The following is a 143,360-nucleotide window of genomic DNA, read 5'->3' as shown; positions in this document are numbered from 1 at the left end:
CAACAGACTGCTGAGCAGCCATTGCAAATGAGAATCATAAAGAAACTGTCGCAACATGAAAAACCACTCCTGCTACGTGCAAAAGCAGAACTAGAAATTTCGTATGCCCTAAGATTATTTAGCCCGGAGCCTAGGACCCAGGAAGTATTCAACAAATAATAGATACTATTATACTATTATTAATTAGTTGTGCAAACACTTTATAAATTAATTATATATACATATGTAACTCCTGAGCTCAGGCAATCCGCCTGCCTTGGCCTCCCAAAGTGCTACAATTACAGACATGAGCCACCACACCTGGCCTATTTTTAATAAATGTTTAAAATTATATTTTTAACTGGGCAGGGTGCCTCACCCCTGTAATCCCAGCACTTCGGGATACTGAGGTAGGGAGACTACCTGAGCCCAGGACTTCGAGACCATCCTAGGCAACACACCAAAACCCTAAGAAAAATACCAAAAAAAAAAAAAATTAGCTGGGCATGGTGGTGCATGCCTGTAGTCCCAGCTACTCAGGCGACTAAGGTAGGAGGGTCACTTGAGCCCAGGAAGTCAAGGCTGCAGTGAGCTTTGATCATGCCACTGCACCCCCAGCCTGAGTGACAGAGTGAGACCCTATCTCAAATAATAATAATATTTGGGATTTTATTTTAAAATTTAATAATGATGCAAAATCAACAGCCCAATACAAAAATGGAATTAAAAAATGAACAAAGGAGCTCTCAGTGTAAATACAAATGAGTCAAACACATGAAAAAGCATTCAGCCTCCCTCATAATAGGAGAAAGGCAAGTTATAATTAGCCTGACATGTCATTTTATTTGTTTGTTTATTTATTTATTTTCGAGATGGCGTCTCTCTCTGTTGCCCAGGCTGGAGTACAGTGGCACAATCTCAGCTCACTGCAACCTCTGCCTCCCGGGTTCAAGTGATTCTCCTGCCTCAGCCTCCCTAGTAGCTGGGATTACAGGTGCACATCACCATACCCAGCTAATTTTTGTATGCTTTTTTTTTTTTAGATGGAGTCTCACTCTGTCGCCCAAGCTGGAGTGCAGTGGCGCAATCTTGGCTCACTGCAAGCTCCGCCTCCCAGGTTTACGCCATTCTCCTGCTTCAGCCTCCCGAGTAGCTGGGACTACAGGCGCCCACCACCACGCCCGGCTAATTTTTTGTATTTTTAGTAGAGACGGGGTTTCACCATGTTAGCCAGGATGGTCTCGATCTCCTGACCTCATGATCCACCCGCCTCAGCCTCCCAAAGTCCTGGGGTTACAGGCGTGAGCCACCGCGCCCGGCCTGTATTTTTTTTTAGTAGAGACGGGGTTCTCCATGTTGGCCAGGCTGGTCTCGAACTCCTGACCTCAAGTGATCCACCTTCCTCAGCCTCCCAAAGTGCTGGGATTACAGAAGTGAGCCACCGCACCTGACCCTGACATGTCATTTTAAATCTATCAGATTGGCAGGGTCCAAAGCATTTGATAACACTATGTTACAATAGTATAGGTAAACATCTGCTCTCATACCTTGCTTATGAGTCTGTAAAATGGTACTATTTGTGGCTAGCAATTTGTCAATATTTACTAAATTTAAAATAGATCTGTCTCTGTCCCTCTAATTCCACTTCTGAGAAGTTACTGTACGATCTACTGAAATGTATACAAAATAACATAAAAAAGGTTTATCTATGGCAGCATTGATGTAATACTGAATGATTGGAAATGATCTATTATAAATGTCCCCTAATATGGGTTTGTTTCAATAGTTCACACAAAGGAGCATTCCATAGCCTCTAAAAAGGATGGGGACAGGAGCTAAGCGCATTGAAATGAAGACTCTTCAGCGTGGTAGTCTTAAGTGATTAGGAGCAAGGTGTGTAAAGTGTGTTTCCCTTTGCGTGAATAAGAAACAAACAAAAAAGGCTGGTTTAAGGATAGTGGATTATCAGAATTTACTAATATCAGTGTTGCTAAAGTTGGTATACAACTTCCCACTGCTAAATTTGACTGGCAAAAAAAAAAAAAAAAAAAAAAGCATGTTTACTGAGACAGGCAGATCACATGAGGTTGGGAGTTCGAGACCAGCCTGACCAACATGGAGAAACCCCACCTCTACTAAAAATACAAAATTAGTTGGGCATGGTGGCACATGCCTGTCATCCCATCTACTCGGGAGGCTGAGGTGAGAGAATCGCTTGAACCTGGGAAGCGGAGGTTGCAGTGAGCTGAGATTGCGCCATTGCACTCCAGCCTGAGCAACAAGAGCAAAACTCCCCCTCAAAAAAAAAAAAAAAAAAAAAAAAGCACGTTTACTCTCCCTGGCAGGTTGCACAGAAGTCTCTGGTGGTTCTTGGGGCAGAGTCACAAAAGAAAAATGGTAAGGCGGCTTTTTTTTTTTTTTTTTTTTTTTGAGACAGGATCTTGCTCTGTCACTACTACTGGAGTGCAGTGGCACAATTATAACTCACTGTAACCTCAAACTCCTGGGTTCAAGTGATCCTCCTGCCTCAGCCTCCTGGGACTACAGGTATACGCCAGGAAGCCCGCCTCAGGGCTTCTTTTTATATACCTTTTTGTTTTTTGAGAGAGAGAGTCTTGCTCTGTCACCCAGGCTGGAGTGCAGTGGTGGGATCTCGGCTCACTGCAACCTCTGCCTCCCAGGTTCAAGCGATTCTCCTGCTTCAGCCTCCCAGGTAGCTGGGACTGCAGGCGCATGCCACTATGCCCAGCTAATTTTTTTGTGTATTTAGTAGAGACAGGTTTCTCCATGTTGGAGAAACAGGTTTAGTAGAGACAGGTTTCTCCATGTTGGCTAGAAACTCCTGGCCTCGAGTGATCCGCCGGCCTTGGCCTCCCAAACTGCTGGGATTACAGGCATGAGCCACTTCACCCAGCCTTATATACCTTCTTTGTAACTTTCGAATTTTGTAGCTTTTGCATGTTACTAATTCAAAAACTAACTGAATAAAATAATATCTTTTTTAATTTAAAAAGATGCAAAAAGATAATCACTATTATTTTGTTTTATTTATTTATTTATTTTTGAGATGGAGTTTCACTCTTGTTGCCCAGGCTGGAGTGCAATGGTGCAATCTCGGCTCACCGTAGCCTTCGCCTCCCAGTTTCAAGCGGTTCTCCTGCCTCAGCCTCCTGAGTAGCTGGGATTACAGGCATGCGCCACCACACTCGCTAATTTTGTATTTTTAGTAGAGATGGGGTTTCTCCATTTCGGTCAGTCTGGTGTCGAATTCCTGACCTCAGGTGATCCGCCTGCCTGGGCCTCCCAAAGTGTTGGGATTACAGGCATGAGCCATTGCACCCGGCCACTATTATTTTTAAAATTAATAAAATCATGGTCCTTTAAAAGGTTTCTTAATTTCTTGCAGAAATCACCTGGTTCAATGGGATGGCAGCAGGGAGAGTTTGAAATCTCAGTCCTGGTTCTGCCTCTGAATCAGTGGGCAATAGTGACTGCCTTCTGCCTTTTCTTCTTCCTTTCCTCACTTCCTGCCCTTCTTTTTCTTTCTTCCCTACTTTCTTCCTTTCTTTCATAAATTGACAAGTTATATTTTATATATTTATGCAGTACTACATGATGTTATATGTATGCAATGTCAAATGACTGAATCAAGCTGATTAACATATCGATCACCTCAAATACTTATTTTTTTGTGGTAAGAACATTTGAAATATACTCTTGGCAATTTTTTGAATTTTTATTTTTATTTTTATTTTTTTGAGATGGAGTCTCACTCTTGTCACCTAGGCTGGAGTGCATTGGCGCGATCTCGGCTCACTGCAACCTCTGCCTCCCAGTTCATGCCATTCTCCTGCCTCAGCCTTCTGAGTAGCTGGGATTACAGGCGCCTGCCACCATGCATGGCCAATTTTTGTATTTTTAGTAGAGACGGGATTTCACCATGTTGGCCAGGCTGGTCTTGAACTCCCGACTCAGGTGATCCGCCCGCCTCAGCCTCCCAAAGTGCTGGGATTGCAGGCATGAGCCACCACGCCTGTCCTCTTTTAGCAATTTTGAAATGCACAATGTAGTAACTGGTTTATCTTTGACCCTTCGTTTCTTTTTCAGTATAGCAATGGAATTGGATTAGGTAATCCTAAAGTTCCTTTCACTTTTTGAGTTTCTTTGGAAATATTTTAAGTTGTTTACAAAAAAGATACAACTCACAAACATCTGTTAAAGTAAACGTTTTATCACAGCATAACACAGAAAAGCACAGAATTCACAAGTGTTCAACTTGGCGAATCAAGTGAACAGACTCCTATAACTCACATGTGGATCCATCTGACTCTCCAAAAACCCTTCCAGTCACTACCACCCCCAGGGCCGCCATTATCCTGACCCCATAGATTAGATTTGCCAAGGACAATTAAAAACAAATCGTTCCAGCATCCTAAAACAACTACATTCACATTGGCACTTTTCTTTCCAGTCTTTTCAAGATGTAAATATAGGCGCGCGCAGTGGCTCACGCCTGTAAGTCTAGCACTTTGCGAGGCTGAGGCAGGCGGATCGCTTGAGGTCAGGAGTTTGAGATCATCCTGGCCAACATGGTGAAACCCCGTCTCTACTAAAAGTAAAAAATGAGCCAGGTGTGGTGGCGCACTCCTATAATCCCAGCTACTCGGGAGGCTGAGGCAAGATAATTGCTTGAACCTGGGAGGCGGAGGCTGCATCGAGCCGAGATTGTGCCACTGCACTCCAGCCTGGGCAACAGAGTGAGACTCCATTTCAAAAAAAAAAAAAAAAGATGTAAACAGGTGCTGACAGTTGAAACTAGTTGACATGCACTTTTGTTTTCACACACACACACACACACCCCCATCAATTTTTTTACCTTTATGTACCTAATGACAACATAATCATTAATGCTATTCTCCTTTCTGGTGCCTATTATGATATTAAAGGGAAAATGCCATTACAGACATTTCTAGGCAAATCGCACTGGAGCAGTAAACACGTGGATGAACTGCCTGGAATCCACTTTCATCAGATAAGAGAAGAATCTAGCTGCCTCTTGCTGCACCGCAGCTCCCTTTCCCTGCAGCTGTGTTTCCGATTCCTCTTGGCGCTGCTTTCCCGGGCTCTGCCTGGTGGCCAGAGGGCTGCGGGCTGTGGCTGGCCAGGGGGCGGGCCCGGGCACAGAGCATGTGTTTTGAGCATTAGTGGAATCTGTCGGATTAGTGCTTCCTGCTCACGCCGGTTTCACAGTGAGGGCAGAGGCAAGATGGATGCGGGAGGCACAGGCTTCTCCCCGCGGTCCTGTAGTGTGGGCACAGTGGCTTATTTCAGACTTTCTCTGCTGGTTTCCAACTTGGCTTATCCAAGTGTCCATCCCCTGCAAGTCCACACTGCTTCTGCTGTGGAGTCTACAGACCTCTGGTTATTGAGGGAAGCATTTGTACAGCGAGGATTCAAAGCCAGACACAAAGCCACCACTGGCTTGAGTACCATGGGTGGAGTTTATAGGGGAGTGAGTTCTGAGCCCCTGCCTGCTCCCCCAGCCCACCTCCCGTGGCGAGGAGCAGCCGCTGACCATGCTGACCTGTTTAGTGTCACCAGTGATTTATGGCCCAGTGGGGCCCAGCTGTTGGCCGTGGACACAGCAGCTGCTCAAGGTTAAGCAGGCCCTGTGTGAGGGATGCAAGTCACAGGATGGCCCCAGTGCAGTTGTTCCCTCCCGGGGTCAAGGGGGCGATCATATTGCCAGTCTGGGAGCCAACGCAAGCTAAGGAGGGGCTGTCAGTCCCCCTGCAACACACATGCACTTGCCCCCTCCAGCTAAGGCCCAAAGCTCTGCTCTGGGTCTGACTCCACTGCGTGGCCGTTGATGCCAGGCTGAACTGAGAGGTTGTTCAGGAGGCCTTGTGTAGCCCTGCTGGAACATGTGGGTTGTCAGAGCTGCTGTCCTGTTGTCCCATGGCATCACCTGATTGTCACCTAAGAAGGAACGTGCCTTGGAGTAAGGGCTGAGAGAGGAAGGGAACAACCAGCTCTTTATGGAACCCTCACCGTGGACCAGGCCCTGTCCAAATGCTTCCCTTGGGTTTGCACATCTAACCCTTGCAACAAGTCAGTGTTGTAGGGTTACTAATATTTCCCTAAACCTCCTGAAAATGGGAGTTCAGAGAGTGTGAGGAAACTGACCAAGGTCACACAGCTAGGCTAGTGCCTGTCTCTGGGGCCAGAACTTTTTTTTTTTTTCTCTTGGGACGGAGTCTCGCTCTGTTGCCCAGGCTGGAGTGCAGTGGCGCAATCTCGGCTCACTGCAACCTACACCTCCCACGTTCAAGCAATTCCCTGCCTCAGCCTCCCGAGTAGCTGGGATTACAGGCACCTGCCACTAAGCCCGGCTAATTTTTGTTTTTTTTTTTAGTAGACACAGGGTTTCACCATCTTAGCCAGGCTGGTCTTGAACTCCTGACCTCGTGATCCACCTGCCTCAGCCTCCCAAAGTGCTGGGATTACAGGCATGAGCCACCGCACCCAGCCTTTTTTTTTTTTTTTTTTTTTCTTTTTTTTGAGACAGAGTCTTGCTCTGTTGCCCAGGCTGGAGTGCAGGGGCGTGATCTCGGCTCACTGCAAGCTCCGCCTCCCAGGCTCACGACATTCTCCTGCCTCAGCCTCCCAAGTAGCTGGGATTACAGGAGCCCGCCACCACGCCCGGCTAATTTTTTTGTATTTTTAGTAGACATGGGGTTTCACTGTGTTAGCGAGGATGGTCTTGATCTCCTGACCTCATGATCTGCCCGCCTCGGCCTCCCAAAGTGCTGGGATTATAGGCGTGAGCCACCACCCCCGGCCGGCCATTCACTTTTTGCCAGTGGGCCAGGACAGCTTGGGGTGGGCACTGCTTTCTACCTGTACCCTCCTGTCCACTCACTTGCTTTTGACACACTTGAGTCCTCAGCCTTCCTCAAACATGCTCCTCTCTTGGCCTTGGCCAATCCACATTTTCATGGGTTTCTCTTATCCCGTTAGCTGCTTCTACTGAGTCTTCTTTCCTGAATTCCCCCTCCTTTCTCGCCCTCCAACGTGGAAAGGCCTCAAGACTTGATCCTGCCTGCACCCACCTACCTCCCTATGCCTCTCCAGTGAGACCTCACTCAGCCCCACCTGTGGCCAAGTCATTCCCAACTTATTTCTCCTCCATCCTCAGTTGTTAGGGTGACACACCCAACTGTCTGCTCCACTGGACATTTTTTTAGACAACTTTATTGAGATGTAATCACATACAATTTATCCCCTTAGAGTGCACCATTCAGTGGTTTTTAGTATATACACAAAGCTGTGAAACCAATTACCACAGTCAGTTTTAGACCATTTTCTTTCTTTCTTTCTTTCTTTTTTCTGAGATGGAGTCTCGACTTGCTCTGTCACCCATGCTGGAGTGCAATGGCACGATCTCAGCTCACTGCAACCTCTGCCTCCCAGGTTCAAGTGATTCTCCCATCCCTGCCTCCCAAGTAGCTGGGATTACTGGCACCTGCCATTGTGCCTGGATAATTTTTGTGTTTTTGTAGAGATGGAGTTTCACCATGTTGGCCAGGCTGTTCTCGAACTCTGGACCTCAGGTGATCTGCCCGCCTTAGCCTCCCAAAGTGTTGGGATTACAGGTGTGAGCCACCGCGCCCAGCTGGGTTTTTTTTTGTTTGTTTGGTTTGTTTGTTTGTTTTAGATGGAATCTCCTGCCTCAGCCCCCTGAGTAGCTGGTACCACAGGCACTACAACCCAACTAATTTTTGTATTTTTAGTAAAGATGGGGTTTCACCATGTTGGCCAGGGTTGTCTCAAACTCGTGACCTGCCCACCTTGGCTTCCCAAAGTGCTGAGATTACAGGCATGAGCCACTGTGACCGACCTAGCACATTTTCTTTCTTTCTTTCTTTCTTTCTTTGAGATGGAGTCTTGCTTTGTCACCCAGGCTGGAGTGCAGTGTTATCATCACGGCTCACTGCAGCCTCGACCTCCTAGACTCAAGCAATCCTCCCACCTCAACCTCCTAAGTAGCTGGGACCACAGGCACATGCCACCACACCCAGGTAATTTTTTAAATTTTTTTGTAAAGACGAGGTCTCACTAAGTTACCCAGGGTAGTCTCAAACTCCTGGCCTCAAGCTCTTCTTCCACCTCAGCCTCCCCAAGTGTTGTAATTACAGGCATGAGCCACCATGCCTGGCTAGGACATTTTCATTACCCCAGAAACAAACCCCAAATCCATTAACAGTCACTGTCTATTTCCCTCTGACTTCCACAGGCCTTAGCAAGTACTAATCTGCTTTCTGTCTATATGGATTTGCCTATTCTGGACATTTCGTAGAAATGGGATCATACAACACGGACTTTTTATGGCTAGCTTCTTTCACTTAGCATGGTATTTTCAAGGTTCATCCATATTGTAGCATGTATCAGAACTTCACTCCTTTTATTTATTTATTTTTCAATTTTTGTTTTGTTTTGTTTTTTTTGTTTTTGAGATGGAGTTTTGCTCTTGTTGCCCAGGCTGGAGTGCAATGGTGCAATCACGCTCACCACGACCTCCGCCTCCCGGGTTCAAGCAATTCTCCTGCCTCCGTCTCCTAAGTAGCTGAGATTACAGGCATGTGCCACCACGCCTGGCTAATTTTATATTTTTTTTAAACACTTTTTTTTTTTTTTGAGACAGAGTCTCACTCTGTCTCCTGGGTTGGAGTACAGTGGCGCGATCTCAGCTCACTGCAACCTCTGCCTCCCGGGTTCAAGCGATTCTCCTGCCTCAGCCTCCCAAGTAGCTGGGACTAAACATGGGCACCGCCATGCCGGCTAATTTTTGTATTTTTAGTAGAGACAGGGTTTCACCATGTTGTCCAGGCTGGTCTCAAACTCTTGGACTCTTGCCATCCTCCCACTTCAGCCTCCCAAGTAGCTGGGACTACAGGTGTGCACCACCATGTCCAGCTAAATTTTGTATTTTTCGTAGAGACGGGTTTCTGCCATGTTGCCCAGGCTGGTCTCAAACTCCTGAGCTCAAGCAATTCACTCACTTCAGCCTTCCAAACTGCTGGGATTACAGGAATGAGCCACTGCACCTGGCAAGTTTTTATTATTAATTTGATGTCTTTACTTGTTATAGGCCTACTCAGATTTTTGGTATCTTTTTGAGTCAGTTCTGGTAATTTTTTTCCTAGAATTTGTCCATTTCATCTAAGTTATCTAATTTGTTGGACTACAGCTGTTTATAGTATTCCCTTTTAATCTTTTTTTTTTTTTTTTTTTTTTGAAACAGAGTCGCCAGGCTCTTGTGCAGTGGTGTGATCTCGGCTCACTGCAACCTCCACCTTCTAGGTTCAAGTGGTTCTCCTGCCTCAGCCTCCTGAGTAGCTGGAATTATAGGTGCATGCCACCATGCCTGGCTAATTTTTGTATTTTTAGTAGAGACGGGGTTTCACCATGTTGGTCAGGCTGGTCTCAAACTCCTGACCTCGTGATCCACCCACTTTGGCCTCCTAAAGTGCTGGGATTACAGGCATGAGTGACCGCGCCCAGTGTAATCTTTATTTATTTATTTATTTTTTGATACAGGGTCTTACTCTGTTGCCCAGGCTGGAGTGCAGTGCCATCTCAGCTCACTACAGCCTCGACATCCTGGACCCAAGCCATCCTCCTCCCTCTCCGGAGTAGCTGGGACTGCAGGCACATGCCACCACACCCGGCTAATTTCGTTATTTTGCCCAGCCAGTCTCGAACTCCTGGGCTTAAGCAATCCTCCTGCCTCAGCCTCCCAAAGTGCTGAAATTACAGGCCTGAGCCACTGCACCTGGCTTTCTTCCTTTGTTTTTGGTCAGTAACTAAAAGTTTTTCTTTCTTTCTTTCTTTTTTTTTTTCCGAGTCCTAACAGGAAACAAGAGTCCAACTAAAAGTTGAATTGCTTTTGTCAATGTTTTCAACGTGCCACATTTTGGTTTTGCTTATTTCTCTATTTTTATTCTCTAGTTCCTTTATTTCTCCTCTATCTTCATTATTTCCTTCCTTCTTCTTGCTTTGGGTTTAGTTTGCTCTTTTTTTCTTTTTTCCAAGTTTCTTAAAGTGAAAATTTAGGTTATTGATTTGAGAGTATTCTTTTTTTTTTTTAACATAGGCATTTGCAGTTATACATTTCTGCCTTGGCTGGGTGCGGTGGCTCACGTCTATAATCCCTGCACTTTGGGAGGCTGAGACAGGTGGATCACCTGAGGTCAGGAGTTTGAGACCAGCCTGACCAATATGGTGAAACCCCATCTCTACTAAAACTACAAAAATTAGCTAGGCATGGTGGCGGGCGCCTGTAGTCCCAGCTACTTGGGAGCCTGAGACAGGAGACTCTCTTGAACCTGGGAGGCAGAGGTTGCAGGTTGCAGTGAGCCGAGATTGCACTGCTGCACTCCAGCCTGTGCGACCAGCAAGACTCCATCTCAAAATAAATAAATAAAATAAAATATGATGGTGTGCTAAAGATTGACCAGTGGGGGCTCTTTTAGATTGGGGGATGGGAACAAGGCAGGCAATATCTTAGCTGCAATCTGTCAGAAACGGAACACACCAAGGTGAGGGCAGGCCCCATGCAGACGTCCCGCGGTAGAACAGGAGTGGTGTGTTTGACACTCCTCAGGAGGCTAGTGTGGGCAGAGACAGGGACTTGGGGAGAGTGGTATAAGGGCAAGTCAAAGTCTGTCTTTTAAAGGGCTCATAGGATTCTAGACTCTGGCTGTTCCATAATTTTGAAATGTTCTCTTATTGATGGTTGTTTCTTTCCTTTTTTTTTTTCAATTTTTTTTTTTTTTTTTTTTTTTTTTTTGAGATTGAATCCTGCTCTGTCTCCCAGGCTAGAGTGCAGTGGCGCAATCTTGGCTCACTGCAGCCTCCACCTCCTGGGTTCAACCAATTCTCCTGCCTCAGCCACCTGAGTAGCTGAGATTACAGGTGCCCACCATCACACCCAGCTAATTTTTTTCTTTTTATTTTTTTATTTTTAGTAGAGATGGGGTTTTACCACGTTGGCCTGGCTGGTCTCGTACTCGTGACCTCAAGTGATCTGCCCACCTTGGCCTCCCAAAGTGCTGGGATTACAGGTTGAGCCACCACGCCCAGCCTCTAATTTGATATTATTACACACAATGCCATCAGGTGAATCTTTTTGTGTTCATGGGAATCCTTTGTTTAGGATAGATTCCTAGAGGTGAAATTGTTAGGTTGTGTTACTTTTTATTTTATTTTATTTTTTTGAGACAAGGTCTCTCTCTGTCACCCAGGCTGGAGTGCAGTGGTGCAGTCATGGCTCCCTGAGCCCTCGACTTCCTAGGCTCAAGTGATCCTCCTACTTCAGCCTCTTGAATAGCTGGGACTACAGATTTGCCACCATGCCCGGCTAATTTTTGTATTTTTTTTGTAGAGTCGGGGTCTCGCCTTATTGTTCAGGCTGGTCTTGAACTTCTGGGCTCAAGCAATCTGCCTGCCTCAGCCTCCTAAAAGTGCTGGGATTATAGGCGTGCACCACCGTGCCTTTTTAATTGGAAACATGTTACTTTTTAATTGGAAAAAAAATGTTATTAAAAGATAAGTCGGGCGCAGTGGCTCACACCTGTAATCCCAGTACTTTGGAAGGCCATGGCGGGCAGATCACCTGAAGTCGGGAGTTCAAGACCAGCCTGACCAACATGGAGAAATCTCGTCTCTACTAAAAATATAAAATTAGCAGGGTGTGGTGGTGCATGCCTGTAATCCCAGCTACACGGGAGGCTGAGGCAGGAGAATCACTTGAACCTGGGAGGTGGTGGTTGCGTTGAGCCGAGATGGTACCATTGCACTGCAGCCTGGGTAACAAGAGTGAAACTCTGTCTCAAAAAAAAAATCTAGGTTGACCACAGTGGCTCATGTTGTAATTCCAGTGCTTTGGGAGCCCAAGGCTGGTGGATCCCTTGAGCCCAGGAGTTCAAGACCAGCCTGGCAACAAAGTGAGACCCCATGTCTACAAAAAATATATACGTATATATCCAAGTGTGGTGGTGCACACCTGTGGTCCCAGCTCCTCAGAAGTCTGAGGTGGGAGAATTACCTGAGCCTGGGGAGGTCGAGGCTACAGTGAGCCATGATCATGCCACTGTGCTGCAGCCCAGGCAACACTGTGAGACCCTGTCTCACAACAAACAAACCAAAACTAAACAACAGCAACAAAAATCACACACACAGAGACACACACACACTCACACAGTCCTGTTGGTTGTCTTATAATTAACATCCTTTTTCCATTTTATCCATTCTTTTTTTTTTTTTTTTAAGACGGAGTCTTGTGCTCTTGCCCAGGCTGGAGTGCAGTGGCTTGATCTCGGCTCACTGCAACCTCTGCCTCCCGGGTTCAAGCGATTCTCCTGCCTCAGCCTCCCTAGTAGCTGGGATTACAGGTGCCCACCACCACACCTGGCTAACTTCTTGTATTTTTAGTAGAGACAGGGTTTCACTGTGTTGGCGAGGCTGGTCTTGAACTCCTGACCTCATGATCCGCCCGCCTCGGCCTCCCAAAGTGCTGGGATTACAGGCGTGAGCCACAGCGCCTGGCCCATTTTATCCATTCTAATATAACTTTTAGATGGGCACACAGTTACCAAGAATAGGAATAATATTTCCCACCTTCTCTTGCTCTTGATGTAGCCATATGTCTAAGCTCTAGCTGGGGGGGGCTTTATTGACGCTTCAAGGAATAGAAAATAAAAGACTGCTGGTGTTCCCTTTGCCTGCAGCTTCTTCATCTCTTTCCCCAAACTTCTGCCTGGACTGCAGATACTGCCTCGGAGCTTGAGGATAAAGGCTACCCATTAGCAATGGAGGGTGGATCAGGGATTTGGAAGGAGCCTGAGCAGAGAATTGAGTAAAGCACAGCTTTACTGGCCTGCATACATCTGATATTTCCTATTCTATTCTACCCCATTCCAAAAAATGTTGCTTATGACTCACTTGTCTTCACAACACACTGCAGCAGTCCCTACCCCTTATCCAACAGGGATATGTTATTATTATGATTATTATTTTATTTATTTATTTAATTTTTTGAGAGCGAGTCTCGCACTGTCGCCCAGGCTGGAGTGCAGTGGCACGATCTCAGCTCACTGCAACCTCTGCCTCCCGGTTTCAGGCAATTCTCCTGCCTCAGCTTTCTGAGTAGCATGGATTACAGGCGCCCGCTACCACGCCTGGCTAATTTTTTGTATTTTTAGTAGAGATGGGGTTTCACCACCAACGTGGGTATATTCTAAAAGGCCCAATGGATGCCTGAATCCTCAGATAGTACTGAACCCTATATATACTATGTTTTTTCGTATACATACATACCTATGATAAAGTTTAATTTATAAATGTATAAATCAGGCACAGCAAGAGATTAACAAAAATAACAATAAAATAGAACAATTATAACAATATACCACTCTTGTGCTTTGGGACCATTATTAAACCAAATAAGGATAACTGTAACACAGGCACTGCAATCCCAAGACAGTCTGATAACCGAGAAAGCTACTAAGTGACGGCTGGTAGCATCTAGGGCCTGGACACGCTGGACAAAGGGATCATTCTCATCCTGGGCAGGATGGAGTGAGATGGTGTGAGATTTCATCATATTACTCAGAACTGCTCGAAATTTAAAACATGAATTGCTTATTTCTGGAATTTTCCATTTAATATTTTCAGAGGGCGGTTAACGGCAGGTAACCAGAGAAATCAAAATTGCTGATAAGTCGGGGGGATCTAGTGTAGTATAACACTCTGGCTGGGATTAATAACAATTTAAGTCCAATTAATAAACTACAACTTTACTTCTCGGGCTGTTTTCCTCCTCCCTTGTGCTGTTATTGTCACAAATTACATTTTTTTCTTAGATAACATGTCCTTGAAACAAATTACATTTTTATACCCTGTGTGCTCATCAACAGATTTGTAATTCTTGCTTTATGCAGTTGTTTTTTAAATCACACAGGAGAAAAAAGAGAAACAAAACGTATTTATACTTGTCTTTTGTATTTACCTATATAAAAGTAATGTACTCTGCTGGTAATCCCCAGTTACAATTGCCCAAGAGTTCTATAATGCAGAGATTTTCAGGGCTGAAAAAAAAAAGCCATCTGCTTTGGTATTTCAGATCTAAGTACTTATAAGGAGTGGCTTGGGAGCAGTAGCCTTAGCAAGAGATAAGACTTAACTTCCCCCAGGGGCTATGAGCTGAAAGGCAAAACTGGGAGTAAAGATGTTGCCTTCCCAACCCTGTTTCAGAAGGACTGAAGGTGGCTACCACCTTCAAGCTCAGCACAGAGGCTCATTTGTAGAAGACCAAAGAACAGTATTGAGGCTTAAAAGTTGTGTTTAGGCCGGGCGTGGTGGCTCACTCCCAGCACTTTGGGAGGCCGAGGCAGGTGGCTCACCTGAGGTCAGGAGTTCAAGACCAGCCTGGCCAACATGGTGAAACCATGTCTCTACTAAAAATACAAAAATTAGCCGCTGTGGTGTCAGGTGCCTGTAATTTGAGCTACTTGGGAGGCTGAGGCATGAGAATTTCTTGAACCTGAGAGGCAAAGGTTGCAGTGAGCCGAGATCACGCCACTGCACTCCAGCCTGGGGGATAGAAGCAAGACTCTCTCTCCAAAAAAAAAAAAAAAAAGAACTCAAAAACAAAAAAAGGTGTGTCTAGATGAGATCTTTGGCTGTAGTCATTAGCACAGTTCAGCCAATAGTCAGAAACCTGCTAAATGTTTGAAGGAATTATATTACCAAAGAAACCACTAGCTGGCCCACAAAAATTGTAGCTACTCAACCCCTGAAGCTATTCCAGGCTCCAAAACCTGCACTAGCAGGATGCAGGCTCTGAAAACTGGGCAGCTTACAACAGGCCACATCTCTCCAATGCCTACCTCTCCCGAGTCCACGGGGGATAATGCCAAAGGAAGAACCTCCCAGAAGGCAGAGCTAGGGGCTATCAGACAGTTGCACCCAAGAACGAATTCTACTGCCATATAAGAGAATCTAACCTGTTCCTGCCCAGATACCCTTACGACTGCAAGGGACCAGCATCTGCAGCTCATTTCATATCCACTCACTTTCAGAGTGCCCTTTTTTTTTTTTCTTTCCTAAGACGGGGTCTAGCTCTTGTTGCCTCGGCAAGAGTGCAGTAGTACAATCAGGGCTCACTGCAGCCTCAACCTCCTGAGCTCAAGGGATCCTCCCACCTCCACCTCCAAGGAGCTGGGATTACGGGTGTTCATGTGCCACTACACCAGGCTAATTTTTTTATTTTAATTCTGTTTTTTTTTTTTTTTTTTTTTTTTGAGACGGAGTCTCGCTCTGCCACCCAGGCTGGAGTGCAGTGGCCAGATCTCAGCTCACTGCAAGCTCCGCCTCCCGGGTTTATGCCATTCTCCTGCCTCAGCCTCCCAAGTAGCTGGGACTACAGGCACCCGCCACCTCACCCGGCTAATTTTTTGTATTTTTTAGTAGAGATGGGGTTTCACTGTGTTAGCCAGGATGGTCTCGATCTCCTGACCTCGTGATCCGCTCGCCTCGGCCTCCCAAAGTGCTGCGATTACAGGCTTGAGCCACCGCACCTGGCCTTTTTATTTTAATTCTTTTTTTTTTTTTTTTAGAGATGGGGTCTTGCTATGTTGCCCAGGCTGCTCTCAAACTCCTGGGCTCAAACGATTCTCCTGCCCCAGCTTCACAAAGTGCAGGGGTTACAGGCACAAGCCACCACACCCAGGCCAGTGGTCATTTTTATTGTGATTATTTTTTTCCTATTCCATAATTGTATATTGAAAGATAGTTTGTCTTTCAGTTTACAGGTGGTAGCTGTATCCAGACCTAATGAATAGTTATGGACTGTGATCTGAACACACTGGGAGTAAAGATGTTGCCTTTCCAACCCTGCTTTCTCTATTCAGGAGCAGGTGAGTGCTTTACATGTGAAAAGATATATATCTTTCCACATATATATAAAATATATATATACATCTCTATATATTGATATAGATGTGTGTATATATATAGATGATATAATTTATCATTCAACCTATGACACTTTAAAACATCTGTATTGTTATTTTTATCTATTTATTTATTTTGAGACAGGATCGAGCTCTGTCGCCCATTCTGAAGTGCAGTGGCAAGATCTAGGCTCACTGCAACCTCCACCTCCCTGGCTCAAGCGATCCTTCCACTTCAGCCTCCCCAGTAGCTGGGAACACAGGCATGCACCACCATGCCCAGCTAATTTTTTGTTGTTGTTGTTTCTTTTTTGTTTTTGTGTGTTTTTTGTTTGTTTGTTTGTTTTTGAGATGGAATCTTGTTCTGTTGCCCAAGCTGGGGTGCACTGGTGCAATCTCCACTCACTGCAACCTCTGCCTCCCAGGTTCAAGCAATTCTCCTCCCTCAGCCTCCCAAGTAGCTGGGATTACAGGTGCCCGCCACCATGCCTGGCTAATTTTTGTATTTTTAGTAGAAATGGGGTTTTACCACGTTGGCCGGGCTGGTCTCAAGCTCCTTACCTCAGGTGATCTGCCTGCCTCAGCCTCCCAAAGTGCTGGGATTACAGGCATAAGCCACCATGCCCAGCAATTTTTTTTTTTTTTTCTTTTGAGACAGGGTCTCCTGGTGCCTCTTCTCACTCTGTTGCCCAGGCTGGAGTGCAGTGGTGCAGTCATGGTTCACTACAGCTTCAAACTCCTGGGCCAAAGCAATCCCCACACCTCAGAGTCCCAAGTAGCTGAGACTACAGGTGCAAGTCACCATGCCCAGCTAATTTTTGTAGTTTTTGTAGAGACAGGGTTTCGCCATGTTGCCCAGGTTAGCCTTGAACTCCTGAGCTCAAGTGATCCTCCCGCTTTCCGCCTCCCAAAGTGCTGCGATTACAGGTGTGAGCCACCACGCCCAGCCTACATCTACTCTCAGTTCTTTTGGATATATACCGTGGAATTGCTGGATTATAGGGTAATTCTGTGTTTAACTTTTTGAAGAACCACTAAACCTTCTTTCTTTGTTTCTTTCGTTGTTTCTTTCTCTTTCTTTCTTTCTTTCTTTCTTTCTTTCTTTCTTTCTTTCTTTCTTTCTTTCTTTCTCTCCTTCCTTCCTTCCTTCCTTCATTCCTTCCTTCTTTCTTTCTTTCGTTCCTCCCTCCCTCCCTTCCTTCCTTCTTTCTTTCTTTTTTTTTTTTTTTTTTTTTTTTTTTGAGATGGAATCTCGCTCTGTCTCCCAGGCTGAAGTACAGTGGCACAGTCTTGGCTCACTGCAACTTCTGCCTCCCAGGTTCAAGCAATTGTCCTGCCTCAGCCTCCCAAGTAGCTGGGATTACAGGTGCATGCCACCACACCCAGCTAATTTTTATATTTTTAGTAGAGATAGAGTTTCACCATGTTGGTCAGGCGGGTCTCAAACTCCTGACCTCAGGTGATTTGCCTGCCTCCACCTCCCAAAATGCTGAGATTACAGGCATGAGCCACCCCGCCCGGCCCTGCAGAATTTTTTTATCCAGCTTAGACCCCACCGTGAGGCTGATACACAGGTATCCAGCTGCCTGCTGCCCTAGTGCGTGGTCCTTTCCCAGGCCCATCTGTCTTGATGGCTTCATCATCTGTAATTTGCTAGGACTGCTAGAACGTAATACTACAGATAAGTGGCTTAAACAACACAACTCTATTCTCTCACAGTTCTGGAGGTTAGAAGGCCAAGATCAAGGTCTTGGTTTCTCCTGGTGCCTCTCTCCTTGGCTTCAGATGGCTACCTTCCCACTGTGTGCTCGTGTGGCCTTTCTTCTGTATGTGCACATCTCTGGTGTCCCTTCCTCTTCTTGTTAGAATACCAGTTATAGGCTGAGCTCAGTGGCTCACACCTGTCATCCCAGGACTTTGGGAGGCCGAGGCAGGAGGATCACTTGAGCCCAGGAGTTGAAGACCAGCCTGAACAACATAGTGAGACCCCATGTCTATTTCTTTTTTATTTTTTTTAATTAAAAAAAAGAACACTAGTTATAACACTAGTCATACCAGATTAGGACCCCTCTCTAATGATCTCATTTTAATTTAATCAGCTCTTGAAGGCCCTTTTTCTCCAAATATCATTACATTCTGAGGTACTAGGGGTTTGGACTTCAACATACGAATCTGCAGGGGAGCATGATTCAGTCCCATACATCGTCTTTCCCAGAAACTTTTGCCTTCCTTTATTCACTGAGTCATTCAATACACATTTACTAAACATGTAGAAATGGCACTTAATACCGTGTTTGTGGATGAGGCTGTCCAGGGATAGGCTGTGGTCATAAAGGGCTAAGAATAGTGTCCTAGGGAACTCAGCCTCTCTTTCTTTCTTTCTTTCTTTCTTTCTTTCTTTCTTTCTTTCTTTCTTTCTTTCTTTCTTTCTTTCTTTTTTTTGGGGGGGTTGGAGGGGTAGAGGTGGGGTCTTCCTGTGTTGCCCAGGCTGGTCTCCAACTCCTGGGCTCAAGCCATCCTCCTATCTCAGCCTCCCAAAGTATTGGGATTACAGATGTGAACCAATGTGCCCAGGCTGAGCTCAGTATTTATTTTATTTTCTCTTATTTTATTTTATTTATTTATTTTTGAGACAAAAGGTCACTCCTGTCGCTCAGGCTGGAGTGCAATGGTACGATCTCAGCTCATTGCAACCTCCGCCCCTAGGGTTCAAGTGATTCTCCTGCCTCAGCCTCCCGTGTACCTGGGATTATAGGCGCCCATCACCATGGTCGGATAATTTTTGCACTTTTACTAGAGATGGGGTTTTGCCATGTTGGCCAGGCTGGTCTCGAACTCCTGAACTCAGGTGATCCACTCGCCTTGGCCTCCCAAAGTGCTGGAGATTACAGGCATGAGCCACCACGCCTGGCCTATTTTATTTTATTTTTCAGAGACAGGGTCTTGCTATGTTGCCCAGGTTGGTCTTGAACTCCTGAGCTCAAGTGATCCTCCTGCCTTGGCCTCTCAAAATGCTGGGATTACAGGCGTGAGCCACGGAGCCTGGCCCTTAGTGCTGCATTTTATTGGTTTTGTTTCGTTTTGAAATAGGATCTCACTTTGTCGCTCAGGCTGGAATGCAGTGGCTCAATCAAGGCTCACTGCAGCCTCAACTTGCTGGGCTCAAGCAATCCTCCCACCTCAGTTTCCCAAGTAGCAAGGACTACAGGCAAGTACCACCACACCCAGCTAAGTTTTGTATTTTTTAGAAACGGAATTTTGCCATGTTGCCCAGGCTGGTCTCGAGCTCCTGGGCTTAAGTAATTCGACTGCCTTGGATTCCCAAAGTGCTGGGATTACAGACATGAGCCACCAGGCCAGGCCAAGCTCAGCATTTTAAAAGCAGGGGCGGAGAGCCCAGAAAATGAGATTGAAGAGCAGTGAAGCCTTCCCATTGCCAGCACGTGAATACTCCCTTGTTCCCCTCTCTCCCCATCCCTCTGGTGTGACAGCAGTCCCAGCTGATTCGCTTCTGATGTCGCATTCCAGTGGAGCCTTCCTCCACTTGGAGGTCTACTTGGTCTCCACAGAAGATGGGGCAGAGAGGGAGCTCTGGACCTCCTAGGGAGCTGTAAAATCTTTGGCATTTCCTCTTCGGTTCAGTCTCTATCAGCAGTGGCTGGAGGTGTTTTGCTCCTCAGTTACCAAAGGGCAAAGTTACCTCATCGCCATAGAATTCATTTTCTCCCAACCTCACACCGGGTAGTCACATGAAAAATATAATTTCTTCCTATTGATAGGATTTTCCTTTGTTCACTTAGAAATGATAAAGATTCCCTGGCCTTTTTGTTCCAACAATTCATTTGCTTTTCCCCTAAGCATTTTTTCATAAAAATGATTAAATGACGGCCGGGTGCAGTGCCTCGTGCCTGTAATCCCAGCACTTTGGGAGGCCAAGGCAGGTGGATCACCTGAGGTCTGGAGTTCAAGACCAGCGTGGCCAACATGATAAAAACCCCGTCTCTACTAAAAATACAAAAAATTAGCCACGCATGGTGGTGGGTGCCTGTAATCCCAGCTACTTGGGAGGCCGAGGCAGGAGAATCACTTGAACCCAGAAGGCCAAGGTTGCAGTGAGCCAAAATCAAGACACTGCACTCCAGCCTGGGCAACAAGTCAAAAAAAGAAAGATTACATGAAAAAGATTAAATGTAGGCCAGACGCGGTGGCTCACATCTGTAATCCCAGCTTTTTGGGAGGCCAAAGCAGGCAGATCACTTGAGTTCAGGAGCTAGAGACCAGCCTGGCCAGCATGGAGAAACCCCATCTCTACTGAAAATACAAAAATTGGCCCTAGGCGCAGTGGCTCACACCTGTAATCCCAGCACTTTGGGAGGCCAAGGGGGGTGGATCACGAGGTCAGCAGATCGAGACCATCCTAGCTAACACGGTGAAACCCCTGTAGTCTCAGCTTCTCCAGAGGCTGAGGCAGGAGAATGGTGTGAACCCAGGAGGCAGAGCTTGCAGTGAAACCCCGTCTCTACTAAAAATACAATACATTAGCCGGGCATGGTGGCATGCACCTACAGTCTCAGCTACTTGGGAGGCTGAGGCAGGAGAATCCCTTGAATCCGAAGCGGAGGTTGCAGTGAGCCGAGATCGCACCACTGCACTCCAGCCTGGGTGACAGAGCAAGACTCCATCTCAAAAAACAAAAAGCCTGGCGTGGTGGTGGGAGAATCGCTTGAACCCCGGGGCCGGGGGTTGCAGTGAGCCAAGATTGTGCCACTGCACTCCAGCCTGGGTGACTGAGTGAGACTCTTGACTCAAAAAAAAAAAAAAAAAAAAAAAAGAAAAAAGAAAAGAAAAGAAAGAAAAAAGAAAGATTTCCTACTTTTGGAGACTCCTGAATCCCTTGGCCTCTGCAGCGCTTCCCCTCTCCTTCCTCCATGTCCTGCCTTCTGAGTCTTGACACTGTGCTGTTCCACATACCACGGCCAGCTCCTTAGATGATGCGGTTCTCCAAGGTCCAAGACCCAAAATTTTAGCTTTATCAGGTCTCCCTGAGAAAGCTCATTCACCCCTTAGCATCAAGTCTTAATTATATGATGATACTTTCAAAGGCTAATCTCCGTTTGCAACCAATTTATCATGTTTCATATCAGTATTTCTACCTGCTCAGTGAATAATAGGATTATAAAGATTTTGGTTAAAGGATACAAAATTTCAGTTAGACAGGAGCACACAGTACAGGAGATCTATTGTCAAACATGTAACTATAGTTAATGTCAATATATTGTGTACTTGAAAATTGTGAAGAGTAGGTTTAAATGTTCTTATCACAAAAAAAAAGATGTGTGTGAGTTAATGGATATGTTAATTAGCTTGATTTAGCCATTCCACAATGCATGCATATATCAAAACATTGGCCGGGCTCAGTGGCTCATGCTTGTAATCCTAGCATTTTGAGGGGCTGAGGCGGAAGGATCACTTGAGCCCAGGAGTTTGAAATCAGCCTGGGCAACCAAGTAAGACCCTGTCCCTACAAAAAATTTAAAAATTAGCCAAGCGTGGTGGTAGCCACCTGTAGCCCCAAATACTCAGGAGGCTGAGGCGGGAGGATCGCTTAAGCCCAAGAGGTTGAGACTGCAGTGAGCCGTGTTTGTGCCACTGAACAAAAACCTGAGTGACAAAGCAAGGCCCTGTCTCAAAACAAAACAAAACAAAACAAGGTACTGTTATGACAATTTTTTTTATAGCCAAATTGAGCAGTGGGAGGTTGTATACCAAATGTAGTGACACTAATGTTAACAAGCTCTGACAACACACTACCATTGGACTAGTCAAGAAGCCAGATTCGATGTTGGACATCAACAAACATCTATGACAAGGCTCCTTTTCCTGCACCCCTTTTCTTGTTTAATAGTAGTATCTTCTACTTAATCACCTGAGGCAATTCATGTCAGATCCCCTACATCAAATCAGCCACCAAATCTCAAGATTCTAACCTATTTCTCCTCTCTGTCCCCAATGACAGGTTGCCACACACTATCTTACAAGTTCACAATGACCCTCCAACCCTTAACATGTTTGCCTGCCCTACTGACTTTAGCATTGGCCATATAGAGACTGGGCCCAGTGGCTCATGCCTGTAATCCCAGCACTTTGGGAGGCCGAGACGGGCGGATCACCGTCAGGAGGTCAGGAGGTCAGGAAATCGAGACTATCCTGGCTAACACGGTGAAACCCCGCCTCTACTAAAATACAAAAAAAAAAAATTAGCCGGGCGTGGTGGCGGGCGCCTATAGTCCCAGCTACTCAGGTGGCTGAGGCAAGAGAATGGCGTGAACCCAGGAGGCGAAGCTTGCAGTGAGCGGAGATCGCGCCACTGCGCTCCAGCCTGGGCGACAGAGCAAGACTCTGTCTCAAAAAAAAAAAAAAAAAAAGAATTGGCCATATGACATTATGACATGTTTTGAACAAAGGGACATGAGTGGACATGAATTTTGTCCCTTTTTTTTTTTTTTTTGAGACAGAGTCTCTGTCACCCAGGTTGGAGTGCAGTGGTGCAATCTCGGCTCACCGCAAGCTCTGCCTCCCGGGTTCACACCATTCTCCTGCCTCAGCCTCCCAAGTAGTGGGGACTACAGGCGCCCACCACCACGCCCAGTTAATTTTTTGTATTTTTAGTAGAGACGGGGTTTCACTGTGTTAGCCAGGATGGTTTCGATCTCCTGACTTCGTGATCCGCCCACCTCGGCCTCCCAAAGTGCTGGGATTACAGGCGTGAGCCACCATGCCCGGCCTTGTCCTTTTTTTTTTTTTTTTTTAGACAGAGTCTCACTCTGTCACGCAGGCTGGAATGCAGTGGCTCTATCTTGGCTCACTGCAACCTCCACCTCCTGGATTCAAGCAATTCTTGTGCCTCAGCCTCCGGAGTAGCTGGGATTACAGGCGTGCACCACCATGCCTAGCTAATCTTTGTATTTTAGTAGAAATGGAGTTTCTCCATGTTGGCCAGGCTGGTCTTGAACTCCTGACCTCAGATGATTTGTCTGCCTCTGCCTCCCAAAGTGCTGGATTACAGGCGTGAGCCACCATGCCCGGCCTTTTTTTTTTTTTAAAGAAGCGGTGTCACCATGTTGCCCAGGCTGGTCTGGATCTCCTGGGCTCAAGTGATCCTCCCACCTCGGTCTCCCAAAGTGCTGGGATTACAGATGTGAACCACTGCGCCCGGCCTGAACTTTGTCACATTTGAGCAGAGCTTGAAATGCAATTGTGTAGCTTGGCTGGGGTACTTTTGGTTAGTCCTCCTCTGTGAAAGCAATGTGCCCCAGATAGTGGCTATTGTTCAGCATGGTTTCCAGAATAAGAAGGAATAAGAAGATGTGTGCTGATAGGGTACAGTGTAATGAGACACCTTCACTTAATGGCAGGCACCTTCATCCACACCACTCTGTCCGCCTGAGGCTCTCTCCTTTACTTGTCTGTCACTACTTGTCCTTCAAGATTTACCCAGGCCAGGCACAGTGGTTCACGCCTGTAATCCCAGCACTTTGGGAGGCTGAGGCAGGCCTCAGGATCACCTGAGGTCAGGAGTTCGAGACCAGCCTGGTCAACATGGTGAAACCTTGTCTCTACTAAAAAAAATACAAATAAAAAAAAAATTGGCCGGGCACGGTGGCTCATGCCTGTAATCCCAGCACTTTGGGAGGCCGAGGCAAGTGGATCACCTGAGTTCAGAAGTTCCAGACCAGCCTGGCCAATATGGCAAAACCCCCTTTCTACTAAAAATACAAAAAAAAAAAAAAAAATTAGCCGGGCACGGTGGCGCATGCCTGTAATCCCTCCTACTCGGGAGGTTGAGGCAGAAGAATCGCTTGAACCCGGGAGGTGGAGATTGCTGTGAGCCGAGATTGCGCCACTGCACTCCAGCCTGCATGATGGAGAGAGACTCGGTCTCAAAAATAAATAAATAAATAAAAATTAGACAGGCATGGTGGTGCATGCCTGTAATCCCAACTACTTGGGAAGCTGAGGCAGGAGAATCGCTTGAACCTGGCAGGTGGAGGTTGCAGTGAGCAGAGATCGTGCTACTGCACTCTAGCCTGGGTGACAGAGCCAGACTCCGTCTCAAAAAAAATTTTTTTTTAAATAAGATTTACCTCCAGCCACATCTTGTATTAAGGAACCTTCTCCCCAAGTTGGGTTAGATCTCCTCTCCCTGCCCTATGCTCCCACAGCTCCTGGTGCCCTGCTACCCTTCTCTTAGCATAAAGGTCACTAACATCACCATTCCTGGCCCTGAAGTTCCATGAGGACACAAACAGGGTTGGGTTTGTCTCTGTGTTCCCTGGACTTGGTGGTCTCTCATTGCAGCCTTGCCTCCTGGGCTCAAGAGATCCTCCCACCTCAGTCTCTCAAGTAGCTGGGACCACAGGTGCACACCACCATGACCAGCTAATTTTTGTATTTTTGGTATAGATGGGGTTTCGTGGTGTTGCCCAGGCTGGTCTCAAACACATGAGCTCAAGCAATCCATCCACCTTGGCCTCCCAAAGTGCTGGGATTACAGGGACGAGCCACCACGCCTGGCCTCAATGAAGTTTCTTAACCTTCTTCAACTTTTAATCTGTAAATTCTCGTTACGGCAGTACCTACTTCCCTGGTTGCTGAGAAGACTGAGTGACGGAATCACACCAAGTGCTGGACAGGTGCTGCCCATATAGGAAATTCTTTTTTTTTTTTTTTTCCTTTTTTTCTTTTGAGACAGAGTCTCTCTCTGTTACCTAGGCTGGAGTGCCGTGGAGTGATCTCGGTTCACTGCAACCTCTGCCTCCTGGGTTCAAGTGATTCTTGAACCTCAGCCTCCCGAGTAGCTGGGATTACAGGTGCCCGACACCATGCCCGGCTAATTTTTTTGGTATTTTTAGTGTTGATGGGGTTTCACCAGGTTAGACAGGCTGGTCTTGAACTCCTGACCTCAAGAGATCTGCCTGCTTTAGCCTCCTTAATCCAGCCTCCTGTCTTCTCTTGTCCGATGACTACGGAAGCTTTCTAACCCATCTTCTTTTCTTTTCTTCTTTTTTTCTTTTCTTTTTTTTTTGAGATGGAGTCTTGCTCTGTCGCCCAGGCTGGGGTGCAGTGGCTCAATCTTGGCTCACTGCAGCCTCCGCTTCTCGGGTTCAAGTGATTCTCCTGCCTCAGCCTCCCAAGTAGCCGAGATTACAGGCACACGCCACCACGCCCGGCTAATTTTTTTGTATTTTTAGTAGCGATGGGGTTTCGCCTTGTTGGCCAGACTGGTCTCGAACTCCTGACCTCAGGTGATCCGCCCACCTTGGCCTCCCAAAGTGTTGGGATTACAGGCATGAGCCACCGCACCTGGCCTAACCCATCTTCTTGACTCCACTCTTACCCCTTTCAATCCTTTCTCCACATTTCTAGCATGGCTTTTTCTGAAAACCAATTTGACTCATGTCAGCTTCCGGTTGAGCTGAACTTCTTTCAGTTCCTCAAACTGACAGAGCTTTGCCCTCCTCCACAAATGTTGTTTTCTCTGCTGGGGCCTCCTGTCCCTTAAGCCACCTCCATGGACTGGCTCCCTCTTCTTTCTGCCCCCCATGTAAATTTCAGGCTGCCTGCCCACCTCCAAGACTGCTGGGTATCCCTGCTGTGCGTCCCTCTCCTCCGAAGTGCCTTGGTGTTGGTGTGCCCCGTCACAGCGCTCATCACACATCCCTGCAGCGCTGGGTTCAGGGAGTGTCTCCCGGCACCAGACTGGCAGCTCCCTAAGGCAAGGTTTCTGTTTTGTTCACCACTGTACCTCTAGAATTTAGTACAGGCTGACATGTTGAAATCACTCGACTTACTATTTTTTATTTTATTTTATTTTATTTTGAGACGGAGTCTCACGCTGTCGCCCAGAGACAGGGTTTCCTCATGTTGGCCAGGCTGGTCTCGAACTCCTAATCTTAGGTGATCCACCCACCTTGGTCTCCCAAAGTGCTGGGATCACAGGCGTGTGCCACTGTGCCTGGCCATTTGACTTACTTTTCATAGGGAATACATGCATATCATAGAAAATCTGAAAGGTGCAAAGTGATGTACAGTAAAAACAAAAAGATCTCTTTTCACCCTGATTCCCCAATCACCCACTGACTATACCTCTATACCTTTTTTTTTTTTTGAGACGGCGTTTCTCTCTTGTTGCCCAGGCAGAAATGCAATGGAGCGATCTTGGCTCTCTGCAAGCTCCACCTCGCGGGTTCAAGTGATTTTTCTGCCTCAGCCTCCAAAATAGCTGGGATTACAGGCACCTGCCACCACGCCCAGCTAATTTTTTTTGTATTTTTAGTAGAGATGGGTTTCATCAGTTGGCCAGGTTGGTCTCGAACTCCTGACCTCAGGTGATCTGCCCACCTCGGCCTCCCAAAGTCCTGAGATTACAGGCGTGAGCCACCGTGCCTGGCCTTCTCTAAGATATTCTATGTTAAAACAAGCATATATGCATATACAATCTGGAGATTAGAGTATATTTTACATATATTCTACACCTGATTACTTTCTTACTTAATATTGTATCTTGGAAAATATGCCTTTTCAGTGTATATAAAATGGATTTTTAAAACTCAGTAGGCCGGGCGCGGTGGCTCAAGCCTGTAATCCCAGCACTTTGGGAGGCCGAGGCGGGTGGATCACGAAGTCAGGAGATCGAGACCATCCTGGCTAACATGGTGAAACCCCGTCTCTACTAAAAATACAAAAAACTAGCCGGGCGTGGTGGCGGGCGCCTGTAGTCCCAGCTACTCGGAGGCTGAGGCAGGAGAATGGCGTAAACCCGGGAGGCGGAGCTTGCAGTGAGCCGAGATCGGGCCACTGCACTCCAGCCTGGGTGACACAGCGAGACTCCGTCTCAAAAAAAAAAAAAAATAAAAAAAAAAAAAAAAAAAAAAATAAAACTCAGTATACTGTACCTTTGTAAAGATGTATCATAAATTTTTTTTTTTTTTTTTTTTTTTTGCGACGGAGTCTCACTCTGTCGCCGAGGCTGGAGCGCAGTGACCGGATCTCGGCTCACTGCAAGCTCCGCCTCCCAGGTTCACGCCATTCTCCTGCCTCAGCCTCCCGAGTAGCTGGGACTACAGGCGCCCGCCACCTCGCCCGGCTAGTTTTTTTTGTATTTTCTTAGTAGAGATGGGGTTTCACCATGTTAGCCAGGATGGTCTCGATCTCCTGACCTCGTGATCCGCCTGTCTCGGCCTCCCAAAGTGCTGGGATTACAGGCTTGAGCCACCGCGCCCGGCCATATCATAAATTTTTTAATCAGCCTTCATCACTGGGCATTTAAGTTCTTTATTTAAGTTCAAATAAATAATAAATTAAATTAAGTTCTTTTTGTTTTGTTTGAAGTGGGGTCTCACTCTGTCACCCAGACTGGAGTGCAGTGATGCAGTCACAGCTCACTGTAGCTTCAACCTACTGGGCTCAAGCAATCCTCCCTCCTCAGCCTCCTGAGAAGCTGGACTACAGATGCATGCCATCACGCCTGGCTAATTTTTTTTTTTTTGGTAGAGACAAGGTTTCGTCATGTTGTCCAGGCTGGGTTTTTTAGTATTTTGTGTTTGTTTGTTTGCTTGTTTGTTTTTTGAGACAGGGTCTCCTTCTGTCGCCCAGGCTGGAATGCAATGTCATGATGAGGACTCACGCAGCCTCAATCTTCTGGGCTCAATTGATCTTCCTGCCTCAGCCTCCGAGTAGCTGGAACTACGGGCACATGCCACAATGTCTGGCTACTTTCTGTATTTTTTTTTTTTTTTTTTTTTTTTTGTAGAAATGAGCTTTCATCGTGTTGCCTAGGCTGGTCTCCAACTCATGAGCCCAAGGGATCCACCCACCTTGGACTCCCAAAGCGTTGGGATCACAGGTCTGAGCCACCTCGCCTGGTCAAGTTCTTTTCAATATTTTGCTATTATAAGCAATGTTACCCTGAATATCCTTGAACCTGTCATTTCACACATAAGTGAGTATATCCATAGGACAAATTCTGAAAAGTGAAATAGTTGAGGGAAACTGGACACACACTTTTTTTTTGTTTTGAGACAGTCTCGCTCTCTTGGCTCTGTTGCCCAGGCTGGAGGGCAGTGGCACAATCTTGGCTCACTGCAACCTCCGTCTCCCAGGTTCAAGTGGTTCTCATGCCTCAGTCTCACAAGTAGCTGGGATTACAGGCAAGTGCCACTATGCCTGGCTAATTTTTTTTGAGTTTCGCTTTTGTTGCCCAGGCTGGAGTGCAATGGTGCAATCTTGGCTCACCGCAACCTCCGCCTCCCGGGTTCAAGCAATTCTCCTTCCTCAGCCTCCTTAGTAGCTGGGACTATAGGTGCCCACCACTATACCCGGCTAATGTTTGTATTTTTAGTAGAGATAGGGTTTCTCCATGTTAGTCAGGCTGGTCTCGAACTCCCTACCTCAGGTGATCCGCCCACCTCGGCCTCCCAAAGTGCTGGGATTACAGACGTGAGCCACTGCACCCGGCCTAATTTTTGTATTTTTAATAGAGACAGGGTTTCACCATGTTGGCCAAGCTGGTCTTGAATTCCTGGCCTCAAGTGATCCACCTGCCTCAGCCTCCCAAAGTGCTGAGATTATAGGCCCGGCCCACACACTTTTTTTTTTTTTTGGAGACAGAGTCTTGTTCTATCACCCAGGCTAGAGTGCAGTGGCGCAATCTCGACTCAGTGCAACTTCTGCCTCCTGCATTCAAGCGATTCTTCTGTCTTAGCCTCCTGAGTACCTGGGACTACAGGCGCACGCCACCATGCCCGGCTAATTTTTGTATTTTCAGTAGAGATGGGGTTTCACCATATTGGCCAGGTTGGTCTTGAACTCCTGACCTTGTGATCTGCCTGCCTTGGCCTCCCAAAGTGCTGGGATTACAGGCCCAGCCTCACACAATTTTAATATTGTGTTAGATATGCCAGACTGCTTTCCACTGAAGTTCACCAATTTACACTGTGATCCATACATTCTTCACATGACTGTCAACATGGTATTATTTAACCCTTTGGTTTTTGGCCTATCTGATAGTGTCAAAAAGAATATCATTGTGGTTTTGTCATATCTCTTTTTATAGTTGAAGTTGAACATCTTATCATATACTTAAGATCCATTTGCAAACTTAAAGGGCAAATAACAAAGTGGGAGATTACAAATCACATCAATGAGACGAAGATAAACAAGAAATTGAACAAAAACTTGAACTGGAATGTCACAAAAGAAGAAATCCAAATGGGCAATAAAGGAACTACCAATTAAAAATTAGAGTCAGCCAGGCATGGTGGCTCACGCCTGTAATCCCAGCACTTTGGGAGTCCGAGGTGGGCGGATCATCTGAGGTTGGGAGTTCAAGACCAGCCTGGCCAAAGTGGCAAAATCCTGTCTCTAGTAAAAATACAATCAGCCAGTATTGTGGCATACGCCTGTAATCCCAGCTACTCGGGAGGCTGAGGCACCAGAATGACTTGAACCCGGGAGGCAGATGTTGCAGTGAGCCGATATCGTGCCATTACACTCCAGCCTGGGCAAGAGAGTGAGATATGTCTCAAAAAAAAAAAAAAAAAAAAAACAACCCTCAAATCACAATAAAGCGCCATTGCACGCTCATCTGAGTGGTTAAAATTAAGAAGTCCGTGAAAACCAAATATTGCCAGTGAAGTGGAAAAGTGGGAACTCTCACACACTGGGGCAGGAGTAGAAATTGGTAAACTGTATAGACAAATGGTTTAGCATTATCTAGAAAAACTGAAGATATACATACCCTTTATCCCAGCAATTCCACTCCTAGTATACACACTCCTTGATGAAGCCTTCCCTATGCATTCCAGGAGTCTTACAGATTATTGTTCGGAGCAGAAGTGTTTCTAATAGAACAAAAATGGAAAATCTAGCTGGGCTTGGTGGCATGCACCTGTGGTCCCAGCTACTCAGGAAGCTAAGGTGGGAGGACCACTTGAGCCCAGGAGTTTGAGGCTACAGTGAGCTGTGATTTAACCACTGCATTCCAGCCTGAGCAACAAACACAGTGAGACCCTGTCTCTAAAAATAAGAAAGTAGGGCCGGGCGCGGTGGCTCAAGCCTGTAATCCCAGCACTTTGGGAGGCCGAGACGGGTGGATCACGAGGTCGGGAGATCGAGACCATCCTGGCTAACACAGTGAAACCCCGTCTCTACTAAAAAATACAAAAAAACTAGCCGGGCGAGGTGGCAGGCGCCTGTAGTCCCAGCTACTCGGGAGGCTGAGGCAGGAGAATGGCCTGAACCCGGGAGGCGGAGCTTGCAGTGAGCTGAGATCCGGCCACTGCACTCCAGCAAGGGGGACAAAGTGAGACTCCGTCTCAAAAAAAAAAAAAAAAAAAAAAAGAAAGTGGGGGGGACCTCAAATGTTTGTTCATAGTAAAGTGGAAAACTAAATTGTGGTTTATTAATACAGTGGAAATCACACAGCAATAAAACGAACAAATCACAGCTTTACACATCAATGTGGCTGGATTGCCAGAAGGAAAGGGAATAACAGTGATGGAGTCAGTGTAGTGGTGACATCTTCAGAGAAGCAAAGGCTATATGGGAAGGTCACACAGTTGGGAACTGGTCTGCTAAGACTCGCTATATTTTATTTCATGGCCTGGATAATGATTACACAAATGTTGGCTTTATCTTTAAATTGTACTTATTATATTTCACGTATGCCTTGTGTGTATGATTGCCAGCTTTGAATGTATATATATGTTCCTCCAAAAATCATGTTGAAATCTAGTCACCAAGGTGATGATATTAGGAGGTGGGACTCTGAGAGGTGGTCAGGTTGATTAGGTCATGAGGGCAGAGCCTCTGCCTTTTTTTTTTTGTTTGAGGTGTGCAGTTTTATTCAACTTGGTCTCAAGTCAGAGTACAGGTAAGCCCTGGCTGCCTCCACCCACTCCCAGGGAGACCAAAAGCCTTCATACATCTCAAGTTAGGGGACAAAAAAGGTAGGGCATGAACGCTGATCATTCAAAATAAAACAAAATAAAAAATACTAAGGCGAAGATTTAAAAAATTTTGCATTACATAATTTACATGAAAGCAATGCTATCACCTCCTCTGTGTGGACTCAGGAAAGGACTGGGCCATTCTCCTTAGAGAGAAGTGGGGTGGCTTTTAGGAGGACAAGGGGCTTCCTGTAACAATGCATCTCACGATATTTGGAATGACTATTAAAAAAAAGAACAACGTACAATCAAAGTCCTTAGCCACATGGTAGAGCTTTGGGGGATGCTTGCACCAAACGACTGCTGTCACCTTCAGCGTTCCAGTTTTTAAATCCTGAGTCAAGCCCAGAAAAAAGCCCAAAACAAAACAACAACAAAAATAAAACCATGCCAATCTTATTTTGTTTTCTGCGTGTTAGGTTTTGTCAAGAAAGGGTGTAATGCGACTAAGTCACAGTCCACCTAGAAGCATTCGTGGTGGACGATGGAGGGGCCGGACTCGTCGTACCCCTGCTTGCTGATCCACGTCTGCTGGAAGGTAGATAGCGAGGCCAGGATGGAGCTGCTGAGCCACACGGAGTACTTGCACTCGGGAGGAGCAATGATCTTGATCTTCACTGTGCTGAGCGCTAGGGCGGTGATCTTCTTCTGTATCCTGTTGGTGATGCCAGGGTACATGGTGGTGCTGCCAGACAGCACTGTGTTGGTGTACAGATCTTTGCGGATGTCCACATCACACTTCTTTTTTTTTTTTTTTTTTTTTTTTTTTTGAGACAGAGTCTGGCTCTGCCGCCCAGGCTGGAGTGCAGTGGCCGGATCTCAGCTCACTGCAAGCTCCGCCTCCCGGGTTCACGCCATTCTCCTGCCTCAACCTCCCGAGTAGTTGGGACTACAGGCGCCCGCCACCGCGCCCGGCTAGTTTTTTGTATTTTTTAGCAGAGACGGGGTTTCACCGTGTTAGCCAGGATGGTCTCGATCTCCTGACCTCGTGATCCGCCCGTCTCGGCCTCCCAAAGTGCTGGGATTACAGGCTTGAGCCACCGCGCCCGGCCCACATCACACTTCTTGATGGAGTTGAAGGTAGTTTCGTGGATGCCACAGGATTCTATGCCCAGGAAGGAAGGCTGGAAGAGCGCTTTGGGGCAGTGGAACCGCTTGTTGCCAATGGCGATGACCTGGCCATCGGGCAGCTCGTAGCTCTTCTCCAGGGAGGAACTGGAGGCCGCCATGGCCATCTCCTGCTTGAAATCCAGGGCAACGTAGCACAGCTTCCTCTTGATGTCACGCACGATTTCCCGCTCAGCTGTGGTGTGAAGCCGTAGCTGTGCTCAGTGAGGATCTTCACGAGGTAGTCAGTCAGGTCCCGGCCAGCCAGGTCCAGAGGCAGGATGGCATGTGGGAGGGCATACCCCTTGTACATGGGCACAGTGTGGGTGACCCCGCCAGAGTCCATCACAATGCCAGTGGTACGGACAGAGGCGTGCAGGGACGGCACGGCCTGGATGGCCACGTACATGGCTGGGGTGCTGAAGGTCTCAAACATGATCTGGGTCATCTTCTCACAGTTGGCCTTGAGGTTCAGGAGGGCCTCGGTCAGCAGCACAGGGTGCTCCTCGGGAGCCACACGTAGCTCGTTGTAGAAGGTGTAGTGCCAGATCTTCTCCATGTCATCCCAGTTGGTGACGATGCCGTGCTCGATGGGGTACTTCAGGGTGAGGATGCCTCTCTTGCTCTGGGCCTCGTTGCCCACATAGGAGTCCTTCTGACCCATGCCCACCATCATGCCCTGGTGCCTGGTGCACTCCACGATGGAGGCGAAGACGGCCCAGGGGACATCTCGCCTGTGAAGCTGGCCTTGCACATGCCAGAGCCGTTGTCAACAACAAGCTCAGCGATATCATCATCCATGGTGAGCTGGCTGCGGGTGTGGACAAGCAGCGGAGTGGTGACGGAGAGGCTTTGTGCTTGTGGGGCGGACGCAGTCTCCTTCTTTTTTTTTTTTTTTTTTTTGAGACAGAGTTTTACTCTATTGCCCACACTGGAGTGCAGGGGCACGAACATGGCTCCCTGCAGCCTCTACCTCCTGGGTTTAAGTGATCCTCGAGCTCCCTGGGACTACACATACATGCCACCATGCCTAGCCAGCTATGGTGGTTCACGCCTGTAATCCCAGCACTTTCGGAGGCTAAGGCAGGTGGATTTCTTTTAGCTCAGGAGTTCAAGACAAGCCTGGCCAACACGGCAAATCCAAGCACTTTGGGAGGCTGAGGCAGGCAGATAGCTTTGAGCTCAGGAGTTAAGACAAGCCTGGCCAACATGGCAAAACCTCATTTCTCCAAAAAATACAAAAATTAGTTAGGTGTTTGTGGCTCGAGCCTGTAGACACAGTTACATGGGAGGCTGAGGTTGAAGAATTGCTTGAACCCAGGAGGCAGAGGTTGTAGTGAGCTATAACCATGCCACTACACTCAAGCCTGGGTGACAGAGTGAGATCCTGTCTCAAAAAAAAGGAAAAAAAAAAGAGGTGGGGTGGGTAGGGAGTTCTACTTTGTTGCCCAGGCTGCTCTCGAACTCCTGGGCTCAAGCGTCCCAAAGGGCTGGGATTGCAGGCGTAAGCCACTGTGCTCGGGCCTTGTCTTACAATTTCTGTGGGTCAGCAGTCCAGGCATAACTTAGCCAGGTCCTCTGCCCAGGGTCTTCCAGGGCTGCAATCAAGGTATGGACTGGGCTACATTGTCATCTGGAGGCTCCAGTGGGGAAGAATCTGCTTGCAAGCTCGTGCAGATTGTTGGCAGAATTCATTTCCTTGTGGCTATGTGGCTGAGGGCCCTGGCTTTTTATTGTTGGCAGGAGGCCTCTGGCAGATTCTAGAGGCCACCCAGAGTCCCTTGCCAAGTGGGCTTCCGTAACATGTGGGTTATTTCATCAAGCCAGCAAGGAAATCTACTGATTCAATCTGCTAACATAGAGTCTTATATAACATGATATAATCTGGAAGTGACAGCCCACCACCTTTGCCATATTCATTAGAAGTGGGTCATAGGTTCTGCCCACAAGCAAAGTGAGGGGATCATACAAGGATGTGGACACTAGGAGGTGGGAATTATTAGCACTCTCCTGAGGGTTAGTCAGCTACAACTGCTTATTGTTTTGGGAGGTGTTGCCTATTTTTCCCCCCTTTTCTTTTTCTCATCCATTTACAAGACCTCTATAGATTAAATAAACTCACCCTTGGTTTGCCACATAAGGTGCCACTTCAATAATTTTTTTGTTTGTTTTTGAGACAAAGTCTCACTCTGTTGTCCAGTCTGGAGTGCAGTGGTGCAATCATGGCTCACTGCAATCTCAGTCTCCAGGGCTCAAGTAATCCTCCCCCCTCAGCCTCCTGAGTAGCTGGGACTACAAGCACAACCATGCTTGGCTAATTATTTTTATTTTTAGTGGAGATAGGGTCTCACTATGTTGCCCAGGCTGGTCAAACTCCGGGGCTCACGCAATCCTCCTGCCTCAGCCTCCCGAAGTGCTGGCTTTACAGGTGTGAGCCACCGTGCCTGGCCTCAATACATTTCTGATAAATAAATAAATCACTTAATGAATCTCCCTACTGGTTTTTCTACACGTTTGGCAGCAGCAAGAGTGATTTCATCAGCCCTATCAACAGTCTGTTTCTCTTTTTTTTTTTTTTTTTTTTGAGACGGAGTCTCACTCTGTCACCCAGGCTGGAATGCAGTGGCCGGATCTCAGCTCACTGCAAGCTCCGCCTCCCGGGTTTACGCCATTCTCCTGCCTCAGCCTCCCAAGTAGCTGGGACTACAGGCGCCCGCCACCACGCCCGGCTAGTTTTTTGTATTTTTTTAGTAGAGACGGGGTTTCACCGGGTTAGCCGGATGGTCTCGATCTCCTGACCTCGTGATCCGCCCGACTCGGCCTCCCAAAGTGCTGGGATTACAGGCTTGAGCCACCGCGCCCGGCCAAGAGTCTGTTTATCTTACCCAGAAAGCTGAGCTAGGTCAAAGCACAGAATTTAACTGAAGTTCAAGAATTTAAACCGAGGTACTAATTTGGATTTGATTTGAAATTGCATTTATTTTTATTTATGCAAAGATGAATCAAAGTAGTACAAAAGATCAACCTGCAGTGAGACTGCAAGGAGGAAGACCAGGCAGGCATTCCTCTTGTGTCTCATGGAGATGCACCTGAAGCCCTGCGGTCTTGGCAGTCTATATGGAATATGATGTTTGTCAGGTTGGAGGAGCATGGAATGGTGAAGCCTTGCTGTCTTTTTTTTTTTTTTTTCTTTTCTTTTTATGAGACAGAGGTCTCACCATGTCATCTAGGCTATAGTGCAGTGGCACAATCACAGCTCACTGCAGCCTTGAACTCCTGGGCTCTAGTGATCCTCCCTCCTTAGTCTCCCGAGTAGCTGGGACTACAGGTGTGCATGCGCCACCAAGCCTGGCTAATTTTCTATTATTTTGTAGAGATGAAGTCCTGCTGTGTTGCCCAGGCTGGTCTCAAACCACTGGTTCAAATGATCCTCCTACCTTGGCCTCCCAAAGTGCTGGGACTACAGGCAGGAGCCACCATGCTTGGCCAAGGCGTGCTGTCTTGTATGCCTCTAGCAACCTGGATACCCCCATACGTCTTCCGTCACCAGGCAGTGCCATATATTCCCCTCTCTAGTAAAAGCCACATCACCATGCCCATCGTTCGGGTGCTGGGCTTTACAGATTTGCTGTGCCGGCCCTGGCCATGTCCACCTTATTTGTGCCTGGACTGCAGAGCCAAGCAGTTGTCCAATTATTTCACACAGGCTTCTTCCTTTTGCCCAGGAAAACCATTCGGAATCATTCAAAACTCAACTCCTGGCGGGGTATGGTGGCTCACGCCTGTAATCCCAGCACTTTGGGAGGCCGAGGTGGGCGGATCACGAGGTCAGGAGATCGAGACCATCCTGGCTAACATGGTGAAACCCCGTCTCTACTAAAACTACAAAAAATTAGCTGGGCATGGTGGTGGGCGCCTGTAGTCCCAGCTACTCGGGAGGCTGAGGCAGGAGAATGGCGTGAACCTGGGAGGCGGAACTGGCAGTGAGCCGAGATCCAGCCACCACACTCCAGCCTGGGTGACAGAGTAAAACTCTGTCTCAAAAAAAAAAAAAAAAGGCTCAACTCCTGCCAGCTGCGGTGGCTCATGCTTGTAATCCCAGCACTTGGGGAGGCCGAGGTAGGCAGATCACTTGAGATCAGGAGTTCAAGACCAGCCTGGCCAACCTGGTGAAACCCCATCTCTATTTAAAAGTACAAAAATTAGCTGGGCATGGTGGCAGTTACCTATAATCCCAGTTACTCAGGATGCTGAGGCAGGAGAATCGCTTGAACCTGGGAGGCAGAGGTTGCAGTGAGCCAAGGTCAAGCCACTGCACTGTAGCCTGGGCAACAAAGCAAGACTCTGTCTCAAAAACAAAACAAACAAACAAAAAAAAATCAGCTCCTAGGTTGTCTCCTAGATGAACGTCAACATTTCCAGGCTGTGGTAGTTATATCATCACCTTTGTGTGAACCTCTGTGTTAACTTCCACTACAAAGTTCTGTCATTGGGCCAGGTACGGTGGCTCATGCCTGTAATCCCAGCACTTTGGGAGGCCAAGGCAGGCGGATCACGAGGTTAGGAGATCAAAACCATCCTGGCCAACATGGTGAAACCTCGTCTCTATTAAAAACACAAAAATTATCTGGGTGTGGTGGCGCATGCCTGTAATCCCAGCTACTTGGGAGGCTGAGGCAGGAGAATCGCTTGAACCCTGGAGGCAGAGGTTGCAGTGAGCCAGATTGTGCCACTGCACTCCAGCCTGGTGACAGAGCAATACTCCGTCTGAAAAAAAAAAATACTGTCATAGATCTATTGTGTCATTGTGTTTACATTTCTGTTTCACTAGATAGTAAGACCCTCAAGAACATGGACTGAGTCTGGTTTTCCTGTGGACTTGTTTGTCCAGTTGTCCATGCATGATCTCCATGTGGGCATCCCACGGGCACATCACCATGCCCACTGTTGAACTCATCTGAAGCACTCTCTGAATGTCTATACAGCACCCAAGCCTCTATCATTGCATCTCCCACATGAGCTTGCTGTTTCCTATTTATGAGTCTGTCTCTCCTACTAGGTAGTGAGCAACTGAAGACAGAAACCAGGTGAGTTTCATTTATTCTTTTTTTTTTTTTTTGAGATGGAGTCTTGCTCTGTCGCCCAGGCTGGAGTGCAGTGGCGCTATCCTGGCTCACTGCAAGCTCCGCCTCCCGGGTTCATGCCATTCTCCTGCCTCAGCCTCCCAAGTAGCTGGGACTACAAGTGCCTGGTTTTGAGACGGAGTCTCACTCTGTTGCCCAGGCTGGAGCGCAGTGGCGCGATCTCGGCTCACTGCAAGCTCCGCCTCCCAGGTTCATGCCATTCTCCTGCCTCAGCCTCCCGAGTAGCTGGGACTACAGGCGCCCGCCACCACACCTGGCTAAATTTTTTTGTATTTTTATAGAGAGTGGGTTTCACCGTGTTAGCCAGGATGGTCTCGATCTCCTGACCTCGTGATCCGCCCGCCTCGGCCTCCCAAAGTGCTGGAATTACAGGCGTAAGCCACCACGCGCGGCCTGCCTGGCTAATTTTTTGTATTTTTAGTAGAGACGGGGTTTCACCATGTTAGCCAGGATGGTCTCGATCTCCTGACCACGTGATCCACCTGCCTCGACCTTCCAAATGCTGGGATTACAGGCGTGAGCCACCGTGCCCAGCCCATTTATTCTTGTATCCCTGCTGCCTGACACAGTGCTTGCCACATAGGAGTTAATTCATATTCATTTAACTGAATCAGATATTTGTATCTTCAGGGCCAGTTACCTAAGAAATGCTCAGGACCTGTTTGTTACATTCTAGAAAAGATGCTTCTCCCAAAGCCGCCTGCCCACCCTCCTTCTCTGGCAGGCTTGGATTAACACTGAGAGCCAATAGTTTGTCACATAGCAACAATAGTAAAGAAAGAGCTACTGCCGAATAGAGCAGACGCTTGCTTGCTGCAGAGAGCAGAGCAGAGCTATTTTGAGATCCTTTAGGTAAAGTCACAGTCTGATAGGTCCACACATTGTGGCTATAGTTACCACACATGGCATCAGCTTAGGGGGTACAAGGCATCAAAAAAATCTTATTTGCATATCAGTTTCTTTTGCCATCATTTGGAGAATCCTTTTAGAATATAAAGGACCAGGCCGGGCGCGGTGGCTCATGCCTGTAATCCCCGCATTTTGGGAGGCAGAGGCAGGCAGATCACCTGAGGTCGGGAGTTTGAGACCAGCCTGACCAACATGGAGAAACCCCGTCTCTACCAAAAATACAAAAAAATTAGCTGGGCGTCGTGGCACATGCCTGTAATCCCAGCTACTCAGGAGGCTGAGGCAGGAGAATCGCTTGAACCCGGGAGGCAGAGGTTGTGGTGAGCCAAGATCACGTCATCGCACTCCAGCCTGGGCAACAAGAGTGAAACCATGTCTCAAAAAAAAAAAAAAAAAATATATATATATATATATATGACAAAAATTTAGGTATTTTTTCTAGTTGTGAAGTCAATCGGGCTTTTGTTTCCAATACTGTTAACATATTTTTTTTTTTTTTTTTGAGACGGAGTCTCACGCTGTTGCCCAGGCTGGAGTGCAGTGGCGCGATCTCGGCTCACTGCAAGCTCCGCCTCCTGGGTTCACGCCATTCTCCTGCCTCAGCCTCCTGAGTAGCTGGGACTACAGGCGCCCGCCACCGCGCCCGGCTAATTTTTTGTATTTTTAGTAGAGACAGGGTTTCACTGTGGTCTCGATCTCCTGACCTTGTGATCCGCCCGCCTCGGCCTCCCAAAGTGCTGGGATTACAGGCTTGAGCCACCGCGCCCGGCCTAACATATTTTAATATTCCACTGAATTATTGTACAGATGTGCTCATTGATAGATAAGATGACCACATATTCTACGGCCGGGCATGGTGGCTCGCACTTGTAATCCCAGCACTTTGGGAGGCCAAGGCAGGTGGATCACCTGAGGTCAGGAGTTCTCAAGACCAGCCTGGCCAACGTGGCGAAACCCTGTCTCTACTAAAGATACAAAAAATTAGCAGGGCATGGTGGTGCACGCCTGTAGTCCTAGCTGCTCAGGAGGCTGAGGCAGGAGAATCACTTGAACCCTGCAGGCAGAGGTAGCAGTGAACTGAGATCGCGCCACTGCACTCCAGTCTGGGTGACAAAGTGAGACTCTGTCTAAAAAAAAAAAAAAAAAAAAAAAAAAAAAAGACCACATATTCCAAACGAAAAGCAGGACCTAGGTGTCAGCCCAAACTTCCCAGCGTGGTACCCATGGCCCTTTGTGGTCTGGCGGGGCCCACCTTTTCAGTGTCCTCTCCTGCCTGGGCACATGATGCTATACCCATGGTGAGCAGCATTCAGGCGCCAGTGTGACAGGTGCTTATGCTCATGCATTATCCATCCATGTTTGCCTTGCAGGAGCCCCACCACTCTGGCCAGTAACTATTTATCTCTATGAGCTTCTCTCCAAGTAGATGGTGTGCCACCAGGGCAGGAACAGTGTGTACCCCATCTTTGAATTCCTAGTACCCAGCACAGTGCTGGGCACAGAGAAGAGGCTTCATAAGGGTTGGGTTGGGGTATAAAGAGTGCAAGTTCTGGCCAGGCATTGGGGCTCATGCCTGTAATTCCAGCACTTTGGGAGGCTGAGGCAGGAGGATGGCTTGAGGCCAGAAGTTTGAGACCAGCCTGGGTAACACAGCGAGACCCCGTCACTACAAAAAATACAAAAATTTGGCTGGGTGCAGTGGCTCCTGCCTGTAACCCCGGCACTTTGGGAGGCTGAGGTGGGCAGATCGCTTGAGCCCAGGAGCTCAAGACCAGCCTGGGCAACATGGAGCTCTAAAGCAAGTGAAATGTCCTTTATTAATGAGTACAAAGACTTACTCTCCCTCTTGTTTAAAGTCTCTATTAAAAATAGAAAAATAGGCCGGGCGCGGTGGCTCAAGCCTGTAATCCCAGCACTTTGGGAGGCCGAGACGGGCGGATCACGAGGTCAGGAGATCGAGACCATCCTGGCTGACACCGTGAAACCCCGTTTCTACTTTAAAAATACAAAAAACTAGCCAGGCGAGGTGGCGGGCGCCTGTAGTCCCAGCTACTTGGGAGGCTGAGGCAGGAGAATGGCGTGAACCCGGGAGGCGGAGCTTGCAGTGAGCTGAGATCCGGCCACTGCACTCCAGCCTGGGCGGCAGAGCGAGACTCTGTCTCAAAAAAAAAAAAAAAAAAAAAAAAAAAAACAGAAAAATAAGCCGGCATGGTGATGCAGACCTGTAATCCCAGCTACTCGGGAGGCTGAGGTAGGAGGATCAGCTGAGCCCGGGACTTGGAGGTTGCAATGAACCAACATCGTGTCACTGCACTCCAGTCTGGGCCACAGAATGAAATACTGTCTGGAAAAAAAAAACAAAACACCAAAATTAGCTGGGCATGGCACTGCACGCCTACAGTGATGCTGAGTGGGAAGGATCACTTCAGCCCAGGAATTGGAGGCTGCAGTGAGCCATGATTGCACCACTGCACTCTAGTCTGGGCAACAGAGCGAGATCCTGTCTCTATAAAAATAATTTCTTTTTAAAAGAGTGCAAGATCCTTGGTTACCTTTTGTTCCGTTGGTGCATTTCATTCCTGATGGTGGCACAGTCATGCATAATGATATGGAAAGTCACAAGTTCTGTGGCTGTTTTTGTGAGTTTACCAATCTGTTTTTAAATTTTGTGGAAAAGATATTGTGTGCATGTGAGTGTGTGTTTGTGAGCATGTTTATGTATAGAATTTCCCTCTTTCTTTATTCATTCAATAAACACTCATTGGCTATGAATTCTGTCCCAGTTCCTGTCCTAGGTGCTGGGGTCTTGAAGAAGCATAAGACCTGCCTCCTACCCAAAGAAAGTAGTAAGGGTTCTGTAGAAAGAGTCCTGGATATCATGTTGGAAGACCTCCATTCCAACCTTCCTTTTGCTTCAGTTTGGGGTCTCATGAAGGACATTTCATTTCCTTTAGAGCTCACTGCCCAGAGTAAACACTTCCTCTTTTCTGGTGTAATTATAAAGAATCCAATCAAGCTATCTGAGATTCCAGAAGAGAGAGAGGTTGACTGGCACCCTGATGGACAAGTAAGCTAGATCATGTCCTTTTCAGGGCCAGAAAGCCCTTGTTGCTGTAGCAGCATAGATGAGGTTGGGGCAGGTGAGGATCCACTAACTCCGACCAGATTCACAAATCAATATTCATCTGATCAATAAGTTTGGGTTGAGTCCCTCTTCATCAGATCTTAAATTAGGAGCTGGGAGAGAGAGATGGACGACATGGTCACCTTCCCTGCTGTGCAGGAAAGGCTGACAAGGACCCAGGCAACTATAATATGATGTGCAATGTAGGTGATTCAAAAGTACAGGATAGGCTGGGAATGGTGGCTCACACATATAATCCTAGCACTTTGGGAGTCTGAGGCAGGAGGATCGCTTGAGGTCAGGAGTTCAAGACCAGCCTGGACAACATACTGAGAGCTGTCTCTATTAAAATTATAGTAATAGGCCGGGCACGGTGGCTCACGCCTGTAATCCCAGCACTTTGGGAGGCCGAGGTGGGCCGATCACAAGGTCAGGAGATCGAGACCATCCTGACTAACACGGTGAAACCCCATCTCTACTAAAAATACAAAAAATTAGCTGGGCATGGTGGTGGGCGCCTGTAGTCTCAGTTACTCGGGAGGCTGAAGCAGGAGAATGGCGTGAACCCGGGAGGCGGAGCTTGCAGTGAGCCGAGATAGCGCCACTGCACTCCAGCCTGGACAACAGAGGGAGACTCCGTCTCAAAATAAATAAATAAATAAACAAATAAAATAATAACTATAATAATAAAAGAAGGCCAGGCACAGTGGCTCATGCTTGTAATCCCAGCACTCTGGGAGGCTGAGGCGGGAGGATCACCTGAGGTCAGGAGTTCAAAACTAGACTGGCCAACATGGTGAAACTCCATCTCTACTAAAAATACAAAAATTAGCTGGGCATGGTGGCAGGCCCCTGTAATCCTAGCTACTTGGGGGGCTGAGGCAGGAGAATTGCTTGAATCCGGTAGGCAGAGGCTGTAGTGAGCCGAGATTGCACCACTGCACTCCAGCCTCAGTGACAGAGCGAGACTCTGTCTCAAAAAATAAGAATAAAAAAGGCTGGGCACAGTGGCTCACATCCCAGCACTTTGGGAGGCTGATGGGGGGCAGATCACGAGGTCAGGAGATCGAGACCGTCATGGCTAACACGGTAAAACCCCATCTCTACTAAAAATACAAAAAAATTAGCTGGGCGTGGCAGATGCCTGAAGTCCCAGCTACTTCGGAGGCTGAGGCAGAAGAATTGCTTGAACCCAGGAGTCAGAGGTTGCAGTGAGCTGAAATTGCACCACTGCACTCCAGCCTGGGCAACAGAGTGAGACTCCATCTCAAAAAATTAATTAATTAATTAAAAAATAAAAAACTAAATAAAATTAATTTAAAATAAATAAATAATAAAATAAGTACAGGGTATTTGCCAGGGAGGGCACAGGAGGAGTGTGTAACTAGGCTCAGAGGGCTCTGGAGGCGGAGCTTTATAGAAAAAGGAATATGTTAGTTGAGACCTGAAGGGTGATCAGGAATTTGTGGGTAAAGAAAGGACTGCAGTGGTGTTTCAGACAGAAGCAGTATATGTGTCACTCTCCCAACAACAGAGAAAGCATGGCACCAGAAGAATAGAAATAATTCCACTTGGCTGCAGGGACGGAAGTTCAGAGAAATAAGGTAGGTAAGCATGTACGAAACCCTGCAATTGAAACTTTACCCTAACAGCAAAGAGTAACCATTGAAGGTGTTTTTGTTTTTGTTTTTTGAGACGGAGTATCGCTCTGTCACCCAGGCTGGTGTTCAGTGGTGTGATCTCAGCTCACTGCAATCTCCGCCTCCCAGGTTCAAACTATTCTCCTGTCTCAGCCTCCTTAGCGGCTGGCACCATGCCGGCTAAATTTTTTTTTTTTTTTGTATTTTAGTAGAGACAGAGTTTCACCATGTTGCCCAGGCTGGTTTCAAACTCCTGAGCTCAAGCAATCCACCCGCCTTGGCCTCCCAAAGTGCTAGGATTACAGGCATGATCCACTGTGCCTGGCATGAATGTTAGTGTTTTGTTTTGTTTTTTTTTTTTGAGACGGAGTCTCGCTCTGTTGCCCAGGCTGGAGTACAGTGGCCGGATCTCAGCTCACTGCAAGTTCTGCCTCCCAGGTTTATGCCATTCTCCTGCCTCAGCCTCCCGAGTAGCTGGACTACAGGCGCCCGCCACCTCACCCAGCTAGCTTTTTTGTATTTTTTTAGTAGAGATGGGGTTTCACCGTGTTAGCCAGGATGGTCTCGATCTCCTGACCTCGTGATCCGCTCGTCTCGGCCTCCCAAAGTGCTGGGATTACAGGCGTGAGCCACCGCGCCCGGCTGCGTGAATTTTTTTTTAGAAAAAATCCTTTCTGATTTTGACTTCAAACATCACAAAAATTTGTAGTGTACAATGAACACGACTCATAACACTTCTCTCACCCCAGTACTGCTAACAGTTTGGTGCATATTCCATCAGCTTCTAACCCTTTATTTATTTATTTATTGAGACAGAGGCTTGCTTCATCGCCCAGGCTGGAGTGCAGTGGTGTGGTCTCGGCTCACTGCAAGCTCCCGGGTTCACGCCATTCTCCTGCCTCAGCCTCCCGAGTAGCTGGGACTACAGGCACGTGCCACCATGCCTAGATACTTTTTTGTAGTTTTAGTAGAGACGGGGTTTCACGTGTGTTAGCCAGGATGGTCTGGATTTCCTGACCTCGTGATCCTCCTGCCTCAGCCTCCCAAAGTGTTGGGATTACAGGTGTGAGCCACTGTGCCTGGCCCTAACCCTTTATTTATTTTTTATTTTGTTTTGTTTTGTTTTGAGACAGAGTCTTGCTGTGTTGCCCAGGTTGGAGTGCAGTGGTGCAATCTTGGGTCACCACAACCTCTGCCTCCCGGGTTCAAGCGATTCTCCTGCATCGGCCTCCTGAGTAGCTGGGACTACAGGTGCACACCACCATGCCGGGCTAATTTTTGTAATTTTAGTAGAGACAGGGTTTCACTATGTTGGCCAGGCTGGTCTCAAACTCCTGACCTCATGATCCTCCTGCCTCAGCCTCCCAAAGTGCTGGGATTACAGGCATGAGCCACTGTGCCTGGTCTAACTTGTTATTATTAATCATTATATTTGTGAAAATAGAGACATTCTATACCTGCTATTCAACAATATTCTTTATGTCCTTAGTAATACATGGGCATCTTTCTACGGTAGTATATATCTGCCTACTCATTTTCAAATGACTGCATAGTATCCCATCATTGTAAGACTGTTCCATAGTTTTTGTTGTTGTCTAGCTGTGATAAAATCTGTGGTACGTAGGCCATGTGTGGTGGCTCACGACCGTAATCCCAGCACTTTGGCAGGCTAAAGAGGGTGGATCACCTGAGGTCAGGAGTTCGAGACCAGCCTGGCCAACATGGTAAAACCCCATCCCTACAAAAAAAAATACAAAAATTAGCTGGTGTGGTGGTACACACCTGTAGTCCCAGGTACTTGGGAGGCTGAGGCACAAGAATCACTTGAACTCAGGAGGTGGAAGTTGCAGTGAGCAGAGACTGCACCACTGCACTCCAGCCTGGGCAACAGAGTGAGACTCTGTGTCAAAAAGAATATATACATATGTTTTATATATGTATATATATAACATATATATAGAGAAAGAACATAAAATTTATCATTTTTACCATTTAAAAAACGTTAATAAGTTCTCATGAAATACACATACATAAAATTTCTGGTCTTAACCTTTTTTTCCTTTTTTTTGAGACAGGGTCTCTCTGTCACCCATGCTGGAGTATAGTGGAGGCATGATCACGGCTCACTGCAGCCTTGACCTCCCAGGCTCAGGTGATCCTCTCACCTCAGCCTCCTGAGTAGCTGGGACCACAGGTGTGTGTGCCTCATCATGCCTAACTTTTTTTTTAATGTTTGTAGAGACGGGGTGGTGGGGGGTCTCACCATGTTGCTCAGGCTGGTCTCCAACTCCTAGACTCAAAGTATCGATCCTCCAGCCTCAGCCTCCTAAAGTGTTGGGATTATAGCCATGAGCCACCACACCTGCTTCCTCTTAACCATTTTTTAGTGCACAGTTCATTGGCATTAAGTACACTGAAACTGTTGTACAGCCAACACCACCATCCATCTCCAGAACTTGCTCATCTGCTCAAAGGGAAACTTTGTACTTAAGAAATAGATTTCCCCATTCCCTTCTGTCCCCAGCCCCTGGCAACCACTGTTCTACTTTCTATCTCTATGAATGTGGCTACTGGAGATACCTCATATAAGGAGAATCATATCCATTGTTTGTTTGTTTTTTAACCAATCGCCTACATACAGGCTGTTAGTTTGTTTCCCTTTGTTGGGGAAAGTGGAGAGGAGGGACTATTACACTGCTGCAGGGAACATTCTCGCATCTTTGTACACTTGTAGAATGTGTCCTAGATTCTGAGATTTTCAAAGGCTATAAACATTCAGTATGAACCTAAAAGTTTGTACCACGCTCTATTTCCACTAACAGTGTATGAAAGCCCAAATTCTCCACTTCCTTGCCAATACTGGCTAATAAAATATTTTTCTTTTTCTATTTTTCTTTCTTTTTTTTTTTTTTTTGAGACCGAGTCTCACTCTGTTGCCCAGGCTGGAGTGCAGTGGCGCGATCTCGGCTCACTGTAACCTCCACCTCCTGGGTTCAAGCAATTCTTTGCCTCAGCCTCCCGAGTAGCTAGGATTACAGGCGCCCGCCACCAAGCCTGGCTAATTTTTGTATTTTTAGTAGAGACGGGGTTTCACCATCTTGGCCAGGCTTGTCTTGAACTTCTGACCTCAGGTGATCCACCCGCCTTGGCCTCCCACAGTGCTGGGATTATAGGCGTGATCTACTTTTCTTTTTTTTGAAACAGGGTCTCACTCTGTTGCCCAGGCTGGAGTGCAGTGGTACGATCTTAGTTCACTGCAACCTCTACCTCCTGAGTTCAAGCAATTCTTATACCTTAGCCTCCGGAATAACTGGGATTACAGGCATGTGCCACCATGCCTAGCTAACTTTTTTGTATTTTAAGTAGAGATGGATTTTGCTATGTTGGCCAGGCTGGTCTCGAACTCCTGGCCTCTAGTGATCTGCCCGCCTCAGCTTCCAAAATGCTGGGATTACAGGCGTGAGCCACCATACCCAGCCTCAATTCTGCTGTTCTGAAGCCATCTTAAGAGTCACTTTGATTGCCTTTGTGTGATCCTTATTTTCTTGCCATCAGCCACTTCCAACATGGCCAATTTCAGGTTCAGGGTCCTGGGGAAAGGCCAGAGGAGCACATCTCAAGGAGATGCACCAAGCATCAGAGTTCTCCATTTACAGCAGAGCCGGGGGCCATGGCCTCTGATTTCTTTTGGTTGAATTTTCTCATGGGATGTTCCTCAGATTTCCTTCAATCCACTTCTTATATCTAGTCCTAAAGTGTTTTTGGCCAGGTGGGCAAGGTATATTTGAATGCTGCTTTGATTCAACCTGGATCCTCTGTAAAAGTATACAAATCTTTTCCTAAAGTTTACAGAAACTCTTTAAAAAGAAAGAAAGAAAGAAAAAAAAAAAAAAAGCTGGGCGCGGTGGCTCATGCCTGTACTCCCAGCACTTTGGGAGGCCGAGGCGGGCGGATCATGAGGTCAGGAGTTTGGGACCAGCCCAGTCAACACGGTGAAACCCCATCTCTACTAAAGATACAAAAAATTAACTGGGCATGGTGGCGCATGCCTGTAATCCCTGCTATTCGGGAGGCTGAGGCAGGGGAATTGCTTAAACCCTGTAGACGGAGGTTGCAGTGAGCTGAGATCGCGCCATTGCATTCCAGCCTGGGTGACAGGGTGAGACTCTGTCTCAAAAAAAAACAAAGAAAAAAGAAAAGAAAAAAGGCCAGGCTCAGTGGCTCATGTCTGTAATCCCTGCTACTAGGGATACTAGGAAGGCTGAGGCAGGAGAATTGCTTGAACCTGGGAAGCAGAGGCTACAGTAAGCCAAGTTCATGCCACTGCACTCCAGCCTGGGCAACAGAGTGAGACTATGTCTCAAAAGAAGGAAAAAAAGAAACTTAAAAACAAAAAAAAGAAAAAAAAACAGCTGGGGCCAGGCACGGTGGCTCATTCCTGTAACCCAGCACTTTGGGAGGCTGAGGTGGGTGGATCAACTGAGGTGAGGAGTTTGAGACCAGCCTGGCATGGTGAAACCCCATCTCTACTAAAAATGCAAAAAAAATAGCTGGGTCTGTGGTGGTTCATGCTCATAATCCCAGCTACCAGGGAGGCAGAAGAATCACTTGAACCTGGGAGGCAGAGGTTGCAGCTAATGGAGATCATGCCACTGCACTGCAGCCTGGGTGACAGAACAAGGCTCCATCTCAAAACAAACAAACAAACAAACAAAAAACAGGCCAAGTGCGGTGGCTCATGCCTGTAATCCCAGCACTTTGGGAGGCCAAGGCGGGCGGATCACGAGGTCAAGAGATTGAAACCATCCTGGCCAAAATGGTGAAACCCCATCTCTACTAAAAATACAAAAATTAGCTGGGTGTGGTGGTGCGCGCTTATAGTCCCAGCTGCTCGGGAGGCCGAGGTAGGAGAATCGCTTGAACCCGGGAGGGAGGCGGAGGTTGCAGTGAGCCGAGATGGCGCCATTGCACTCTAGCCTGGCAACAGAGCCAGACTCTGTCTCACAAAAAAAAAAAACAAAACAGGGCAAGCAATCTCCCACCAGGAAATGACAGAGCAAGTTTCCAGGTGTCCTTCGCATTTCTCATTTCTTTCCTTTGTTTTTTAAAATATGTATGTATGTATGTATTTATTTTTGAGACGGAGTCTCGCTCTGTCGCCCAGGCTGGAGTACAGTGGCCAGATCTCAGCTCACTGCAAGCTCCGCCTCCCGGGTTTACGCCATTCTCCTGCCTCAGCCTCCCGAGTAGCTGGGAATACAGGCGCCCGCCACCTCGCCTGGCTAGTTTTTTTTTTGTATTTTTTAGTAGAGACGGGGTTTCACTGTGTTAGCCAGGATGGTCTTGATCTCCTGACCTTGTGATCCGCCCGCCTCGGCCTCCCAAAGTGTTGGGATTACAGGCTTGAGCCACTGCGCCCGGCCCTATTTATCTTAAGAGACAGGATCTCTCACTCTATTGCCCAGGCTGTAGTGCAGTGGCATGACTACGCCTCACTGCAGCCTTGACTTCCCAGGCTGAAATGATTCTCCCATTTCAGTATCTGGAGTAGCTGGGACTACAGGTGCTGTGTACGCCACCACGTCTAAGTAATTTTTTTTTTTTTAACTTTTGTAGAGATGGGGAATAAGGGTGTCTCTTTATGTTTCCTAGGCTGGTCTTAAACTCCTGGGCTCAAGCGATCCTCCCATCCCCGTCTCCTAAAGCGCTGGGATTACTGGCATGAGACACTGTGCCCGACCAACATTCTTTGCTTTGTACTCCTTAGTCTGAATATGGGTATAAACTATTAAAAATAACAAAATTATCCCTGAAGGCCAATCTTGATCTTACTCCTACACATTGAATTCATACTGTAACAACTTTAAGATAAAGAGGTTCTGTCCTTTTAAATTTGCCTGCTTTTCTACTGCAGTTTGGGTGATCTAGGCCCGAACATTACAGGACAGAATCCATCCCTGTCAGCAACTTCAATTGCTCCATTAGAATCGTCACTATTAGGTTCTTATTTATTCATCCCAACATTCATTTAAAAAACAAACAGAAACAATATCAAACAAACAAAGAAAATCCAACAATTCGCAAATACCAACTATGGAGCATGAGATATGAAATAAAAGAATTTTTTTTTTTCTTTTATTTCTGGGACAGAGTTTTGCTCTTGTCGCCCAGGCTGGAGTGCAATGGCACAATCTCAGCTCACTGCAACCTCTGCCTCCTGGGTTCAAGCGATTCTCCTGCCTCAGCCTCGCAAGTAGCTAGGATTACAGGCGCGCACCACCACACCCGTCTAATTTTTGCATTTTTAGTAGAAACGGGGTTTCACCATGTTGGCCAGGGTGCTCTCCAACTCCTGACCTCAGGTGATCCACCCGCCTTGGTCTCTCAAAGTGCTGGGATTACAGACGTGAGCCACCGTGCCTGCCCAAGAAAAAGCTTTTAACCAGTATCAGTAGATATTGGTTTGGGGGTTTCTTTGAGGGTCACTTACACCCTTGCCACCTCCTCCAGTACCAATTTAGCCATGGCCAAACACAGGGTAATGTGTAGGAACCTGAAACCACGTCTCCGACCTCAGCTGCAAAACTGTGGAGTCCCACACACTAGGCTTTATATTCCAACATTTCCTCCCACCATTACATTTTTGCTTTTTTCCATCCTTACCCTTACCACATTTTTGTTTTTTTTCCCATAATTACATTAGATAAGCCACTGGCTGGACGTGATCTTTTATTAACTTGGTCTATTGGGAGCGGACAAAAAAAAAAGACAAACCCTAAAACTGTCTTCAGGTCCCAAGCGTGTTTAGAAAAATACTTAAAGGCTCCTGTGGTGAGAGTGCTACCTGGTAGGGGCGTGTGGACACACGTGGAAGGCAAGAAATGAATTTGAGTCTGGTGCCGAAACATCTTCCCACTGCTGTGATTTTTGTTTTCCGGTCAGAGTAATAGTGCTCGTTATAAGATAAATAAATAAAAATAAAAAGGAAAAGGAAAATTCAGAGAATATGAAAACAACTCGTAATCAACGTGCTTTTTGGATGTGAACTGCTCCCTTTGGGAGGGCAATGGAGAAGTGAGGACGCACTGGGTATCTGGCCCGGAACAGCCAGCAGTGGGTACACCCTGCCAGGTGGATTCGACCGGGATTTGAGGGACCCGCCGCCCAAGGGCCGAAGAGCAGGGCCGCCCGACGGGCGCTCCCATTTGGCCACCTGAGTGGCGACTTGGCGCCTTCCTCGGCGCAGCTCCGGGGTTCCGTCGTCCCGGTTCCCACTGGTCCCTTACGCAGACACCAAAGCCAGGCACCTTCCCTCGTAACTATCCACCGACTGAAAATAGATTCTGAGTCCGCCCCCGCCCCTCCCCCCTTAAAATCCTCCCCCCGCTAAAATCCTCCCCTTTAAAGGGAGCCACCGGGTGACGCCGGGGGAGTTTGCGGAAGCGCTAACCGCGTTGGGGCCTAGGGCGGATCCCGTGATTGGAACAGGCCCCGCCCCCGGCTCCACTTCCCCCATTGTGTGAGCGGCTCGGGCCTAGGCCCCGCCTCCCTTCGGAGGCCCGGCCCCTCCCCTTTTTCACCCCCCTCTTGGCTCATTTCCGGCCGCCGTCGCTACCGCTAGCCTGTAAGGAGGATTCGGCAGAGGGAAGAAACAACAGCCGCCATCTTGTTTGTGTGCTAGGCTGGGGGGGAGAGAGGGCGAGAGGGAGCGGGCGAGAGTGGGCAAGCGGGACGCCGGGCTGAGTGCTTACTGCGGGAGCGAGAGAGTGCGGAGGGGAGCCGGGTCGGAGAGAGGCGGCAGGGGCCGAGACAGTGGCAGGGGGCCCGGGGCGCACGGGCTGAGGCGACCCCCAGCCCCCTCCCGTCCGCACACACCCCCACCGCGGCCCCGGAGCCGGGCCGGCGTCGACGCCTAGGGGGGACCATTACATAACCCCGCGCCCCGCGGCGCCTTAGCCCGCCGCCGCGGGCGGCCCCGAGCGGAGCCCCGGGGGGCGGGCGCTCCCAGCACCTGGCCGCCGGCGGTGGGGGCCGTAGCGGCGGCCGTATTTATTTATTTTCCGCGGGAGAGGAAGGCGGAGGGGAGCGCAGCGCGAGGAGGGGCCGCCTGCGCCGCCGCCGCCGGAGCGGGGCCTCCTCGGTGGGCTCGGCTTCGGCGCGGGCGTGCGGGTGGCGCTGCTCGGCCCGGCCCCCTCGGCCCTCTGGTCCGGCCAGCTCCGCTCCCGGCGTCCTTGCCGCGCCTCCGCCGGCCGCCGCGCGATGTGAGGCGGCGGCGCCAGCCTGGCTCTCGGCTCGGGCGAGCTCTCTGCGGCCATTAGGGGCCGGTGCGGCGGCGGCGGCGGCGGCGCGGAGCGCGGCGGCAGGAGGAGGGTTCGGAGGGTGGGGGCGCAGGCCCGGGAGGGGGCACGGGGAGGAGGTGAGTGTCTCTTGTCGCCTCCTCCTCTCCCCCCTTTTCGCCCCCGCCTCCTTGTGGCGATGAGAAGGAGGAGGACAGCGCCGAGGAGGAAGAGGCTGATGGCGGCGGCGGAGCTCCGAGAGACCTCGGCTGGGCAGGGGCCGGCCGTGGCGGGCCGAGGACTGCGCCTCTAGAGCCGCGAGTTCTCGGGAATTCGCCGCAGCGGACGCGCTCGGCGAATTTGTGCTCCTGTGCCCTCCTCCGGGCTTGGGCCCAGGCCCGGCCCCTCGCACTTGCCCTTACCTTTTCTATCGAGTCCGCATCCCTCTCCAGCCACTGAGACCCGGCGAAGAGAATAAGGAACTTCCCCTATCCCCTCGGGTGCCGTCGGAGCCCCCCAGCCCACCCCTGGGTGCGGGGCGGGGACCCTGGGCCGAAGAAGAGATTTCCTGAGGATTCTGGTTTTCCTCGCTTGTATCTCCGAAAGAATTAAAAATGGCCGAGAATGTGGTGGAACCGGGGCCGCCTTCAGCCAAGCGGCCTAAACTCTCATCTCCGGCCCTCTCGGCGTCCGCCAGCGATGGCACAGGTTAGTTTCGGCAGCCCCGGCCTTCCACGTTCCCCTTAATCTTTTCTACTCGGTGCGCCTTTATTCTTCCATTTTTTTTTCTTCCTCTCTCTCTAGTTCCCTGCCCCTTAATTAATTTTAAAGGTATTTGAATGAGCGGGTCGAAGACGTCCAGTAGCCCAACCATTTTCTTTGCCTTCTAATACATTGGTTGCAACACTATGTCATATCGGTGTGTGTTCTGGAATTAGAGCTCGTAAGTGGGTGCTGTATAGAAATGGCCTGTATTGTTGCTCCCGTGCAGTTTGATTTGGGAAATGCCAATGCATTTGTGTGTAAGAACTCCTATGCAATTTAAGTTTCAATTCTTTTGTTCTTGGTAAATGAAGAATTTAGAATCCTTTCTCCTTACTGTACTTACTCTGTTTCCTCTACTTTCCACTCTTTTCAAGATTTTTTCTCCTTTGCAGAATATTTTATGTTGAAGAATAGGGTGTAAGAAAATCTTGATATTGTGTGTGCGAGGTCGAAGATTTCAGATTAGAGGTGAAATTTAACAATTCTTTTATCTCACCTACCATTCTTAGCTTTTTTTTTTTCTTTTTCTTCTTATTTGCTTTAAGAATCAATATGGAGCGCAGTTCATTTCACATCTCCCAGTTCTTTGGTGTGAGACCAAAATGTCTGAAACTCCGGATTTTTAGATTGGGAGAACAGGGGCATGTTCTTTGCAGTTTCAGTCACTTTCTCATTTTAGGGGAAATAAAAAAGATAAACAATTTTGTAGAGTTACGTACCTGGAAATCAAGGTTAAAAGAGTTCCAGTCATCAACTACAAACATGAACTGATTGTACAAAAGTTTAAAATGTGCATTAGATTTTGTGTTTGTGTGTGTCTTTGTCTTTTTACACTTTTAAACATACTTGGAGATCAAGATTTTCGTGTAAAAGCTTTGCGGATTTTTTAGTTCATTCATTTGTGGACTAGCCCCTTTGTCAGGAGAAGTTCAGGGAGACTTCCTCCATCATCCCTTCATTCTTCTCTTACAGTTAGTTTAATGGTGTTATCCTGATGGGTAAGGACCTTTTCTTTGCTGGGATAATGAAGATGAAGAATGGCTGGCCATCTGACAGTCCACAAGATGTTCCCCTTTACTACGGAGCATCTCTTTAACTCCCTGAGAACAGGCTCAACGTCATCCCTCCATCTGCCAGTGAGAGTGCATAATGGAGTTAAATGTACCCTTTGAGTTTGTGGAGAACTTCGAGAGCATGTTTCTAAGTAGGCTTCATTTCAGAGAGTGAAAATGGGAAGACAGAGCTAATGCTTTGAATTCGTTGCTTTTATAAGAAAGATGTGAAGTGAATTTAAGTTAACCTGCAAAAATTGAGCAGTAGGAATCTTGCAGAGTTTCTCTTGTAACATTGATTATGCATGAACTTTGATCTGTACGTGTTCTATGAAGGTACTGTAGTGTCCAGGGAATTTTTTAGCTGGGTTTTTTCCTTCAGAATTCATACACATACACACGTCGTTGTATTCCTTTGCACCTACTAAAGTGCCATTCAGAAGGATTTTTTAGATCATCTTTAGACACTTAATCAATCACCTGTAGATTTTTGTGGTGTTTCTTTAGTATTTGTGTAATGTGGTAGTTTTTGCTTTTTAGTTTTGGTGTAACGTGGTAGGAGATTTTACATTGGAGTTAGCCAGTGACTTGGAACGTAGAGGAAACTTTTTTATGTACTTTGAGGAATCCTGATTTGAGCAGCTTCGTCTTGGAGCTGTATTGTAATACTTCTGTTCAGGTGTGCTACTGCTTTCTCCATGTCAGTCTGTTTTGCTACTTGAAATATCTTCGAATAATTACAAGAGTTCTAAATGTATCAAGTGGGCTTTTACAGTTTAAAAAACCCTCAACATTGAGATTAATTCATTCACTCATAATACTCAGAGTTTATCTTAGTTACTTTTCTAAATTTTGTAATGAGGGTTGACTTCCTCCCTCCTCCCCAAATCAAGATTCTACTCCAGGAATTCTTTGGTGTACAGTTTTTAATTGTAACCAATCTGGGTTTGGGGGAGGGGAGAAATGAGTATAAAGAAATACTGTCCCTCTGTGAACTTAATTCAAGCTGGGTACCATTATACCTTTTTTGTTGTTTGTTTGTTTTAGACAGAGTCTCTCGCTCTGTCACCCAGGCTGGAGTGCAGTGGCGTGATCTCACTACAACCTCTGCCTCCCGGGTTCGAGCAATTCTGTCTCGGCCTCCCTAGTAGCTGGGACTACAGGCGCAGGCCACCACACCTGTCTGATTTTTGTATTTTTAGTTGAGATGGGATTTCACCATATTGGTCAGGCTGGTCTAGAACTCCTGCCCTCGAGTGATCCACCTACCTTGGCCTCCCCGAGTGCTAGGATTACAGGTGTGAGCCACCTGGCCAGGGGTACCATTATATCTTGTTTTTTTTTTTTTTTTTTTTTTGGCATTCTGCAGTTTGTAATATGTTTTCAGGTAACTGTTATTGGAGGCACATCACCTCTTAAAACTTTAAATTTCAAACTTGTAACTTTTGATTTTTGAGTTGTCACTTGGGTGAAAGAAAATTTTTCCTTGATATTACGGTTTTTGTCTAGAACTGGTTGAAATAAGCCCTAAATTCTAGCACGTAGGAACTATTTTTTTTTAAGTGATTTAGGCTTGCAAATCTCGTGATGTAAATATATCCACCAAGAGCGTTCTGATGTCAGCTTTAAAGGAAAGAAAACTGGAATCCAATGGGATGACATGCTAAAGTGTTACAAACCAAATTAGTACTTAAGTTTCAACGTCTGCATTTCTGTTTAATACTCAGATATTCTCCTAAGAAATTTCCAGGTTGATTCAAATAAGTTAAACTCAACTTTTACGTGTTGGGATGGGGAAGAGACTTATTTGTAGTCTTCACACCTTTATGTTCTTGTTTCAGTATTTGCATTTGATCCATTGAAATTTTTATTTCATTTGGTATCGTTAGGGTAAAACATCATTTGAGAAATGACATATTTTTCTACCTCTCCTCCCTCCAAAAAAAGATTATGAAAGCCGCTTGTAAACTTTTTTTTTGTAAAAATGACCGCAAGACTGGAAAAGTTAATGTTAGGCAAATCCTGGAAATATTTTTTGGAGCTGTTTCTGATGATCTGAGTGATGGAAATGATGGGGTCATCTGTTGTCTTCATTATTCAGTGAACATGTTTTGTCACTGCTTCGTAAGCACTTAATGCCATATGTACTTAAAAAGCACCTGGAAAGATAGGATTTTAGGATCTGGCATATAATTAAGTAGGGTAAAGATCCTTCTGGTCTTGGTACAGGTTTGTGACCCTGAGTTTTGGGCTTTTTTTGTTTTTTGGGTTTTTCCCCCATTTCAAAGACACAGGGCAGATAGTATATAAAAGCATACCTGCCTTTTGACCAGTAGATTAATGTACACAGTGGATAAGTGGTAAGGATTTTTAAAATGTCAGCTCTCCTTTTTTTTGAGACAGAGTTTCACTCTTGTTACCCAGGCTGGAGTGCAGTAGCGTGATCTTGGCTCACTGCAACCTCCAAGCGATTCTCTGCTTCAGCTTCCTGAGTAGCTGGGATTACAGGTGTCTACCACCATGCCCAGCTAAGTTTTGTATTTTTTAATAGAGACAGGATTTCACCATTTTGGCCAGGCTGGTCTCGAACTTCTGACCTCAGGTGATCCACCCGCCTTAGCCTCCCAAAGTGCTGGGAATACAGGCGTGAGCCACCACACCCGGCTGTCGGCTCTATGTTGTTAAAATGCCATTGTGTGTTAGTGATTCATCATCCTAACCAAAACATTTTGATCAAGACCATTTATTTTCCAGCTCTGTAACTTGTGATATACTTTGTTTTATTTTATTTTGGCTTGAATGTTTACATTAGAGTTTGCATCTGGAGTCTTGCAGATACAGCTCCTTGATTTAGTGAGGCATTGCTCTCCTCAGATTAAATTGCAAAACATTTTACTAAAATGCCTTAAATTTTTCTGGCAATTATTCTCAAGGCCTTGTAAGTTCATTTGTAGGACTTCAATAAGGTTGTCTCTGGTTGATAATGAGATAAAGTGACTTTTAAGTTGTAACTCTTGTATGCGTTACAGTATTCCAGGAGGAGTTCATCTTCTTTTGCAGAGGTTGGAATTGTATTGGCATGTCCAGTGAATGGATAATAGGGAGGAGGGAGGAAAAGATTTCTGCCTTGGTGGCCTTTTGGTATTATTTTGTGTTTTTCTTTGCTTTTCTATCTCCTTTTTAGTCTATTTAATAAAAAGAAAAAAAATGGCAACAGCTGAAAATTAATGTGAAGTGGTACTTGTAGGGACATTAAGTGGTAAATAGCAAAGAGAAAAAAGAGTAGGAAGAACGTTGCAGATACAAGTGGGAGTGTAAAATACTTTTTCCTGGTATATTTACAAAAACAATTTGAGAGTTATTCTGCCAATTCATATACCCAGCAATTAATGGAAAAGTAAAATATGCTACTTTTGTGTTTGTCCAGATTCTAGGATTTCCTCCTTTGAAGATTTCTAAAGTTGAATTTTTTTAAGTGAGGCAAGCGGTAAAATTAATGGGCAAATGAAACAAATTATACCAAGTCTATTTTTTTTTTTTTTTTTTTTTGAGACAGAATCTCGCTCTGTCACCCAGGCTGGAGTGCAGTAGCGTGATCTTGGCTCACTTCAAGCTCCACCTCCCAGGTTCACACCATTCTCCTGCCTCAGCCTCCCGAGTAGCTGGGACTACAGGCGCCCACCAGCATGCCTGGCTAATTTTTTGTATTTTTAGTAGAGACAGGGTTTCACCATGTTGACCAGGATGGTCTCGATCTCCTGACCTCGTAATCCTCCCGCCGCAGCCTCCCAAAGTGCTGGGATTACAGGCGTGAGCCACCGCGCCCGGCAAAAATTTTTTAACATTGAACTTCGCAGGTGATTTTTTTTTCCACTTAGTAGACAGTAGTTTTGTTCTGAAATTTTAATGGGAAATTTTTTATTACTGCTCACTTTCCCAGAAATGCTTAAGAGGATAAATATTAATTGAGGTGTTAAGCCTCTTCTGAGTAATTTGGATATAATTTGTTTTTAGATACAGATTCTTTTTTATAAATGCCCCAAAGCAATTAGAAGTAATTTTGTTGAGAGAGAGAGAGAGTAAAAGTATTGAAAAGAATAAGAGAGTAGCTAAGAGAATGAGTATTGGAGTCGGACTGCTAGAGTTCATATCCCAGACTTGTATTTATTAACTGTGAACTTTGGGCCCAATACTTAACTTGGCTCAACCTCCTCACATTTATTCCTAACCACAACCCTGTAAGGTGGGTACCCACCTTATAGGAATCCACCTTACTTACCCAGTCTACAGGGTTGTGGTTAAGAATAAATGAGAATTCTCTTTATCAGATGCTTAAGACTATGCTTGCTTCTGTGTAGTATGTGTTCATTGTTAACTGTTTTTAACTTTATTGTTAAATATACCAGAAGGAAAGCAGTGGTAGGTGGTTTGGGGTTGTTTTGTGTTTTTGTTTTGCGATGGAGTCTTGCTCTATTGCCCAAGCTGGAGTACAGTGGCGTGATCTTGGCTTACAGCAACCTCCACCTCCCGGGTTCAAGCGATTCTCCTGCTCACCTCCCGAGTAGCTGGGACTACAGGCATGCACCACCATGCCCGGCTAATTTTTGTATTTTTAGTAGAGACAGGGTTTCACTATGTTGGTCAGGCTGATCTTGAACTCCTGACCTCGTGATCCACCCGCCTCAGCCTCCCAAAATGTTGGGATTACAGGGATGAGCCACCACACCCAGCCTGTTTTTTTTTTTTTTTTTTTTTAAGTGGATATGTAGTAGTCCCCCCTTATCGTTGGGGGATACATTCCAAGGTCTCCAGTGGATACCTGAAACCGTGGATAGTAGTGAACATAATTGTCATCAGAACATGTTTCTGTCCGTGTCTTCCACACACAAATTTAATACCTTTTCTTCTTAACTGATCGCTTGTCATGCACTGTGGCTGTGATGTTTGCAGTTTGAGGTGCAACAGCAAAACTATCGCAAATTTTTTTCCTTCTTCACAATTTCACAGATAGATTTGATCTTTGCAACCTCAGCATACAATTTTTTTTTCGTTCCTTATTAAGCCAGGAACTTTCACCTTTAAGCAGTTTACAGCTTCTCTTTGGCATATCCAAATTGCTGTCATTGCCACTCTTGCACTTAGGGACTATCATTAAGTAAAATAAGGGTTACTTAAAACTCAAGCACTGCCCTACCCCATAGTCAGTCTGACAGTCAGTCTGATAACTGAGATGGCTACTAAGTGACAAATGGCTGGTAGTTTATACAGGTGAATACATTAGACCAAGGGGAGATTCACTACCCGGTCAAGTGAGATTTTGTCAGGCTACTCAGAATGGCATGCAGTTTAAAACATTGTTGTGGCTCTCGCCTGTAATCCTGGCACTTTGGGAGACTTGAGGCAGGAGGATTGCTTGAGGCCAGGCATTCAAGACCAGCCTGGGCAATGCAGTGAGATCCCTCCGAACCCCCGACCGTCTCTAGAAAAAAAAAATTTTTTTAAATCAGCAAGGCGTGATGGGGTGCATCTGTAGTCCTGGCTTCTTGGGAGGCTAAGGTGCAAGGATCACTTGAGCCCAGGAGTTTGAGATTACAGTGAGCTATGATCACACCACTGCACACTCCAGCCTGGGTGACATAGCAGGACTCTGTTTCTAAAACCACAAAAATTAGTGTTTATTTCTGCAGTTTTCTTTGTAATATTTTGGACCACAGGTGTCTGAAATGGTAGAAAGCAAAACAGAAGATAAAGATGAACTACTGTGTAGATAGACTGGATAAAGAGAAAGCCAAGTGCATGATGTTCATAGAGGAGTCTTAGGAGTAAGCCTTATGGCATCTATCCAAAGGTTGTTTTCTAGAAGTATCAGAATATGGGAACAGAGCTTAAAATAGAAAAATACTGTACAGTTAGCCTTCCATATCTGTGGGTTCCGTGTTTGTGGATTCAGCCATGGATTGAAATATTTAGGGGAAAAAAATGCATAGTTGCATCTGTACTAGACATGTACAGGCTTTTTCTTCTTGTCATTTTTCCCTAAACAATACGGCATAACAACTATTTATGTTGCATTTACGCTGCATTAGATATTGTTAATAATATAGAAAGAATTCAGAGTATATAGGTGGATGTGTGTAGGTTATATGCAAATATTACATATCTCCTTTATCTCAGGAACTGGAACATCCTCAGATTTTGGTATCTGCAGTGGAGGGAGTGGATTCTGGAACCAATTAACTAGCAGATACCAAGGGACAACCATATATACACACACACACACACACACACACTCATTAAGATGTCTTGGCCGGGCGCGGTGGCTCAAGCCTGTAATCCCAGCACTTTGGGAGGCCGAGACGGGTGGATCACGAGGTCAGGAGATCGAGACCATCCTGGCTAACACGGTGAAACCCCGTCTCTACTAAAAAATACAAAAAACTAGCCGGGCGAGGTGGCGGGCGCCTGTAGTCCCAGCTACTCCGGAGGCTGAGGCAGGAGAATGGCGTGAACCCGGGAGGCGGAGCTTGCAGTGAGCTGAGATCCGGCCACTGCACTCCAGCCTGGGCGGCAGAGCGAGACTCCGTCTCAAAAAAAAAAAAAAAAAAGATGTCTTGTGTACATAAGTAATTGAAATGAAAATCAGATATTCAAGGCATAATGAGAAAATGGAAAACATTGTTCTTGTTAGAAATGTTCAAGAAAAGAATGGCTTCTTGATAAAGAACTGTGTTAAGCATAATTTTTTCTTTCTTCTTTTTAGACACAGAGTCTCACTTTGTTTCCTAGACAGGAGTACAGTGGTGCAATCTTGGCTGACTGCAGCCTCCATCTCCTGGGTTCAAGCGATTCGCCTGCCTCAACCTCCCAAGTAGCTGGGATTACAGGCACCCACCACCATGCCTGGCTAATGTTTGTATTTTTAGTAGAGACGGGGTTTCATCATGTTGGCCAGGCTAGTCTCGAATTCCTGACTTTAGTCTGCCCACCTCGGCCTCCCAAAGTGCTGGTATTACAGGCGGGAGCCACAGTGCCTGGCCAATTAAGCATTATTTTTTCTGTTTTTCATTTTGTTACCTGGGTCTTTTTTTTTTGAGATGGAGTCTCACTCTGTGGCCCAAGCTAGGGTGCAGTGGCGCGATCTCGGCTCACTGCCAGCTCCGCCTCCCAGGTTCACGCCATTCTCCTGCCTCAGCCTCCTGAGTAGCTGGGACTACAGGTGCCCACCACCATGCCCGGCTAATTTTTTGTATTTTTCATAGAGACGTAGTTTCACCATGTTAGCCAGGATGGTCTCGATCTCCTGACCTTGTGATCCGCCTGCCTCGACCTCCCAAAGTGTTGGGATTACAGGTGTGAGCCACCACGCCTGGCAAAGAATAAATTTTTTTGAGGTAGAGTCTTGCTGTGTTGCCTAGGCTGAAGTTATCCTCCTGCTTCGGCCTCCTGAGTAGCTGGGTTTACAGACGTGAGTCACTATGCCTGGCTCCAAGAAACTTTCTTATAAAGGAGAAAAAAGTAGGAGCAGTACAGTGCTCCAAAGAATTTTTTTACAACAGTTAAGGAAGAACTACCTTTTACTTGTAGCACTAGAGATTTCTGTTTCAAAGCATAAACAAAGAATACTTACCCTTATTGTAATGTACTCTCATATTTTCTGTTGTTTTCTTTTTCTTTTTTTTTTTTTTTAGTACTGGTTGCAGCCTACTATATTGATTTTTATGATCCACTGTTGGCTTGTGAGCCATAATTTGAAAAATACTGGCGTAGAAGAGTTGACAAGATGGCAGTTATTCTGTATTAGGCCAACATTTTCTGTATGCTAGGCACTTATCCTCTGTACATTGTTCCTTCTTTCCTTCCTGGAGTTTATAGATAAGGGAAGAAGACTGGCATTCACTAAGTCTGGTGTGATCAGCATTGTATTTGGGAAGTACACATATAGTGGGAGGAACAGAAGGACCTAACCCAGTAATTAAAGGCCCTGGTAGCTCTCTTTGAGGAATTGTGTCTGATTTTGGGATCTCACAGATAGAGACAGGGTTAGTAAAAATGAGCCCAGGCTAGAAAGGAGACTGTGTGAGGCCAGAGTATATCCTGTTCTGGGAACCTATAAGTACTATCTAACTGGTAGGATAGCCAAAAACATGACTGTAGAGGTGAGCAAGGGGCCAATCATGGAGGGCTTATAATACAGGAATTTAGACCTTCTGTTTTACCCATTTAATGGATGGAGCAGAATTGTGTCTTAGGCAGTTAAGTAAAAGGAGGAATAGTTTGGGAAGAAGCAGGGAAAAATGGGAGGCAGGGAGACCAGTGAAACAGCTGTTTTAGGGTTCCAGCCACTCTTACCATAGAAGACGGAAAGAAGTGGAAAGATTTGAGGGAAGATGGATGGTCAACAGAACTTGGTGATTGATTAGAAGTTAGGTAGTAAGATGAATAAATCAAGGATAATTCCCAAGTTTAAAGTTTGAGCAACTCGATGGGTGATTATTTATTTATTTATTTATTGACAGACTTTCTCCATCACCCAGGTTGGAGTGCAGTGGTGTGATCTCAGCTCACTGCAACCTCTGCCTCCCGGGTTCAAGCGATTCTCATGCCTCAGCCTCCCAAGTAGCTGGGAGTACAGGCATCCGCTACCACACCTAGCTAATTTTTGTATTTTTAGTAGAGATAGGGTTTCACCATGTTGGCCAGGCTGGTCTCAAACTCCTGGCCTCAAGTGATCTGCTCACCTTGGCCTCCCAAAAGTGCTGAGATTACAGGCCTGAGGCACTGTGCCCAGCTGGATAATTATTTAATAAATTGGGGAGCATAGGAAGCATAGTATTTGTGAAGTGGGTGTGCAGGTGTGATAGGGCTAGTGATGTTACATTTGGGGCATTTTGAAGTCGTGTGGTTCTTCTGAGTTGAGCAGTCGTTCTTTTCATTTGCTGCACCTTTATCTCATTTTAGCCAACAAACATTGGATACCTACCAAATCTTAGGCATTTGCAATGTAAAGACGAATTAAGGTGCCTTCTGCTGTCACAACCTTTAGAGATACAGTGGGGTTGGTATACATGTCTACACAATTTTCCTATAAGTTACGCTTTAAAAGGTTTTGTAAATGTTCTGTATAAAGGCAGGGGATAGGGATTGTTTTTGACAGAGTGGGTTTGGAGTGTTTGTGGAAAACTTCACGGAGAAAATGCATTTGAATAGGGTTGGTGGAAATTAAAGTAACATACCTTAGAGGTAGGGAAAGTTGGAAGAGTTTTTCAGATGGAGCTAACATGGTTCTGATGTGGCTAGACTATACGCTGTGTGGTAGGGCTTTTCAGGGGAGACAGATGGGAAAGGATGTTGGGGTTCTATTATGGAAAAAGATATATGTTAAGGAATTTGCCATTTATCTGAGCATCAGGGTAAAAATTTTATGACCACGTTGGGGAAAGACTAATTCTGGTAATGCTGTACAGAGCAGCAGTAGGTAGAACCTATGGCAGGGAGACTAGGAGTATGTTATTTACCTCTTTTGTAATAAGCTTGTCATTTGCCTTGGAAATTTTTGGTAAATTGTAATCAATAAAGTGAATTGTTTATTTTGTTCAAGATCCATGTTTGGTTTACCAGTTGTCATAAATGTAGAAAATATATCAGATACCAACTTAGAAACCATTCACTCTCCCTGTTATTTACAGATATGCAAGTTTTTTTGTTGTTTTTTGTTTCATTTCGTTTTTAAAGGGTATGTTTCTCCATCCAGGATTCTCTATAGGCATTCCCTTGTAACAAATCCCAAGTTTTGCTCAAAATCAGGAACTGTTCAGTGACAGTTCAGTTAGCACACAATTTAGGCTTACTATAAAACATGTTCTTGAGTTGATTCTTAAGGTGGGATTTTAATGAATAATAGTGTCTTCATCATGTAGTTTTTTGTTGTTGTTGTTTTTGTTTTTTAAATACAGAATCTTGCTCTGTTGCCCAGGCTGGAGTGCAATAGTGTGATCTCAAGTAGCTAGGATTACAGGTGCCTGCTACCACACCCGGCTAATTTTTGTATTTTTAGTAGACACAGGGTTTTGCCATGTTGGCCAGGCTGACCTCGAACTCCTGACGTCAGACGATCTGCCCGCCTCGGCCTCCCAAAGTGCTGGGGTTACAGGTGTGAGCCACTGTGCCCAGCCTCATGTAGTTATTTTCACAAGAAGTGTCACTATATTAATACATTGAAAAAGAGCAAGGTAGATTGTCAATGTGAATTTTCTAAACATGGCCCCAGGTCACGTTCTGGATCAATTAAAGCACTTCATCTCTGTTTAAAATTCAAGACTTAAGGCTGGGCGCAGTGGCGTACGCTTGTAATCCTAGCACTTTGGGAGGCTGAGGCGGGCAGATTACTCGAGGTCAGGAATTCGAGACCAGCCTGGCCAACATGGTGAAATCCCATCTCTACTAAAAATACAAAAATTAGCCGGACGTGGTGGCAGGCGCCTGTAGTTCCAGCTACTGGGGAGGCTGAGGCAAGGGAATCTCTTGAACCTGGGAGACAGAGGTTGCAATGAGCTGAGATTGCGCCTGGACCACAAGAGCAAAACTCCGTCTCAAAAAAAATAATAATTATTATTATTATTCAAAATTGAAATGTGTTGGGTTTTTTTGTTTTTTGAGATGGTGTCTCACTCTGTCACCCAGGCTGGAGTGTAGTGGTGAGGTCTCAGCTCACTGCAGCTTCCGCCTCCTGGGTTCAAGTGATTCTCCCACCTCAGCCTCCCGAGTAGCTGGGACTACAGGCATATGCCACCACAACCGGCTAATTTTTGTATTTTTAGTAGAGACAGGGTTTCGCTGTGTTGGCCAGGCTGGTCTTGAACTCCTGGCCTCATGATCCGCCCCCTTCGGCCTCCCAAAGTGTTGGGATTACAGGTGTGAGCCACCACGCCCGGCGTTGTTGGGGTTTAAGAGTAAACTTCAAGTTAATCTCTTTCCAAAGTATGGGTACACCTTTTGATGTCATGATAGAAGGACCATGTTAAGAGTACATATTTTGAAATTTGCTTGCACTTTTGCCCTTTCACTATTGGATTTCAAAATTCAATAGCTGCCAGCATTTGTAGCTATGTAATCCTGTATAATTACCATCTTTTATCCAAATTTGTATAAAACTTAACAAGTTATCCTAATTTTTTGGAAGTATTAGAAATCTTGTTTATCATGGATATTTTATTTTATTGCTTGGATATTTTATTTTAATTAATTAAATGTTAATTTTAATTAATAGCTATTTATTTTAATTAATAAATGGATATTTTATTTTAATTATAAAATTAAATTTTATTTTGGATATTTTATTTTAATATGGATGGATATTTTATTTTAATCCAGCATGGATATTTTATTATAATTAATGTTCCTTCAAATTACGTAGTTTGAAATGTTTGTGCATCTTTATTTCCTTGCTAGGTGGGTTGTTTATATGATAATTCTTCATCTACGGAGGGTTAAAGTACCTTTTTTAAATGAAGTACTGAATAGAGGTTAGGAAAGTTGTTTGAACCTGATAAATTTGTGAGATTTACAAAATTTGCTCATTTCAAAAGCTTCAGTTTTAAAATTTCACGCTTTTTAAGCATCCGGTGTAAGAGTAGGAGTGTCCGAAAGCAATAAGAATAAGAAGTCTTTGTAAGATTGGTAGTTTCAGTGTTTAGCCAAACCATTATCACAATTAGAATGACTAATGTAAGTTTGATTTTCAACTCCATTCTTTTTTTGTTTTGTTTTTTAAAAAATTCCAAATCTCTAACCTAGACTAGGTACGGTGAGTGTTCTGATCTCTGACCACCTCATTACTCATTTTGTTCTCCCCACTTTATTTCAACTGCTAAACTGGCTGAGCTTTTACTCCTCCCCACCTTAGGTTGTTCCACCCTTCATCTGTCAAGCTCCTACTCATCCCGTGGACTCAACCTCTGGGTTAGATGAAAGAAAAGTTTGAAATGTCCACTCTTTAAAAACATTAAGTGTTTTTTGTTGTTTGTTTGAGACTGGGTCTCGCTCTGTCTTCCAGGCTGTAGTGCTGTGGTGCAATCTTGACTCACGGCAACCTCGACCTCCTGGGCTAAATGATCCTCCCACCTCAGCCTGTAGCTGCACCACTATGCCTGGCTAATTTATAAATTTTTTTGGTAGAGACAGGGTCTTGCTGTCTTACCCAGGCTCGTCTCAAACTCCTGGGCTCAATCGACCTGCCTTGGCCTCTCAAAGTGCTGGAATTACAGGTGTGAGCCGCCTACCTAGTCTGGCCTAAAAGCATTTTTTTATTTTTATTTTTTGAGATGGAGTCTTGCGCTGTCGCCCAGGCTGGAGTGCAGTAGCGCGATCTTGGCTTACTGCAGTCTCCACCTCCAAGGTTCAGGTGATTCTGGAGCCTTAGCCTCCTGCGTAGCTGGATGGCGTGTGCCATCACCCCTGGCTCATTTTTGTATTTTTAGTAGAAATGGGGTTTCACCATGTTGGCCAGGCTGGTCTTCCGCCATCCTCAGCCTTCCAAAGTCCTGAGATTACAGGCGTGAGCCACCGTGCCCGGGCCTAAAAGCATTTTAATGCCACGGAGAAAGCCAGCTAAAGGGAGGAGGAGCAGTAGATGAATTCTGTGGGATTTGAGAAAATTGACTAGATTTGAAATAATTAATAAAAGTATTTTACTTAATGAACACAGTTTAAGAGAACTGAGTTGATTTTACTTCATTTTACCTAAATTACAAAGGTAAGTGTGTTTATTCAACAAATAATGTGTGAGCCTTTTAAGTTAAAAAAAAAAAAGTAACTGAGAGAGATACTAATATAGTAGAATTAGATTTTGAGCCAAAATTATTTTAATTTTCAATTGCATTTTGTGTCATAGTTAAGTAAATAGAAAATTATCTGATTTATGTTCATAGTGCAGTGTTTGGGATTATATTTTTAATGGTCCTAATTTTAAAGGTTATGCTTCATTTATATATACTACTCCATTTAATTTTTCACATATCATTGAATTGTTTTGATCCTTTGATTTTTGGAAAGGCTAAATGAACAGTTTTTTTTTTTATTTATTTGGAGTTTCGCTCTTGTTGCACAAACTGGAGTGCAATGGCGCAGTCTCAGCTTACTTCAACTTCTGCCTCCTGGGTTCAAGCGATTCTCCTGCCTCAGCCTCCCAAGTAGCTGGGATTACAGGAATGTGCCACCACACCCAGCTAATTTTGTATTTTTTTCTTAGAGACAGGGTTTCTCCATGTTAGGCAGGCTGGTCTTGGACTCCCGGCCTCAGGTGATTGCTCGCCTCGGCCTCCCAAAGTGCTAAGATTACAGGCGTGAGCCACCACGCCTGGCCACCGAGTTTATTTTATAAGGGATTATTATATGGTTAAATCTGTTGTAAGGAGCAGACCACAAGAAATAATAGGAGACAGCAAGGGTGATCTACAGAATCAGTATGTAATAATGAAAGGATGTTTTGACTCAACACTAGTTTCCCACGTGTTTAATCCAAATTCAGTTGTTGTTTAAGTTGTCACATTTCTAATACATGGTCCATTGGGTAAACCATGTATTAGGCTAAACTTTTCTTTTTCTTTTTTTTTTTTTTTTTTTTTTGAGACAGGGTCTCATTCTGTTGCCCAAACTGGAGTGCAGTGGTGTGATCATGGCTCACTGCAACCTCAACCTCCTGAGCTCAAGCAATCCTCCCATCTCAGCCTCCTGAGTAGCGGGGACTACAGGTGTGCACCACCATGCCTGGCTAATTTTTGTATTTTTTTGTTGACACTGGAGTCTTTCTGCATTCCAGGCTGGCCTTGAACTCCTGCATTCAAGCAACCCTCCAGCCTTGGCCTTCCAAAGTGCTAGGATTATAGGCGTGAGCCACGGTGTCCAACCTATGCTAAACTTTTCACATCAGATTTAAATGTGTCTTGTCCTGTTGTACTTCACCATGATTGGACTAAATGTACACTCAGATGAAGAAACTTAAAAAAAAAAAATACTGCTCCTTGTGAGGCAGAAGAAACATTTTACTGAAAGTCAATTTTATATTGGAGCATCATTAAAGGCATAAAGGAACTTGTGAACAGACTACTTGGTAGAAGCAGCCTGGTAATGTTGATTGGTTGATACTTTAGTAAGCAGGAAATGTCTTACTGGAGATAGTTCATTCATTTCAACAGTTATTTGTGATACTGTTTTTTAATATTTGCCGTAGGATAGTTAAAAGGTGATGGACAAACTTCAGATTAATGAATTTTTAATTAAATATAAAGGGGGCAAAAGTAGATAAATATCTAAGAGCTCACTTTACTATCTAGAAAAAATACTTGCTGGCCCAGCGCCATGGCACACATATGTAATCCCAGCACTTTGGGAGGCCAAGGTGGGAGGCTTGCTTGAGCCCAGGAGATTCAGACCAGTCTGGGTAACATGGTGAGACCGCCACCTCAATAAAGTTAAAAAAAAAAAAATTAGGTGTTGTGATGTGTGCCTTTGGTGGCAGCTACTGAGGAGGATTGCTTGAGCCAGGAGGTGAGGCTGCAGTGAGCTGTGATCCCGGCACTCCACTCCAGGCTGGGCGACACAGCAAGACCCTGTCTCAAAAAAAAAAAAAAGGGAAAAACATGAGACAGCAATCAAATACAATAGATTTGGCTTCAGTACAGATTAAATTAAAACCCTCGCTGTAGGCCCTAGAATAACAAAGACCTCCATATTACTAAAGCTGATTACTATTTGATGAACTCTGTACACGTAGCTAGTATGGACTTCTGAGGTTGTTGAAATTAATGAGAATAATACATGTGAGGTGCCAAGAAAAATGCCTGACACGTTGAAAGTGCTGGATAAATGTATGCTGTCATCATTGTAAGCTGGGCTGTCTCCTGATAGTGTAATGAGTCCATTGAATAACAATAGGTAACATGTTTATAGTGCTTAGTGTGTGCCAGGTGTTCTAAACACTTTACATTTATTCACTCATTTAATCACAAATAACATACATTTATTTACTCATTTAATCACAAATAGCATGAAGTAGGCACTTTCCTGTTATGCGGAGATGGAAACAAGGTTATTCCCTGCATTTTTTATTTTTTATTTTTTATTTTTTGGCAGAGGGAGGAGGATGGGGATGGACGGAGTTGGTTTTTTTGGAGCTTCTGAGACCCCAGCTTCAGGCGGTGCTTTTTTTGTTCCCCCAGAGATGGAGTCTCGCTCTGTCGCCCAGGCTGGAGTGCAAATGGTGCGATCTCGACTAACTGGAACCTCTGCCTGCCAGGCTCAAGTGATTCTCCTGCCTCAGCCTCCTGAGTAGCTGGGATTACAGGCACCCGCCACCACACCCAGCTAATTTTTGTGTTTTCAGTAGAGATGGGGTTTCACCATGTTGGCCAGGCTGGTCTCAAACTCTTGACCTCAAGTGATCCGCCCGCCTCGGCCTCCCAAAGTGCTGGGATTAGAGGTGTGACCCACTGCGCCCATCCCGTCCTTTTTTTTTTTTTTTTAAGTTATTGAGACAGGGCTTCACTCGGTCACTCAGGCTGGAGTGCAGTGGCAGGATCATAGCACACTGCATCCTCTACCTCCTGGGCTCAAGCAGGCACTTTGAGTAGCTGGGACCTGTAGGTGCATGCCAGCATATCCGACTAATTTTTTTTGTTTTTTGAGACAAAGTCTCACTCTGTTGCCCAAACTGGAGTGCAGTGGTGCCACTGCAACCTCCACCTCCTGTGTTCAAGCGATTCTTCTGCCTCAGTCTCCCGAGTAGCTGGGACTACAGACACGCGCCACCATTCCCGGCTGATTTTTTTATTTTTAGTAGAGATGGGGTTTCACTGTGTTGGCCAGGCTGGTCTTGAGCAATCTGCCCGCCTCGGCCTCCCAAAGTGCTGGGATTACAAGACGTGAGCCACCGCATACGGCCTGCATCCAGCTAATTTACAAAAATTTTTTTTGTAGAGAGGTGGTCTTTCGCCCCTCAGCCTTCCAATGTACTAGGATTACAAGCGTGAGCCACTCTGCTGGCTTTCTTTTCCTTTTTATTTTTTCACACTTCCAGTGGTCCTTGGGATCTGTGTATACTTTAGAATCAACTTGTCCAGTTTCTTGACAGACTTTAGAAGTCTGTTTGATAATTGCGTTGAATCTGTAGGTCAGTACTGGGGAATGATGTCTTTAATACTGAGGATTTCTGTCTAAGTGTTTGAGATATTCTTTTTAGGCAGCCTTTACTTTTGAGTTTACACCTGTTTTATACATTGTCAGTTTTTTCCTATGTTATAAATCTTTTTTTTTTTTTTTTAATTTGAGATAGAGTCTCACTCTGTCACCCAGGCCGGAGTACAGTGGTACAGTCTCTGCTCACTGAAAACGCTGCCTCCTGGGTTCAAGCAATTCTCGTGCCTCAGCCTTCTCAGTAGCTGGGACTACAGGCGTGCACCACCATGCCTGGCTAATTTTGGTATTTTTAGTGGAGACAGGATTTCACCATGTTGGCCAGGCTGGTCTCAAACTCCTGACCTCCAGCAGTCCACCTGTCTCAGCCTCGCAAAGTGCTAGGATTACAGGCGTGAACCACTGCGCCCGGCTATACATTATTTTAAAAATTACTTGTAACCATTTGTTGCTGCCATACAGAAATTCACTTTGATATGTTTATATTTATGGTATAATCAGTCACCTTGCTAACCTCTCAGAATTTCCAGTTGTGTGTATTTCTTTAAAATTGACAATGGTTGTGTATATTCATGGGGTATAGTTGATGTTATATATATTTGCTTTGAATTTTTTATGTCAACAGTTATATTATCTGCAGACAATAAGTTTTGTTTCTTCCTTTTTCTTTCTTTCTTTTTTTTTTTTTTATCGAGACAGAGTTTTGCTCTTGTCACCCATGCTGGAGTGCAGTAGCACTATCTCAGCTCACCGCATCCTCCACCTCCCGAGTTCAAGCGATTCTCCTGCCTCAGCGTTCTGAGTAACTGAGGTTACAGGCATGCGCCACCACTTACCGCAAATTTTGTATTTTTGGTAGAGACAGGGTTTCTCCTCAGGCTGGTCTGGAACTCCCGACCTCAGGTGAACACCTGCCTTGGCCTTCCAAAGCGCTTGGTTTACAGGCAAGAACCACCATGCCCGGCCTTTCTTTTTTTTCCTTTATAGAATTTGTAACCTTTTTTTTTATGTGTGTGTGTGTGAGACGGAGTCTTGCTCTGACACCCAGCCTGGAGTGCAGTGGCACCATCTCTGCTCACTGCAACCTCTGCTTCCCGGGTTCAAGCGATTCTCCTGCTTCAGCCTCCCAAGTAGCTGGGACTACAGGCGCCCGCCACCACACCCAGCTAATTTTTTGTTTTGTTTTGTTTTTTGTTTTGTTTTTAGTAGAGACGGGATTTCACTATATTGGCCAGGCTGGTTTCGAACTCTTGACCTCAAGTGATCTGCCCACCTTGGCCTCCCAAAGTGCTGGGATTGCAGGCGTGAGCCACTGTGCCTGGCCAAGATGAATCTTATATTTTCTTTATCCTTTGTTACTATGGTGAATGACAGTTTATAGATGTTCTGGTGTCCCCTAGATTCGTGGGATTATCCCAACTTGATGATGGTTTTTGAGACTTTGGTTTGCACTCTTTAAAGAGTCTTGTTTCTGTGTCCATGAAGAAGGTTGGCCTGTGTTTTTTTATATTGGCCATGTGTAATTTTTATAATATTATTTCTGTTTTTTTTAGAAGTATTTGTGTTAGCTTGAAATTGTCTTTTTCTTGAACGTTTGGTGTAGGGCATGCCTGTAAACAGTTCGGATATGGTGCTTTCTTTATGGAAAGATTAACCAAGGATTTATTTTCTTTAGTAGTAGTAGGATTACAGTGGTCTGGCTTCCCATGTGGTTTTCTTTTAAACTTTTATAAATGGGAAATTTCAATGTAATAGAATATATTATAAAGAAATCCCATGTGCCTGTTACCCAGCTTCAAGTTTACTAGTATACCACCCTTCCACCCTTTTTTTGCTGGAGTATTTTAAAGCAAATCCTAACCATGTCATTTCACCAGAAATATTTCAGTGTGTATCTTTTATGCCATTGTTGTAGTCAATAAAGTTAATGATTTCTTAATATCACCCATTACTCAGTCTGTACTTAAATATCCCTTACTCTCATTTCAAAATGTTTTTATAGTTGGCTTGTTTGAATGAGGATTCCACCTCCCAGCTTACGCTATGAATTTGTTGGAGAAACTGGGACATTCCATATCCTATATTATTTCTTTTTTTGCTAAGCTTTGAGTATTTTCTCTGGAATGTATTTGTTTTGTATATTTTCATTTTTTTGTATAAAGTTGATAATAGTATTGCTTTGTCTTTTAATTTTCTTTTTTTCTTAACCTTCTTGAAGTTCATCTTTTGTTACTGCAAACAACTAACTTCTAGTTTTGGTAATGCTGTTATATTCGTATTTTCTCTTTCATTTATGCTTTTATCTTTGTCTTCTTCCTATAAATACTATTTTTCTCATATAATTTGTATACTTAATTCACTATTTTTAAGCAACCTCAGGAGACTCACTGGAGAATTCATTAATTTTTAACTTTATTTTCTAACATAGGCCTTTAGGTTTTGAAATATATTTTTTATTACTCAATTTCCTTTGTGATTTCTGCTGTAACTTACCACTGCCTGCTTTTAAAATTTCTAAAGTGAAGATTTTTTTTGCCCTCTATGTTCACTATGCTAATGATAAAATATTTTCTTGGATACTCCAAGGGAAAAGTAAAAATTGCAAGTAAAGTATGATCTCAGTTTTGTAAATCACATAAATATAAGGAAATAAAGAACTATATCAGTATATTAAGCAGTCATTTTTGAATAGTGAGTTTAAGTCAGTTTTGTTACACATTTGGGTGGTGTTGGTGATTGGTTGTGGTGGTGGTGGTGGTGGTGGTGGTGGTTGTTGTTTGAGATAGGATCTCCCTCTGTCACCCAGGCTAGAGTCACCTAAGCTGCCGTGATCCTCCTCCTTCAGCCTCTGTAGTAGCTGGGACAGGCACAGGCCACCAGGCCTGGCTAAGTTTTGTATTTTTTTGTACAGTTTGGTTTTCGCCATGTTGCCCAGGCTGGTCTCCTGAGTTCGAGCCATCTGCCCTCCTCAGCTTCACAAAGTGCTGGGATTACAGGTGTGAGCCAAAGTACTCAGCCTTGTGACACATTTTTGATGGAGGAGCCCATATGATATTTTAAAAGGAAAGAGTAATTCTGTAAAACTCGGGACTCTAAATCATGCCCTGAGATCTTGGGATACAATTTGGTTTAGTTCGTATATGATCATGTGCTTACTATGTTACGCTGTAGGCAAGGAGTTGGTGTATAAGTGGTAAAACATGTCCTTCCCAAAGAGCGCATGAGTGGAGTGAGGGGTGGTCACAAGGGATGGCAGGGGGAGGAGAGGAGGCAAACCCGGAGATAATTTCATTGACATGATAAAATGCTGTAAGATATAGAAGGAGCAGGACTGGGAAGGAAAGAAAAAAAAAAACAAGAATAGGAAGGGCACATACAGAAAGAGTCATACTTAGGAACCAAGATTGATTGGATCCAGTAGACCATTAAGAAAATATTTTGTCTTCAAGGGATGGACTGTTCTTTAAGAGGCTAATAGCTGTAGAGTTTTTGTTGTTGTTAGTAGACAGGGTCTCACAGTGTTGCCCAGACTTGATGTGAATTCCTGGGCTCAAGCTATCCTCTTGCCTCAGCCTCCTGAGTAGCTGGGACTATAGGTGTGTACCACTGTGCCCAGCTCCCAGTAATGCCTCTTTAATGTGAAAACTACTGTAGAGAATTAAAAGGGAAGAAAACTCAAATAATTTCTATAATAGGTTAATACTGTCAGTAGGTCAATATTGAGTAATTTTGTTCCCCCAGGGGACGTTTGGTGATGTCTGGAGACAGTTTTGATTGTCACAATTGGGATATGGGTGCTACTGGCGTAAGTAGAAAGACCAGGAGTCTCCTGATGATACTCGAGGGCGCACGACAATCCCCCTCCACCCACAACGAAGAATTATCACACAGCTCAAAATGTTAATAGTGCCAAGGTTAAGAAACTCTGCATTAATCTATACTTAGCACCCTGTTTTGTTTGTTTGTTCTTTATTGAGACAGGGTCTTGCTCTGTCACCCAGGCTGGAGTGCAGTTGTGCAGTTAGAGCTCACTACAACCTCAAATTCCTGGACTCCAGTAATGCTCCCACCTTAGCCTCCTGAATAGCTAGGACTATAGCCTAGTGCCACCCCACCCAGCTAACTTTATTATTTCTAGAGACAGGGTCTTGCTGTGTTGGCCTGGGCTGAAGAATTCCTCCTGCCTTGGCCTCCCAAAGTACTGAGATTACAGATGTGAACCACCAGGGCTAGTCTAGCACTGTTCTTGATAGGGGTGGTTTGGATGGTGAAGGAGCCAGAGGCATGGTTTTGTACCCTATTCTGGCTAGATTTTGGTTAAGGAAAGCTATTCTGTAGGCTACAGGTCAAAAACCCAGCCTGTTGAGTGCCTACTTTGAGACAGGTACTATATAGGAACTTGGTAAAAATGGTGGATAGCCCTCTGCTTAACTGGAGCACACACTGAATGTTCCACAAATGACGGGTCTTTTGTATCAGTTGTCTGTCTTTATGTATTACAATATTTAAAATTTTTTTTTTCCCATCCTGAGTTTAGTTTGTGTATAGATAAGTTATTTTAACTGTTCTTCTAAGGAACTTGGGAATATTAATACAGCTTAATTGCATTTCTTTTTTCCATGACGGTGGATACAAACCTTTAGCTGGCAACCCATGTAATAATGGGTGTTGTGTTTTTTTTTTTTTTTAACTAAAAATAAAACTTTATTTCAATTATTATGCTGATTCTATAACATTATTTAGAATGCTAGGGTTTTTTTTTTAATTTATACTTTAAGCTTTGGGATATATGTCAGAACATGCAGGTTCGTTACATAGGTATATACGTGCCATGGTGATTTGCTACACCCATCAATCTGTCATCTACATTAGGTATTTGTCCTAATGCTATCCTCCCTAGCCCCCCACTCCCCGACAGGCCCTGGTGTGTGATGTTCACCTCACTGTGTCCATGTGTTCGCTCTCCTACTTACGAGTGAGAACATGCGGTGTTTGGTTTTCTTTTCCTATGTTATTTTGCTGAGAATGATGATTTCCAGCTTCATCCTTGTCCCTGCAAAGGACATTAACTCATCCTTTTTTATGGCTGCGTAGTATTCCATGGTGTATATGTGCCACATTTTCTTTATCCAGTCTATCATTGATGGGGGGTGTTGTACTTTCAATCCCTTTATTCCTTGGTCTTATTTTAGGTACAGTTCTTAAGTGTTTTAAGTCTGTTGAGGTAACCAAATATCCCCTCAATTTAAAAAATCTATACAATTGTTTTGGTATGACCTAAAAAACTACGATACAAATAATATATAGGGCTGCGTGTGGTGGCTCACGCCTGTATCCCAGCACTTTGGAAGGCCGACGCGGACAGATAGCTTCAGCTCAGGAGTTCAAGACCAGCCAGGTCAACATGTCAAGCCCCACCTCTATTAAAAATACAAAATTTAGCCAGGTGTGGTGGTGTGCACCTGTGGTTGCAGCTACTTGGGAGGCTGAGATGGTAGAATCACTTGAACCTGTGGATGGAGGTTACAGTGAGCCAAAATTGCACCACTGCGCTCCAGCCTGGGCAACAGAGCAAGACCCTGTCTCAAACAAATAGAAAAACGTGGAGTGAGGTTTGGAAATGATACTTAATGCTTATTAAGAACAAAATATAGGGCAGTTTTTAAATTTTGGTTTTGTCATACTTTGACCTTTATGTTTTCCCTTTGCTTTTAGATTTTGGCTCTCTGTTTGACTTGGAGCACGACTTACCAGATGAATTAATCAACTCTACAGAATTGGGACTAACCAATGGTGGTGATATTAATCAGCTTCAGACAAGTCTTGGCATAGTACAAGATGCAGCTTCTAAACATAAACAGCTATCAGAATTGCTGCGATCTGGTAGTTCCCCTAACCTCAATATGGGAGTTGGTGGCCCAGGTCAAGTCATGGCCAGCCAGGCCCAACAAAACAGTCCTGGATTAGGTTTGATAAATAGCATGGTGAAAAGCCCAATGACACAGGCAGGCTTGACTTCTCCCAACATGGGGATGGGCACTAGTGGACCAAATCAGGGTCCCACGCAGTCAACAGGTATGATGAACAGTCCAGTAAATCAGCCTGCCATGGGAATGAACACAGGGATGAATGCTGGCATGAATCCTGGAATGTTGGCTGCAGGCAATGGACAAGGGATAATGCCTAATCAAGTCATGAACGGTTCAATTGGAGCAGGCCGAGGGCGACAGAATATGCAGTACCCAAACCCAGGCATGGGAAGTGCTGGCAACTTACTGACTGAGCCTCTTCAGCAGGGCTCTCCCCAGATGGGAGGACAAACAGGATTGAGAGGCCCCCAGCCTCTTAAGGTAAGTACAGTTATGGTTTGTGTGCACAATTGGCACACATGTGAGTATTGCCATGATGGATGGAGGGTTTGCCTTACATTGTATAGCAGTTTCCACATACTACACGACAGGAATTTACTGTGGGCTGTCATAAGTTTTAAGAAGTGCCTGTATTAAATTTAAGTAAAACATTTATTTTACAACTGGTATTCTATAACTTCATACTTCCAAATGATTGCTGGCTAATGCTGGTTCTCTCTGGCACAAGTATTGGAATGTTTTTATCTCATTTCCAAGTCCAGTTTAGCCTTGTAGCCTCCTTATAAAATTACAGTTTGGAGATGGATGGCATTACACTATCTTCAGATGGAGACTCCATTTGTTCCTATTGCTTTGACTCTCCTTGGTTTTCAAGAGAGACATTTATTCTAAGAAATGTATTAACTGGTATTTTTCTTTATTGGTTGATGGAAGTTAAGGTGCATTTGTTTATATGACACCTCAACAGTGTAGATGTTTCAGTGAACCAGAACTTGGCCAAAGACTTCTGTTAGCTTAGAGAATGCTAAGTATATTATTTAAAATACTTTAAACTCTTTAAATGTGTACCCTGTATACATAAATAAGACATAATCACACATACTTCAGTGCTTATTTCTCCATATTTTTCTTTACATATTTTATCCGTTTTTCTTAAAATGGGATCACACTATGGTTGCCGGTGCCTGGCATGATGGCTTCACTTGGAAGATTAAGTTGGAGATAGGTACGATTTTCACAAGGAGTCAGGAGCAAGTTTTCTCTGTAACAGGAATAATTTGAGCAGATATCAGGACTTCTGTGTTCCTGAGAATATTGGGTGCAGTGGCTCATGCCTATAATCCCAGCACTTTGGGAGGCCAAGGCAGGAGGATCTCTTGCACCTAGGAGTTAGAGACCAACCAGGTAGCATTGACCCCCATCTTCTATTTAAGGGGGAAAAAAAAAAAAGAACCTTGATGGTGACAGAGACTGCAAATGTGAATTGAAGACAGATGGAAAAACTTGTGTTGGGGGAAACTGAGATGACATGTAGGAATTCAGAAGCCTTAAATGTTTTTTTTTGCTACAAGAATATTGACAAGTTAGGATTCTGTTTTAGCATTCCTGCTTTGTAGATTCTCACTTTCTGCCCCTCACCCCCTGCCACTTATTTTTTTGTTTGTTTGTTTTTGAGACAGAGTCTTGTTGTGCTGCCCAGGCTGGAGTGCACTGGCTTAATCATGGCTTACTGCAGCCTCAACCTGCCAGGCTCAAACAATCTTCTCTCCTCAGCCTCCCGAGTAGCTGGAACTAAAGGCATGCACCACCACGCCTGGCTGATTTTTTTTTTTTTTTTTTTTTTTTTTAAATAAGAGATGGGGTGGGGTCTCACTACGTTGCTCAGGCTAATCTCAAACTCCTTCTGGGCTCAAGTGATCCTCTTGTCTCAGCCTCCCAAAGTACCAGGATTACAGGTGTGAGCCACTGCACCCAGCCTCTGACACTTTTAGATTGCCGTGTCAGTGTAGCTTACTTAGAATATTTGGAGTGAGAAAAGAAAGAATAAGGTAAATTATTAAGTACCTTTTCTGGAATCTAGGAACATAGCTATGAAGAGATAAAGTCCTTGCCACCAATTCTGCTATGGAGAGGAGGGATGCCAGACTTAAAATAAACCCTCCCTGGTGGACAAAATACTTAAGGGTTAAAGTAGTGAATGAATTTACTTCATGTAACCTACTTTCTACTGTGCACATAAGATACGAATTTTAGAGTATGCCAGGTAAGTGCTATGGAGAAAAATAAAGTAAGGAAAGGCTCATTGACAACTACTTGGGGGTGTGGCACTATTACGGTTGTAATCTAAATTTCTTTCAGAAAATGGGTTTATATAAAAGTGAACAAAACAAAAATTCCTGTCCTTGTGGAGCTTGTGTTTTGATATGAAGGAGGAATTCAAATTTTAAACTTCTGTTAAATGATATTTTATTTCCTTATTTTATGTTTATTAGAGTCTTGCTGTTGCCAGTGCTGGAGTGCAGTGGTGTGATCTTGTATCACTGCAACCTCTGCCTCCTGGGTTCAGGCAGTTCTCCTGCCTCGGCTTCCAAGTAGCTGGGACCACAGGCATGTGCCACCATGCCTGGCTAATTTTTGTATTTTTAGTAGAGAAAGGGTTTCACCACGTTGCCCAGGCTCATTGTGAACTCCTGACCTCAAGTGATCTGCCCATCTCGGCCTCCCAAAGTGCTGCTGGGACTATAGGCATGAGCCACCGCTCCCGGACCTATTTCCTTATTTTAAAGTGAGCCTGCCTATATTGATATTTTGTAAAGTACTTATATCAGTGTTTGACAAATGAGGGAGATTTAAATGTTTAATAAATTTTTTTTTTTTTTTTTTTTTTTTTGAGACGGAGTCTCGCTCTGCCGCCCAGGCTGGAGTGCAGTGGCCGGATCTCAGCTCACTGCAAGCTCCGCCTCCCGGGTTCACGCCATTCTCCTGCCTCAGCCTCCCGAGTAGCTGGGACTACAGGCGCCCGCCACCTCGCCCGGCTAGTTTTTTGTATTTTTTAGTAGAGACGGGGTTTCACCGTGTCAGCCAGGGTGGTCTCGACCTCCTGACCTCGTGATCCGCCCATCTCTGCCTCCCAAAGTGCTGGGATTACAGGCTTGAGCCACCGCGCCCGGCCTTTTTTTTTTTTTTAAGTAACAAATACACTTTTAATTGATCTCAGATAAAAACTACTCAGGGAAGGTCAGTGATCGTTTTAGCCTCTAATCTGTTAGAGCTGTATGGTGGGCAGCCTTGAGTAGCTGGGCTAACTGGTTATTTTCCGGAATTCCCACCATCCGCGGTATTAGAAAAAACAAGGCATTGTCTCAGTTTAGGAGAAACACATGGCCTAGTAACCAAATCCAGTCACTCATATCCCGTATTTTTTTCTTTAGCTCTTCTACTTTGTTGATGTAAGCTTTCATGGCATCTTCCTTGGTAGTCCCTTTCAGCTCATTCCAGGCATCCCACTTGGCCTTGCCCGTGAAGTCCAACATCCTGGGCCGTTCTGTATTTACGTCACCCACGGTTGCTTGTTTGTAGCGGCCATAGATGAACAGCATCTCATCATCAGCTGGCTTGGTCTTAAGGTGCTTAACCTCCTCTGCAGCTTTCTCAAACTCAGCCTGAGACATCCTGGCCGCCTTGCAAGAACTCCAGGGAGACCGCGGAGGAGGCGAGGACCAGGAAACGATCGCTCCTGTTTAATAAATTTTAAAAAAAAATTTAAGTTATGTAGGTTTAGGATAAGATAACCACTTAAGGCTGGGTACAGCAGTTCACACCTAGAATCATTCCAGACCAGCCCCAGCTGGTGAGACCTCCATCTCTCCCAAAAAAAAAATTATCCTGGTGTCATGGCACACCCACACCAGCAGTTGCCCTTCCACTGTACCAAGTCCTAAAATTATCTTGTAGAGTGAATTATACTCATTACGTTTCTTCTAAAACTCCTAAGACTCATGATATTTAAGAATTAGGACTTAAGGTATGAGGAAGTTTTCAGTGAGATTGGATGACTGTAAGCCTGTTGGCAAATGACATCAGCTTTTGCACACAGTTCTTTTCATGGAGGAATCTGTGGTTCAGGATGTGCAGGCAGGTGGTGATGTTACTACTACAGCTGTCTTCCAAAAGTCTGACCCATGGTGATTTATGGGAAGAAACTTGGATCATATTGCCTTTTACCCCAATCTTTAGATTCAGCATAAACTAATCAAAGCCAAAATGTTTTTAAGTTACTTTTGTTTTCGAGACAGGATCTCTTTCTGTCACCCAGGCTGGAGTGCAGTGGCACCATCACAGCTCACTTGCAGCCTTGGTCTCCCAGGCTTAAGCGATCCTCCTACCTCAGCCACCTAAGTAGCTGGTATTACAGGGACTGCCATGCCCTGCCAGTTATTTTTATTTTTGTTGAGACAGGGTCTCACTATGTTGTCCTGGCTGTTCTCAGCCTCCTGGCATCAAGCAATCCACCTACCTTGGTCTTCCAAAGTGCTCAGATTACAGACAGGAGCCACTGAGCCTGGCCACATTTTTTTTCAAGAAGAAAAAATAGGCATGGCTCAGTGGCTCACATCTGTATTCCTACCACTTTGGGAGGCTGAAGTGGGAGGATCTCTTGAAGCCAGAAGTTAGATGTGCCCAGGCAACATAATGAGACCCCATCTCTACTTTTCTTTTTTCCAAAAAAGAACAGTTGTCTGCAGGACCCATTTCTTGTAGCTGCCTAGAACAGTGTGTGGCTTCTTCACCCTCTGTCTTTTTAGTTGAGGTAGCTATTTGTATGGTGGTAGGTCATTGGCCATCTGGAGCATATTAGCTATGGAGAAAGAAACAAGATCAAAAAACTATAGTGTAGCAGAAATTAAGTACAAAATATTCCTTATTACATTTAGTGTGGGGAGTAAAGAAGTGGGGCTCAGGAGATAGAAGGGGCAATGATCTGGAGGTTGGTTGTTATTTTATTTTCTAACTCTTCAACAGATCTCTGTGGGAGATGGAAAAACAAAAACTAGAGAATCTTTTTTGGTCACAGTGACCAAAAGTGTCAGGAAGAAATTACTGCCAGCTGATCTCAGCAATCAGTGTAGTCTGTGTATTTGAACCCATAGTCTGCCCATAGAGGAGCTTGGAGTTTCCAGGTAATGCATCATGATTAAGGGAACAAGCAGTGTCAGGAACTGGTTGAAATTCAGTTGGTCTAGGCAGGCAAGGCATGCAATCATGAAGGACCAAATTGGGGAAATATTTGGATAAAGACATTACATTTATTAACGAGACAACAAGGCAGCTTAGAAATTCCAGCATTTTGTTGATTCAGATAATAGGACTCTTGAGGGCATAATTTATTGTCTGTCTTGCGGGTTCTGTGATAGAATGACTTTGATGTTATGTCTATCATGAATTTTCATGCTAATAAGAAACAGGTGAAACAACTCCCCCATGTATAGGTATGCATATTATTGGAGCCACATTAGATAAATACTAGTACTTTAAAAAAGAAAAACATAGGCAGCAGCAGCACTTGCAGCCAGATTTGTAACTACCAAAAGTAGCCTGGACTTGATTTAAACCTGTTTCTGCATTCTGTTGCCTCTGCAGTCTTTTTGGCAAGAAGGTCCCCTCCCCTCCCCTCCCCTCCCCTCCCCTCCACCTCTGCTCTTCGACAGAGTTTCACTCTTGTCACCCAGGCTGGAGTGCAATGGCGCAATCTTGGCTCACTGCATCCTCTGCCTCCGAGGTTTAAGTGATTCTTCTGCCTCAGTCTCCCGAGTAGCTGGGATTACAGGTGTGTGCCACCACGCCCAGATAATTTTTGTATTAGTAGAAACAGGGTTTCACCATGTTGGCCAGGCTGGTCTCAAACTCCTGACCTCAGGTGATCCACCCACCTCTGCCTCTCAAAGTGCTGGTATTACAGGCGTGAGCCCCTGCGCTTGGCCAAGAAATTATTTTCTCTGAATGCTTCTCATTTCAGGCCACCTCATTCTTTTATGCTTCCATCAAACTGCCACTTGTAAAGTACTTGTAAATCATTCTTGTAAATTACTTACCTTAGTCTCTGAATTTCATCTGGAAAATGAAAATGTTTAACTTTTTTTTTTTTTTTTTTCATTTTTTTGGTAATAGCATAAAGAAGATTAAAAATTTTTTGTCGGCCGGGCGTGGTGGCTCACGCCTGTAATCCCAGCACTTTGGGAGGCCGAGACGGGCGGATCACGAGGTCAGGAGATCGAGACCATCCTGGCTAACATGGTGAAACCCCGTCTCTACTAAAAATAAAAAAATTAGCCGGGCGTGGTGGCGGGCGCCTGTAGTCCCAACTACTTGGGAGGCTGAGGCAGGAGAATGGCGTGAACCCGGGAGGTGGAGCTTGCAGTGAGCCAAAATCGTGCCACTGCACTCCAGCCTGGGCGACTGAGCGAGACTCCGTCTCAAAAAAAAAAAAAAAAATTTTTTTTGTCTTTTTTAAAATAGAGGCAAACTGCCAAACCAATAAAGATGTCATATTTATATACATTTGCAGAGTATAGATACTGCATATGATTTAAAGAATAAATTTTAGGCCAGGCATGGTGGGAGATAACTGGAATCCCAGCACTTAGGCAGAAGGATTGCTTGAGGCTAGGCGTTCAGTCAACTCCTGGACAACATCTCTACAAAAATAAAAGTGAAAATTAGCTGGGCATGGTGGTGCAGCTTTGTAGTCCCACCTACATGGGAGGCTGAGATGGGAGAATTGCTTGAGCCCAGAGGTTGAGAATTACAGTGAGCTATGATAATGTGACTGCACTCCAGCCTAGGCAACAGAGGCTGAGGTGGGAGGATCTCTTGAAGCCAGAAGTTAGATGTGCCCAGGCAACATAATGAGACCCCATCTCTACTTTTCTTTTTTCCAAAAAAGAACAGTTGTCTGCAGGACCCATTTCTTGTAGCTACCTAGAACTGTGTATGGCTTCTTCACCCTCTGTCTTTTTAGTTGAGGTAGCTATTTGTATGGTGGTACCATACAAATAGAGTGAGACCCTGTCTTTTTATAGAAAATTTAAAAGAAAAAGATTTTATCAAGAGCTCTGTACCTGTCTAAAACAGGTGCTTCACAGAGGTAGTAACATTTGAAATTATAAGGATGAGTAGAATCTGCAGGTGTTTCTTAGTTAGGTTGTACTATCTAACCAACAGAAAATGCCTCTCTGTGAACTTGGTGTTTATTTCCAGGTTAGCATTAAGGAGTCAAATAGGAAAGGAAGTGTGCTACTGTTCAGTTGTAGGGAAAAGGAAAAGCTTGAGGCAAATGCTGGAGGCTCAAGGAGCATGATACTTTCAGATTTTAAAAAATCAGTATGGGAAATATATAAGATACCATAGGTAGGTAGTCAGACTTCATAAAGACTTTGGTATACGTACTGTGGGATTGATTTTTTTCTTTTATAGAGGCAGGTGAAAGAGGACAGGCAAACCTGTTGTCCACAGTCTGTACAAGCACTGGGATAGGTTTGAGTTGAGACAGTCACAGTAGGTAGGAATACATGGGAAGGATTTTAGTGTGCATGTGTGCTTTTACAGGTAGAATTGAAGGACCCTTTGACTGGTCTTGGCAGACAGAGAAGTCTGGTATGAATCCTTTGCTTGAGCAGTAGCTATAGCATCTTGAGTTATTCTCAGTGCTTGCTGAATGTTTTTTTGTTTTGTTTTGTTCTGTTTTTTTGAGTTGGAGTCTTGCTCTGCCGCTCAGGCTGGAGTGCCATGGCATGATCTCCGCTCACTGCAAGCTCCGCCTCCCAGGTTCACGCCATTCTCCTGCCTCAGCTTCCCAAGTAGCTGGGACTACAGACGCCCACCACCGCGGCTGGCTAAGTTTTTTTGTATTTTTAGTAGAGACGGGGTTTCACCATGGTCTCGATCTCCTGACCTCGTGATCCGCCCGCCTCGGCCTCCCAAAGTACTGGGATTACAGGCGTGAGCCCCTGTGCCAGGCTACTCAATGTTTCTAGTAGTGATGTTGACTTATAGTTGGGATCCTCTGTGTAATTTGACAGAAGAGGCGGGTGGCTTCAAACCTTATGTTTGGGATATAAAGTTGACCCCGTTTTGAATTATTTAAAATAATTAATTTGAAAGATTAATGAAAATGCATTTTTATAATTTTAATTATCAGTAAAACGTTTGACCTTTGAATAATCAATGCTGTTTTTCAATTATTATTATAGTATATTGGCTCCAGGTGAACTTAAATATAGAAAAGAAACTACTTTTTAAAGTACATAGGGAGCTGACACAGTGGCTGACGCCTGTAATCCTAGCACTTTGGAAGGCCGAGGTGGGCAGATCACTTGAGGTCAGGAGTTCGAGGCCAGCCTGGCCAACATGGTGAAACCCCGTACTGACTGAAAGTAAAAAAATTAGCTGAGCATGGTGGCGCACACCTGTAGTCCCAGCTACTCAGGCTGAGGCAGGAGAACCACTTGAACCCAGGAGGCAGAGGTTGGAGTGAGCCAAGATTTGCCCCACTGCACTCCAGCCTGGGCGACAGAGCGAGACTTCATCTGAAAAACAGAAAAGTACATCAGGGTTGCAAAATCAAATGACCTGAAGGGCCAAGCAGGTGACTTAATAGAACAGCTAGGTTTAAAACAGTAAGGAATGGTGTGGAGTCTGGACTTTCACATGCTCTATGTAAAGGAGTCAGAATCAGAAGTTTAAAAAAACCACTGTTATCAGTGTCCCTATACAAAAAAGACATATTCCTAAACCCTCTGTTTTCTACTTTCTATATAAACAAAATACAGGAATTATTCAAATGAGGCCGAGCGTGGTGGCTCACACCTATAATCCCAGCACTTTGGAAAGCTGAGGTAGAAGGATTGCTAGACCCCAGGAGATTGAGACCAGCCTGGGCAACATGGCAAGACCCTGTCTCTATTTTTTAATAGTCAAAAAAAAAAAAAAAGAAAAGAAAATAAGAAAACATTCAAATGCTTGAGCATGACAAAGGGGTTAGATGGCTTATTAAGTTGAATTTGCCAAATAGCATCATGTATGACTTAATGGAAATGAATGGCAAACCTTGTTTAGCAGATAGAATTAAATGAAGATGATTAAAAGTATTTCTAAAACATCTTTATTTCAAATATTTACGAAAATAGCGCTGTAAATTTACCATACCCAAGGCCCCTAAATCTGAATTTTGATCTTAATCTTGAAAATGTATTGTCATTAGCATATTTTGTATGGTGGGTTTTTTTGTTTGTTTGTTTCTGTTTTGGAGACAGCGTCTCACTCTGTTGCCTAGGCTGAAGTGCGGTGGCCTGATCACTTTTGCAGCCTTGACCTCCCAGGCTTAGGTGATCCTCCTGCCTCAGCCTCCTGAGTAGCTGGGACCACAGGCACATGCCACCACATCCAGCTTTTCTTTTTTTTTTTTTTCTTTTCTTTTCTTTTTTTTTTTTTTTTTTTTTGAGATGGAGTTGCACTCTGTCACCCAGGCTGGAGTGCAGTGGCACAATCTCGGCTCGCTGCAAGCTCCACCTCCCGGGTTCACTCCATTCTCCTGCCTCAGCCTCCCAAGTAGCTGGGACTACAGGTGCCCGCCACCACGCCCGGCTAATTTTGTGTATTTTTAGTAGAGACGGGGTTTCACCATGTTAGCCAGGATGGTCTTGATCTGACCTCATGATCCACTTGCCTCAGCCTCCCAAAGTGTTGGGATTACAGGCGTTAGCCGCCGTGCCGGACTGGTTTTTTTGTGTGTTTGTTTGTCTTTGTTTTTTTGTATTTTGGTACAGATGGGGTTTCACCATGTTCCCCAGGCTGTTAGCAAACTCCTCGCCTCAAGAAACCCTCCTGCCTTGGCCTCCCAAAATGGTGGGATTACAGGTGTGAGTCGCCAGGCCCGCCACTAGGTCCATTGCGATCATAGTTCCCTACAACCTCTACCTCCCAGGCTTAACTGATCTCCCACTTTAGCCTTCCAATTAGCTGGGACTATGGGCATGCGCCACCAGGCCCAGCTGATTTTTGTATTTTTTTAGTAGTTCTGGGGTTTTGCCACGTTGCCCAGGCTGTAGTGTGTTTTCTAATAGAAGCTGAGAATTTCCTTTGAAACTGTTTGTGAACTAGGAAGTAAAACCAGAAAAGGAGTAATAGTGTCTTAAATTTTATTCCTCATTTTGTTTTCTTTTGTTTCTTACTCTTAGATGGGAATGATGAACAACCCCAATCCTTACGGTTCACCATACACTCAGAATCCTGGACAGCAGATTGGAGCCAGTGGCCTTGGTCTCCAGATTCAGACAAAGACTGTACTATCAAATAACTTATCTCCATTTGCTATGGACAAAAAGACAGTTCCTGGTGGAGGAATGCCCAACATGGTGAGTACTAATCCATTACAGACTTGTTTTCAAACTGGCATTTTGACAAAACAATTGTGTTAAACTTTCACCCTTCTATTATATAAACCGGGGTTTGTACCCACTAGGATCCTAAATTGATATGTAATCATCATCCCTGTGAGGAGGCTTGTGCTTCCTTTCCATTTCTTGTGGTTTTTTGTTCCTTGTGGTTATTGATCAGTGAGCGTGTTGATCCAAACAGGAGTAAGTGGACTGCTACGTTGAAGTTTTAGGGGCCTGCCATTCAGCAGCTTGGTCTTGTATTTCCATAGGATGCGAAAGTGGAACCTTTCTCTTTTGGGGGAAGGACTCTCTGGCAAAGGATTCGAACTCTCAGTGACCATATTTATCGATATTATTTGATTCTACTACACAAAAGTAAATTCCCTCTTAAAAGTAATGTATTGTTTTAAACAGTGATTTTTGTTACATAAAGTTTTCAGAAACTTCTAGTGTTGTTTCTGAACAACACTCAAATTACTAATTGTAAATGTGTCTGCATTCAACTTTGGAAAAAATTGTCTGAAAAAATGATCTTTCAGATGTTTTAGTTTTGTCCTTTGTGTCATTATGTTTATGGACTGCCTATATTTCAGATACTCTGCCAAGTACTAGAGCTATACAGATGAATGAAACATGTCATCTCTATTCTGAGAAATGTTCCCTTTTTTTTTTTTTTTTTTTTTGAGACGGAGTTTCACTCTTGTTGCCCAGGCTGGAGTGCAGTGGTGTGATCTCGGCTCACTGCATCCTCCACCTCTTGGGTTCAAGCAATTCTCCTGCCTCAGCCTTCTGAGTAGCTGGGGTTACAGGCATGTGTTGTCATGCCCGGCTAACTTTGTATTTTTAGTAGAGACAGGGTTTCTCCATGTTGGTCAGGCTGATCTTGAACTCCCGACCTCAGGTGGTCCACCCTCCTCAGCCTCCCAAAGTGCTAGGGTTACAGGCGTGAGACACCATGCCCGGCCTGAAATATTCACTTTTTAATTTAAAAAACTAAATTTCTCCCAGAGTTTAGAGAAACTAGTTTTTCACCAATCTGAAAGACCCCTTTGCCGAGTCTCCTGAGGAGTTCATTGCTCTTTAAAACCTAATTTGGGTGTGCTTTTAACTACAGACACCTACTCACCCTTCCCTCTCCCACTGGAGTTTACCATGGCCTTTTCTCTGCTTTTACTCTCTGTGTATTATACATACTTACATCACTTCGTAATGTCATTTTTTTCTTACTAAATCGAGCTTCTTAAAGGTAGGAGCCTTGGTTTATGAATTCGCTATGTCGAAAAATGGAGTCTGGCTTATAGTAGACTAACCATAAAGGTTTTAATTGAAAATATGCACATCTCTATGACTCCTACCATTAAATATATTGTTATATCTCTCAGGGTCAACAACCAGCCCCGCAGGTCCAGCAGCCAGGCCTGGTGACTCCAGTTGCCCAAGGGATGGGTTCTGGAGCACATACAGCTGATCCAGAGAAGCGCAAGCTCATCCAGCAGCAACTTGTTCTCCTTTTGCATGCTCACAAGTGCCAGCGCCGGGAGCAGGCCAATGGGGAAGTGAGGCAGTGCAACCTTCCCCACTGTCGCACAATGAAGAATGTCCTAAACCACATGACACACTGCCAGTCAGGCAAGTCTTGCCAAGGTAAGTGGATTCACAGGGTTACTGTACTTAGCAATTAATTTTTACAGTCAGGGAGAAGGAGGAAAATGTGATCAAGTCTATTCTGTGGTGATGGATATGTTTAGTACCTTAATGGTAGTGATGGTGTCTATGTATGTACAAAGTCACCAAAATGTATACATTAGAACAGGTGTGTTGGCTCACACTTCTAATTCCAGTACTTTGGTAGGCCAAGTGGGGAGGATTGCTTGAGGCCAAAAGTTTGAGATCAGCCTGGACAACATAGAAAGACCTCTCCAGGCATGATGCCCCTGTAGTCCTAGCTAAGGGACTAAGAAGACTGAGAAAGGAGGATTGCTTGAGCCCAGGAAGTCAAGGCTGCAGGGTGCTATGATTGCACCACCGTACTCCAGCCTGAGTGACAATGTGAGACCATGTCTTTAAAGAAAAGGCTGGGCACGGTGGCTCATGACTGTCATCCCAGCACTTTGGGAGACTGAGGTGGGCAGATCACTTGAGGTCAGGAGTTCAAGACCAGCCTGGGCAATATGGTGAAACTTTGTCTCTACAAAAAATACTAAAGAACATCAGCCAGGTGTCTGGGTGTGTGTCTGTAGTCCCAGCTACTTCGGAGACTGAGGTGGGAGGATGGCTTGAGCGCAAGAGGCAGGGGTTGCTGTGATTCGACATCATACCACTGCACTCCAGCCTGGACGATAAAGCCAAACCCTATTTCAAAAAAACAAAGTGTGCATAAATATGTGCAATTTTTAAATTTTATTTATTTATTTATTTATTTATTTTGAGACAGAGTCTTGCCCTGTTGCCCAGGCTGGAGTATGGTGGTGCCATCTCGGCTCACTGCAGACTCCACCTCCCGGGTTCACATCATTCTCCTGCCTCAGCCTCCCGGGTAGCTGGGACTACAGTCACCTGCCACCACGCCCGGCTAATTTTTTGTATTTTTAGTAGAGACACGGTTTCACCGTGTTGGCTAGGATGGTCTCGATCTCCTGACCTCGTGGTCTGCTCGCCTTGGCCTCCCAAAGTGCTGGGATTACAGGCATGAGCCACTGCACCTGGCCAGTATGTGCAACTTAAAAAATATTTATACCTCAAAGCATTTTAAAAATTCCATTGACTAAATGCATCATCCCGGTTAACTCACTCAGTAGAAGTCGTCTTGGCTGCGTCCATTCTGTGGCAATTATGGATAAAGCTGCCATAAACAAAATCAATTTTGAGACTCCTTTACTGGTAGTGACATTATTTTAGGAAATGATAAAAACACAGTATCTTTTTTTTTTTTTTTTTTTTTTTTTTGAGACGGAGTCTCACTCTGTCGCCCAGGCTGGAGTGCAGTGGCCGGATCTCAGCTCACTGCAAGCTCCGCCTCCCAGGTTCACGCCATTCTCCTGCCTCAGCCTCCCGAGTAGCTGGGACTACAGGCGCCCGCCACCTCGCCCGGCTAGTTTTTTGTACTTTTTAGTAGAGACGGGGTTTCACTGTGTTAGCCAGGATGGTCTCGATCTCCCGACCTCGTGATCCGCCCGTCTCGGCCTCCCAAAGTGCTGGGATTACAGGCTTGAGCCACCGCGCCCGGCCCAGTATCTTTTTTTTTTTTTTTTTTTTTTTTTTTTGAGAGATGGAGTCTCGCCCTGTCGCCTAGGCTGTAGTACAGTGGCACAATCTCGGCTCACTGCAAGCTCCGCCTCCTGGGTTCACACCATTCTCCTACCTCAGCCTCCTGAGTAGCTGGGACTACAGGCACCCGCGATGACACCTGGCTAATTTTTTTTGTATTTTTGGTAGAGACAGGGTTTCTCTGTGTTAGCTAGGATGGTATCGATCTCCTGACCTCGCGATCCGCCTTTCTCGGCCTCCCAAAGTGCTGGGATTACAGGCGTGAGCCACTGCGCCCAGCCAAAACACGGTATCATTTTTGTGAGCATGTATTTAAGGATATGGGAAGAGAAGAAATTTCAAAGGTTTTCCCATGTGGTGATCCTCATAGACTTTGATTTTTATTTGCCCCAGCATAGCATACTTTAAATGTTATTGAGGGTTTGCTGTCATGTAAGCAAGTGTTCAGTTTAATACAATTTGCTAGAATCATTTTTACCCCATCTAATACAATTTGTGTGGAGTCATTAAAAAGTGTTCATGTGTGTCGTACCATTGATTTAGAGTACATTTGCTTAGAATAAAGTAGGTTGTATAGTATGATGAAAAATGAGGACTCTAGAGCGAGACTGCTTGAGGTTGAATCTCACTTTGAGTACTCTCTGATTTTGTGCAAATTGCTTACCCATTCTTTTTGCCTTTCTTGACTGTAAATTCTGAGTATTAATAGGAGCTACCTTACAGGACTGTTGAGAAGATGAAATAAGTGAATGCATTTATATTACTTATTAAGTGGTCAACAAGTTAGCTATTATTAATGTAAAAACATAACCTGCTCTTAAGAACAACAAAAAAAAATTTTTCTTCTCTTTAGTGGCACACTGTGCATCTTCTCGACAAATCATTTCACACTGGAAGAATTGTACAAGACATGACTGTCCTGTGTGTCTGCCCCTCAAAAATGCTGGTGATAAGAGAAATCAACAGCGTAAGTGATGAAATCTTTTGAAAGTTTATATGAAAAGTTTTTAAAGTCTCACCAGTGCCATTTATAGTACTACTTGATTACGTGAGGGACCTGTGGTATTGTACTATGTTGAATAAATGTTTTTTTCCCTTTTAATTTTTCTGCTTCCCTCATATTAGTGCATAGAATTGAACTGCTTAGGGAATTTGAGGCTACGGTGAGCTATGGTCATGCTGCTGCACTTCAGCCTGAGTGATGGAGTGAGAACCTGCTTCTATTTAAAAAAAAAAACAAAAAAAAACAGTGCAGTGGCTCACGCCTGTCATCCCAACAATTTTGGAGGCCAAGGCAAGAGGATTCCTTGAGGCCAGGCAACTTAGCGAGACCTTGTATCTTCCAAAAACTTTAAAAAGTAACTGTGTGTGGTGTGTGCCTGGCTGAGATGAGAGGATTGCTTGAATCCAGGAGTTGGAGGCTGCAGTGAGCTATGATTGTACCACATCAGTCCAGCCTGGGTGACACAGTGATACCCTGTCTAAAAAGAAAAGAAAGAACTAAACACTGCTTAACATCTAAAATAAGATCCAGTAACTCTCAATATTCATTCTTTTTACAAGCAGCAATAGGTAAATTTATGTTCTGCTTTGAACGTATGAAAATTTAAAGACTGTTGCTTTCTCATTGGGCAAGTTACTCTTTTATACTTGTGATCTAAACGTTCCAGTACTTGGAAATTATTTTAAAAAGAAAAAAATTGAGATTATTTTTATAATATTGGGATAGAGGAGAACTTTTTTTTTTAAGAGAAAAGATGACTAACATTTTAAAAGCATAACTACCACATCTGTGTAGCAACAAAAATTTAATCTTTTAGGGTTAAAGGACAAATTTGGGAAGTATTGTACAGCATTTGAAAATGGAATTAAATTTTATAACAAGAATTGGGAATAGAAAATAGACAATTCACCAGAGGCGGGAGGAGAGAAGGGAACTCCCAATATAATTCACTATTAAGAAGAGAAATAAGGTACCATTTCTCTCCTGTCGTGTTGGCAGAAATGATGCTGCTGGGTGTTGGCAGTTGAATGGCTCTAAAGCATTTGATAGGAACTTTAATAAAGCCCTTTGGGAAGGCTGTTGGGCATCAGAATCAAAAGTCTTTTATGCCAGTGGTCCCCCTTTACGAATCAGTTCTGCATCTAGAAATTTCTTCAAGGAAATAATGGAAGACGATCCACATACTCAGATGTTTCATAGTCACGTAACAATAATTTTGTGTGTGTGTGTGTTTTTTTTATTAGACATGTTAGTCTTTTTTTCTCACCAGCGTTAATGTTGTAATACTATATCTTTTGTCTTCTCTAGCAATTTTGACTGGAGCACCTGTTGGACTTGGAAATCCTAGCTCTCTAGGGGTGGGTCAACAGTCTACCCCCAACCTAAGCACTGTTAGTCAGATTGATCCCAGCTCTATAGAAAGAGCCTATGCAGCTCTCGGACTACCCTATCAAGTAAATCAGATGCCGACACAACCCCAGGTGCAAGCAAAGAACCAGCAGAATCAGCAGCCTGGGCAGTCTCCCCAAGGCATGCGACCCATGAGCAACATGAGTAAGTTTGTGTCATCCTAGTAAAAGTATTGGTTGTGTCAGTAAATGACAGCTATAAATGCAGGGTCGTTAGCTCCTTTTTGTTTTTTCTGCTACAAGATTAATTTTTGAAATAATTTTTTAAAGATTACAGTGTAAAAGGGCCCTTACAGTTCATCTGCAAGAGGTAACTGCCACTGGTTTGTATCTTCCTTGATCCTTTTTTGCATTATGTGAGTTTAGATTTGCAGAAATGAGATCCCATATGTTATTCCACAACAAACTCTGATTAATATCGTTTAGACGGTCTGGGCACAGTGGCTCATGCCTGTAATCCCAGCACATTGGGAGGCTAAGGTAGGTGGATCACAAGGTCAGGAGTTTGAGACCAGCCTGACCAACACTGTGAAACCCTGTCTCTACTAAAAATACAAAAATTAACAGGGTGTGGTGGTGCGTGCCTGTAATCCTAGCTATATGGGAGGCTGAGACAGGAGAATGGCTTGAACTTGGGAGGCAGAGGTTTTAGTGAGCTGAGATTGAGCCGTTGCACTCCAGCCTGGGTGATAGAGCAAGACTCCGTCTCAAAAAAAAAAAACAAAACTGTGTAGACATCTTTCATAGTCAGTACTCCACGTATCATTTTAAATGGTTGTATAGTATGTCATGCTTTTTTTTTTTTTTTTTTTTTTTTTTTTTGAGGTGGACTGGAATGCAGTGGCACGATCTCCGCTCACTGTAACCTCTGCCTCTGGGTTCAAGTGGTTCTTCTGCCTCAGCCTCCTGAGTAGCTGGGAGTACAGGCGCACGCCACCACACCCAGCTAATTTTTGTATTTTTAGTAGAGATAGCGTTTTCACCATGTTGGCCAGGATGGTCTCAATCTCTTGACCTCGTGATCTGCCCGCCTGGGCCTCCGAAAGTGCTGGGATTACAGGCGTGAGCCACTGCGCCCGGCTCAACAATCTCTTACAGATGGACATTAAGATCTCCAATTATTCTGCTGTTTTAAACTATACAACAGAAATTGTTGTGTTTTGACCTGAGGCATTTTGGGTTGAAACATATAGAAGTGAGTGTAGTTGGTAATGATTTCCTCATGTCTGGCAGGAGGAATAGTGTGCCTTTTCAAATACTTTTTTTGTGACTTGTTTGCCTCACTTCCTGTTGTATGACTGAGAGGGAAGAGGGAGTAGTATTCCAGTATCCTAATTTGGGGATATATATGTTTCTCTGATTGCATACGATAAAATTGGGAGAATTGTTCTAGTATCTTAATTTTGGAATATGTATGTTTCTCTAATTGCATATGATAAAATCAAACAGCTTTTTTCTGTGTCTATTCCTCTACTGTCAAGCAATTCAAATATCTAAGCTATTTTGTTTGAGTAGTTAGACATCCAGCATTGTAGAGACGGGGTCGTCTTGTCCAGGCTGGTCTTAAAATTCTGGGCTCAAGCAATCCTCCTGCCTTGGCCTCCCAAAGTGCTGGGATTACAGGCATGAGCCACCGCGCCTGGCCTAAGATTATTTCCCTCCCCCGGAGACAGAGTCTCGCTGTGCCACCCAGGCTGGAGTGCAGTGGCACGGACCTTGGCTCACTGCAGCTTCCACCTCCTGGGTTCAAGCAATTCTTCCTGCCTCAGCCTTCCAAATAGCTGGGATTACAGGTGCCCTCTACCACACGCGGCTAATTTTTTTATTTTTTCGTTTTTAGATAGAGACAAGGTTTTCCATGTTGGCCAGGCTGGTCTTGAACTCCTGACCTCAGGTGATCTGCCCGCCTTGGCTTCTCAAAGTGCTGTGATTACAGGCATGAACCACCATGCCTGGCCCTCTAAGATTGTTTTTTATTACAGATTGAGTATCCGTTTTCTGAAATGCTTGAAAACAGAGTACTTCAGATTTTTTTCGGAGTTTGGAATGTTTATATTTGCTGGTTGAGTTGAGAATCCCAAATCCAAAAATCAGAATGCTCCATTGAGCATTTTCCTTGAATATCATGTTGGCATTCAGAAAGTTTTGGATTTTTGTATTTGGGATGCCAAACCCATACTGCTATTTTTTACTTTCTTCCTATTTTCCACTGCTGTGTTCTGTTGCTCCCATTTTTAGTTTTTGAATTAATCTTCAGGGTGTTTTCTTTTTCCGCTTTTTCTTTGCTATATATTTTCTTTACTGTAATAATAGTATTTTCAAACCAGTGATCTGCTTTTAAGCACATATTGAGCCAGTGTGCAGTGAAGTTTTAATGCTACCTGTGTTCATAAACTGTTTAACAACTGTTTTGTCGGAAACTGCAAGTTATGAGAGCGAAATGCAAACATTTTTAGACCCATCAATTTTTATTTTGACTTTTAATAATTCAAGATCCAAAATGATAGATAGATAGTGACGTGGAGTTTCTTGTATTCAAGTTTGTAAGTCAGATTTTGCAGTCACTGGCATGACTGCTTTAGACAGTTGTGCTAATAATGTTCATTGTACCACACTGATTCTACTTTAATACTCCTCAGATTCTTCATTCCTGCCCTATTGTTATTGTTTATTACTTGGTCCATTGATTTTATTCTTTTTTTTTTTTTTTTTTTTTTTTTTTCTGATTTCAGTCTTGAAAGCAGTATTTTCTTTTCTTTTTTTTTTTTTTTTTGAGACGGAGTCTTGCTCTGTCGCCCAGGCTGCAGTGGCCGGATCTCAGCTCCGCCTCCCGGGTTCACGCCATTCTCCTACCTCAGCCTCCCGAGCAGCTGGGACTACAGGCGCTCGCCACCTCGCCCGGCTAGTTTTTTGTATTTTTTAGTAGAGACGGGGTTTCACCGTGTTAGCCAGGATGGTCTCGATCTCCTGACCTCGTGATCTGCCCATCTCGGCCTCCCAAAGTGCTGGGATTACAGGCTTGAGCCACCGCGCCCGGCCGAAAGCAGTATTTTCAAAGAGGATGTTTTTCTTTTTATCTAATCAGGGACTTAGATAAGTTCTCTTAGATAAATTTTGGATAAGTAGAAACGTACATTTGTGTGTTTGAGATTGGTCTCCCTGTGCGTGTGTGTGTTTGAGACTGGGTCGGATAACTAGAAACGTGTGTGTGTTTGAGATTGGTGTGTGTGTGTGTGTGTGTGTGTGTGTGTGTGTGTGTGTGTGTGTGTGTGTGTTTGAGACTGGGTCGGATAACTAGAAACGTGTGTGTGTGTGTTTGAGATTTGTGTGTGTGTGTGTGTGTGTGTGTGTGTTTTGCTTTGTCATCCAGGCTGGAATGCAGTAACGCGATCTTGGCCTGCAACCTCTGCCTCCTGGGCTTAAGCGATCCTCCTACCTCAGCCTCCCAAGTAGCTGGGACCACACACATGCACCACCACGCCTGGCTAATTTTTGTATGTTTTGTGTAGACAGGGTTTTGCCATGTGGTCCAGTCTGGTCTTGAACTCTGGAGCTCAAGTGATCCACCAGCCTCAACTTCCCAGAGTAGTTTGTGTTTTTCATTACTTCCATGACAATCAGTGCTAACTTGTTAAATAATTATTGAGTGAGGAGTTTTTAAGCAGGACTAGGAAAAGGGATGAGGAGCAATCTTGCCTTTTCAGGCTTCCGTTTACCTCTTCTTTATTGAAAATACATGTATAGGGGTAATGGAAAGTTGGACTTGGAGACTAGCATATTTTCCCCTCTTGTTTTATATCTTCTATCTTGAAATTAGCATTGTTTCTTTCTTTTTTTTCTTTGTTTCTTTTTCTTTCTTTTTCTTTCTGAGATAGCATCTCACTCTGTCACCCAGGCTGGAGTGCAGTGGCGCGATCTCAGCTCACTGCAACCTCTGCCTCCGGGGTTCAAGCGATTCTCCTGCCTCAGCCTCCAAGAGTGGCTGAGACCACCTTTTTGTATTTTCTTTTAGTAGAGAGAGAGTTTCACCAGGAGGTCTTGAACTGCTGACCTCATGATCCGCCCGCCTCAGCCTCCCAAAGTGCTGGGATTACAGGCATGAGCCACCATGCCCAGCATTACTTTTTTTTATCTCCCATTCCGTGTTATGCAGAATGCATCTTACCTTTTTGCTTAAGTTTTAGGATGTTGACCTTAGGTTGATGTCTTCCCGTGGCCTGGAATTTCATTGTTGTAATTGGGTAGTTCCATTTTATTTTTCAAACTTCTATGTATAGTTCCTATTATAGTTCTTTTCCTCTCATTATATTATCTCGCCTATGTACTTTTATATATATACAGAATTATTTGAATGATAATTTTGGGGGATTTTTCCCCCCATTTCTTGGTGTCTTATTTAGAATTAGATTTAAGATCACTCAAGTTTCCTTTGTTTTTATTTCTTCAGTTAATAGTACCTTTGTAGTAATAACTGTCTTAGTGAACAAAAATCTCTAGAATAGACCTGGAGACCTTGGAAAGAATGTGTAGCTGTATTTTCATGTACCATCAGAAGGCACTAAGATAAGCAGATTCATGTACAGTGTAATCAGTTTTTTATTTCATTGAACTAAAAAAAAAATTGTTAAATTAATAATTTATATACAAATGTAATTTTACGCAAGATTTTTACAGTAACACATACATAATTAATGACATCACAACTCTATTTGAAAAAGACCACTTCTAACAGCTAAATTTCAGAGAGCGAGCCTGATAATATTAGAAGGAAAATTCTGCCCAGGTGCAGTGACTCGTGCCTGTAATTCCATCACTGGGAGGCCAAGGTGGGAGGATTGCTTGAACCCAGGAGTTTCAGGATGCTGTTATCATCGTGTGCCTGTACTTTAGCATGGGTGACAGAGTGAGATCTTGTTTCGAAAACAAAACAGTGAAGGAAAGTTTAGCCTAAGCTTTTAGGGAGCATGATGAAGGAAGGCAACAGCATTTCTCTCTTTAAAAATTGTTTGTAAATTGAGCCAGTTATTTTCATTTTAGTGGGAAGTTTTGTTTTTAACTAAAAATAACTTGAGGGGTGTATTAATAGAACTGTGTATCAAAAGTCTTTTAACCACATGAAAATTTGGTTTGATGTGAGTGTTGCTGTTGGTTGTTTTTAGTGTTTTTGTTTGTTTTGTTTTGTTTTTGTTTTACATTGAACAACATGGGTTTGAATGCTTTTAGTTTTTCTTTCTTGTTTGTTCATTTGTTGTTTTATCTCTCCAGTCACTTAAGTTGTTATTAGTGTTTAAAGCAGTAGAATATACAGCCAGGTATGATGGCTTATGCGTGTAATCCCAACAACTGGGAGGCCAACACAGGAGCATAGGAGTTTGAGACCAGCCTGGGCAACGCAGTGAGAACCCTCATCTCTTTTTTTTTTTTTGAGATGGAATCTCGCTTTATAGCCAGGCTGGAGTGCAGTGGCGTGATCTCTGCTCACTGCAACCTCCGCCTCCGGGGTTCAAGCGATTCTCCTACCTCAGCCTCCCAAGTAGCTGGGACTACAGGAGCGTGCTGCCATTCCCAGCTAATTTTTGTGTTTTTATTAGAGACAGGGTTTCACCATGTTGGCCAGGATGGTCTTGATCTCTTGACCTTATGATCCGCCCGGCTTGGCCTCCCAAAGTGCTGGGATTACAGGCGTGAGCCACTGCGCTCGGCATCTACTTTGGGAGGCCAAGGTGGGTAGATCACAAACTCAAGAGATCGAGACTCTCCTGGCTAACGTGTTCAAACCCCGTCTCTACTAAAAATACAAAAAATTAGCCAGTCGTGGTGGCAGGCGCCTGTAGTTCCAGCTACTGAGGAGGCTGAGGCATGAGAATGGTGTGAACCTGGGAGGCGGAGCAGGCAGCAAGCGGAGATTGTGCCACTGCACTCCAGCCTGGGTGACAGAGCAAGACTCCATCTCAAAAAATAAAAAAGAAAGGATATTCATTAAAGGTGTTAATTGAAGAAGTAATTGTATGCACATTAGAGCTATTTAAGCCATTTTGAAGGAGTGTTGGAATGTTCGATAAAATGTGTTTTTCTTTCACCCGTACACTGCTTTGTGTCCCTCTCTCTAAGGATCTGTACTTAGGCTCCTATCTGCTTACATAAATTTTTGTCGCTTATGGAAGCATTTGCATGTGTAGTTAAATTCTCTAAACAATTTTGGGTTGAGAATTCTTTGCTCCTTCTAGACATATATAACTGTAAGACATCAAAAGTGGAAATTCTAAGAATATATTCAAGAATGTTTTTATGTTAGCACTTGCCAAATAGCTCTTCCAAGAGATTATCAGTTTATATACATCTGTGCATTTTGGTTGAAAATATGTATTTCCACACATCATTCTGAACACTTGGATTTAGAAAATCAACTTCTAAAAGTTTTGAGAATTTCATACATGAAAATATGTTTTAAGTTTAACCATAATTGCTATTGTGCACAATTTGCTTTTTTTTTTTTTTTTTTTTTTGAGACGGAGTCTCGCTCTGTCACCCAGGCTGGAGTGCAGTGGCCGGATCTCAGCTCACTGCAAGCTCCGCCTCTCGGGTTCACGCCATTCTCCTGCCTCAGCCTCCGGAGTAGCTGGGACTACAGGCGCCCGCCACCTCGCCCGGCTAGTTTTTTGTATTTTTTTTAGTAGAGATGGGGTTTCACCGTGTTAGCCAGGATGGTCTTGATCTGTGACCTCGTGATCCGCCTGTCTCGGCCTCCCAGAGTGCTGGGATTACAGGCTTGAGCCACCGTGCCCGGCCTTTTTTTTTTTTTTTTTTTTTTTTTTTGAGACAGATTCTCACTCTGTTGCCCAGGCTGGAGTGCAGTGGCACGTTCTCAGCTTACTGCAACCTCCGTCTCCTGGGTTCAAGCAATTCTCCTGCCTCAGCCTCCCAAGTAGCTGGAATCACAGGTGCCTGCCACCACGCCCAGCTATTTTTTTGTATTTTTAGCAGAGAGGGGGTTTCACCATGTTGGCCAGGCCAGGCTGTTCTCGAACTCCTAACCTCGTGATCTGCCCACCTTGGCTTCCCAAAGTGCTGGGATTACAGGTGTGAGCCTCTGTGCCCGGCCACATTTGCATTTATTTATTTATTCATTTATTTTTGTTTAAATTTCTATGATTTACTGTTGGGTGGTTCATGTTTTTCTTACCTGCTTATAAGGGTACTTCAAATCAGCCTTTACATATGTGTTGCCAGTTATATTGTCAATTATTTACTGTATGTGCTGCTGATATTTTTTTCCTGATTTGTCATTTGTGTCTTAACTTTATGGTATTTATTGTATGGTGGCTGTTGTATTTATTTCTGTCTTTTGTTATTTCATTTTGACTTAGGTGCTAGTCCTATGGGAGTAAATGGAGGTGTAGGAGTTCAAACGCCGAGTCTTCTTTCTGACTCAATGTTGCATTCAGCCATAAATTCTCAAAAGTAAGTCTTACCATGGTTTATACCCTGAGTCATATTATAAATACTGGTTAACAATTAATTGTTTGAATTTTTAACATAGTTTCCTCGGTTTGACGATGTCTTTGAATACAGACAGATGTTTGAGTCCATTCTTTTCTTTTTTCGCTCTGTAGCCCAGGCTAGAGTGCAGTGGTGCGATCTTGGGTCACCGAAACCTCTGCCTCCTGGTTCCCGGTTAAAGTAATTATCCTGCCTCAGCCTCCTGAGTAGCTGGGATTACAGGAACACGCCACCATGCCCAGCTAATTTTTGTATTTTTAGTAGAGATGGGGTTTTACCATGTTGGCCAGGCTGATCTTGAACTCTTGACCTCATGATCCCCCGTCCGCCTCAGCCTCCCAAAGTGCTGGGATTGCAGACTTGAGCCACCCTGCCCGGCCTATTCTTTCTTCTTTCTACAGCCTTAATCGAAATTGTATTTAATTATCTAGTGTAGCCTACACCTTCCCTAATAGAGTAGGATGTTGCAAGGTTACAGCTCCGTAACAGTCGGCCTTATCCTGATGTTAAGAATTAGTGCACCATCCTCAGCAATATGTCAAGACGTCTTCTCTACAAGAAAACAGAAAGAAGTTAGCTAGGTGTGGTGGTATGCATCTGTACTCCCAGCTACTGAGGAGGCTGAGGTGGGAGGAGCACTTGAGGCTGGGAGGTCAAGGCTCCAGTGAGCCGTGATTACACCACTGCACCCCAGACTGGGTGACAGCGAGACTGTGTCTCAAAAAATAATAATTATTATTTTAAAAAAAGAATTAGTCCATCATCCAAATAATTCCCTGAGGTGAGCTGTGTTAAAATGACAGCTTAGTCCGATAACACAAGCCTTAGAAAACTACGTGTAGGCTGGGCATGGCAGCTCTCCTATAATCCCAGCACTTTGGGAGGCTGAGGCAGACAGATTGCTTGATCTTAGGAGCTCAAGACCAGCCTGGGCAACATGGCAAAACCCTGTCTCTGCTAAAAATACGAAAATTAGCTGGGCATGGTGGCGCCCACCTGTAATCCCAGCTACGCAGGAGGCTGAGGCAGGAGAATCGCTTGAACCCCAGAGGCGGAGGTCGCATTTAGCTGAGATTACGCCACTGCGCTCCAGCCTGGGCAACAGAGTGACACTCCGTCTCAAGAAAAAATAATGGCTGGGTGCAGTGGCTCACGCCTGTAATCTCAGCACTTTGGGAGGCCCAGGTAGGCGGATCACTTGAGGTCAGGAGTTTGAGACCAGCCTAACCAACATGATGAAACCCCATCTCTACTAAAATACGAAATCAGCCAGACGTGGTGGCGGGTGCCTTGTAATCCCAGCAACTTGGGAGGCTGAGGTAAGAGAATCGCTTGAACCCAGGAGGGCAGAGATTGCAGTGATCTGTGATTGTGCCACTACAGTCCAGCCTGGGCGACAGAGCAAGACTCCATCTCAAAAACAAACAAAATACAAAAGATTAGCTGGGCGTGGTGATGCACGCCTGTAATCCCAGCTACTCAAGAGGCTGAGGCATGAGAATTGCCTGAACGCGGGAGGTAGAGGTTGCAGTGAGCCAAGATTGCACCATTGCACTCCAGCCTGGGTGACAGAGCAAGACTTTGTCTCAAAAAAAAAAAAAAAAAAAAGAAAAAAAGAAAACATAACCAACAAAACCCAGAAAATTAAGGCTTATGATTTGTGTTAGGACGTCATTCTGCCCTCCAAAGAAATACAGCTTTCCCTCACACAGGTGTGAGCATGCACACTTTATTTTTTTTATTTTTTTTTTTTTTTGAGACGGAGTCTCGCTCTGCCCGCCCAGGCTGGAGTGCAGTGGCCGGATCTCAGCTCACTGCAAGCTCCGCCTCCCGGGTTCACGCCATTCTCCGGCCTCAGCCTCCCGAGTAGCTGGGACTACAGGCGCTGCCACCTCGCCCGGCTATTTTTTGTATTTCTTAGTAGAGACGGGGTTTCACCGTGTTAGCCAGGATGGTCTCGATCTCCTGACCTCGTGATCCGCCCATCTCGGCCTCCCAAAGTGCTGGGATTACAGGCTTGAGCCACCGCGCCCGGCCTGGTGTGAGCATGCACACTTTAAAATCAGTCTAGTCACACACTTCTCCCTTCCTAACTCCTAAATGCAAATAGAAGTGACATAGCATATTGATCCCATTACAATAATAAGTGTCAGCTTGAATTAAATGAGGTCTTCTTTCTCCTACCTTTCTTAACTAAAACTATTTGGTGACCCCTTTTTGAAGCCCAATGATGAGTGAAAATGCGAGTGTGCCCTCCCTGGGTCCTATGCCAACAGCAGCTCAACCATCCAGTACTGGAATTCGGAAACAGTGGCATGAAGATATTACTCAGGATCTTCGAAATCATCTTGTTCACAAACTGTAAGTAAGATCGTGGACATTTCTCATTCGTAAAGAGATGTTATGTTAACATGCTTTCAATCTCCTGGGCATTTAATCACTAAAGGAATATTAGCAAATTTTCTGTAGCATGGACATTGATGTCGATACTTCTACTCTTGTGGATTTCTTACTGCTGCTGCTTTTTTCCTTTTCAACCTTTCTCACCATCTATAGTAGTCTTTCAGCTTTAATAGTATGTAAACTATTCTGTCTAGTGCCAGTAAATAATTAAACATTGTTTTTAGCTATTGCCTTTGCAAAACTTAAATATCTGAGAAAAACTAGGCCTCAGCTCATTAAAATATTGCAGTGATAACATCCTTTTCTGTTACTCCTGGTGGAGCGGGTTTTTTTGTTTGTTTGTTTGTTTGTTTGTTTGAGACAGAATCTCACTGTGTTGCCCAGGCTGGAGTGTAGTGGCACAATCTTGGCTCACTGCAGACTTCGCCTCCCAAGTGCCAGCAATTCTCCTGCCTCAGCCGCCCAGGGAGCTGGGACTACAGGCATGCGCCACCACACCTGGCTAATTTTTGTATTTTTAGTAGAGACGGGATTTCACCATGTTGGTCAGGCTGACTTCAAATTCCTGACATCAAGTGATACGCCTGCCTCGGCTTCCCAAAGTGCTAGGATTACAGGAATGAGCCACCGCGCCTGTCCTGGTAGAACTTTTATTATGTTGATAAGTTGAATCTGGTAGGTTGGTCTCTCTGGGCTTCTTGTCCTCCAAATGTGCACATGGCAGTTTATTTTTTGAGTAGTTGATATATTTCAGGTACTCTCCCCTTACAAACTCCATCTTAATCTAAAGAGTTTTTGTCAGATGAAGGAGGGGGAGGCATATAGAGCAAGGTAATGAAATGTGCTCAGCATCATAAAAAGGTAGAGCTTGGACCTCGCCCATTACAGAGTTTACCCTTCAAACACCATGCAGTATTTTTTCTTGGAGAAGTCTTTTCATTTCACTTCCAGTTAATAGCAGGGTCTCCTTTATTGTATCCATATTTTTTAATTGAGGAACTATTTATCATTTTGTCTTAATTTGTTTTTAAGTTACACTAGACTACCAATTATATATGTTTCATTTAGGAATTCTTTTTTTCTCCCAGGAACCCATGCTTGCCAATCATTTAGGAATTTTTTTTTTTTGAGACAGAGTCTTGCTCTGTCGCCCAGGCTGGAGTGCAGTGTCATGATCTTGGCTTACTGCAACCTCCGTCTTCTGGGTTCAAGCGATTCTCCTGTCTCATCCTCCCAAGTAGCTGGGGTTACAGGTGTATGCCACCACACCTGGCTAATTTTTATATTTTTAGTAGAGATGGGGTTTTACTGTGTTGGCCAGGCTGGTCTCGAACTCCTGACCTCAGGTGATCCACCTACCTCGGCCTCCCAGAGTGCTGGGATTATAGGCGTGAGCCACTGCGTTCAGCCAGGAGTTCTTCATTGGTAGCACTAAGTAATGGAATTTGACAAGGAAAGAACTTCACAAGTTTAATGAAATTATTCCTTTAATAAAGAATAACCAATCTCTTATTTTGTGACAAACTATTCAGTAACTTTTATTTAGTGGACAGAGATGATTATTTGGGATTGATATTTGACTTTACATTAAAAGTTTATTATATATGCTCAACTTTTCTACCAACTCGGTATTCTTCTGGACTTCCATTTATATCTTCTTTATCTGGTTCCTTCAAGTCCTATGCATCTGAGTACGAGATATCCAAATAAAATTAATGCCTAAAGACCACATTTATTAGTCATAAGAAATACTAGTGCAAAACATTCTGTTAGGGAATTGCATGAAAGTGAAAAACAATCTAACAGAATCATTATGAATTTCTGCTCTCTCCACTTCGGGTTTTTGGTTGGTTGTTTTTTATAAGCCTTTGTCAGAACACTTCAAGTTTTTGATGTCTTCACATTTTAGAGTGGTTAATAAATTTTATTTCAGTAAGCTAAGTAATAAATTTAGAAGAGTAGATGGAGCTCTGAAGGCTTCTGCTACCTGATACTATGACAAGGCCTGTTTTCCTCACTGTCTCTAGTATGTAGCCCACTGTAATATTTTGCTTTACATCTACAGTAACAGGGACCAAAGAGTATTTTTTATAGAGTCATTTCTTATATTGTGCTCGGAAATACAGACAAAAATTCTTTTATCACAGAAAGACAATTTCATTTCAGTAAGTATTATATTTTAATGTATCTCACCTTGCCACTTTTTCTTTATGTGTTCCTCTATGTGTTCAGTGTATAAAAATTGAAAAAAGTCTAATTAAAATCTGACATGCTGGCCGGGCACAGTGGCTCACGCATATAATCCCAGCACTTTGGGAGGCCGAGGTGGGCGGATTATCTGAGGTTGGGAGTTTGAGACCAGACTGACCAACATGGAGAAACCCCGTCTCTATTAAAAGTATAAAATTAGTGGGGCATGGGAGCACATGCCTGTAATCCCAGCTACTTGGGAGGCTGAGGCAGGAGAATCACTTGAACCTGGGAGACGGAGGTTGTGGTGAGCCAAGATCGTGCCATTGCACTCCAGCCTGGGCAACAAGAGTGAGACTCCGTCTGAAGAAAAAAAAAAAAAAGCTGACATGCTATTACACTGGTAGGATTTTCTTTTTCCAGCGTCCAAGCCATATTTCCTACACCGGATCCTGCTGCTTTAAAAGACAGACGGATGGAAAACCTAGTTGCATATGCTCGGAAAGTCGAAGGAGACATGTATGAATCTGCAAACAATCGAGTGAGTGTCTAGTTTTTTTTCTATCAATAGCCAAGATCGAGCCTGTTGTGGTTATTTTATTCCTTTTTGGCATGTACAAGTAGTACATGTGCTTCAGACGGGGACACGCTGTAGCTAACCTGTCTTATTATCACCAAGCACAGTTAGGATAACAATGCAATTTCTTAAGTGTATGTCATCAAGAATTTTATGTTTTTCCTCCTAATGCAATGCACTCATGTGGCACTTTATCTGGTTGTCCTATCAACCTAAAAAGTGGCTGAGTGCGTGCAGTGGCTCGATGCCTGTAATCCCAGCAGTTTGGAAGTCTGAGGTGGGCGGATCACTTGAGCCTAGGAGTTGGAGACCAGCCCGGCAACATAGCAAAACCCCCCATCTCTACAAAAAATACAAAAAATTAGCCAGGCATGGTGGCGCATGCCTGTAGTCCCAGCTACTCAAAAGGCTAAGATGGGGGAATCACCGGAGCCTTGGAAGTCAAGCTACAGTGATTCATGGTTGTGCCACTGGTAACAGAGGGAGACCTTGTCTCTCCCAAAAACAGGAGGGGGTGGTGCTGAGCTGTTAACAGCTCTGTTCTCTCTTCACTGGAATATAATGAAGTAGCAACTTACTATTGTTAACGGCAGTTCAGTTTCTCTACGTAAGTTGAACTTTCTAAATTGGCACCATATAGAATGAAACTAGTATCTGTTCTCAGATTTTTTCTGTTACCTGGTGGTAGTTCCTTTTTTCCTCATCTCCCTTATTTTACTTCAACAATTCAAAAGGCGGAGTACTACCACCTTCTAGCTGAGAAAATCTATAAGATCCAGAAGGAACTAGAAGAAAAACGAAGGACTAGACTACAGAAACAGAACATGCTACCAAATGCTGCAGGCATGGTTCCAGTTTCCATGAATCCAGGGCCTAACATGGGACAGCCGCAACCAGGAATGACTTCTAGTAAGTGTTTTTTTGTTATATTTCTATTTGAGAGAAATTGATAATAAAATAGTTTCTATCCAGAGTCATTAATTTCTATAAGCTTGTGTAACTATTCTGGAGTTTTTTAAATAACCATTTGCCTTTGCAGAGAAAATAACTCATCTACTAGTAGAAACAGCAGAACAAGTATATTTAAGATGTCTGGGCATGGTACTTAACATACCTTGATAATCTGGCAATGTTTTTAGAGCCCAAGGTGTAAACTTCTCTAATAGTGACACCTGGAAAGCGATAGCCTACAGATATGCACAGATTTCTCTGAGACTGGCTTGTGTGGTAAGTAGCCAGTAGATGTTTGTAGGCTGACCAGGTTCAGGAGCCCTGTAACACACATAATATCATATTACACTGTCACACTTCATTCTTGACATAAAATATTCTAAGGCTGGGAACGCTTTTCTTTTTTTCTTTCCTTTTAATTACATTTATTTTAATGCTGAATTTACTCCCGTTACCATAAGTTTTTGTTTCCTCAGTTTCTTCTCGGATCTCTTTTTCTTTTGGGCAACCTCCTCTTCTGGTTTAGGAACAATCTATTCCTTTTCAGTAAGGATCATCTCAGTGTGGCAGGGAAAGCTCATGTATGGGTTAATCCGACCATGAGCTCTGTAGGTCCGTCGGTGCATCTTAAGTGCTTTGTTCACTTGGATATGCTCGATGACCAGAGAATCTACATCTAAACCCTTAAGTTCAGCATTACTCTCTGCGTTTTTAAGCATGTGCAGCAAAAATTCAGCACTCTTTTTGGGCCACCGACCTTATGTCCAGCCACACTGCTTGGCCTGGGCACATCTGCCAACTCCACCATTGTAAGGTCGGAATTGTACACACTGTTTCTGTAAAGTGACATCTTTCAGATACTTCGTGGCTTTTCGAATATGCATACCCTTGATGGCCTGAGCAGTTTCACGAGTGTTCTTAAAGTGAACACGAAGATTGGAACCTCTTGATTTGCATGATTTCGTGGGGTTCTCCGGGTCAAGTGAACAGCGAACCATTTTCACAGATTACCTCAGGCCGCTTAGAGAAAGAGGTTTTTGTTTTTGTTTTTGTTTTTTAAAAAGAGACAAGTCTCACTCTGTCAACCAGACTGGAGTACAGTGGCGTGATCTTGGATCATTGCAGCTTCCGCCTCCCAGGTTCAAGCAACCTGGGATTGCTTGATTCAATCAAGCAAGGATTCAGGCACGTTCAAGGATTACAGGCACGTGCCACCACGCCTGTCTTAATTTTTTTATTTTTCATAGAGATGGTGTTTTGCCCTGTTCGCCTGGCTGATCTCAAACTCCTGGCCTCAAATGATCAGCCCACCTTGGCCTCCCGAAGTACTGATTACAGGCATGAGCCACCGCTCCCTGCCTAGAAGCATCATTTAAAATTACATTTTGACAGCTTCAGTTTCTGGTTATAGCATCATTATTGACCTGATGAATTAACCAGATAGCCAAGACTATGATAAATTGTCTTAATCTTTGACTTATTGGTAGGATCAAAGTAGTGAAATATGGAGCAGGCACACCATTTTCAGGAATGACACAGGCTGTTTAAATGCTGTGAGCAAGGCTGTGATAGGAAAAACCTGCATTTACTGAGTTAGGAAATGCTCATGACCTATCAGAAAGTGCCAGCTGAGCCAGCAGGTAGTAAACCTCATACCATCAGTAGATTATAGGTGGGCTAAGAAGTTCATCTCTTGCATTCATTGAAGTAGTAAAGTAAATAACCATTGGTTACCACTGGCCTTCAGCAGCCTCATTTGCTAACTGAAGTGTGCCAGGTACTGTTTTCTAATGTGTAAAAAGATGGCAGGAGCAACATTGCTGAGGAAATAGCATATGTGGAGGCTGCCCAATAGTAAGGAAAAACACATATTTTTTGAGTAGTTTGTTAGAGAACAAATTTTGAGGAATGAAAAAGTCGAGATTAGAGTTGAGACTGCTTCAGTACATGATTTGAACTTGAGTAGTAACTAAAGATTTAAAAAAAAAAAAAAAAGGCCGGGCGCGGTGGCTCAAGCCTGTAATCCCAGCACTTTGGGAGGCCGAGGTGGGCGGATCACGAGGTCAGGAGATCGAGACCATCCTGGCTAACTTGGTGAAACCCCGTCTCTACTAAAAATACAAAAAAATTAGCTGGGCATGGTGGCGGGTGCCTGTAGTCCCAGCTACTCGGGAGGCTGAGGCAGTAGAATGGCGTGAACCCGGGAGGTGGAGCTTGCAGTGAGCAGAGATCGTGCCACTGCACTCCAGCATGGGCAACAGAGCAAGACTCTGTCTCAAAAAAAAAAAAAAAAAAAGGCTAGGCGCAGTGGCTCACACCTGTAATCCCAGCACTTTGGGAGGCCGAGGCGGGTGGATCACGAGGTCAGGAGATCGAGACCATCCTGGCTAACACAGTGAAACCCCGTCTCTACTAAAGAATACAAAAAATTAGCCGGGCATAGTGGCGAGTGCCTGTAGTCCCTGCTACTCGGGAGGCCGAGGCAGGAGAATGGCATGAACCAAGGAGGCGGAGGTTGCCGTGAGCCGAGATTGTGCCACTGCACTCCAGCCTGGGTGACAGAGCAAGACTCCGTCTCAAAAATAAATAAAATAAAGTGGACAGGCCAGGTATGGTGGCTCAAGTCTGTAATCCCAGCACTTTGGGGAGGCTGAGACAGGTGGATAATGAGGTCAGGAGATGGAGACCATCCTGGCTAACATGGTGAAACCCTATCTCTACTAAAAATACAAAAAATTAGCCGAGTGTTGTGGCAGGCGCCTGTAGTCCCAGCAACTCAGGAGGCTGAGGCAGGAGAATGGTGTGAACCCAGGAGGCGGAGCTTGCAGTGAGCTGAGATTGCGCCACTGCACTCCTCCTTGGGCAACAGAGCAAGACTCCATCTCAAAAAAAAAACAAGTGGACATACATGAGATACTTGGTTTTGGTAGAATTTACTCAAGTTCTGGGTGAAATTTGAGCCAAGTCTAAAGTCTCTGAGATATTAAATTGTATTCTAATGTCAGTATAAACAGTATGGTACTGATGTAAGCAGGAATAAATGGTAGTGGAACTGAGTATCAGCCTTAAGTATATATTGACCTTTAGCTCGTACTAAATCTGACATTTTGTAGAATGAGATTTTTACCTTTATCTGATACACAGAAAATAAAAGAAGCATAAAAAGGGTTGAGCATGGTGATGGCTCGCGCCTGTAATCCCAGCTCTTTGGGAGGCTAAGGCTGCAGATCAGTTGAGCTCAGGAATTCAGGATCAGCCTGGCAACATGGAAAAACTCCATCTCTACAAAAAATACAAAAGTTAGCCAGACATGGGGGTGTGTGCCTGTAGTCCCAGCTACTCAGGAGGATGAGGCAGAAACATTACTTGAGCCCAGGAGGTGGAGGCTGCAGTGAGCTGTGATTGTGCCACTGCACAATTTTTATGTAACGAGCATGGATTATGCATGTACTTTTTTTTTTTTTTTTTTTTTTTTTTTTTTTTTTTTGAGACAGTCTGGCTCTGTCGCCCAGGCTGGAGTACAGTGGCCGGATCTCAGCTCACTGCAAGCTCCGCCTCCCGGGTTTACGCCATTCTCCTGCCTCAGCCTCCCGAGTAGCTGGGACTACAGGCACCTGCCACCTCGCCCGGCTAGTTTTTTGTATTTTTTAGTAGAGACGGGGTTTCACCGGGTTAGCCAGGATGGTCTCGATCTCCTGACCTCGTGATCCACCCGTCTCGGCCTCCCAAAGTGCTGGGATTACAGGCTTGAGCCACCGCGCCCGGCCGCATGTACTTTTTATAAAGCTTGCAGAGTTATAGATAAAAGTTTATATAAATGTTGAGCATTTCCTCTGTCAGTTTTGCTTGTTTACTAAAGGTTGAAATTTGTCTGAAGGAATAGACATCTACTTAGAAGAGTAGGCATGTCTTCCTCTCCTGTGCCTTAGGCTTGAGTGCACAGCCCTTGACGAAGGGTGTGGCCAGGGTGGAGCCAGGTCACTGCAGACATCTGTCCTTTCTCAGGGTGCTGTAAAAATATTATTTTCTCTGTGCACTGTATTGAAAGTGCTACACTAGAGCATGTGCTGATAATCCAGGAAGAAGACCTTAGGATTTATGTATGTATATTTTACTTTATTAAGAATTATTCCTATTTTTGTATTTAAGAGGTGCATGATATGTAGTGTGGTATAATGTGCATATTATTTAAAATCAGTGTTCACAGTTTGTGTGCATAAAAACATTGTGCTACATGATCAGATTTGGCCACCATTAGACATGATTCATAGCTATTATCCATGGAGATACTCTGTTGCATGCCAACCAGAGGCAGACTTTGTTAAACAGTAACACATTAAATGCTGTAATAGCTTCACTTTTTTTTTTTTTTTTTTTTGTGAGACAGAGTCTTGCTCTGTAGCCCAGGCTGGAGTGCAGTGGTGCGATCTTGGCTCACTGCACCTTCCGCCTCCCAGGTTCATGCGATTCTCCTGCCTCAGCCTCCTGAGTAGCTGGGATTACGGGTGCCCACCAACACTCCTGGCTAATTTTTTTCTATTTTTAGTAGAGATGGGGTTTCGCCATGTTGGCTAGGCTGGTTTTGAACTCCTGACCTCAAGTGATCCACCCACCTCAGCCTCCCAAAGTGCCAGGATTACAGGCGTAAGCCACTGTGCCTGGCCTATAATGGCTTCAATAGCTTATTTTTCTATCAACATTGAAAGCACCCGGGCTTATAAAGGAATACCAACAAATCCTCTTGGAGACATTTTTCTGTATTCCAGAAATAACATTTTCTTCAAGTTTCTGTCTAGTTCAGAGCTTTATTTTGTGTGATTCATACTCAATTTTCAAAGGTATTATTAAAAATATTTTGTGGGGTTTGTGTGTGCAGTGAGTTTTTTTTTTTGGTTGTTTAAGGGCAGATGGTGCAAAGATACTTCTTTATTTCTCTTTTTTACTCTAGATGGTCCTCTGCCTGACCCAACTATGATCCGTGGCAGTGTGCCAAACCAGATGATGCCTCGGATAACTCCACAATCTGGTAAATAGTGAAAAAAAAATTTATTTTAAAAGAATCCCTGGTGTACTGCAAGATAATACTTGCTACCTTGATACCCACTTTATACCAACAGCAAGTGTCATGATTACCTGCCCATAGAGGAAGAGGGGGTGAAGAGCAGGTTGGTTGGCAGATCACAGGGCAGGTGACATTAAATGATCAAACATCCATTTAAAAACAACTGCAGGCTGGGCGCATTGGCTCACGCTTGTAATCCCAGCACCTTGGGAGGCTGAGGCTGGTGTACCACCTGAGGTCAAGTATGAGACCATCCTGGCCAATGTGTCGAAACCCTGCCTTCTAGTAAAAATACAAAAATTAGCCAAGTGTGGTGGCACAGGCCTGTAATCCCATCTACTCGGGAGGCTGAGGCTGGAGAATCACTTAAACCCAGAAGGTGGAGTTTGCAGTGAAGCGAGATCTTGCTGCTGCACCCCAGCCTGGGTGACAGCGAGACTCCGTCTCAAAAAAAAAAAAAAAGCAGATTGTAAAATTTGTAAAATTCGGTTTGAAGATCCTGTTAATAATGTCTGTTTACAACTGCTGTGAGACATGTTTATTTATACTTACAAGGTTGAAAGCCAGTTTATTAGTCCTGATAAAATACAGAATCAGGGCCGGGCACGGTGGCTCACACCTGTATCCCAGCACTTTGGGAGGCCTAAGCGGGCGGATCACGAGGTCAGGAGATCGAGACCATCCTGGCTAACACGATGAAACCCTGTCTCTACTAAAAATATAAAAAATTAGCCAGGCGTGGTGGTGGGCTCTTGTAGTCCCAGCTACTCGGGAGGCTGAGGCAGAAGAATGGCGTGAACCCGGGAGGCGTTCAGTGAGCCGAGATGACACCACTGCACTCCAGCCTGGGCAACAGAGCAAGACTCTGTTTCAAAAAAAGATGTAGAATCAGACATAAGAATTCTGTCTTTTATTCTTCAGTTTCAGAAAGGCGTTCAGATCTAATATTTTGCACATATTCACAGGTTTGAATCAATTTGGCCAGATGAGCATGGCCCAGCCCCCTATCGTACCCCGGCAAACCGCTCCTCTTCAACACCATGGACAGTTGGCTCAGCCTGGAGCGCTCAACCTGGTTAGTTTGACGTCTTTAGTAATCATTTTGGCCTTTATCTGGTATTTTGAAAATCCTGTTTGTTCCTAATTTATAAATGCTCACAGTTATTTAAACAGACCATAACTCCTAGTTCTTCTGTAATTCTTCTGTATTTAATTCTACTAGAAAGCTGACCAAAAAACGAAAACAGCCAGGCCCTTGTCCCTGGAGTGTCCATGTTTAGTGGCCTGCATGCGTTTTCATGGTCACCTCTCTTCCCTGATGTCTGTCTTCCCTTCTCCAGGCAGAGAACTGTCTTTTTGCAAGGTTGATGGTGCATTTGCCTGGTTCTTGAGCTCGGAGAAGAGAGGCTAGGCTTCTGCTCCTTATGTGAACTCTTAACCACTTCATCTCTCTACCTTGACCCCGACCCTCCTGCTGCCCTTTAGAGTTAGCTGGTGCCTCTGAATCTTGGCCCCTTTGGGGCCCCTTCTTGTCTTATGAAGTTTTTTGCCTTTGGAGATTTCTTTCTTTAAGGCCTGAATTTGTGTAGGGTAATTTTAGAAATGAAATATAGCATTGCTAGAGCATTTGTGGACCATGAATGCTACCAGATTCTGCCACAACTTGTAAGATTTTACTTGTTTTTACATATTATGGGTCTTAGAATTTGTGTTATTACTACATCACTGACATGAGCTTATGAAATTGTGATTAACTCTCCTCACTTAACAGAGCATGCAAAGAAAGTTACCTGCTATCCTTGTGCTAGACATATTTGTGTACCAAGAGAATGTGTGTTTGTTCCATCCTCTTACTATTTCTTGAGAGTAGACCTAGGTAAACTGTGAGGCTATTTCCCTTTTTCTGCACAAGAGTCAGTTGTTCTATAACTTTCTTCCTTCTCCTCTCCAGCCCTCTTCACCTATACTCCTGTCTTTGACTTTGCTTAATAAACCTGACATTAGGACCTTTTGATGATTTTAGTTATAGTAGAATAACTGTAATGAAGCAGTTTGGTGATCTGTGTTTTTTTGCAGCCTATGGGCTATGGGCCTCGTATGCAACAGCCTTCCAACCAGAGCCAGTTCCTTCCTCAGACTCAGTTCCCATCACAGGGAATGAATGTAACAAATATGCCTTTGGCTCCGTCCAGTGGTCAAGCTCCAGTGTCTCAAGTATGTCTCATAAGTGGATTTTTTACTTTTTTTTGATTCTTGAAATTTCTCTTGACGTAGGTTTTTATAGGAAAGAGTGGCAGCAGATAGTGGGTGAAAACAGATGATTTTTTTAAAAAATAACAGTTTTAGACTTAGGGTGTTCTGAACCTTAAGAGATTATTCTGTGACATAGCAATGGTGTTAATTGTTACAAATTAGGAAATAATATAAATGGATGGTTTTGTTTTTAGTAGTGAACACTTTTAAATAAATCTTAGAATTAAACACAATGTAGAAGGAATTCTGGCTGAAGAGAGCATAGGCAGGCCCTAGAGCACTGTGCTCTCAATTCTGTCGTTTTTCTGCAGTGGCTGAGGCCATTCGGCTGAGTGGTTTGAAGTCTGTTTACTTAAATACTGTATCAATGGTGCTGTCCAAAGCTATATCCCCAGTAACAGGGTATTTTACACATTTTGAAATAGACACATTGCTACTCTTTGTTTAACCAGTTTGTGTCCTAAATTCATATAACGTGCCATGTAAGTATTTCTTTAATTCTGTTTTGAATTGCTATCTTATGTTTTTTATTTTAACAGGCACAAATGTCTAGTTCTTCCTGCCCGGTGAACTCTCCTATAATGCCTCCGGGGTCTCAGGGGAGCCACATTCACTGTCCCCAGCTTCCTCAACCAGCTTTGCATCAGAATTCACCCTCGCCTGTACCTAGTCGTACCCCGACCCCTCACCATACTCCCCCAAGCATAGGGGCTCAGCAGCCACCAGCAACAACAATTCCAGCCCCTGTTCCTACACCTCCTGCCATGCCACCTGGGCCACAGTCCCAGGCTCTACATCCCCCTCCAAGGCAGACACCTACACCACCAACAACACAACTTCCCCAACAAGTACAGCCTTCACTTCCTGCTGCACCTTCTGCTGACCAGCCCCAGCAGCAGCCTCGCTCACAGCAGAGCACAGCAGCGTCTGTTCCTACCCCAACAGCACCGCTGCTTGCTCCACAGCCTGCAACTCCAGTAAGTAGAGATTTGATTTAGGCAGAATCATTAGAGCTGTACTGTAGTATTATATTATTTCTGGGTCATTTCTATTACTCTCTTTTGCTTTATCTCTTACTGTTTTCTCCACAAGTAGAGTGTAATCTGTTTTTCATTAGGGACTTTCTTATCCTGTTTTGCATTCCTGTGATAGGACCTAACGTAGCAGGAGTGTAAAGATTTTATTTAGCTCTGACTTTGACCATTATGTTTCATGTTGTATCCTGAGGTCTGAAGGTACGTAGAGGGGTATGACAAGGGGACACAGTCCTTCTCTTTATTTAGTATATTATTTAGTGTAACACATAAATTTTACATATATTTAAAGAATCTTTTTCAAACAGTTTGAGCTTTAAAACTTAGAGATTAAATTGAAAAATTGCAGATTTGGGCAGGCGCGGTGGCTTATACCTTTCATCCCAGCACTTTGGGAGGCCTTGGCGGGCAGATCACTTGGGGTCAGGAGTTTGAGACCAGCCTGGCCAACGTGGTGGTCAGAGACAGGTCAACCCTGTCTCTACAAAAAAATAGAAAAATTAGCCAGACGTGGTAGTGGGTACCTGGGAGGTGGAGGTTGCAGTGATCCAAGATCACGCCACTGCACTCCAGACTAGGTGACAGAGTGAGACTCTGTCTTTAAAGAAAAAAAAAATTGCAGATTTATGAGTCCCTGTGGCCCTAACCAAAGTTAAAAAATTATCTAAGATGAGAGAATTATATACCCAGAACAACCTGTAGCTTCCTTGTGAGAGGTTGGTTATGTATATAATAAAAATCCAAATTCTTATCTAATAGTTGAATCCTTATTAATATAACTTTTTTTAAGGGTTTAGAAGCTTCTACTTTGATATCGATACTAATATATTCTCAGTCACGTTGATGAACTGAGAAGTCCCATGAGTCACAGCCATTTTATAAAGTACTGTACTTGATGGACAACTGGTTCATCGTGGCCTCTGATAGACAAGGAGGGACAGAATGAGAGAGGAACCAGTGGATCTGCTTGATTTTATTCTTTATAAAATCAAAGTAGTTCCAGAAAATACTGACTTCTCATTAGGAGGTTTCTTATGACAAGCCTTAGGGAAAAGACAGAGAATGCCAGTTATCTCATTAGAATCTAGTGATTCCAAACAGCCACCCTGTGGGACATCATTATATTTATTGTCTCCTTTTCTGTATCTTTGAAATTTTCTCTGGTGAGAAGGTAAAAACAAAAAAGATAGCCAGTCTTGGCCGGGCGTGGTGGCTCAAGCCTGTAATCCCAGCACTTTGGGAAGCCGAGACGGGCGGATCACGAGGTCAGGAGTTCGAGACCATCCTGGCTAACACGGTGAAACCCCGTCTCTACTAAAAAATACAAAAAAAAACTAGCCGGGGCCGGGCGCGGTGGCTCAAGTCTGTAATCCCAGCACTTTGGGAGGCCGAGACGGGCGGATCACGAGGTCAGGAGATCAAGACCATCCTGGCTAACATGGTGAAACCCCGTCTCTACTAAAAAAATACAAAAAAAACTAGCCGGGCGAGATGGCGGGCGCCTATAGTCCCAGCTACTCGGGAGGCTGAGGCAGGAGAATGGCGTAAACCCGGGAGGTGAAGCTTGCAGTGAGCTGAGATCTGGCCACTGTACTCCAGCCTGGGCAACAGAGCGAGACTCCGTCTCAAAAAAAAAACCAGCCGGACGAGGTGGCAGGCGCCTGTAGTCCCGGCTACTCGGGAGGCTGAGGCAGGAGAATGGCGTAAAAACCCGGGAGGCGGAGCTTGCAGTGAGCTGAGATCCGGCCACTGCACTCCACCCTGGGCGACACAGCGAGACTCCGTCTCAAAAAAAAAAAAAAAAAAAGATAGCCAGTCTTTATTATTTTCTTTCACTCGCTTCTGTATAAATGTGAGCTCCTCTGAAGCAGACATCTTTGAAATCCCCACACACTGCCAGATAATGATAGTTATCAATGAAATAGTTGCTGGCTCTTTGATGTACAACCAGTATTTACAAGTCTTAATTCTCCTGTTCTTAAGTATAATTAAAGGAGGTGAAATGGGCAGAGCAAATGAAAACACCGTGAATGAATATAAGCCAAGAAATAGGTGGCTAATTCTGCTGTCTTGTTGCTTACCTTACATTCTGATTGTATCATTGGCAAACACTGTGTGTGTGTCACCCACTCCCCTTGTTTTTCTGCCCAGCTTTCCCAGCCAGCTGTAAGCATTGAAGGACAGGTGTCAAACCCTCCATCTACTAGTAGCACAGAAGTGAATTCTCAGGCCATTCCTGAGAAGCAGCCTTCCCAGGAAGTGAAGATGGAGGCCAAAATGGAAGTGGATCAACCAGAACCAGCAGATACTCAACCGGAGGATATTTCAGAGGTGAGAGAGTAGGGCAATTACTGTTTGATTTGGTTAGGACCCCAGTCTAGGAACCCAGTTTTTAAAAAATATTACAGAAAAATACTTTGATAATTAGATCTCATGGCATAGATTTTGCATGAGAAAGGATGTTCAGACTACTGATTCCCAACTAGATATCTTTGGAATACTAAAAACTCTTACCTTTTAGTCTAAAGTGGAAGACTGTAAAATGGAACCTACAGAAACAGAAGAGAGAAGCACTGAGTTAAAAACTGAAATAAAAGAGGAGGAAGATCAGCCAAGTACTTCAGCTACCCAGTCATCTCCAGCTCCAGGACAGTCAAAGAAAAAGAGTGAGTCTCTTAAACCGTTTGTTCTGGAGATAACATGAAGAAACCAAAAACCCAGGGCAGAATTGCAATCATGCCTCTTAGGCCTCAGAAGTTGCCATTAATGTGATTTCATTAACCTTGAAGCCCTGGGCCTGGTCTCTTCATTGTTATTAATAATTTTTCTTTCTTCCTTTCTTTATTTTTTAATATTCACTTGCAGCAACCAATGAGTTAGTCGTTCCCCTCATTTCTTCAGGGTTCCGTGTGTTAGTATCCCCTAAAAATTTTCTTATTTTTCAAGAGAGAAATGTTTGTAAATAGCCTTGACTAAAATGCAGGAAAGAATAGCAATAATAATAGTATTTGTCATTCACCTCCTGTGTGCTGAGTACCCACATTGTCTCATTTAATAATTTCTTTCTTTGTCTTTTTTTTTTTTTTTTTTGTTGGATTCGGAGTCTCGCTGCATCGCCAGGCTGGAGTGCAGTGGCACGATCTCAGCTCACTGCAAGCTCCACCTCCCAGGTTCACGCCATTCTCCTGCCTCAGCCTTCCGAGTAGCTGGGACTACAGGCGCCCGTCACCACGCCCGGCTAATTTTTTTTGAATTTTTAGTAGAGACAGGGTTTCACTGTGTTAGCCAGGATGGTTTCGATCTCCTGATCTCGTGATCCCCCTGTCTCGGCCTCCCAATAGTGCTGGGATTACAGGCGTGAGCCACCGCGCCCTGCCTTTTTTTTTTTTTTTTGAGGCGGAGTCTCGCTCTGTCACCCAGGAGGGAGTGCGGTGGCACGATCTCGGCTCATTGCAAGCTCTGCCTCCTGGGTTCATGCCATTCTCCTGCCTCAGTCTTCTGAGTAGTTGGGATTACAGGCGCCCGCCACCACGCCCAGCTAATTTTTTATATTTTTGGTAAAGATGGGGTTTCACTGTGTTAGCCAGGATGGTCTCCATCTCCTGACCTCGTGATCCGCCTGCCTCAGCCTCCCAGGGTGCTGGGATTACAGGCATGAGCCACCATGCCCAGCCGTCTCTTAAACTTAAACCTAACATTCGTCATTAAAATAGTACGTGTCTCTTTTTCTTTGGGTCTAAAATACCAAGCAGTTTAATGAAGGAGTCTTCTGTTGTGTGCCCCTGACTCCTTGTAGTATAAGACAATACCAGATCTAGTCTAGTCCCTGACTTGTTAAATACTGATGTCATGAAGAAAGACTTTTCCTTTCTTGCTTGACTGCATCTCCCTCTAAACATGAGTATCTTGTATCTTGTGAACCCTTTTTTTTTTTTGGAGATGGAGTCTCACTCTGTTGTCCAGGCTGGAGTGCAGTGGCGCGATCTCGGCTCACTGCAACATCTGCCTCCCGAGTTTAAGCAATTCTCTTGCCTCAGCCTCCTGAGTAACAGACTAGCGCACCACCACATCCAGCTAACTTTTTGTATTTTTAGTAGAGATGAGGTTTCACCAGGTTGGCCAGGCTGAAACTCCTGACCTCAAAGTGATCCGTCCACCTCAGCCTCCCAAAGTGCTGGGATTATAGACGCAAGCCACTGTGCTTGGTCCCGTGGACTGTCCCATTTGGCAGTCTCTTCATAAATTTTTAGAAGCCTTTGGATTCTGTTTCTAATTGACCAAGTCTGTCTTCACTGAATTTGTGACTGAAAAGTTAAGCTGAGGGTGAAGGGTGTTTAAAGGTGATAAGATGCAGTTTTTTAGGAGCTGCCTGAAGCAAAGCAGGGCTTAGAATCTAGAACCAGTAATTGAGCCCGTAGCGATATTTCCATGGGGACAGAGTAGTTAATTTTGTTATTTGATTCTTGGGGTGCTTTTAGAGCTTCAGCCTGAATGGTTTTTTAAAGTTCTTTTGCTTAATTGATAACTAATTTCAAATGCACTTTTTAAGTTTTCAAACCAGAAGAACTACGACAGGCACTGATGCCAACATTGGAGGCACTTTACCGTCAGGATCCAGAATCCCTTCCTTTTCGTCAACCTGTGGACCCTCAGCTTTTAGGAATTCCTGTAAGTATTTGGTGGTACTTCTGACTTTGTTTTTTAATTTGATAACAGCTTTGTTGATAGATAATTTACTTTCCAAACAGTGTAGCCACTCATTTCAGATTTACAGTTCAGTGTTTTTTTTTTTTTCCTGAGACAGGGTCTTATTCTGGTTGCCCAGGCTGGAGTGCAGTAACACAATCTTTGCTCACTACTGTCTCCACCTCCTGGGCTCAGGTGATTCTCCCATTTCAGCCTCCTGAGTTAGCTGGGATTACATTCATGCGCTACCTCACCTGGCTAGTTTTTTGTATTTTTTAGTAGAGACGGGGTTTTGTCATGTTGCCCAGGCTGGTCTTGAACGCCTGGACTCAAGCAATTGGCCCATCTCAGCCTCCCAGAGTGCTGAATTACAGGTGTGAGCCACTGGGCCTGGCCTAATTCAGTGATTTTTAGTATATTCACAGAGTTGTGCATGACACTTTTATTTTCATCATCTGAAAAAAATCCTTTACCATTAATAGTCACTCACTGTTTTCTCCCGTAGCACCCCAGTCCTCAACATCAGCAGACTTCATTCTCTCTCTGGATTTATTTGTCTGTTCTACACGTTTCATTAAATTGAAACATATAGTATGTGATTATTTGTGCCAGGACGTTCCTTAGCATAATGTTTTCAAGGTTCATCCATGTTATGTTGTAGCATGAATCAGTACCGCATACCTATTTATGGCCCAATAATATTCCATTATTTTTCTTTACCTGTTGATGAGTTGATAGACATTTAGGTTGTTTACACGTTTTGACTATTAAGATAGGACCACAGTGAACATTGATGTATAAGTTTTGTATGGATTTAAGTTTTTGTTTCTTCTTGGTATTTACCTAGGAGCAGAATTCCTGGGTTATACAGTTTGTTTACTTTTGTTTTGTTTTGTTTTATTTTGAGATGGAGTTTCACTCTTGTTGCCCAGGCTAGAGTGCAATGGCACGATATCAGCTCAACACAACCTCTGCTTAGCGGGTTGAAGTAATTCTCCTGTCTCTCAGTCTCCCAAGTAGCTGGGATTCCAGACATGCGCCACCACACCCGGCTAATTTTTTTTAGTAGAGACGGAGTTTCTCTAAAGTTGCCTCCATATACTGGGGTGCTGGCAGGTTTCATTTGGTGGTTTTAAACTGTTACTTGGCCGGGCATGGTGGCTCATGCCTCTAATCCCAGCACTTCGGGAGGCCAAGGCAGGCAGATCACTTGAGGTCAGGAGTTCAAGACCAGTCTGACCAACTTGTAAGCCCATCTCTACTAAAAAAATAAAAATTAGCTGGGCATGGTGGTGCACGCCTGTAATCCCTTGGGAGGCTCAGGCAGGAGAATAGTTTGAACGAACCTGGGAGGCAGAGGTTGCAGTGAGCCAGGATTGCGCCACTGCACTCTAGCCTGGGCAACATGTTGACAGAGACTCTGTCTCAAAGGTCAAGCACTTCCAGAGACAAAAGCCTTTTAGGAATTTTCTTTTCCTGTATCTTGCTGTCATTTCAGATGGAACACTTTAAGTTCTGTGGACTTAGTTTCCTCATTGTACACCCCTTCTAGTACTAAAATTTTAAGCGTCTTTAACTTTACTGATCTCACATGTACTTTCATAAAGTACCTGAAGTTGCTTCAGTAGACTATCAGCCTGAAGTCTGGAAAGTCCATAGTAGTTCTGTTTCTCTGCCCTTTGAGTAGTTTAATATCTCTGTAGACTAATGATTTAAAGAAGTGATAGACATCAGTCACCTCTTGGGGAATATAGACAGGCCAGAAACTAAAACACTGCCTGGAAGATTAGCAATGATAATGGATGATACTCTATCTCCTGTAAAAATAGTTAGACTTGAGTAATGTTTGATATCACTTGTCGTCTTTCTAGGATTACTTTGATATTGTGAAGAGCCCCATGGATCTTTCTACCATTAAGAGGAAGTTAGACACTGGACAGTATCAGGAGCCCTGGCAATATGTCGATGATATTTGGCTTATGTTCAATAATGCCTGGTTATATAACCGGAAAACATCACGGGTATACAAATACTGCTCCAAGCTCTCTGAGGTCTTTGAACAAGAAATTGACCCAGTGATGCAAAGCCTTGGATACTGTTGTGGCAGAAAGGTAAGAAATGTGTTTCAGATTTGACTTTAACTTTTCTAGGATGCCTAGAATAATACAGTGGTGTCTGGGGTAAGAGAATATCCTGCTTCTGGCTTTGACATGGCTTTTTTTTTTTTTTTCTCCCCCTTTTTCTTTTTTCTTTTTGACAGGGTTTTACTATCCCAGGCTGGAGTGCAGTGGTGAGGTCATAGCTCACTGCAGCCTCAACCTCCTGGGCTCAAGCAATTCTCCTGCCTCAGCCTCCTGAGCAGCTGGGACTACAGCTGTACGCCACCATGCCTGGTTTTTTTATTAAATTTGTTTTATAGAAACAGGGTCTTACGTTGCTCAGGCTGGTCTTGAACTCCTGGGCTCAAGCAGTCCTCCTGCCTCCGCCTCCCAAAGTGCTGGAATTACAGGCATGAGCCACCTCTCCCAGCCGACACAGTCTCTTAATGTGTGCCACAGTAGTAATGTCTCTTAATATGAAATGGACTTTCTGGGCTGGGCGCTGTGGCTCAAGCCTATAATCCCAGCACTTTGGGAGGCCGAGACGGGCGGATCACAAGGTCAGGAGATCGAGACCATCCTAACATGGGCTAACATGGTGAAACCCCGTCTCCACTAAAAAATACAAAAAACTAGCCGGGCGAGGTGGCGGGCGCCTATAGTCCCAGCTACTTGGGAGGCTGAGGCAGGAGAATGGCGTAAACCCGGGAGGCGGAGCTTGCAGCGAGCCGAGATTGCGCCACTGCACTCCAGCCTGGGCGACAGAGCGAGACTCCGTCTCAAAAAAAAAAAAAAAAAAGAAAAAAGAAAGAAGAAATGGACTTTCTTTAAAGGCATTTTTTCAGAACTGGCAATTGTATGGAAAAGTTGATCAATTAAATAATCAACAGACTGTGAGCTCATCTGGAGTAGGGGCATTCTTATATTCACCTATGGGTGCAGATTCCTCAGCATGTGCTGACTTTCCTGTACATACTAATTCACATTATTGGTTTTTTGTTTTTAAAATAAGACTGTGGTCTTGCTGTGTTACCTAAGCTGGTCTGGAACTCTAGGGCTCACGCAGTCTTCCCACCTCAGCTTCCTGAGCACTGCAGGCATGTGCTACCCTGCCCACATATTCCTGTTGGGTTATTTGGTAAAGTGATGGAAGGATATGACTGCTAAGCTTACCTCAATGTTTTGAAATAATGTAGTAGTAAACCAAGAATGATTTTCAAGAACTGAATTAGCCCATTATAATTAACATAAATGAGAACTAAGACACCACTGACTTTTGTTTCTAATTTGCCATTCTTACTGTTCTAGCTTGTCCTTAAGGCCTCTGTGCATTTTAACAAATGGTTTCTTTTGCAGTTGGAGTTCTCTCCACAGACACTGTGTTGCTACGGCAAACAGTTGTGCACAATACCTCGTGATGCCACTTATTACAGTTACCAGAACAGGTAAGCTTGGCCAGGTGTGGGCTATGGTCCATGTGTCCACTTGTCCAGGGAGTGCATGCGGATGGGCCAGCACACATACAGTCATGGTTCATGTGTATTTTGCTTGAAGACAGCTGTATAGCACAAGTTCTGTTTTTTGCCTTCTGCCTTTGTTTGCAGAATTATAAAATTTTCTATCAAAGGAGCCTTGCATCAGTTACCGGGGTTCCTCCCAAAACCTTGAGAAGTTAAGCAACTTTGTGAGTTGTTGGCATAGATGGGCCTATATGCCAGGCCCCACTTCTCTTTCTACTGTGTTTTTATTGATCACCACAGACTGAGGCAAAACTGAGAAGATTCTTAAACTTTGAAACTCGCTAGACAGCTTTTTGGAAATGTTTCCTTTTTATATGAGGCCTATCCCTAAGTAGTTGTTCTTAGAATACATGAAAACAGGATTCTGGAGTCTTTTCTTTGCCTCATTAAGCAAATTAAAAGGAAAACCTCACATAGGTTTTACCTTACTTTTCCCAATACAGCCTTGTATGTGACAGAGGATGATTTGAGTCTAATAAACGAGGCACCTCCCTAATTTTCTCCTGCCCAATCAATGGCTGTAATTACATAAATCGCATTCACTAATCTATCTTAGCCACAATTTGTCTGCTGTTATCAGTGATCACCTACAAATACAGCTTGCATTGGGTATTTATTTGGGGCTCTGATACAATAATAAGGCAGGATGGTATTAATACCCTTTATTTGTTTTTTTTTGTTTGTTTTTGTTTTGAGACAGAGTCTTGCTTGTCACCCAGGATGGAGTGCAGTGGCACTATCTCGGCTCACTGCAAGCTCTGCCTCCCGGGTTGACGCCATTCTCCTGTCTCAGCCTCATGGGTAGCTGGGACTACAGGCGCCCGCCACTACACTTGGCTAATTTTTTTTTTTTTTTTTTTTTTTTTTTTTTTTGTCTTTTTAGTCGAGACAGGATTTTACCATGTTAGCCAGGATGGTCTCCATCTCCTGACCTCGTGATCCACCTGCCTCGGCCTCCCAAAGTGCTAGGATTACAGGCGTGAGCCACCGTGCCCAGCCTACCCTTTATTTGTTAATACCAAATCCATGGTGTTCATTTTTGCTGAACTTGTGTGCTGCAGATGCATTTCTAGCTTTGAAAAGTCACTTAAACTTTTTCTTTTATTTACAAAAAGTTAGGTGTGCTTCTAATGCTTTGATTTTGCAGTGAGTAAAAATCTAGCTTTTTATTCATTTGAAACCTAGAAAAGGTGGGACTCAAGTTGTTTATAAGTATCTTATGTTTAAAAAAGCAAGTAACTTGACAGGAAACTTTTCTCATGTTTACTACAACAGTAGTCTAAAGTGTTTATCTTTGCACCAAGCCATCTTTAATCAGGTACCTGCACACATCACTTCCTTTTGAAATGTGTCACTTGATGGCTGTAGTCAGTATTTAACTACTTGTGCAGGCTTTTCAGTAAAAAATTTTTTTCTTTGTTTATTGAGACAGGGTCTCACTCTGTCACCCAGGCTGGAGTGCAGTGGCGCAATCTCAGCTCACTGTAACCTCCGCCTCCCGGGTTCAAGCGATTCTTCTGCCTCAGCCTTCCAAATAGTTGGGATTACAGATGTGTGCCACCATGCCTGGCTAATTTTTGTATTTTTAGTAGAGACAGGGTTTCACCATGTTGGCCAGGCTGGTCTCAAACTCCTGACCTCAGGTGATCCACCCTCTCGGCCTTCCAAAGTGCTAGGATTACAGGCATGAGCCACTGTGCCTGGCAATGGTTGCTTTAGATTATTGTTTTCTGCAGTTGTATCTATAGTGGGCTTTTGGGGTCGGGGGCAGGGGCTGTGGTTTTTTGTTTTGTAAGTGGGAAGAGGTGTGATGCCTATACTTAGGTAATGAGTAGCAGTTATTCTCTCCCTGGTATATTTATCCTTCTTCCTCCTTTTGATTATTTACATCACATAGCGTTAATTGCTGAAATGAAAGGATATGGGTCTGTGTAATTGAAACTTTTGCTTTTATTTGCAGTAATCATTTGCTACTTGTGATCCCATTTGAGATATTTAATGCTAATCTGTGCTTTGCCTTGGCTTTCTGCTTTGTGTTGTTCTGTCTTGCTTTTATGTTTTTTGTTGTCTTGCAATCCCTCATTTCTTCGTTTGTTTTGTGTTTTTTTTTTCTCCCTCATGCTTGTCGTTGTCTGCACTTGGCTTTGATTGCAAAAAAAAAAAAACAAAAAAAAAAACAAAACAAAACAAAAAAACCCAAACTGTGGGGCCCATATATCTGCATCATTGAATGTCCTTGTCGCCGTTGATGACCTGCTCTCTGCTCCCGTCCCCCTCCTTGGCCTGCTGTGATTGGTGGCTTCGTTGCTTGGCTTGGGCTGTGTTGTGTGAACGGAACAGTTCACCCCAGTATGGCCTTCTTGCCGACAGGTATCATTTCTGTGAGAAGTGTTTCAATGAGATCCAAGGGGAGAGCGTTTCTTTGGGGGATGACCCTTCCCAGCCTCAAACGTAAGTAACTGCATTATTTTGAAAAGTGCTAATTAATTTGTTGTCTGGTGATTATGCATAGGCTTATTTCTAAATGAACTTAAGCTATGCTGTTGAATATGGTAGCCATTAGCCACATGTTGCTATTTAAATGCAAATTAATTTAAATAAAAATTGTTTATCACATGGACTACTCACATTTCAAGTGTTCAGTAGCTATAGCTGTGTCTGGTGGCTGCCATATTGGTCAACACAGATAGAAAACATATCCATCATAGTATAAAGCTTTATGAGACATCACTGAACTAGGGAATATGTCAGCGGTAGGCAGTCATCTTAGTTCTAGTAAAAGTGTTCTGTATAGGAAGCAATCAGCTTATCTTCGAAAAATTGGAAGGTTAGTACAAGAAAATATCATTATTAACTGTTCTGAGTTTGAGGGTAATTGAACTGATAACCACCTTATGCCCTTCTCTTGTAGGTTAACAGAAGATCCAAGTCACTGTTATAGTGAATAATAGACTTTAACAACATGCAGGGGTTTAAGAGATTTGCTTGTGCTTTGCAATCTCGCAAGCTCTTACCACTTAGTAAATGGCCAAGAAAAAAATTTCAAACAGATAGTCTAATAGTTTTAGAATTCATACTGGGACTATTTAAGAAGGAAAAATTGTTTAGTGTAAATTTAATATTATTGCAGGTTCTTTCTTCTGTTTAGGACATTGCACAAACATATGGAATTGTCTTGTTCCTAGTAAAAATGGGGCTTCTGAGAAAAGCTGGTTAATTTTTCTAAATTGGGTTGTAATGATAGCAGTGTCTGGGTGCTAGCTAGGAGAGTAGTTACTAGGAGCCTTTGATCCTTGAAACATTTTGACACTTGGTTAAGCCAGGAAGGTTAGCTCTAGGGTAAGTTTCCTTGATGCCAGAAGAGATGTAAGCCTTGCCATTGAACTCTCTCAGGTGGCTTACCAAATACTCTAAACCTTAAGGCAGTACATCTCTAACTTTGAAAAGTGTAGGAACAAGACCCTTCCCAATTCTGCAGGCCTATAGTGGACCCAAGTGTCTGTTTCTAACTCCCAGATTGTTCCAGTGCTGCTGGTCTTCAGATTGCACTTGGAGTAGCAAGACAGGCTATTAACAGAGACGAATGAATCTCTAGACCATAACTAGTATAAGACACAGTTTTCAGTGTGGACATGTCCTCATTTTTGTAAGGAAGTATAATGGAAGTCCAAGTTGGGCCCCCTAATGTGAATTCTAGTTGGAGAATGGTAAGACTGTTAGCTTTTGTATGTAGTGAGGCTATGAGCGGTGTGTTAATGCTGGGTTTCAGGATGGGAAGCCATGTGAAATTTTAAAATGTTAAATATGGGATTTTTGTACTTCAAAATTACCCCAAAACATGCATTCTTAATGTTGAAATTTTATATTGATGTAAAAAGTTGTTTGTGAAAAAAGACTTTTTATTTAAGTAGTGATTTACTTCCCAGTATACACACCATCTTTTGTAATTCAGTCTAGGAACATTAAACTGTAAAAAGATACAAATACGTAACACCAAGGGTAGTAATAGACAAGATTTTAAAAGGAAAAGAAGGAATCGTATTTCTAGTTCTTCCTGGGTTCTCAATTTCTGGTAAGAGGAAATTTATTTACTATGAAGTCCTATAGAACATTCCTTTACATAAACATGCATTTTGTGTGAGCCAGGAATGCAGCTATTTAAATATGTATTCTTAAAAAACCTGAATCTGTTTATACTGTGAAGTTTGTTACTTTGGTTAGAATACAGTCAGATTGCTCATCTCTATCACTTTTTCTCATTGTGTCCCTTTTCTCTCCTTAGTACAATAAATAAAGAACAATTTTCCAAAAGAAAAAATGACACACTGGATCCTGAACTGTAAGTACGATCCCCTTGAATAGTCAGTACGCTTTTTCTTTTTCCCTTTTATTCTCTTGGTTTGCATGACCAATCAGATGATCCTATATTCTTGGGCTAAATCTACATAACATACATCTAATGGATAGTAAAACTATGGAAAACATTGAAGTACTAAGGAAGATTATTTCTTAATGTTAATTTTAATGTTCTTGATGTTGAATGCGAAACATTAAAGATCTAAACTTCTAGTTTGCAGTGAGGCCTTTTAGAGCATGGAGGACTGAAATGTGTGTTTTCTAGATGTTCCTAAAATGGATGGGATGGTATTTTGATTTATTTGGAATTTTCAGCACCAGTAATCTCTTGGCTGCGCACGGTGGCCCCCATCTGTAATCCCAGCACTTTGGGAGGCCAAGGCAGGCAGATCACCCGAGGTCAGGAGTTCGAGACCAGCCTGGCCAACATGGCAAAACCCTGTCTCTACTAAAAATACATAAATTAGCTGTGCGTGGTGGTGCGTGCCTGTAATCCCAGCTACTCGGGGGGCTGAGGCAGGAGAATCGCTGGATCCTGGGAGGCAGGGGTTGAAGTGAGCCGAGATCCACTGCACTCCAGCCTGGGTGACAGAGATAGATTCTATCTAAAAAAAAACAATTAGCCAGGCATGATGGTGTGTGCCTATCCTAGCCAGGTAGCTGAGAGGCCAAGGCAGGAAAGTGGCTTGAGCCCAGGAGTTCAAGGTTACAGTGAGCTGTGATCATGCCACCCACTGCAGCCTATGCAACAGAGACCATATCTCTAAAGAAACAGAAACTTTATTTAAACTATTTTGGTTATTTGGTCATGACCTTGGCTGTCTTTGTCAGAAGTCATGGGAAATACTGGAAGTTTTCATTTGGTTAAGGTGTGGGGTTAATGTTGGAACTGGCTCTGCTCTTCCAGGTTTGTTGAATGTACAGAGTGCGGAAGAAAGATGCATCAGATCTGTGTCCTTCACCATGAGATCATCTGGCCCGCTGGGTAAGGCTTACATTGTTACTTTCTCTGGAATTTTTCGTTATCATGAATATTAACAAGTTTTTTTATTCTATGCAATGACTGTATTATATCTTCAAAGTCACTATCTTTAAATTGTTTTCTTTGGCCTCGATAATTAACAGTTCACTTTTTTAAAATTAAGTAACCTAGTATCCAAAAATAGATTTTTATCTTATTTTTATGCATTCTTTTTAGCCATATAAATATATTCTGCTGGATTTTTAAAATTATATTGTAGTTATTACACATCCAAAGTAAATGCTTTTGGCCAGGCAAGCTGGCCTACGCCTGTAATCCCAGCACTTTGGGAGGCTGAGGTGGGTGGATCACCTGAGGTCAGGGGTTCCAGACCAGCCTGACCAATATGGCAGAACTTCGTCTCTACTGAAAATAGAAAAATTAGCCTGGCGTGGTGGTGCACGCCTGTAATCCAGCTACTTGGGAGGGAGGCAGAGGCAAGAGAATCACTTGAACCTGGGAGTGGGAGGTTGCAGTGAGCTAAGATCACGCCACTGCATTCCAGCCTGGGTGACAGAGTGAGACTCTGTCTCGAAGCAAAAAGTAAATGCTTTTATTCAGGCATCTAGAAACTAGGATCATGCTGCTAATGGCATACCAAGTGGTCTGGCCCTGGTAAGTGTCACCTTTTGGTTAGGGCAGGGACAGCAAGTTATAAGGCTGTAGTCATAGTGTAATTGCCTAGTAAAAGGGAGGGGCTATCGCTCTGTACAAGAGGAACTAATCCCAGCCATGTTCCAAAGGAAGTGGGTATATGGGACATCCAGTGCCTCTCATTAGGATGGGATCTCCATGTCTTCTGCTCTGTTCTTGGACTGATTGTTGTTCCTGATTTGGAGGTTACAAGAAAGGGCAGGCTAATTGACAAATTTCACTTTTCTTTTTTTCACTGTTATTTTCACATAGAAAATAACACTAAGGAAAATAGGTGATGGTTTAGTGGATACTTTATCTTCAGCGTGACTTGTCTTTTAAGTGTGCGTTTTTAGTGCTTTCCTTACAGACTTTGTAAGAATGATTAAGAGACTTCTCGTGGTTCTTCCAATTTAGGATCAGTCAGCTGAATGAAAATAATCTGTTATTACTGTGTTAAGCTTCCTTTTTCTTAAAAGTAATTTATGTTCATTATAAAATTTGAATAGTATGACAATTTATGAAGTAAAAAGTGACAGTCTTCTTTCTTCCCACCCAGATTCCTCGCCACAGGAATAACACTCTTTTGTACATAGAATCATACATTTTCTTTTCTTTTTTTGAGATGGAGTTTCACTCTTGTTGCCCAGGCTGGAGTGCAATGGTGCAATCTGGGCTCACCACAACCTCCGCCTCCCAGGTTCAAGCAGTTCTCCTGCCTCAACCTCCCTAGTACCTGGGATTACAGGCATGTGCCACCACGCCTGACCCAGCTAATTTTGTATTTTTAGTAGAGACGAGGTTTCTCCATGTTGGTCAGGCTGGTCTTGAACTCCTGACCTCAGGTGATCTGCCTGTCTTGGCCTCCCAAAGTGCTGAGATTACAAGCATGAGCCACTGCGCCCAGCACATTTTCTTGATTTATGTGTATTTAATTTTTGTATCTTGTTATAGGTCATAGACTTTTTTTTTTTTTTTTTTTTTTTTTTTTGAGTATCACTTTCATGGCCCAGGCTGGAGTGCAGTGGTGCGATCTCAGCTCACTGCAACCTCCGCCTCCTGGGTTCAAGCAATTCTTCTGCTTCAGCCTCCCAAGTAGCTGGGATTACAGGCACGTACCACCATGCTCGACTAATTCTTGTATTTTTATTAGAGACAGGTTTTCATTATGTTGTCGGGGTGGTCAACTCCTGGCCTCAAATGATCCACCCACCTCGGCCTCCCAAAGTACTGGGATTACAGGCATGAGGCACCACACCCAGCTGGTCATAGACACTTATGTATATCTGTTGCATTTTTAATGGATGCATAGTATTCTGTAATATACTATAATCCATTTATTTACTTGGTTGGTGAACAAGTTTATACAAGAAACTCTACTTAGCGACACATATCATGTGCATCTGCAGTAACTGAAACTATTGGTTCTACTCTCAAAATGTACATTCCAACTAGTAGCATATAGGGAATGTCACCACTTAGGTTTTGCCAGTGTGGTTGGGGAAAAAAATCCTACCTTGATTTGTGATCCTTGATCATCTTTTCATGTGTAAGCCAATTTATATGCCCTTCATGTCTGTTGCTTGTTTTTCAGTTACCTTTTTTGTTCTTACTGGTTTCTAAAAGCTCTTTGTATATTAGTTTTATTACCTCTTCGCTAGAAGTTTAGAAATACTTCCGCTAGATTTGAATTTTAACTTTTTGTTAATATAAATTTAATGGTTTCTTTAAGTTGTGTAAGCAAAGTTTTGGTTTACATTTAGATTCGTCTGTGATGGCTGTTTAAAGAAAAGTGCACGAACTAGGAAAGAAAATAAGTTTTCTGCTAAAAGTAAGTTTTATTCTTAAAGGTAAATTTTGGCAAAACTTACCTGAAGCCTAGATAAGAAACCATTGAAAGTGAATTACTTTGTTTTTAATCACAGTAGTAATCAGAGTAAAAATAAAATAATTCTATAATCTCCTTATGAGTTGATCTGTAATATGCTTTTTGGTGTGAAATTTATTAGACCAAAGAAAAATTTCCAAGGAACGGATTTGTAGAATGCACAAGATATGTGTTTTTCCTGTTCTTATATTTTTCCCTATTTGAGGCATTTCATAAAGGAGGAATAAGGCGTGGAAATGATTGGCCAGAATTGCCATCCCTCTGTTTATTTATTATTTTTTATTTTATTTTTTGAGAGTCTCGCTCTGTCACCCAGGCTGCAGTGCAGTGGCACGATCTCAACTTACTGCAACCTCCACCTCCCAGGTTCATGTGATTCTTCTGTCTCAGCCTCCAGTATAGCTGGGACTACAGGCATGTGCCTCCACACCCAGCTAATTTTTGTATTTTTAGTAGAGATGGGGTTTTGCCATGTTGGCCAGGCTGATCTCAAACTCCTGATCACAGGTGATCCACCCACCTTGGTCTCCCAAAGTACTGGGATTATAGGTGTGAGCCACCATACCCAGCCCCTCAGTTTACACCATTTATATGGGCTGCCTTTTGGCCGTATGTGATTCTTTTCTGTTGTGCCAGGAGGATGTCAAAAATTTTATCATATAAGTAATTAACACTAATAATCTAAATGTAGCATTTGATTTAGTTTTGGTGTGTTTTACTGATCTACAGATTACTTTGATTCTTGTAAGGTTTCTCAAAATGCCCAGTCTTTGTTACTTTAAAATAGTACTGCAATCTAGGTGAAGTACATAGAGATGTTCATTATATTTTATATATATATATATATAGATATTTATATAGATATATATATATATATGGTTGGTTGCTTTTTTTTTTTTTTTTTTTTTTGAGACGGAGTCTCGCTCTGTAGCCCGGGCTGGAGTGCAGTGGCCGGATCTCAGCTCACTGCAAGCTCCGCCTCCCAGGTTTACGCCATTCTCCTGCCTCAGCCTCCCGAGTAGCTGGGACTACAGGCGCCCGCCACCTCGCCCGGCTAGTTTTTTGTATTTTTTAGTAGAGACGGGGTTTCACGGTGTTCGCCAGGATGGTCTCGATCTCCTGACCTCGTGATCCACCTGTCTCGGCCTCCCAAAGTGCTGGGATTACAGGCTTGAGCCACCGCGCCTGGCCGTTGGTTGCATTTTGTTTTTGTTTTTTGGAAACAAGGTTTCACTGTGTTGTCCAGGCTGATCTTGAACTCCTGGATTCAAGCAATCCTCCCACCTCAGCCTCCCAAAGTGCAGGGATTAGGATTATAGGTGTGAGCCTTGTGTCCTGGCCATTGTTCTGTTTGTTTTTGTTTTTTGGGTTTTTTTTTCTTTTTTGAGACAGAGTCTCGTTCTGACACCCATAGTGGCACAATCTCGGCTCACCGCAACCTCCGCCTCCCGGGTTCCAGCGATTCTCCTGCCTCAGCCTCCTGAGTAGCTGGGATTACAGGCGTGTGCCACCATGCCCGGCTAGTTCTTGTATTTTTAGTAGAGACAGGGTTTCAGCATGCTGGCCAGGCTGGTCTCGAACTTCTGACCTCAGGTGATCTGCCCGCCTCAGCCTCCCAAAGTGCTGGGATTACAGGTGTGAGCCACTGCAACCAGCCCCTGTTCTGTATTTTTATAAACTCTTCCAAAATTGGAAATTTTTCAAAATGAAAAGTTGGGGAAAATGACATTTAGAAATTATTGAGTACTGTGTCTGCTTTAACAGCACATATATTAAAATTAGAATGATACAGAGAAGATTAGCATGTTCCCTGCACTAATATGACATGCAAATCTGCAAAGTAGTGAATACTTAAATATGCTGTGATTTTTTAAAATTTCACCAAGTTACCCTGTTTGTATTGAAAAAAGTACAAATGAGATTTAAGGTTGAACCTTAAGACTAACAATAGTAAATCTGCACCTCAGTAACTTTTAACTTCTACATTCCTAGGGTTGCCATCTACCAGACTTGGCACCTTTCTAGAGAATCGTGTGAATGACTTTCTGAGGCGACAGAATCACCCTGAGTCAGGAGAGGTCACTGTTAGAGTAGTTCATGCTTCTGACAAAACCGTGGAAGTAAAACCAGGCATGAAAGCAAGGTATCTAGTCATTTCACTTTTCTTCTCTTGTGGATCCAAAATTGCTCATACGTGGTTACCATTGGTGATTGCAATCTGAATGAATTTATGTTGTGGTCCTCCCACTATCTCAATTGTATAGGTTTGTGGACAGTGGAGAGATGGCAGAATCCTTTCCATACCGAACCAAAGCCCTCTTTGCCTTTGAAGAAATTGATGGCGTTGACCTGTGCTTCTTTGGCATGCATGTTCAAGAGTATGGCTCTGACTGCCCTCCACCCAACCAGAGGTATGACTGGCTCACAGTGGCTAGCTCCGGATTTGTGTGGGAGTTCCAAATTATAATAGGCGGAAGAGTATAACAGGCAAGAAAATGTTGAGTGTGCTTGGTTTGGAAATGCAAAATCTCAAGTATACAATAATTGTAAAGTGAAACAGATTAAAAAGCAAACCCCCAAACAAAATAACTGCTTGATTCTGCTCTTCTGTGGCCATAATAATAAAGGATATGAATAGCAACCTGAAATGGGAATTTGGAAACAAACGTACTACTCTTCAGAAAATGAGCTTAAATCTGGATAATGTATAGGAATCACCAAATACTGATGGATGTGTATGTGCCAGGCACTGCTAGTTACTTCAAATAGAAGGAAACCACAGGCTCGCTGAACTTTCCTGAAGGGTTCACAGTGGAGTCGCCCACCTGCCTGTGATGAGTTTCATAAATAACGATGTGAGCAAAGAGCCTGGGAGAGTGAGAGAGAGTTATTAGGCACATGGAATAAATAACTCAGTAGATTTGACTTTTCTTTTTTTCTCTTCATTTTGTATAGGAGAGTATACATATCTTACCTCGATAGTGTTCATTTCTTCCGTCCTAAATGCTTGAGGACTGCAGTCTATCATGAAATCCTGATTGGATATTTAGAATATGTCAAGAAATTAGGGTAAGCATATTTTGATAAATTTTTTTTTTATTAGGACATTCTGGTGAGATACAGGTTAAATTTGCAAATATGTAACTCTTTGCCTTTTTTTCTTCATTTTAGTTCTTACCTAACAAGTCTCTCAACTTTGTTAGAGCCCCTTCGAAGTTAATGTTGTCAGTAAGAGAGAAATGGATATGTTGACTCTATCACCTATCCAACATCAGTTTTGTTTTGTTCAGCTGAGCTATTGGGTCGTTTGCTTTGAAGTTTGATTTGTGCCTCTCATTTGAGGGCAGAATTTTAACTGCATTTGATCCTTTTATAACCTGGGTATCAAGACCAGAAACAGCTCTGGAAATACTTCTTACCTTTAGAGTATGTATGTCATTGGAAACATTCATTCCCTCATCTTGAAGACTGTTTCTCTGAATAGTGTGCCTTTTAATTTAGCTCTCTTGTTAAACGGGTCAATTTTCCTTCACAACGTAATCTTCATTTGGTCTTAACATGCAAACTTAGGGTTTTTGGATCCAGGGCTAAGTCATCTGCTTTCTGGCTGAGATTCACAACATCCCGCCATGGCCTCCAAAAATAAGTAGAGGCAGTATGAGATCCATTGTTTAAATTACTGTGAGTTATGCCTAATTTTGGTCTCACAATGTTAATCTCATGCTGGGTTATACACTGTGTTATCTTGGGAAAAATTATTGGTATCTATATCAACTCCACCTTGTGGTTTTAAAGTGTAGCCTTCTAGAATAGATGATCTTTTTTCCTTAATGTTCTCTTTGTATTGCTAGTTACACAACAGGGCATATTTGGGCATGTCCACCAAGTGAGGGAGATGATTATATCTTCCATTGCCATCCTCCTGACCAGAAGATACCCAAGCCCAAGCGACTGCAGGAATGGTACAAAAAAATGCTTGACAAGGCTGTATCAGAGCGTATTGTCCATGACTACAAGGTCAGTTGGGACATGGGGGCCAGGTGCTGACAGTAGATCTGGAAATACACTAATGTTGCTGCTCTGTATTCTGTCATTTAACTTTTTTTTTTTTTTAAACAAAAGTCTTATTTGTTCTACCTCTTGCATGTAATTCCTAAAAATGCTAATTTGATTGCTTTTATTTTGTATATTCAAAATTTTCTAATGTAAGAAAAACCAGGTTTTGAAGAGTGGTAGATCAAGAAGATCAAGAGATCCCTGTTTTAAAAAACATGTAATCAAAATTTTATTTTATTTTTTTTTTTAGGGGGGTACAGTTGGGGTATCGCCATGCTGCCCAGGCTGGACTTGAACTTTTGGCCTCAAGCAGTCCAAAGTGCTGGGATTACAGGCATGAGCCACTGTGCCTGGCCTTAAAATACATCTTTTTGTTTGTTTGGTTTGGGTTGGTTAGGGTTTTAGGGGTGGGGATGTTTTGTTTTCAGACAGGGTCACTCTCTGTCACCCAGGCTAGGGTACAGTGGCATGATATCTGCTCACTGCAACCTGTGCCTCCCAGGCTCAAGCCATCCTCCCACCTCAGCTTCCTGAGTTGCTGGGACTACAGGTGCACACCACCATACCTGGCTAATTTTTGTATATTTTTTGTAGAGACAGGATTTCACTATGTTGCCCAGGCTGGTCTCAAACTCCTGAGCTCAAGTGATCCACCCATCTCAGCCTCCCAAAGTGCTGGGATTACAGGCATGAGCCACCTCACCCAGCCAAAAATATGGTTTTTTTTTGTTTGTTTTTTGTTTTTGGACAGTTTCACTCTTGTTGCTCAGGCTGGAGTGCAACGGTACAATCTAGGCTCACTGCAATCTCTTATTTCCCAGGTTCAAGCGATTGTCCTACCTCAGCCTCCCGAGTAGCTGGAATTACAGGCATGCACCACTACACTGGGCTAATTTTTTGTATTTTTAGTGGAGATGGGTTTTCTCCATGTTGGTCAGGCTGGTCTCGAACTCCCAACCTCTGGTGATCTACGTGCCTCAGCCTCCCAAAGTGCTGGGATTACAGGTGTGAGCTACTGCACCTGGCCAAAAATATATTCTTTCTTAATACTATTTTAAACATTCATGAATATAGGCTGTCTCATGATACAGACTTGTCTTCCTCAATTTAGTAGTTCAACTAAATAAAGAAGTTTTCCTAAGCTGCCCAGCGAATCATTCTGCAGCAGATACTGTTTCCAGTATTTGTAGTTTTGGGCATTTTGAACAAAGCTATCAATAAAAGCTGCTGAAATTCCAAAGATGGGTGTGAGGAGGGCATGCCTCACACCACATACTCTGTGGTAAGGGCCATGGCTTGCATGATGGTGCTACCACCCTGACATCGATCCTCGCAGAATAATTGCCACTTGATTATATAAAGGCAGATAAGCTCCCTGCTTTTGTGGGTAGAAGAAATAGAAAACCAGAAATACTGACTTTAGGCCAGGCCTTTTCACTGTTTTTCTAAATAGCTCCCTGGTTTATGGCTTAGGTATATAGTCTCTGCCAGCTTTCAAGACATTTTAAGCTTTCATGTTTCTTGTCAGCCATGATTCTTTATAATCAATGCTTTAAAAGAACATAGGAATTCCTATTTGTACATGCTTGTTTTCACAGGATATTTTTAAACAAGCTACTGAAGATAGATTAACAAGTGCAAAGGAATTGCCTTACTTCGAGGGTGATTTCTGGCCCAATGTTCTGGAAGAAAGCATTAAGGAACTGGAACAGGAGGAAGAAGAGAGAAAACGAGAAGAAAACACCAGCAATGAAAGCACAGATGTAAGGGCATTGAGTTTCCTTTGAAACTTCTATAATATTTAATCCAAAAGTGCATTTAAACTTTTTTTTTTTTTTTTTTTTTGAGACGGAGTCTCGCTCTGTCGCCCAGGCTAGAGTGCAGTGGCACAATCTCTGCTCACTGCAAGCTCCGACTCCCGGGTTCACGCCATTCTCCGGCCTCAGCCTCCCGATTAGCTGGGACTACAGGCGCCCGCCGCTGTGCCTGGCTAATTTTTTCTATTTTTAGTAGAGACGGGGTTTCACCATGGTCTCGATCTCCTGACCTTGTGATCCGCCCGCCTCGGCCTCCCAAAGTGCTGGGATTACAGGCGTGAGCCACCGCGCCCGGCCTAAACTTTCAATTGGGTTTTAAACCTCTCAGGTGTGAAAGAGCTCTTTAAGTTGGGCAAGAAATGTTGGCTTAGAAAGGTTACTAGGGTTCCGTTTCAGTGGTATTAAACTTTCAAAACATCAGACCCCATTTTAAAATGGTATCTCAGACTATGAGTAATGTGAAATGATAAAAGAAACTGAAGGAAATCCTGAAAAACTGATAACTTATGTGAAGGACTAGGTTATTAATATTATAGGCCTTGTGTGTCACATATCTCTGGCATATTTTCTCTCTTCTAAAACCACACACGCTCTTTTTAAATGTAAAAACCATTCTTAGCTATGCAAAACAGGCCTGAGCCAGAATTTACCTGTTATTACGGCTTAGTAACCTCACCAGTTACTTCCCTATAGCATATCTAGAATTACCTCCATTGAATTTAACTTACAAAAGGCTCCCTTAAATAGTTTAACAAACTCTTACAGCCTTATCGTTTAGTATTTGTGGGCTCATACATTTTAGAATGTGGGTGGAAGGAGATAAAACCAAGGTCTTCTGGCTCCCCATTTTGATACACTCTTCACTACCCCAAAGTGCCAACCCTTCCTTGTTCCCTAACTCCAATCTGGGATACATTCAATCTATAGGGTCTGTACATTCTGTGGCCTCTTCTAGGCAGAAAGCTAAAGGGCTGCCATTGCCTTAATGAAGGATCACTGGGAGAAAATTAGTTCAAATAACAAAGGAGAAGGAATAAGTGAAGAGAACAGCTAGTAAAATAAGATACAAGCATAAGATTATGATACCTAGTTTCAAAGAATGGAGATATTCAATAGTGTTATTCCCAGATTACTTAACAAAAACCTTATTTTCTTGTCTCCTTTGTGCTACTCTGCAGGTGACCAAGGGAGACAGTAAAAATGCTAAAAAGAAGAATAATAAGAAAACCAGCAAAAATAAGAGCAGCCTAAGTAGGGGCAACAAGAAGAAACCTGGGATGCCCAATGTATCTAACGACCTCTCACAGAAACTATATGCCACCATGGAGAAGCATAAAGAGGTAAGATGCAGCCACCCACGCAGTTGGGGAAAAACAGCAAGATTTCTGGCCAGGCGTGGTGGATCACCTGAGGTCACGAGTTGAAGACCAGCCTGACCAACGTGGTGAAACCCTGTCTCTACTAAAAATACAAAAATTAGCCAGGTGTGGTGACAGGCACCAGTAATCCCAGCTACTCGGGAGGCAGAGGCAGGAGAATTGCTTGAACCCAGGAGGCGGAGGTTGCAGTGAGCCGAGATCGTGCCATTGCACTCCAGCCTGGGCAATGAGAGCGAAACTCCATCTCCAAAAAGAAAAAAAATGAATAAAATCACTGTTCGCTGGGCATGGTGGCTCATGCCTGTAATCCCAGCACTTTGGAGGTTGCCTCACTTAGGTAATGATTATTAACAATTAATAGTTACTAGCTATTTCAAGCAGTAAGTAATGCCACAGAATCCTAGGCAGTCGGGAAAAGCCCTTAGAATATATTGTAATAGGTTTGACTTAAATTGTGGACACATTCAATTTAGGTTGTAAATGTAGGTATTGGCCTGGTTGTAGGGTGGCAGAAGCAGCGAACATTGCTGGCCAGAGACACTGTGAGTGTGGCTGCCAGTGTGCACAGATGTTGAATAATCTGTTATCAATACAGCAGTTTCTCACAAGTTCCTAATTTCTTAAGGTGATGTTTTACATTTTGTTACTTTAATAGGCATTTATAGTTATATACTAATTAATGTCAAATACATAATAATACCAGCTTTTTATACCTTTTACACTAATGGTTATGAAAATTGATGGTTGTTAACGAGTTCTTTTCAAACTTCAGTGAACAAGAATTTTATTGCTTTGTCTACAAGGACTAAGATTTTTTATCCATTTCACTCCCTTTCAAACCTGTAGGAAAAGTTACACAGGAAAGTTGCACAGGGGACCTTCATGAGTCCAGGCCAGTTGTTTTTCATACTGTCTCCATATTTGGATTTGTCTGGTTTGTTGTAATTAGTTTGAGGGTAAACCATGGATTGCATCTTAAAGTAGACTGCCTTGGGGCAAAATGTCCACTGTGTGTGGTGCTCTACCTGACCTAGACCATTCTTACTCTGAAGGAGTTATTGAATAAGGGAGAAAAAATCACAGGATGTGCATTTCAGTTCTATTTATAGTCAGTCTCAAGATACCAAAAAGGTAAAGCAGGAAAAGAGAGCAGGAGGAGTATGGTAAAACTAACTCAGCATGGCCGGGCGCGGTGGCTCAAGCCTGTAATCCCAGCACTTTGGGAGGCCGAGACGGGCGGATCACGAGGTCAGGAGATCGAGACCATCCTGGCTAACACAGTGAAACCCCGTCTCTACTAAAAAAATACAAAAAAAAAAAACTAGCCGGGCGAGGTGGCAGGTGCCTGTAGTCCCAGCTACTCGGGAGGCTGAGGCAGAAGAATGGCGTAAACCCGGGAGGCGGAGCTTGCAGTGAGCCGAGATCTGGCCACTGCACTCCACCCTGGGTGACAGAGACACTGTCTCAAAAAAAAAAAAAAAAAAAAAAAAAAACTAAGCATTCGCCAGTCTCATTGATGCTTAGCCTGCTTTACCTGCTCACACCTGTAATCCCAGCACTCTGGGAGGCTGAAACAGGCAGATCACTTGAGCTCAGGAGTTTGAGACTAGCCTGGGTAACATGGTAAAACCTCGTCTCTACAAAAAATGCAGAAATTAGCCAGGCGTGGTGGTGTGGGCCTGTGGTCTCAGCTATTCAGGAAGCCAAGGTGGGATAATTGCTTGAGCCCAGGAGGCAGAGGTTGTAGTGAGCCAAGAGCACACCACTGCACTCCAGTCTGGGTGACAGACCGAGGCCCTGTCTCAAAAAAAGAGATTGTGTGTTTTGCAGGTCTTCTTTGTGATCCGCCTCATTGCTGGCCCTACTGCCAACTCCCTGCCTCCCATTGTTGATCCTGACCCTCTCATCCCCTGTGATCTGATGGATGGTCGGGATGCGTTTCTCACGCTGGCAAGAGACAAGCACCTGGAGTTCTCTTCACTCCGAAGAGCCCAGTGGTCCACCATGTGCATGCTGGTGGAGCTGCACACGCAGAGCCAGGACCGCTTTGTCTACACCTGCAATGAATGCAAGCACCATGTGGAGACACGCTGGCACTGTACTGTCTGTGAGGTAGGCACTGGGTTGTGGGAACAAGGAGGTGAGCTCTGCAGGGTTGTTCTGAGGGGCCATGCAGCCTCGTGTTGTATATAGGCCTGTGGGATGGCAGGGGCCTGGCCTTGTGTTTGCGAGGCAGAGCTGAAGAGGCTGGTTTTTGTTCTACAAAAGGGGCTTTTCCAGCCCAGAGAGTATCCAAAATACTTTTGAATGACTTAAATCTTGGAGAGTTTACCTGCACTTCCTGTTTTTTCTCTAGGATTATGACTTGTGTATCACCTGCTATAACACTAAAAACCATGACCACAAAATGGAGAAACTAGGTCTTGGCTTAGATGATGAGAGCAACAACCAGCAGGCTGCAGCCACCCAGAGCCCAGGCGATTCTCGCCGCCTGAGTATCCAGCGCTGCATCCAGTCTCTGGTCCATGCTTGCCAGTGTCGGAATGCCAATTGCTCCCTGCCATCCTGCCAGAAGATGAAGCGGGTTGTGCAGCATACCAAGGGTTGCAAACGGAAAACCAATGGCGGGTGCCCCATCTGCAAGCAGCTCATCGCCCTCTGCTGCTACCATGCCAAGCACTGCCAGGAGAACAAATGCCCAGTGCCGTTCTGCCTAAACATCAAGCAGAAGCTCCGGCAGCAGCAGCTGCAGCACCGACTACAACAGGCCCAAATGCTTCGCAGAAGGATGGCCAGCATGCAGCGGACTGGTGTGGTCGGGCAGCAACAGGGCCTCCCTTCCCCCACTCCTGCCACTCCAACGACACCAACTGGCCAACAGCCAACCACCCCACAGACGCCCCAGCCCACCTCTCAGCCTCAGCCTACCCCTCCCAATAGTATGCCACCCTACTTGCCCAGGACTCAAGCTGCTGGCCCTGTGTCCCAGGGTAAGGCAGCAGGCCAGGTGACCCCTCCAACCCCTCCTCAGACTGCTCAGCCACCCCTTCCAGGGCCCCCACCTGCAGCAGTGGAAATGGCAATGCAGATTCAGAGAGCAGCAGAGACGCAGCGCCAGATGGCCCACGTGCAAATTTTTCAAAGGCCAATCCAACATCAGATGCCCCCGATGACTCCCATGGCCCCCATGGGTATGAACCCACCTCCCATGACCAGAGGTCCCAGTGGGCATTTGGAGCCAGGGATGGGACCGACGGGGATGCAGCAACAGCCACCCTGGGGCCAAGGAGGATTGCCTCAGCCCCAGCAACTACAGTCTGGGATGCCAAGGCCAGCCATGATGTCAGTGGCCCAGCATGGTCAACCCTTGAACATGGCTCCACAACCAGGATTGGGCCAGGTAGGTGTGAGCCCACTCAAACCAGGCACTGTGTCTCAACAAGCCTTACAAAACCTTTTGCGGACTCTCAGGTCTCCCAGCTCTCCCCTACAGCAGCAACAGGTGCTTAGTATCCTTCACGCCAACCCCCAGCTGTTGGCTGCATTCATCAAGCAGCGGGCTGCCAAGTATGCCAACTCTAATCCACAACCCATCCCTGGGCAGCCTGGCATGCCCCAGGGGCAGCCAGGGCTGCAGCCACCTACCATGCCAGGTCAGCAGGGGGTCCACTCCAATCCAGCCATGCAGAACATGAATCCAATGCAGGCGGGCGTCCAGAGGGCTGGCCTGCCCCAGCAGCAACCCCAGCAGCAACTCCAGCCGCCCATGGGAGGGATGAGCCCCCAGTCTCAGCAGATGAACATGAACCACAACACCATGCCTTCACAATTCCGAGACATCTTGAGACGACAACAGATGATGCAACAGCAGCAGCAACAGGGAGCAGGGCCAGGAATAGGCCCAGGAATGGCTAACCATAACCAGTTCCAGCAACCCCAAGGAGTTGGCTACCCACCACAGCAGCAGCAGCGGATGCAACATCACATGCAACAGATGCAACAAGGAAATATGGGACAGATGGGCCAGCTCCCCCAGGCCTTGGGAGCAGAGGCAGGTGCCAGTCTACAGGCCTATCAGCAGCGACTCCTTCAGCAACAGATGGGGTCTCCTGCTCAGCCCAACCCCATGAGCCCCCAGCAGCATATGCTCCCAAATCAGGCCCAGTCTCCACACCTACAAGGCCAGCAGATCCCTAATTCTCTCTCCAATCAAGTGCGCTCTCCGCAGCCTGTCCCTTCTCCACGGCCACAGTCCCAGCCCCCCCACTCCAGCCCTTCTCCAAGGATGCAGCCTCAGCCTTCTCCACACCACGTTTCCCCACAGACAAGTTCCCCGCATCCTGGACTGGTAGCTGCCCAGGCCAACCCCATGGAACAAGGGCATTTTGCCAGCCCGGACCAGAATTCAATGCTTTCTCAGCTTGCTAGCAATCCAGGCATGGCAAACCTCCATGGTGCAAGCGCCACAGACCTGGGACTCAGCACCGATAACTCAGACTTGAATTCAAACCTCTCACAGAGTACACTAGACATACACTAGAGACACCTTGTAGTATTTTGGGAGCAAAAATTATTTTCTCTTAAGACTTTTTGTACTGAAAACAATTTTTTTGAATCTTTCATAGCCTAAAAGACAATTTTCCTTGGAACATATAAGAACTGTGCAGTAGCCGTTTGTGGTTTAAAGCAAACATGCAAGATGAACCTGAGGGATGATAGAATACAAAGAATATATTTTTGTTATGGCTGGTTACCACCAGCCTTTTTTTCCCCTTGTGTGTGTGGTTCAAGTGTGCACTGGGAGGAGGCTGAGGCCTGTGAAGCCAAACAATATGCTCCTGCCTTGCACCTCCAATAGGTTTTATTATTTTTTTTAAATTAATGAAAATATGTAATATTAATAGTTATTATTTACTGGTGCAGATGGTTGACATTTTTCCCTATTTTCCTCACTTTATGGAAGAGTTAAAACATTTCTAAAACCAGAGGACAAAAGGGGTTAATGTTACTTTAAAATTACATTCTATATATATATATAAATATATATAAATATATATTAAAATACCAATTTTTTTTCTCTGGGTGCAAAGATGTTCATTCTTTTAAAAAACGTTTAAAAAAAAAAAAAAAAAACTCCCTTTCTTCCCCTCAAGTCAACTTTTGTGCTCCAGAAAATTTTCTATTCTGTAAGTCTGAGCGTAAAACTTCAAGTATTAAAATAATTTGTACATGTAGAGAGAAAAATGACTTTTTCAAAAATATACAGGGGCAGCTGCCAAATTGATGTATTATATATTGTGGTTTCTGTTTCTTGAAAGAATTTTTTTCGTTATTTTTACATCTAACAAAGGAAAAAAATTAAAAAGAGGGTAAGAAACGATTCCGGTGGGATGATTTTAACATGCAAAATGTCCCTGGGGGTTTCTTCTTTGCTTGCTTTCTTCCTCCTTACCCTACCCCCACTCACACACACACACACACACACACACACACACACACACACACACTTTCTATAAAACTTGAAAATAGAGAGCAAAAACCCTCAACTGTTGTAAATCATGCAATTAAAGTTGATTACTTATAAATATGAACTTTGGATCACTGTATAGACTGTTAAATTTGATTTCTTATTACCTATTGTTAAATAAACTGTGTGAGACAGACACCCTGACTTTGTTTCACTTGATAACACATCTTTGTCTTGGTGTGCACCAGTTTAAGTGCCCGGTGCTTAGGATTCAGAGGAAAAAGTGAAAGCATTAGCTTATAGCCTCTTTACTACATACAATTTTTCACAAGTAGATCTTGGTTAATTTGTCCAAAGTTCTGGGAAAAAGTACTGCAGGTACCAGCTAACAGTCAAGGTGGAAGTGATACCTACTTAACACCTTGATACAGGATCGCTTAAGGATGACCACATGGTCTTCTAATCACCATCTTACAGGGATGAGGAGGAGGACCTAAGACAACGGATCATACCTGCCTAAGTCCCAAGTAACTTCTTGAAAAAAACAAGACTTGCCAGGCACGGTGGCTCATGCCTATAATCCCAACACCTTGGGAGGCCAAGGCGGGCAGATCATGAGGACAGGAGTTCCAAGACCAGCCTAGCCAATATGGTGAAACCCCCATCTCTACTAAAAATGTAAAAATCAGCAGGGCATGGTGGCAGGCACCTGTAGCTACTTGGGAGGCTGAGGCAGGAGAATTTCTAGACTTCTGGAGGTGGAGGTTGCAGTGAGCCAAGGTCGCACCACTACAGCCTGAGCGACAGAGCAAGACTCCATCCTTTAAAAACAAAAAAAGAAACAAGATGAAGCTAGGGGAACACTCCTGTTTAATAACTGCATACTAAGAAGTTAGTTGGAGGCCAGGCGCGGTGGTTCAAGCCTGTAATCCCAGTACTTTGGGAGGCCGAGGCCGGTGGATCACGAAGTCAGGAGATCGAGACCATCCTGGCTAACATGGTGAAACCCCGTCTCTACTAAAAATACAAAAAACTAGCCGGGCGTGGTGGCGGGCGCCTGTAGTCCCAGCTACTCGGAGGCTGAGGCAGGAGAATGGCGTAAACCCAGGAGGCGGAGCTTGCAGTGAGCCGAGATCGCGCCACTGCACTCCAGCCTAGGTGACACAGCGAGACTCTGTCTCAAAAAAAAAAAAAAAAAAAAAAAAAAGAAGTTAGTTGGAATCAGGTTGAAGGGAAGGAAAATGTGTGGAAATAAAACCTAGAAGGCTGAGAGAT

At 44.3% G+C, this 143,360-nt stretch overlaps 1 protein-coding gene, 1 non-coding gene and 2 pseudogenes across 9 annotated transcripts; 2 read left to right on the top strand and 2 right to left on the bottom strand.

The window, feature by feature from the left end:
- Positions 1–30,408: 30,408 nt before the first annotated feature.
- Positions 30,409–38,527, bottom strand: LOC102132119 (actin, cytoplasmic 1-like; annotated as a pseudogene). Its single transcript, XR_006690026.2, has 2 exons — positions 32,059–38,527; positions 30,409–31,741 (listed from the first exon to the last, which is right to left on the bottom strand). The product of XR_006690026.2 is annotated as an actin, cytoplasmic 1-like (transcript).
- Positions 38,528–51,404: 12,877 nt separating this feature from the next.
- On the top strand, positions 51,405–142,283 carry EP300 (E1A binding protein p300). Of its 6 annotated transcripts, none has more exons than XM_005567166.5 (31): positions 51,405–51,911; positions 74,924–75,558; positions 85,314–85,490; positions 86,897–87,158; positions 89,635–89,748; positions 91,093–91,338; positions 98,561–98,654; positions 100,917–101,054; positions 103,710–103,827; positions 104,598–104,772; positions 109,763–109,840; positions 110,842–110,951; positions 111,953–112,090; positions 112,669–113,106; positions 115,315–115,494; positions 115,685–115,829; positions 117,713–117,831; positions 119,721–119,960; positions 121,305–121,393; positions 123,839–123,919; positions 125,751–125,807; positions 126,732–126,809; positions 129,242–129,309; positions 131,359–131,509; positions 131,631–131,777; positions 132,322–132,435; positions 133,218–133,383; positions 135,021–135,185; positions 136,418–136,579; positions 138,449–138,730; positions 138,975–142,283. In XM_005567166.5, the coding sequence occupies exons 1-31, from the start codon at positions 51,818–51,820 to the stop codon at positions 141,156–141,158; spliced, it is 7,245 nt and encodes a 2,414-aa protein (XP_005567223.1). In that variant the 5' UTR covers positions 51,405–51,817; the 3' UTR covers positions 141,159–142,283. The 6 variants fall into 6 exon arrangements, with proteins under 6 accessions (XP_005567223.1, XP_015312625.1, XP_073859769.1 ...); XM_015457139.4 differs by having other exon boundaries at positions 123,809–123,919; XM_074003668.1 differs by having other exon boundaries at positions 89,635–90,353.
- On the bottom strand, positions 78,251–78,780 carry LOC102131351 (acyl-CoA-binding protein pseudogene; annotated as a pseudogene). The gene has a single exon (XR_012418699.1). The product of XR_012418699.1 is annotated as an acyl-CoA-binding protein pseudogene (transcript).
- LOC123567426 (U6 spliceosomal RNA) lies at positions 131,119–131,221 on the top strand. Its single transcript, XR_006690335.1, has one exon. It is a non-coding gene; the product is annotated as a U6 spliceosomal RNA (small nuclear RNA).
- Positions 142,284–143,360: the final 1,077 nt, after the last annotated feature.

This window comes from Macaca fascicularis, chromosome 10 (assembly GCF_037993035.2).
Source record: "Macaca fascicularis isolate 582-1 chromosome 10, T2T-MFA8v1.1".
NCBI lineage: Eukaryota > Metazoa > Chordata > Mammalia > Primates > Cercopithecidae > Macaca > Macaca fascicularis.
Note: the sequence above shows the minus strand (reverse complement) of the source record. Positions and strands in the feature narration are given on the sequence as shown.

What these genes read in the sequence shown, in the direction of transcription:
- EP300 (XM_015457139.4), top strand. Translation starts at nt 51,818, where the DNA reads ATGGCCGAGAATGTGGTGGAACCGGGGCCGCCTTCAGCCAAGCGGCCT. An exon ending in GTCAAGCTCCAGTGTCTCAA is followed by an intron (nt 112,091 to 112,668) that starts GTATGTCTCATA and finishes TTATTTTAACAG; the next exon opens with GCACAAATGTCTAGTTCTTC. An exon ending in GACCCTTCCCAGCCTCAAAC is followed by an intron (nt 123,920 to 125,750) that starts GTAAGTAACTGC and finishes TTCTCTCCTTAG; the next exon opens with TACAATAAATAAAGAACAAT.